This window comes from Diabrotica virgifera, chromosome 3 (assembly GCF_917563875.1).
Source record: "Diabrotica virgifera virgifera chromosome 3, PGI_DIABVI_V3a".
Classification (NCBI taxonomy): domain Eukaryota; kingdom Metazoa; phylum Arthropoda; class Insecta; order Coleoptera; family Chrysomelidae; genus Diabrotica; species Diabrotica virgifera.
The window spans coordinates 156,168,071-156,312,249 of NC_065445.1; the positions used below are offsets into that span (position 1 = coordinate 156,168,071).

At 31.9% G+C, this 144,179-nt stretch overlaps 1 protein-coding gene and 11 long non-coding RNA genes across 12 annotated transcripts in view; 5 read left to right on the top strand and 7 right to left on the bottom strand.

Moving 5' to 3' along the window:
• Positions 1 to 2,875: 2,875 nt before the first annotated feature.
• On the bottom strand, positions 2,876 to 7,530 carry LOC126882150 (uncharacterized). The gene is made up of 3 exons (XR_007697174.1): positions 7,349 to 7,530; positions 3,321 to 6,967; positions 2,876 to 3,177 (listed from the first exon to the last, which is right to left on the bottom strand). It is a non-coding gene; the product is annotated as an uncharacterized LOC126882150 (long non-coding RNA).
• Positions 7,531 to 18,748: 11,218 nt separating this feature from the next.
• Positions 18,749 to 20,239, bottom strand: LOC126882151 (uncharacterized). Its single transcript, XR_007697175.1, has 3 exons — positions 20,201 to 20,239; positions 19,950 to 20,141; positions 18,749 to 19,887 (listed from the first exon to the last, which is right to left on the bottom strand). It is a non-coding gene; the product is annotated as an uncharacterized LOC126882151 (long non-coding RNA).
• Positions 20,239 to 22,114, top strand: LOC126882142 (uncharacterized). The gene is made up of 2 exons (XR_007697166.1): positions 20,239 to 21,429; positions 21,789 to 22,114. It is a non-coding gene; the product is annotated as an uncharacterized LOC126882142 (long non-coding RNA).
• Positions 22,115 to 22,311: 197 nt separating this feature from the next.
• Positions 22,312 to 24,221, top strand: LOC126882144 (uncharacterized). Its single transcript, XR_007697168.1, has 3 exons — positions 22,312 to 22,769; positions 22,830 to 23,021; positions 23,084 to 24,221. It is a non-coding gene; the product is annotated as an uncharacterized LOC126882144 (long non-coding RNA).
• A 7,450-nt stretch (positions 24,222 to 31,671) lies between these two features.
• LOC126882155 (uncharacterized) lies at positions 31,672 to 32,257 on the bottom strand. The gene is made up of 2 exons (XR_007697181.1): positions 32,008 to 32,257; positions 31,672 to 31,933 (listed from the first exon to the last, which is right to left on the bottom strand). It is a non-coding gene; the product is annotated as an uncharacterized LOC126882155 (long non-coding RNA).
• Positions 32,258 to 41,860: 9,603 nt separating this feature from the next.
• LOC126882596 (uncharacterized) lies at positions 41,861 to 43,296 on the bottom strand. The gene is made up of 2 exons (XM_050647569.1): positions 42,666 to 43,296; positions 41,861 to 42,615 (listed from the first exon to the last, which is right to left on the bottom strand). The coding sequence occupies exons 1-2, from the start codon at positions 42,859 to 42,861 to the stop codon at positions 41,861 to 41,863; spliced, it is 951 nt and encodes a 316-aa protein (XP_050503526.1). The 5' UTR covers positions 42,862 to 43,296.
• A 6,914-nt stretch (positions 43,297 to 50,210) lies between these two features.
• On the top strand, positions 50,211 to 54,084 carry LOC126882146 (uncharacterized). Its single transcript, XR_007697170.1, has 2 exons — positions 50,211 to 51,372; positions 53,767 to 54,084. It is a non-coding gene; the product is annotated as an uncharacterized LOC126882146 (long non-coding RNA).
• Positions 54,085 to 60,712: 6,628 nt separating this feature from the next.
• LOC126882156 (uncharacterized) lies at positions 60,713 to 66,384 on the top strand. The gene is made up of 3 exons (XR_007697182.1): positions 60,713 to 62,405; positions 62,818 to 65,723; positions 66,058 to 66,384. It is a non-coding gene; the product is annotated as an uncharacterized LOC126882156 (long non-coding RNA).
• Positions 66,385 to 68,102: 1,718 nt separating this feature from the next.
• On the bottom strand, positions 68,103 to 70,282 carry LOC114335551 (uncharacterized). The gene is made up of 2 exons (XR_007697176.1): positions 69,158 to 70,282; positions 68,103 to 68,284 (listed from the first exon to the last, which is right to left on the bottom strand). It is a non-coding gene; the product is annotated as an uncharacterized LOC114335551 (long non-coding RNA).
• A 35,583-nt stretch (positions 70,283 to 105,865) lies between these two features.
• On the bottom strand, positions 105,866 to 110,059 carry LOC126882152 (uncharacterized). The gene is made up of 2 exons (XR_007697177.1): positions 107,775 to 110,059; positions 105,866 to 107,645 (listed from the first exon to the last, which is right to left on the bottom strand). It is a non-coding gene; the product is annotated as an uncharacterized LOC126882152 (long non-coding RNA).
• On the top strand, positions 110,059 to 111,710 carry LOC126882158 (uncharacterized). The gene is made up of 2 exons (XR_007697185.1): positions 110,059 to 110,379; positions 111,257 to 111,710. It is a non-coding gene; the product is annotated as an uncharacterized LOC126882158 (long non-coding RNA).
• Positions 111,711 to 144,139: 32,429 nt separating this feature from the next.
• Positions 144,140 to 144,179, bottom strand: part of LOC126882163 (uncharacterized) — a 3,791-nt gene continuing 3,751 nt past the window's right edge. Inside the window, exon 2 of the long non-coding RNA XR_007697190.1 lies at positions 144,140 to 144,179. This exon is cut by the window's right edge and continues 289 nt beyond it. This is a non-coding gene — a long non-coding RNA (uncharacterized LOC126882163).

Here is a 144,179-nt window from a genome sequence, read left to right on the forward strand (position 1 = left end):
CCACAATACAAGAGAGAGGTCCTAGAGAGAGACAGACACGGTGGTGGAAACTTTGACAGGCCGTGTAATTTGAGTTGCCTATATCAACTTAAATCGGGGAAATATAAAAGTAAAATTCTAAATATAAAAGTAACATAAAAACATAATCAAGGACTACTTCTTCACTTTATATAAAACAGTCACTAATTTAGTATTTAAATAGTTTTAAAATTATTTAACTCCCAAATACTTTAGGAAAGTAGGTATTTGTTTTGATAAATACAAATAACAATTCTGAAAAGTATTTAAACACCAAGTATGGCACTGTGTACTCTATTTATCCCCTAAATACAAAAAAGTGGTTAAATTTTGAAATATGTACTGCCAATCAGCATTAGGCCTTAGCCAAGTTAAAATATTCAACGAACTGTAAATACTGATTCAATCGGGTCCATTTATATAGGCAACTCAAATTACACGGCCTGTCAAATTCTCCACCACCTTGTCTGTCTCTCTCTAGGACCTCTCTCTTGTATGTTGGTGTCAATCTTGCTTCACTATTTGAATGGGACATGGCCATTCCATCCGTATTGACAGTTCATTGTTATTTATTTACAAATGTAAATAAATTAAAACAAGTATTGTATGTACTGTGTTATAATTTAAAACGCTTAATTATGTTAGTCCTAAAAAAATTAAGCCCAAAAGAGATATACTTGTTTACAGTGCAAGGTAATTATTTAGTGTTGACTCACCGCTCCCACAAGTCTGACAACTGTATATATGGTATCTGCCTTACCTTCTTATCATTTTAAAATTAACAATTAACTGCGCTCGGCTTTAATTTTTGTATTTATCTCATTTAAAAATGTGAAATTTTCACATCAATTTCAAATTATGGCCGCCATTACAGTATGCGCAGATCGCTTACGTATGGATTGATGACAGTTTATTTCTGCAATGTTTATGTCTGCAATTGATATAATATGCAGTTTATGTCTGCAATTAATATAATATTAATTATTAATAAAATTAAAAAATTAATATATTATGTATTATACAGTACAATTTCTCAAAGGAGGAAGACCTAACCCTTCGGTCCAAACCTAACTTTCGGGTATTAGAGTGTAGAGTGTTTTGTTAATTATTAATAAAATTTAAAAAAAATAAAGCACCTTCCGTCTTTGCACAAGAAATTATAAAAAATTTTAAATTAGGCAACATTGCAGAAATAAACTGTCATCAATCCATACGTAAGCGATCTGCGCATACTGTAATGGCGGCCATAATTTGAAATTGATGTGAAAATTTCACATTTTTAAATGAGATAAATACAAAAATTAAAGCCGAGCGCAGTTAATTGTTAATTTTAAAATGATAAGAAGGTAAGGCAGATACCATATATACAGTTGTGAGACTTGTGGGAGCGGTGAGTCAACACTAAATAATTACCCAGTGCAAATTAATGGCAATAGGGATTTACGATTTCATTTGCAGGAAAAACATGGGCAACCTACCCAGTTGGTAAAATTTCAATTCAAAAACTCTTTAGGTAGGTATGGAATAACTTCCACATTATTATTTATTTTTTAAGTATTAAGGTTGATGTTGATATCAAAGGTAGTTTTATGTAGGTAGATATTAGATAAAAGTAAGCTATAAGTAGTATAACCACAGCCTAGGAGGAATTCCTCCTATACTGTGGTATAACCAAGGAATATAGACTGGTATAACTTCCCATGTAATCATCTGTTGTTTTTGTAGATTTTACTGTGTGGATGGCGCAGGAAGAGAAACAAAATAATATTCAGTACTGCAGTCACAGGAGTACAAAAACATGAAGCATCTTATTATGTATGTATGCCATTCTCAAACAATAATTATTGTACAAAACAAGATAAAGATAGAGACACAGCTTTAAAATCCCAAGGATCCTGCGAAAAGAAAAGTGAAAATGTTGTCTCAATTAATGTAGTATAGACATTTTTCTTTATTTTAGTATTAAATAATTATTTAGAATATTAATATGTATTAGTTTTAATAGTATTAATATGTATTGTATGAATAATTCCCATCATGTATCTGCTAGCTAAAGCAACAAAATAAATCAAAATGAAAAAACATTTGAGTGACGTAGCACCTTTACTTTACTTACTTTACGCATACATTTTACTATTAAAGACAATTATGAAAATGTCAAATTTAAGTTTTATTACACAGTATGTGGACTTCAAATAGGACGATTATGTTAAGTATGAGCAGAACAAAGACTAACAATTAATGTTTTATTGTCATAGGTTGTCTCTTTTCATTATATTTAATGCAGCTTTCTTTAAAATTCAGTAATCCATATATTTCAAATCCTTTAACTGACCAGCCAACAGAGTGAAGTCTAAATGACATGTTTTTTTAGTCTTAATTGGTAGGAGACCTAAACATGACCAAAATATGATGACATCAATAGGGCTTTTCATCGATTGTCATTTGTTTCGAGCTCCTGTCATGTGTCATACAATATTAATATATCTACGCCATACGTCTTTGATTTGTATCATTGGTATTACCAATAACGTATGACGTAGATATATTAATATTATGTGACACATGACAGAAGCTCGAAACAAATGACTGTGAATAAAAAGCCCTATTCATCACATCTAACTTGAATGACATTAAATTGAGCAATTAGTGACAACATTTTATTGTGGTAATTTTGTGACGTAAGACATATAAATGAAGTCTTTAGGATGACATTTTGACCATAGAAAGACATCTTTATGACATGTATTTACGTCATATTCAATTGACATCTGTATTACATCAAGCTAGTTTTTGGGTGTACACAACTAAACAACAGTTTTTTGATTGATAGGTTTATTTCGTTAAATCAAAAAAATGAATATAATTAAAATAAGATAAGAATAACAAATATGATTTGCTACCTACAAATGTGTTGTTAAAAAATATAGTATTTTTACTACAAAAGCGATATTACGTAGGTCAAAATTTTTGACGTAAGATAACTGTTAAAACATTAGAATGTGACTTCATTATTGCCATGTTTATAATAAAATGACAATAATGAAAAGTCACATTCTAATGTTTTGACAGTTCTCTTACGTCAAAAATTTTGACCTACGTAATATCGCTTTTGTAGTAAAAATACTATACATAAAACATGACATTACACACTTTGACCTAAATCTAAACTAATCTAAAAATCTAAACTAAATCACATTCTAATGTTTTGACAGTTCTCTTACGTCAAAAATTTTGACCTACGTAATATCGCTTTTGTAGTAAAAATACTATACATAAAACATGGCATTACACACTTTGACCTAAATCTAAACTAAAAAGTTATTATTGTTATAATCGGAGTTAAAAAATATAGTAACAAAATTTATGAACAGGTTTAACCTTCCGATGACCAACCTTTTTTTTGTTACACGGATGACCAAGGGGGGGGGATGGTCAAAAATGTCAAAAATAACATTTAACAAAAAAATAAGTTTTTTTTTAATTTTTTTATGGCATGGACTTTATGTCATTCAGCCAGTCACAACATGAGTATTAGTGTCATGTGTAGTGTGTATGTTGAGTAAGTGCCTTGTTACTTTGCAAAGTCGACGTCATTAGCGTAACACTACTTGGAATTCCACATAATAGACGCTATTTTACTAAACATCAACTTCAGAATATATTTTTTATTCGTAAAATATAGGGAATTCTTTTTATTTCAAAATATGAGGATATCTAGAATGATATTAAAGTCAAATAAAAAAATAATGAGTTAAAAATTGAAAATACTTTTGAATTTATTAAAGAAAAACATAAGCTGGGGTCACAATTTCCCCCGCTTGGTCATCCGAAGGTTAAGACTGTTCAATAAAGTAATTCCTAGCTATAAAAATAGTTTTTACTTATTATATATCGATACATTTTTGGCAAAGTAACGTAAGTGACATTTTTGGGGAAAAACATGTTTTTCCATTAAACTAACACTATTATTGTTTAGAAGTTTGGCAGTACCTTCTGAATAATAATAGCGTTAGTTTAATGGGAAAAACATGATTTTCAAAAATGTCACTTACGCTACTTTGCCAAAAATGTATCGATATGTTGTATACAAAAGTGGTAATTAAATTCTTATAAATATATTTCCGAAAACATTTGTATCCTGTGCCGCATATGGTTGATTTATTAATTTTCCTTATAAAAATAAAATAAGTACATAATTAAGATATTTAATACAAACAAGACAGTTCGAGAATTAATTACTAGACTAGATTACCTAGAGAAAGGGAAGAGAAATATGATTATGTCATCGTAACAGGTTTGGATATAGACGCTGAGGAACCGGAAGTGTTGAAATTGTCTATGGGAAAAATGATAAACTTTACAGATACAAGTAGAGATTAAATCAGCTCTTAAGATAGAAGAGAGAACATCTCTGCATTTCGTGTACTAATCAAATACTAATATCTAAAAATATTTAAACTGATTGTTGTGCAGGAATATTACAATACACAAAAGTAACATATTTTAAAACACATTATGGGCATATTCAAAAATGTAAGTAAAATATTTTTCCACCTACCTCTACCGAAAGTATACTTTTCCGGACCTGATTGTAGGGAGCAAAGTTGTACTTTTCCTCCCTAGGGAGGAAAATATTTTTCCTCCCTAGGGAGGAAAAGTAAAAGTGACGTCATGGTATTTCATTCATGAAATATAACTTATTGACGCCCTGTATAATATCTATTTTCTATTACGAAGTATCTATACATTTTAACGTTTATTTATAAAACATCCTGTATTTTGCAGATTGGTAAAAAACATTAAATTGTTATTTTGATTTAACAATGTTTACATTAATAATTTGACTTATATTTGACAGTTGACAGTTATAGTGTACCTACTTGTTGTTTTAGTTCTAATAAATTTTGTTGGTTAGTTACATAAATAAATTAAGTAAAAATGAAAAAATTACTTGTTATTTGAGGAAGGTGGAAAACCCATATGTATAACATGGGAGTAAAGTGCCTTTTCCTCCCTTGAATGATTACTGCCCTCCGCTACGCGTCGGGCAGTAAACTTCATTCTCGGGAGGAAAAGTTACACTTTCCTCCCTTGTTATACAAATAGCTATACATATACACAATATAATTTAAAACAAAAATGTTACCACTAATCCATTTTTAAATATTATTGAGAGTTGATTTACTTACAAGAAAAGATAACACGAACATTAAACACTCCTATGACGTTGATTTGAAAGATGGATGTAGGCACAAAGATGACGCAACCAGTGTTCATTTGTGGGTAAGTGAATGCTTACAGACCGGGTTATGTCCAATATTATTTTACAAACAACAGGGCATACTAATTGAATCGTTTATTTCAGAAAGAGGTCAAGTGACAAATCTTGACAAAATGAGTGCAAAAAATTAATTTTTTTTCTTAAACAATTTAACAAGATACATTTTTAAAAAATACAACATTTTTTAACAAATACTCCAGGTTGCTAGGTAGAATTTTTATTTTATATAATGTGATTGTTTGTTGAATGTAAACAGTGTGTAAACTTGATTTTCTCAAAAGTGGATACTTGTGACTTGACCCCTTTCTGAAATAAACGATTCAATTATTGATAATCCTCCCGAATTAAACAATAATGATTTTTGTCTTATGTGTTTCCATGAATACTGTGCAAAAGGAAATATTAATTAAGTTTGGTAAATCGCTTATCGCAACTAATGGGCTCATAAAAAATACTTTTATTTACCAACTTTTTTTGAAAAAATACATGAGTGTGCTGGTATTATATAGTCAAATGTTTTCATATCAGACATAACTAACACTTTTTACAACCTGAATGTAATGGGTTCTGTTCCTAATAGACTGTTATGTCCCTGGTACATAGACATGGCAAGTAAATCTTAATGAAATATCTGATTCTGAAAAAATCCTATGTATACAAGACATTGAAAGAGCTGCAATACATGTTAGATTCAGATAGAGTATTAATAGGTGTTTGGGTAAAATTCTAAATGATGCAGATACAATTTTGGTAAGTATTTCCAGCAGAACTACTGTAATAACTTCCAACAATGCACCTATTGTTATAGGAAGGATTATGGAATTAAAATTCAACAGTTGTTATTGTTTTTAAGGAATAAAACTGTTGAAAGGGTTATAAAGCTTAAAAAAGGTAAACCTGTTGAATGCTCCATAACGTCTAGATACCGAACTGTATTAGCTTGCTATTTTACAAGATAATATTAATGTGTATATACTAAAAGAAAAAAAAAAACTGAATACAGTAGACACGCGATTATCTGAGGTAACTGGGACCGTAACTACCTCGGATACGGAAAAACTCGGTTAACACTGAGATTGGTTATATTGATAGAAAAACACGTAAATAATCATAGCTGTGGATATTTTAATGACAAAATTAATACAGTACTGTCTATAAAAGATAAAAACATTTACCGTATCAATATTACTGTTTAAAAAAGTCTTTAATTTTGCATAAGCTTTATTCCTCTTTTTGATTTTGAATCGGCGATGTTGCGTCAAGGTTGAAAATTGTAACTCACCTGTTATTACTTTTGCCTCGGTTAACCGAGGGGCTCGGATGACCGAGACTCGGATAATCGCGAGTCTACTGTACCTTGTTGAAACACAAAAAAACTTGCTGCTCTAAAAAACTAAATGCAATGTCTGCAATATATGTATACATTCATTTAGTTGTTCCTGTATAGATTATTCAATAAAAAATACCATATATAAACACATTCATTATGTAGCAATGCAAGATACTGCAGATCGCATTCAATCTAAAGACTTTTCATTTTCTAAAAACTAAACGGTGTCAGGTGATGTTGAACAGCTGTTTTCTTATATCTCTACTATGTACTCCTGTGACTGCAGTACTGAATATTATTTTGTGTCTCTTCCTGTGCCATCCAGACAGTAAAATCTACAAAAACATAACAGGTGACTACATGGGAAGTTATACTACTCATAGCTTACTTGTATGGGCCATTCCACAAATGTATGTCTATTCCAGACTATCGCAACAACGAATATTTTAATGTGCAACATAAGAAGTATGAAAGTAAATGGCTCTAAAAATTATTCCAATAAACAAGAATGGAATTTGCAATTTAGTTTAGTACTTCTTATGTTGCACACTAAAATATTCGTAGTCGCGATGGTCTGGAACAGATGTATGTTCGTGGAATGGCCTCTATCTAGTATCTACCTACATAAAACTACCTTTGAAATCTAACTTTTTGATATCAACATCAACCTTAATACTTAAAAAATAAATAATAATGCGAAAGTTACCCATACTTACCTAAAGAGTTTTTGAATTGCAATTTTACGAACTGGGTAGGTTGCCCATGTTTTTCCTGCAAATGAAATCCTAAATCCCTATTTCCATTAAAAAATCATTTGCACTGTAAACAAGTGTATTTTTGTGAGCTTCATTTTTTTTTAAAGACTAACATAATTAAGAGTTTTAAATTATAACACAGTAGGACAGTAGGTACATACAATACTTGTTTGAATTTATTTACATATTTGTAAATAAATAATCACAAAAGTAAGGTTAAGATTCCGATTCGAGAAAACACAAAACACAACTGTCAAATTTTAAACCAACTCGCATTCGAGATTTTAAAATTCCCGCTAATAGAAAATATGTAAATCTGGCAACAGCGCGGTTGCGTGCTGGATATTTAATCTCTCCCTCGTTTGCTGGACATTTAGCCCCGTATTTATAGTCAGTACCTTAGACAAGGAAAAAAGAGAGGACGGGTAACACTCATTTAAAACACACGTTCCAAAAGTGAAGCCAGTTTTTGGTTTGTTTGTCACCAGAAACATGGCGGTCACGTCAAAAATAACAATGGGTTGCCAGTGGTGGGTGTTCGTTGAAGGTTAAAATTTCATAAAAAATAAATTAAATCATCATCTAAAATTCGTAATAAAAACATATGTATGTATTGAAACATATGTACGTAATATGAGCAACTTAATAAAACATTTACCGTACACAAATTCTTCATTTTAAATACATTTCATGTTTTTATTTTAAATACTCGATGCATAACAATACCCCAAACATACGTCGCTGATCAAAATCTCTGGTGTCAGTTTGGCTTCACTTTTGGTCAAGGATTACTCGTCCTCTCTCTTTCCTTGTCTAAGGTCAGTACTCAAGACTGATCTCGAGACCGGTCTCAGCCAAGACGATCTTACGGCAACGTCGAGCTCAAGACCACGTTCTGTTTTATAAACGAGTCTTCGGCTGATCTCGGCCAAGATTGATCTCGAGGCTGTAGTATAGTTTAAAAGGGATCCTATTGTGCTATCCCGTGGGCACTTTGTTGCTAAAATGTAAAACCCATATTTTTTGGTTTCTAATATATTTGTAATGCAAAATCACTTGGTCGTCCAAAAATCGTTGCGGGAGGGGACCGGTGGGGAGCCTTACAAAAAAAAACTGCAATTTTTTTTTCGTCGTTTTTCGGATATGCAATATCCGAAAATTCATTCCTCAAATTTGCATACCCATCCGGACATCAGAAATATTTGTTTTTAATTTATAAAAATACGTCAAACCATTGTTGTATATGGAGCGCCTTCATATAAAATCACTTGCCCTGAAAACCCATATTTTTAAAATCGTTTACATCGCTCTATCTCGAAAAATATTGGGTCTGGCAAAAAATGGCTTTCTATAAACGTTATAGACCAAACATCAGAGAACATGTGAGTGTTTTTGGAATTTTGATTGGATAATTAGTTTAAGAAAAAAATAAATAAATCGAACGGCATGTCACGACGGACAGTGGTGAACGCAGAGATGCGAGGAAGGGCGAGATTCTATGCGAGAGTCGAGAGTCAATCCCTAATCGACTCTACTGACCGGGATGTTGTTAGGGTCGTTTTTTCATTGTGATGCCAATTTTTGGGGATGATGAATACTGCTAGCGTACTAAATAGATTTTTTTGGCTCATTTTGTTGTCAGATTATTAACACTTTTGGAATATTGTATGTGTTAAGTGATAGTAGTATGTAGTTATATTATCATAATATTAATAATAGGAATTGTTGTATATATTTAAGGTACTGTTGTATACTTATTCCAGATTTAGCCATACGGCTCACACTCGCTCAAAGGGAAAAATTCACTTATCCCAGACACTTACGATATCAAAAGGATTGAGCTCTGGTGGGACTCATTCCGTGTTAACGAGCCCTAGATGACTTAGTACGTCGAGGTATCCCCAAAATGTTCTTACAGATTCAATTGTTTTATCATTATAAAGCTTATTAAGGACGTCGTAAAATGGTTAAAGTTCAAAAGCTTGGTATGTACATATTCTAAAATGGCATCGGTTTTCCCTGGAATTAATTTCGGAATCAAGAACAAAGGATAGTAATACAAACAATTACATCTACGTACCTATTTCTTAATTACTAGATATACAGAAGGACTAGCACAGCCTAAAAGCCAATTCTTATACAGAGTTATTAGTTATTAATAATCTTGACACAGCTTCGTATGTCAACTTACGGGCTCGTATAGCTTTATTATACTTTTTACCAGATAAAATACCATCAATTGTGGACTGAGCATATAGACCACTGTCCAACCATACGTCAGCAAATCTAGAATCTGTCATAAACTGACCAATTATTTTCAGGAAGTTCATAACAATGTAGAATCCACATAGACGAATAACTACATTCCTTGTGTCTTGTGGCTGGGACCATTGGAGCTCTTTAGCTTTATAATAGATCGCTTGGTCAAATGTCAGTACTGTGTATCTGTTATTTAGCTTCTTAGCAATTTCACTGCACTTTCTGATAACAGTCCAAAAAAAGGTATCATATTCTGACGAGACATGGGGTAGAAGAGGTAAGTAGCCATAGGTCGTTACATGTGATTTATCCTCCAAAGTCAGTTTATGAAATCCTGACCACTGTGGGATAACGGTTTCATTCCTAACAGTCCCTCATTCTGCAAATGCACCATACGACATCGTATGTTATTATTAAGATTCTGGCTCTTTTCTATGATTCTCAGTTTATTTTCTTCTGATTGTACTTTTCTTTTTGATTTCTCAAAATAACTTTTATGAAGGGAATGAAAACCATTAGGTATTATCAGCTTCTGATTCTATGGCAAAAATTTAAATTGTCCAGGTATATCTTCATTCAATGGTCATCTCTGGAAGGCAGCAATTTGGATTCCGTGAAAAGTAGGTGATTTTTCCAAGCTCTCTTCCAAAATGTCAATGTTGTCAGCGGCAAATTGGACAAATCTGTCGGGTACCAATTGTCTCGGTATGGTCACATGATCATTCTCCAAGTAAAGTTGAATTTCTTCTTAGGCGATGCTGTTACGCACTCTAAGAGTATTGATGTATGAAATTGAATTACCGCAGGCGTGCATTGCTTCAATGAGTTGTTTTGATCTTGCTTCGTGATAAACTAAAAGTCCTAGCCCAATATGCTTTGGAGTTTTTATTTTTCCCTTTGAGCAGACAAAAATAATGTCTTGGCAAATGCTTAGGGTTTCAGTCTCCTTTTCATTATCGCTTTAATTTCGGACTATAAGGTTAACAAGAGGATACAAGCTTTCAGGAATAGACTTTTTGTAGTCTCTAACATTCATTTTTTTTTAAGTCGGGCTCAATTGACATCTTGTTTATCTCACTTCGGATAGTTTGGCAGATTTTGACTAGAACGTGTTGCTCCGATGCACCGAAACTGAAACTGAGAGTGTCAGATTCGTCGTGGTTGTGCACAATTGTCTCAATTGCCTGTTCTTTCGAGAACTTCCTTAAAAATATTGTGGGCTCGTTTTGTCTAGGAGACCTTACTGATTCAACAGCATCCCCAAAATGGTTTTTCATTTTTTTAATTATTTGTTTCTCGCTCATGTCGCCAATGCCACTAATTTCACGATACCTTTTTTGCCAATCGATTTTGTATTGTATCCTTTACCTTTCTCAAAACCCTTTCTCCATTTCCTCCAAGAGTTTCCCAAATGCTTCATTTTCTGTTTTGTTAATATCAGTATTTCCAACAGATTTTTTATTTAGATTGTGTAATTCAGTTGAAACGCAAGCGGCATGATATTTTGTTTCCGAGACAATTAAGTCGTCTTCAGTTCTCGCAAAGAACACAGGGTTGCTTCGTGATATAGCTCTTAATTTTTTTTGTATATTATTAGTCATAACTTGGTATAGTTTTTGTTTCGGTGAGCGCTTCTGATAAAAGATGCACTTTTGTGAATTAAAAGGTGATCGCAAGGGCCGTTTTTGAAAAATATCTTCTCTGCGAAACGTCAGTTTAGTATTTTTTTACTTGTACGAGGCAATGTTCTTTGAGCTCATATAGGATTTGTAACAATTTTTGTGCCATTTAAAAAAATCTTGATTTTGTAGATCATCAAATTTTGAGAATATATGCCGCATATATTTATCATCATGACAATTTTTCATACGTTCACTCGTGCATTGAATAAAAGTTTTTTTAGATCTTTCTTGAGAATTAACCAGCCTTCCTCGTTCCAAACAAATAAGACACACATTTTGAATAAAAACGTCTTGTCCGACATCAGATTTTCGGAAAGAAACATGCCTTAATCTGATTTTTTACTCAAGTTAGCTGTCAGAGCTGCTGCTGTTTGTTAAATCCATTTCTAGATGGATACAAAAAAATTTTAACTGCAATACTAATACGTAGGTACAATATTGTTAACTTACCAATAGGTTTAATTAATCACTTTTAATAATATAATTAACACAGAAGAACTTTATTATGTCTCACTTAAAATCTCAGTGGACTTCGCGCTAAAACTAAAGCTTATAATAGTAAAGAATTTAAAGAAAGAACAGCATCTCAAGGCAAAAACGACCCTAACAACGTCCCGGTCAGTAGAGTCGATTAGGGGTTGACTCCCGCATAGAATCTCGCCCTTCCTCGCATATCTGCGTTCACCACTGTCCGTCGTGACATGCCGTTCGATTTATTTAATTTTTTCTTAAACTAATTATCCAATCAAAATTCCAAAAACACTCACATGTTCTCTGATGTTTGGTCTATAACGTTTATAGAAAGTCATTTTTTGCTAGACCCAATATTTTTCGAGATAGAGCGATGTAAACGATTTTAAAAATATGGGTTGTCAGGGCAAGTTATTTTATATGAAGGCGCTCCGTATACAACAATGGTTTGACGTATTTTTATAAATTAAAAACAAATATTTCTAATGTCCGGATGGGTATGCAACTTTGAGGAATGAATTTTCGGATATTGCACATCCAAAAAACGACGAAAAAAAAATTGCAGTTTTTTTTTGTAAGGCTCCCCACCGGTCCCCTCCCGCAACGATTTTTGGACGACCAAGTGATTTTGCATTACAAATATATTAGAAACCAAAAAATATGGGTTTTACATTTTAGCAACAAAGTGCCCACGAAAATCTTTTCTAGAAGCCTTTTGCCAGTCCATTTACTCTACTACTGGGCCCTGATTCTAATTCATTTCGACAGTCGCAATTTCATTTCGACACCGCCATGACAGCCGCAGAATATAGCGATTCTTATTCATTTCGATATTAGTTACAACTGGGGATATTAATCTTATCATGTTGAGACTGCTCAGAATTTGGGTTGGCGCTCCCGTTTATTGGAACTTGTTGATAGTCTGGGAAAATTATCGAAAAAATGCCATTTTTGGGAAAAATTATTTACCAGCTATTTTATTGCTAAAATCGAATCTTAAGATTGCATATACAGTGCGTCCATAAAGTAACGCATAAATTCATTATTTCGTAAACCAGCGACATTAATGAAAAATCCTGAAACGGGTCGATTTTTATTTTTAGATTCAGATTTTTTGGCATATATATCATACTAGTGACGTCATCCATCTGGGCGCGATGACGTAATCGATGATTTTTTTAAATGAGAATGGTCATGTGATAGCTCATTTGAAAGGGTATTCAATTCTCTATTCACTAATATAAACATTTACCTAATTATTTATACAAGGTGTTCAAAAAACATTTTTTTAATTAAAATAATTGAAACAAAAAGAAGAATGTACGTAATTTATTTAATTCAAAATACGTTTTACTGTTGTCAGAAAACAGGAAAAAAATGTTTATTTGAGAAATAAATATTGTTTTTTGCTTAAATTCAATGTTAAAGCTGCCACCCACCTGTCGCTTGGCAGTTTGAACATTTCGTTTAAGCGAAAATCAATGTTTATTTGTCAAATAAAATTTTTTTCTGTTTACTGACAGTAGTAAAATGTATTTTGAATTAAATAATTACATTATATTCTTCTTTTTGTCTCACTTATTTTAATTAAAAAATGTTTTTTGAACACACTGTATAAATAATTATGTTAATGTTTATATTCTTGGATAGAGAATTGAATACCCTTTTAAATGAGCTATCATATGACCCCTATTCTCATTTAAAAAAATCATCGATTAAGTCATCACGCCCAGATGGATGACTTCACTAGTATGATATATATGCCAAAAAACCGTAATTTAAAAATAAAAATCGACGTGTTTCGGGAATTTTCCTTAAAGTAACCACTTTACGAAATAACGAATTTATGCGTTACTTTATTAGTAATATGGGGTATGACAAGTCCGCAGAAAGTGTGTTATTTTATTTATAAACAAATTAGCACTTCTAAATCTTCTTTATTTTTCAATTAGTGGTCTGTAACTCCTAAAATTTTTCCTTTGAGCCAAAAACACTCAAATAAAAATTCACCGTAATTTAGTTCTGCACAAAGTTATTTTTTTTTTCCGATTTCCTTCAACAAAAATTTTACTCAGAAAATCCGAGTTTTCCCAAAAAATCTGCAATTTTCAATTAAAATTTTAGGGAAGTACCTAATTATTTATCAATAATTAAATAATTGATGACATGAAAGATTTATTATAGTAGATTATACAGAGGGGCTAAATTATGGAATAAATTCATTACTTTAAAACGGACGATTTTGGAGCAAAATCCCGAAAGAGGTCGATTTTTATTTTTAAATTACAATTTTTTGGCATATATTTCTTACTAGTGACGTCATCCATCTGAGCGTGATGACGTAATCGATAATTTTGTTAATGGGAATAGGGGTCGTGTGGTAGGTCATTTGAAAGGGCGTTCAATTCTCTATTCAGTAATATAAACATTATTATCATTAGGTATTCATACAGGGTTGCCAAAAAAATTTTTGAATTAAATTAATTGGCGCAAAAAGAATGTATGTAATTTATTTAACTCAAAATACATTGTACTGCTGTCAGAAAATAGAAGAAAAGGTTTATTTCACAAATAAGCATTTCTTTTCGCTTAAATTAAATCACAAACAGCCTCCCTCCTACCTATTGGCAGTTTGAACATTTAATTTAAGCTAAAAGCAATGTTTATTTGCAAAATAAACATTTTTTTCTATTTTCTGGCAGCAATAGAATGTATTTTGAGTTAAATAAATTACATGCATTCTTCTTCTTGCGACAATTAATTTAATTCAAAAATTTTTTTGGCCTCCCTGTATAAATAATGATATTAATGTTTATAATACTGAATAGATAATTGAACGCCTTTGTAAATGAGCTACAACACGAACCCCTATTCCTATTTAAAAAAAATAATCGATTACGTCATCACGCTCGGATGGATGACGTCACTAGTTTGAAATATATGCCAAGAAATTTAATTTAAAAATAAAAATCGACCTGTTTCGGGATTTTTCTCTAAAATCGTCCATTTTAGAGAAAATGAATTTATTCCATAATTTAGCCCCTCTCTGTATATCAGAAGACCGGCGACAATCTAACCAATAGTTTAGCAATAATTAAAATGTTAATTAAAAAATTTCGGTCGAAATAATAACCAGAAAGATTATGATACACCAGAATAACTATGATTTTCGTATAAAAAAGCACTATACCTATTCAACGTTCCTTACAGGATTGAAATTGGACCATTTGAGCGGTCTCAGGAATGTTATAAAGAAACAATTTTTTGGCTTATAAACAAATAGAACCCCTCAGAAAATATTAGATTTAATTAAATTAAGTTATTAAACGCTGTTGAAAAGGGCACGGCTTCTGTGTCCTTTACGAAGAAAAACAAATTGAATTGCGAGGAGTGATTCCAGGTATAACCGGTCAAATTTGACCGGCATTTGCGACAGAGTTATAAACAACAGGATTTTAATCTTTGAACCATTAGATACCTTTTAATTCCGGTCCTCTTTGTACATACATACAAATTTTCATATCTTCAAGACACTTATAACAAAAAAGATTTATGTCACTGTCACCAAATTATTTAATTATTGATAAATAATTACTTCCCTCAAATTTTAGTTGAAAATTAAAGATTTTGTTTGGAAAACCCGAATTTTCCGAGGAAAATTTCCGTCGAAGGAAATTGGAATAAATTATCAATGTGCAGAATTACTGTCAATTTTTATGTGAGTGTTTTGGTTTAAAGTTAAAATTTTCGGAGTTATAGAGCAATAATAAAAAAAGATTTCGGAGCACTAATTTGTTTATAAACAAAATAGCACACTTTCTGTGGACTTTGCACAGCTATATTACTAATATAGGAAGTCTTAAGATTTGATTTCAGCATGTCCAGCAATAAAATAGCTGGTAATTAATTTTTCTTGTTTTTTACTAATTTTCCCAGATTATTACCTTACATCTTTCATTGAGTTGATGATTCATGTTGTAGACATTCTCAATTATTATATTTCTAATTTAATACTATTCTATCTAATTCCTCAAAACAAGCAAATTTCAATTAAACCCAGCTATATTATAATACCTTTTGCTTTAGTTTTCCTTGCAAGAAATAAACAAAACACATCTAAACTAAACCTAACCTCGCTTTTGGCCAATCATTCATCTCCGTGTCAAATAATTTCGACAGTCGAAATTATAATATCAACACCCTTTTTAAAGTCGCTATTAATTTCGATAGTCGCTATTTCATGCCGTCACTTCGTTAGTTCAACTAAAATCCACAAGGCTCGCACAATCGCATTTCAACCGTCGCCATATTGAAAGCGACTTGTTTAGTGTCGACTGGAAAATTATGGATTTTAAGCAATTTTGACATAGAACACCAACTAAAAACTGTCAATCGTCAAGTTAAATATCTTTGAAATGTTTTTATATTTATTTTGTTTTTTGAAAATGGATTATTAAAATGTTTTCAGTTAAATAAAGTTTATTTTATTAGTGGATAGTTTACATTTTTATTTTTTCTAAATCTTACATGCTATTTGTTCAAAGGTTAATGACCTCTCATTTCTTTCCATTATGAGGTAAAGGATTTCTTTTCTTTGTGGTAAAGGATTGCATATTAAAGGAAAGTATAAATATATTCTTTGATATTACCCCAGTATATAACAGAATACTGTGATATTACTTTATTCTTCGTTGGAGATATCCTTTATTTCTTCTGAGTGAAAGCAAATAAAACTATGGTATTGTCGAAGCGAAGATCGGTGGAATATGCGCATTTTATCAATGAAATTCGATATTTTTAAGATATTCCAGAAGCCGCTATAGATAAAATGTTTTAACGACATATTAATCATTCATAATTACTCAACGGATATTAGTACAGTTAAAATAATTAAGACGATAACCGGACAACATTGATTTAATGAGTAAAATTTAGTTTTTTTTTATTTTAATGACAAAAAAAGCAAGCCCATTAGCAGAACCCAATTAAAAATTATTTTGCACATCATATTTGAAACATTATTTGGTTGAAAAATCTCATTTTTGTTGGCAAAAAAAATATATTAATTTGTTTGGACTAAATTAACCTTGTGCTTATCTTAAAAAGGATATGTTAGTATCAACATTCGCACAGTGTTGCCAAACTGAATTTTGTTATTTTGGGTGTAAATTTTTTCCACGGATCTCCGAGGGTACTATACTTCCTAGTATTACCTGCCTTTTTATTAATGGTGTAAGCTTTCTTGTATGTTTATATTCTTCATCTGACTTAAAACAAAGAAGAAACCATGACAGGTGGAACTTATATAAAATGCAATTACTATTTTCATGGGAATAAGCTGCAATTTAAGTTTGAAATTAAATTTATTTAATGTTTAAATTCTTAAAGACAGATCAAGTGCTATAAATTTTGTGACGGATATTATTGAGTTAAAGTTGATTTTATGTAATCGAATTAACTATATTTTAATAAAATCGTCCCAGGAACGCAACTCATAAATATTGGCTATATTGCTTTAAAGTCATCACTCTAAAATGTATAAATATATGTCTGAATTGTCAATATGAATGAGTCAGATAAAATTAAATTATTAGAAGAATTTTTATCAAGCAACAACAATATTGATATAAAATATTAACAATCTTACCCAAATAACAGCACAAAAGTAAATATAGCCTATCCATTTCTACTGGACATTAACGCTCCTCCTCCAATTCTACACTTCTATATCATCCAAATCTCCTTACTGCTTCTAACAACTCTTTTCATGGTCTTTCTCTTTTTTTTTTCCTCCAAAAATAATCTCTTACATGTCGCTCTTACATTCAAGTAATGTTGACCTAGCCACCTGACTTTCCATATCTATTATTTTTTGCCAGTCCTAACTCAGTACTGCCAGCCCCTACCAGTACTATGTCTATTTTCATTTCATCTTTCTTATTAATTGTTTCAAGTGCCACAAGCATACAATGCCACTTAAATAACTGCTTCATAATACATTTTTGCATTATAGTTGTCCTACATACGTTTTTGACTTCAATCATATACCATCGATCTGCTTACTAGCTTACTCTTAGTAGTATCTTTTCTATTTCTTTTTCTTCTTCCCATTTATCAATTATTGCCACTCCTAAATACTTGAATTGGTTGATATTTTCAATTTTGTATGCATTTGTTCCTGTTTTTAGTGTGAAAAATTTATTCTACTTCATCTCTCCACACATTTCAATACACTTAATATTTTATTTTTGTTTCATTTATAGACATGCAATTTTCTTGCTTCACCTCTCAAGTTTCTAAACAACTTCAGCTTTTTTTCTTGTTAAGAGGACTATGTCATCTGCATAAATAATGGTATACAGTGATGAGCGTGCTATTAACTGGCAAAATGACACAAAAGATGGAAACATATAGTACGTTGTGAAATATAAGGAGATGAAACTAGTAGAGATGTACAATTATCAACCTACAAATTTACATTACATTACATAATTTCCCACCTTTAGACCTCTGCGACAGTTGTCATACTCCTCCCACACATCTAAAGGTGACAAACTATGTCATGTAAATTTATAGGTTTCTCTAGATAATTTTACATCTCTTTTTATTTCACAACATATGTTTTCCATTTTTTGCGCTATTTTGCTGGTTATTAGAGTGCTGTTTACACGCCTGGACCTCGGAGGTAATCTACACTATGTCGACATGGTGTTTTTTTATTAGTTGGATTATACACATTGGTTATATATTATCATTAAAATATAGTCATATTGTCTTTTAACTAATTATGGGATATATCAGATTTTTATTAATATCCTAAGTGCTCTAAACTTTGTTGCAAACAAACGCTAAACACAGTTGCTCGAAATGACATAGTGTAGTTTACCTCTGAGGTCCAGATGTGTAATTAATTTTATATTTGGTAAGGAAAGGTTTGTCAAATAAATACTTATTTAAGAAGAGGGAAACTCATACTCATTTATTTTAAAATAAAATATAAAAAATACATATTAAGAAATAAAATAAAAAATAATATATCTAACATAATACAGATTCAATAATGTATTCTCAGAATAAATAAACAAATTCCAGTTGAACAAGAGAAAGACAGAAGGTATATTTATATTCCAAAAATATATGGTGAAAGTACAATAGTAGAGTAGCAGTAGACAGGTAGGTAAAATAAATGATGATAAATTGATAAAGTACTGGAAACAACGATAAAGCACTAGAATCAGGCTAAATAGCATCTAAAATATGAAGACCAGAGAAGATATAATTTTGAACTATACAGGGCATACCACGATCCATATACATTCATCAAAATAGGACCACGTTCTAAGAGGAAAGATGGAAGCATATGAAATATAATTTTGAACTATACAGGGCATACCACGATCCATATACATTCATCAAAATAGGACCACGTTCTAAGAGGAAGGATAGAAGCATATGAAATATAATTTTGAACTATACAGGGCATACCACGATCCATATGCATTCATCAAAATAGGACCACGTTCTAAGAGGAAGGATGGAAGCATATGAAATACTTTCCAAAATAAACACACAAATGTCAGCTGGACATATAACGAGAGAAAGACTATAGATTAGATATAAGGAACAAACAGAATAAGACATTGATATTTTAAAAATAAAAAATTGCAAGAACAAATCCTGAAATAGATTGGAATGGAGCTGTATTCCTCAAGAGACCAAAACTCAAACAAAAAGGGCTGTCGAACAATGATCATGATATTTTGAGAAATAATAGACAAAAAAATCAAACACAATAAGAGTAGGTATTCAATAATGTATTCTCATGCAAAATATTGTTGAAAAAAATGTCACCAAAAATTTAGAGATTGTTCCACATCATTAACATGTCTATTTACCACCAGATCATTATTTACCTAGATTGTAAGGTACTGCTGTAGCACATATTATTGCAAGACATGTATATAATTTGGTTTGTAGACCTTGTTGAAGACAAGGAAACTCTCTTTTCCAGGTTCCAAATAGCTTTTCTACATTTCTTGTTCTCACATGAGTACTATGGTAAAAATATCTTATTTTCTTGATCATTACCTAAAAAGATATTTATGTCTATTAAATAACCTACTATTTATTTAGCAATTATCAATAAATACCTGGGTGTAATACTGGGGTAAGTAGATAGTGTCTGCATGCATACCCACTACTGTCATCTATTCCTATTAATAATCCTGGAATTTCACTTCTTTCCATTTCACAATTTCACTCTTAATGCTCTTAGATCAAATATTGAATGACTTGATAACCTTGTTGTTGAACAATAATACACATAATTTCTTTTCTAGTACCTACAAATTCATTTACATAAGAGCCTGAATAACATAATATATTGATGTCTTTACAGTACCTGTACATTTTTGGAAAGCGGGGTCCTCATAAAAACTGGGGTTCTAGTTTACTGAATGGGTAGACGGATTACGGATATGAAATTTATACCAATGAATTCTGTTTCACTTACTGATAATTGTACAATAATTTTTTATTGGGGGCGGGCGTTACTTTTCATGTAATTGCAATTTAAAATATGTCTTATTTTTAAAAATCGCCGCCATTTTCCGCCATTATATACCATGAAACAACAAGAAACGACAGGAATGACAACCGTTTTATAAACGCAAGAAGGAGAATCCTAACAGTGTTGCCATAGTTATATAAAATATGTTTTCTTATGAAAATTACAATTTTTCAATTCTTAAATATGTCATTTTACTTATTCTGACGCATTTTTAACACAAAATGACTGCTTTATTACAAGGGTCAGGTTAGTTCTGGTTAGGTTTCGTTACGTTAGGTTAGATTACATCAAGTTTATTAATATTATAGTGATTTATGATTATATTTTAATAAATAAATTCTGTGGGATTCCCAGAATACACTTTCAAGGTTGGAATGAAATTTTGTGTATTTCATGGTTATGTACTGTCACTGATTTCGGGAAACCATGTTGCCATGTGAATGACAAAAGATAATTTCACATGAAAACATCGATTTTTGTCCATTTAAGCGTACCATTGATTTGGAATATTTATGCAAACCTCTAAATTTGGCAACTGTTTTTGAAAAATTGGTAGATGCATGCATTGACGCATTTTTTAAACAGTTTATTGTTAGTTTTTAGTTTGTTAGGTCGGTTGTTTGTGCTGCGCCCTGGATTTGGGCGTTGTCTGTTGCATCATATACAAATTTGTGAAAGTGAAGTTAGTTTATCGGGTGGGTTGTGATTGCGCTCAGCGGTCAAATACCTCCTGCGGTTCTCTCAATATAATACCCGTAAGTTAGGTTTGGACCGAAGGGTTAGGCCTTCCTCCTTTCAGACCGCCTGCGCCCAATTGCAATCTGCCCAGTTTATCATTAAATAAAGGTGAAGTGAGACTAAATGGTGTGTAGGTGTTACGAAAGTAAATTTAAGTACAATTAAGGTGTGGCTTTAATACCTATATTCACAAAGAAAAGGCCTCTTTCGAAGCTAGTAAACTGCAGGCAGAGGAAATAAATATGTTGGTGGCAACTTTTATTACATTTAAAGCCACGAATTTGGCTTTGGACTCTCAAATTGCATCGATCTATAGCTGTTTTGTAAGTAATTTTTATTAAATTTTTAAATCTTTAAAAGGTTAAAACTGGCAACACTGTCAAATTTGACCTCTCGGCGCCTGTCCGCCATATTGTTTTGAAATATGACAAAAAAAATATTATTTTAACCAATATTACGTATTTTTTCATAATTTGATTGTAAAAATCAGTTATATGTATTATGTTTCAATTACTTATATTTTATTAAGACATTCTATATACTTTTGTATCCTTTTCACGTAAATTTTTTTTGGCTACTATTACATTTTTTGATTTTTTTCAAATATTTCTTGATTTTTGGGCACTTTTACCAGTTTCCCCCAAAGAAAACAGTAAAATGTCTGCTTTTTTCCACTTTTCAGGCTAAGTCCATAAAAAAATTGGCATTTTCAAGGTCTACCCTTAGAGTAAATTTTTACCAAAACTGGTTATATTCCTATAAGTAGCATAAAACCTTTATTGTTTAAGTTAATGCGCTGATTCGCTGATGAACTTCAATATTGTAATACTCCATTGTATTTTAGATTATATTTTTATCTTGAATATATCGCTTTTGTATACTTCCCGGGCGATTTTCTTCTCCAATATTATCAATAAACTCTAAAAATGCTTTTACTTCTTCATACATTTTTGTTGTAATTAGAAAAACAAAAAATATATGTTGGAACTGAATTTAAAATATTCAAAATTCAAACAATAACAAACAAAGTTAGGTTAGAATCGCGGTCTTGAGGAAGGTCGATCGATGACTTGAGATTCGCCTGTCATTTTACACTTCCCAAGACAACGTCGTGTCTCGAGATCGGTTTATAAAACACAAAGTTGGTTCAAGGTCGGTCTTGAGCATCGACGCTGTCTTGAGACTCGACTATAAATACAGCGTCGATGCTCAAGACCGACCTTGAACCAACTTTGTGTTTTATAAACCGATCTCGAGACACGACGTTGTCTTGGGAAGTGTAAAATGACAGGCGAATCTCAAGTCATCGATCGACCTTCCTCAAGACCGCGATTCTAACCTAACTTTGTTTGTTGTTGTTTGAATTTTGAATATTTTAAATTCAGTTCCAACATATATTTTTTGTTTTTCTAATTACAACAAAAATGTATGAAGAAGTAAAAGCATTTTTAGAGTTTATTGATAATATTGGAGAAGAAAATCGCCCGGGAAGTATACAAAAGCGATATATTCAAGATAAAAATATAATCTAAAATACAATGGAGTATTACAATATTGAAGTTCATCAGCGAATCAGCGCATTAACTTAAACAATAAAGGTTTTATGCTACTTATAGGAATATAACCAGTTTTTATGAGGACCCCGCTTTCCAAAAATGTACAGGTACTGTAAAGACATACAATATATTATGTTATTCAGGCTCTTATGTAAATGAATTTGTAGGTACTAGAAGAGAAATTATGTGTATTATTGTTCAACAACAAGGTTATCAAGTCATTCAATATTTGATCTAAGAGCATTAAGAGTGAAATTGTGAAATGGAAAGAAGTGAAATTCCAGGATTATTAATAGGAATAGATGACAGTAGTGGGTATGCATGCAGACACTATCTACTTACCCCAATATTACACCCAGGTATTTATTGATAATTGCTAAATAAATAGTAGGTTATTTAATAGACATAAATATCTTTTTAGGTAATGATCAAGAAAATAAGATTTTTACCATAGTACTCATGTGAGAACAAGAAATGTAGAAAAGCTATTTGGAACCTGGAAAAGAGTTTCCTTGTCTTCAACAAGGTCTACAAACCAAATTATATACATGTCTTGCAATAATATGTGCTACAGCAGTACCTTACAATCTAGGTAAATAATGATCTGGTGGTAAATAGACATGTTAATGATGTGGAACAATCTCTAAATTTTTGGTGACATTTTTTTCAACAATATTTTGCATGAGAATACATTATTGAATACCTACTCTTATTGTGTTTGATTTTTTTGTCTATTATTTCTCAAAATATTATCATGATCATTGTTTGACAACCCTTTTTGTTCGAGTTTTGGTCTCTTGAGGAATACAGCTCCATTCCAATCTATTTCAGGATTTGTTCTTGCAATTTTTTATTTTTAAAATATCAATGTCTTATTCTATTTGTTCCTTATATCTAATCTATAGTCTTTCTCTCGTTATATGTCCAGCTGACATTTGTGTGTTTATTTTGGAAAGTATTTCATATGCTTCCATCCTTCCTCTTAGAACGTGGTCCTATTTTGATGAATGCATATGGATCGTGGTATGCCCTGTATAGTTCAAAATTATATTTCATATGCTTCTATCCTTCCTCTTAGAACGTGGTCCTATTTTGATGAATGTATATGGATCGTGGTATGCCCTGTATAGTTCAAAATTATATTTCATATGCTTCCATCTTTCCTCTTAGAACGTGGTCCTATTTTGATGAATGTATATGAATCGTGGTATGCCCTGTATAGTTCAAAATTATATCTTCTCTGGTCTTCATATTTTAGATGCTATTTAGCCTGATTCTAGTGCTTTATCGTTGTTTCCAGTGCTTTATCAATTTATCATCATTTATTTTACCTACCTGTCTACTGCTACTCTACTATTGTACTTTCACCATATATTTTTGGAATATAAATATACCTTCTGTCTTTCTCTTGTTCAACTGGAATTTGTTTATTTATTCTGAGAATACATTATTGAATCTGTATTATGTTAGATATATTATTTTTTATTTTATTTCTTAATATGTATTTTTTATATTTTATTTTAAAATAAATGAGTATGAGTTTCCCTCTTCTTAAATAAGTATTTATTTGACAAACCTTTCCTTACCAAATATAAAATTAATTACACATCTGGACCTCAGAGGTAAACTACACTATGTCATTTCGAGCAACTGTGTTTAGCGTTTGTTTGCAACAAAGTTTAGAGCACTTAGGATGTTAATAAAAATCTGATATATCCCATAATTAGTTAAAAGACAATATGACTATATTTTAATGATAATATATAACCAATGTGTATAATCCAACTAATAAAAAAACACCATGTCGACATAGTGTAGATTACCTCCGAGGTCCAGGCGTGTAAACAGCACTCTAATAACCAGCAAAATAGCGCAAAAAATGGAAAACATATGTTGTGAAATAAAAAGAGATGTAAAATTATCTATAGAAACCTATAAATTTACATGACATAGTTTGTCACCTTTAGATGTGTGGGAGGAGTATGACAACTGTCGCAGAGGTCTAAAGGTGGGAAATTATGTAATGTAATGTAAATTTGTAGGTTGATAATTGTACACCTCTACTAGTTTCATCTCCTTTTATTTCACAACGTACTATATGTTTCCATCTTTTGTGTCATTTTGCCAGTTAATAGCACGCTCATCACTGTATACCATTATTTATGCAGATGACATAGTCCTCTTAACAAGAAAAAAAGCTGAAGTTGTTTAGAAACTTGAGAGGTGAAGTAAGAAAATTGCATGTCTATAAATGAAACAAAAATAAAATATTAAGTGTATTGAAATGTATGGAGAGATGAAGTAGAATAAATTTTTCACACTAAAAACAGGAACAAAGGCATACAAAATTGAAAATATCAACCAATTCAAGTATTTAGGAGTGGCAATAATTGATAAATGGGAAGAAGAAAAAGAAATAGAAAAGATACTACTAAGAGTAAGCTAGTAAGCAGATCGATGGTATATGATTGAAGTCAAAAACGTATGTAGGACAACTATAATGCAAAAATGTATTATGAAGCAGTTATTTAAGTGGCATTGTATGCTTGTGGCACTTGAAACAATTAATAAGAAAGATGAAATGAAAATAGACATAGTACTGGTAGGGGCTGGCAGTTCTGAGTTAGGACTGGCAAAAAATAATAGATATGGAAAGTCAGGTGGCTAGGTCAACATCACAGTAAAGGACAGGAGTCAACATTACTTGAATGTAAGAGCGACATGTAACAGATTATTTTTGGAGGAAAAAAAAAGAGAAAGACCATGAAAAGAGTTGTTAGAAGCAGTAAGGAGATTTGGATGATATAGAAGTGTAGAATTGGAGGAGGAGCGTTAATGTCCAGTAGAAATGGATAGGCTATATTTACTTTTGTGCTGTTATTTGGGTAAGATTGTTAATATTTTATATCAATATTGTTGTTGCTTGATAAAAATTCTTCTAATAATTTAATTTTATCTGACTCATTCATATTGACAATTCAGACATATATTTATACATTTTAGAGTAGATGACTTTAAAGCAATATAGCCAATATTTATGAGTTGCGTTCCTGGGACGATTTTATTAAAATATAGTTAATTCGATTACATAAAATCAACTTTAACTCAATAATATCCGTCACAAAATTTATAGCATGTGACCTGTCTTTAAGAATTTAAACATTAAATAAATTTAATTTCAAACTTAAATTGCAGCTTATTCCCATGAAAATAGTAATTGCATTTTATATAAGTTCCACCTGTCATGGTTTCTTCTTTGTTTTAAGTCAGATGAAGAATATAAACATACAAGAAAGCTTACACCATTAATAAAAAGGCAGGTAATACTAGGAAGTACCATAGTTTTATTTGCTTTCTCTCAGAAGAAATAAAGGATATCTCCAACGAAGAATAAAGTAATATCACAGTATTCTGTTATATACTGGGGTAATATCAAAGAATATATTTATACTTTCCTTTAATATGCAATCCTTTACCACAAAGAAAAGAAATCCTTTACCTCATAATGGAAAGAAATGAGAGGTCATTAACCTTTGAACAAATAGCATGTAAGATTTAGAAAAAATAAAAATGTAAACTATCCACTAATAAAATAAACTTTATTTAACTGAAAACATTTTAATAATCCATTTTCAAAAAACAAAATAAATATAAAAACATTTCAAAGATATTTAACTTGACGATTGACAGTTTTTAGTTGGTGTTCTATGTCAAAATTGCTTAAAATCCATAATTTTCCAGCCTCGAGATCAATCTTGGCCGAGATCAGCCGAAGACTCGTTTATAAAACAGAACGTGGTCTTGAGCTCGACGTTGCCGTAAGATCGTCTTGGCTGAGACCGGTCTCGAGATCAGTCTTGAGTACTGACTATAAATACGGGGCTTAGGCCCGGTTGTACAATCGAAGTTCAACTCCGGCTCAGCGCCACTGGGTGCATTCAGCAGACTCAATCGATGACTAATCGCTTAGTGATTTTCTGCTGAATGCCACATAAATTGTCGATTAGTTATCATTCGATGACTTATCGGTCGCCATTTTAAACATCGGTTTTGAAATATGATTTCTTAGCAAATCAAAATATGATTGACGTATGACGTGTGTCTAATACGTATATTTTAAGTTATATATCTTAAAAAAACATGAATTGAAGGCAAGGAAGGCTGAAAGGCATATAAATCACGCTGATAAATATCTGAGCTGCTTTGTTGGATTATTCGCATGTACCTATTAGGTTTACCTATGTCGCAAGAAATTCAAGAATTTGAAACTATGTATGAATTAAATGGGGTTATTTATAAATTACCATTTCATAATAATTTTTATTTCTGTTCTTGGGGTGTCTTTCACGTATTTGCAAAGTATTTTGAAAAATGTGACAGTTGTCATAACCTATTTCGTATGTACATGAAAGTATACCATTCAGAAGAATCGTTAGCGATTACACATCGCTAAGTAATCGATTAGTCATCGCAGTTTTCTGCTGAATGCAGCCATTACCGAGTTCACGGTAAGAAGTGCGTTGTACATACAAAGTTTAATTCTTGAACTCGGTTTAAGCCGGGGTTCAGCTGAGCGGTCGATGTTCGACGGTTTAACGCACGAAGCGTTAATAACCGTTATGAATTCCAAGATTTTATTGGTTAGAACTACCCACGTGATATCTGTGTTCGTATTGGTCAAATGATTAAGAATGACAGAGCGGGATATTTAAATACCAATATTGTATGCAAAGTGTCGTTTCAAGAAAACAAGTCTGCTGATCGAGGATAACGGATAAATATTTCTTGTTTATCTTACAATTGACAATTTTTGTGATAGAAATAAAAGTGGTAGAAAATCAATATTGAAAAACAGTATTGATTAAAAAAACACTATTTATTCGTTTCTACTAGTCTACTTTCTAGACTGTACCTAGTCTCATAAAATATTTCTTTTATCTCATAAAAAATATAAACAATTATTGTATATTATTTTAATTTATTTCAGTTGTTCAATACAAACACAGCAGCACTAGAATAGATCTTATAAATTAAATTATAAATGCATGAAAATTAAAAACAGATAATTTACATAAAAGTAAATATACTGGATATGGGGAAAAGTAATTTAGGGGAAATTATATGTTATATTATATAATTATGATTTTCTTCGGCATTTTTGTGTGTCTTGTGTCCTTTTAAAATGTCTGAAATTTCATATTTCATTTACATTTGGATTTTTAAACGTATGTATCACTTATTAATATGTTGCTACGATTTTTGTTTCTTTGTGGAGAAAAACCGTTTCTGTGGTTCAATGTTTTTACATATTGAAACTTTTAAAACACTTCAATTTTTTTTATGAAAATTTTGATTAAATTTTTGTTGCATGTAGGTATATTTGACAAGACAATTTAAAAATTTCTGTCACTTAAATTATCTAAATCGGGTGTATGTATTTACAAGCATCGTCAAATCTTCATGATCTTTTTTATTGCAAATTAAATTGATGTTACTTAAATCCTTAAAGTTGTGGTTTCACTATCAAATAATTTGAGCAAACTCAGGAAGTGACGCCACAACTGCAGTTTGTTCAAATTATAAAAATCTAGTGGTCACACTTATCAGTTTAGTTTGATCAAATTTTGTATTGAGAGTTGTGGTAGTATGTACATGTATCAAAACCCACAAGCATTCCAACACTTTAACGAATAAGCCCCAAACTCTCTCTCTATTGTAGAAGGGAGACAGTAACTAACCAAAAAGAAATCAAGTCCTGATTAGGAAAAATCTAGAAAACAAACAAGAGTAACTATTGGCTACAAAAGCTGCTGTACAAAAATCAGTGTGCATGCTGAAGAAAGCAAAGCAGAGAATGATCAACGAAACAATTTTAATGTGTAGCTAGGCCACGATTGATAAACATATACAGGGGCTCACTGCTTAAATGATGCAGTCGCTACTCAATAAAGCTAGCTTGTGTCAGTGGCTCAATATTTATTAGAAAAAACTTACATACTTAAAGTAGGTAAGTTAGTATGAGTCTTCTAAAATAGCATAAGCTATGTTTTGGGTTTCAAATATGCAATAATTAACACTCCCAGCGCCAGTGTATTCTTTTAGATACACACTGCATGTCCTCAACACTGTGTACCGAAAAAGATACACATGGCTTGTTGTGTTCGATCTGTTGTGTCACCTATAAAGGACACACTTTCTTAAGTTTTTATAAGTAGAGAATAATGCTATGGCCTGAGACAATTTCCTGGTATAACTGGGTTTGACCTTACGACATGAAAAGATTGGTTGTGTGTAACTAGAAATTCGTATGAAAAATGTTGCCATGTATGGGCCAAAACAATTTGCTCCAACTCAGGAAATGCTTCAATGCATTGGGAAAGATTCAAGGAAAATGAAGCATAGGGAGATGCTATACGCTGTACGGATGTACATCAAACGAACTTTTCAGAGCAGCCGTCTCCGAAGTCCTAATAGCTATAGTTCGTCCGCTACAACTTTTCCCATGTGTCACGATTCATTTTCAAACAAATTAAGTCAAAACATAAAGTGAAACGTACGCCGATGTGTGTAGTATATAATATACAGTATACAAAATGTACAGCGTGTCTACTTAAGTTGGAAACATATGGGAAACTTTTTTATTATTAATTTTATGAAAAAAAGTTATTCTTTATAAAATATTCTGCATGCCCCAAAAACCTAAGATTCAATCATCAGATATCAAATTGTCTCAATATTATACGAGGTATGTCAAAAAGTATGAATTTCGGTCAAGGATAAAGTACCTTTATTTCTCTCAATATCGAAAATTCTGGTGATAAAAAGTTGTTTGGAATTAAAAACTAAGATCAAATATGCAATTCAATGCTTCTAATTGGAAAAAACATTTTCTCAAATTTATTAAATTAAAATCATCGTTTTTAATTATTACAAATATGATAACTCGTTTATTATTCATTTTATGAAAAAAAGTTATTCTTCATAAAAAGCTTTGCATGGTCTAAAATCTAAGACACAACCATGATATATCAACTTTTATTAATTTTATACGATGTGTGTCAAAAAATATGAAATTTGCTCAAGATTATAGTACCTTTATATTTCACAATATTTCAATTAGAAGGATGTTATTGCATATTGAAACATAGTTTTTAATTCTAAACAACTTTTTTAATAACCGTTTTCAATATTGTGAAAAATAAAGGTACTTTACTCTTGAGTGAAATTCATACTTTTGACATACCTCGTATAAAATTAGTAAAATGTGATATCTGATGGTTGCATCTTCGGCCTTAGGAGATACAGAGCTTTTTATAAAGAATACCTTTTTTTCGTAAAAGTAATAATAAAAGAGTTATCGTATGTGTAATAAATAAAAACGAAGTTAGTATCAATAAATTTGATAAAAAATTTGGAAAATATTTATATCCAATTAGAAGCATGTGATTGTATATTTGATCTTAGTTTATATTTCCAAACAACTTTTCATAATAAGAATTTTCGATATTGAGAGAAATAAAGGTACTTTACTCTTGAACAAAGTTCATATTTTTTGACATACCTCGTATAATATTGACACAATTTGATATCTGATGATTGAATCTTAGGTTTTAGAGCATGCAGAACTTTTTATAAAGAATAACTTTTTTTCGTAAAATCCATAACAAAAAAGTTTCCCATATGTTTCCAACTTAAGTAGACACGCTGTATATACACATTCGTTTCACCTAATGTTTTGACTTAATTTGCTTGAAAATGAATCGTGACGCATGGGAAAAGTTATAGTGGACGAACAATAAGATGTATTGTCAGAGAAATAGCAAATAATCCCAAAAAAGTGCACCAAAATTGAGAGATGAGGTGGAAAGACAGTTTGGAAAAAGATGTAACCCTGAAACAATTAGACGGATATTACAAAATAATAGTCGACATAGCTGAACTGCAAGAAATAAATATATCAGCCAAAGAAATAAGCAACAAGGAGTTTTGTTTTCTTTATTAATTTTAGCTGATATATATTTCTTATCGACGTAGCTTAACTGCATATATTTCTTATCGACATAGCTGAACTGCAAGAAATAAATATATCAGCCAAAGAAATAAGCAACAAGGAGTTTTGTTTTCTTTATTAATTTTAGCTGATATCAAAATCATACACAAAATAATTAAAGGATTATTGTTATTTAAGTATGGTATATCTGAAACTGAAACCCAAAACATAGCTTATGCTATTTTAGAGGACTTATAGTTAGTAACTTACTTTCAGTATATAATTTTTTTCTAATATTGAGTCACTGACAAAAGCTACAGTTTTATTGAGTAGCGACTGTATCATTTCAGAATTGAGACTGTGAGTCACTGTAGGTGCAGTGCAGTACAATAATTTTGCTTATACAAATTATCAGTAATAAATATTTATTTACATCAAAATAAAAATTCCATCACATAATTATGTCTAACAGCTGATTGTCACTCTGACCAATACGAACACAGATATCACGTGGGTAGTTCTAACCAATAAAATCGTGGAATTCATAGCGGTATTTAACGGCTCGTGTTTAACAAGGTTAATAGATTAGGGCGTAGGTTGTCTCATAACTGTAGACCAATCAAAGGCTGGCTTTTTAAAGGCGGGAATACGTCATCCGTACGACAATTTTAAAATTGCCATAAGAGTCAATGCTAATAAAAGGTTAAAAAACTTAGGTTTTGCAATATATTTTGAGATTTTCTTGGGTATAGGTATATTAAGTGGTTCTTATATTGGTAATTATATCAATTTTTCCCTTAAAAATCAATAGTCTGCTAACAAAAAACTAGAATTCATTTAACACTTATTATGTGTGTTTTAAATGGAGAAAACAATTTAATTAGCACAAAAATCCAAAAAAATAGAAGAAAAAGTTTAAAATCAAAAATACTAATATGTAGGTACTTACTCATTATGTTTTTCGTGGAATGTGCAGCACTTTTATCATTTTTGGTGGTATGCAACAACAAAAGAACAAATAATATAAATAATTTATTATTAGGTTAAAATATAAAAAAGACATAACATAATATTAACATATTCAGACACGAGGAAATGTTTGCTACCTATTTTCTTATGTTTAGAGGCCCATTTATCTTGTAACATTTTATTATCCATTATTGTTTGATAATGTTAAGGTATTTGGGAAATGTCCAAAAGCATTATTTTGTTTCCATCTGGTTCAGGAATTTTGGAGTTGCTTTTACATATAGCTATGCTACAAATGTTACCACCACTCATCTAAAAAATGTTTTATTATTATAACATACAAAACTACATATTATTATGTGTAATATTATAATTTTTAAACTAACTTTACACGGTTACGAAAACACACTTCACAAGTCATTACTGCCTTTGTATAGGACCCAAATAAGTAATTATAGTAATATTGTCCTTATATGCTTAAAAACTCAACAAATATTAAACAAATAAACGATATTACAAGAAAATTCCACAAAAATATACGGAAATATAACCACAAACAACTGTCAAACTTGACTTTGTCGTACGAGTGACGTAGGCATTCCCCTCCCTCTCGCTTCCGCCCACATAGTTATGAGATAACCTAACCCACGAACCTAACCCCTATCTATGAACCTTGCGTGTTTAACGCATAGAGTTATATATTAGCATAGAGAGAGTGTCATTCAGAGCTAAGTGACGACACCATCTTTTTTATTTGGATTAGTGCTGTTTCACTCTTACGCATAATAAAGCTGCTACAGTTGTTCTCCTCTTCCGTGCCTATATTCACACTGAATGTCATCATAGATTTTCGATACAATGTGTTAGAAAGAGATGCAGCAAACCAGGCCATGAGATCTTGTCGTCAGGAAGCGCGGAAGGTAGGCTCCCTCTATGTTAATATGTACCTCTATGGTTTAACGCTGGTTCAAGGATTTTTAACCTCACATTTTTGTCATTGTCAAGGGAAAGTGTTGGGAACTATCGAATGATTTGAACTATCGAATAATTACTAAATGAATGAATTTAACTATCGAATGAATTCATTCGAATAAATCTATTCGTTACTAATTTAATTGAGCGCATGCGCAGCCGCCATTTTGAAACAGTAGTTTCCTACTATTTTGATCTAGCAATATAAAATAAAATTTATATTCTAACGTTTTGATCCACAATGGAGATAGAGAGGTTAGGCATATCATTTTTTATTCCAATTAATGATGTCAATCAATTTATTTAATCATTACTAATTTAATGATTTAGTATGTCCCTCTACAGGACTTTTTATCATGTGACGAGCTCATGCACAGCCACCATGTTGAATTACAGTTTCCTACTGTGTTGATCAATATTAATGATGCGTTAGGGATTATAACGGCATTATTACATTGTTATAACTTGTATAACTGTATTTATACTTGATTTTCATTACTTGCCAAAATATTTATTAATTAACAACAATATTATTATCGTGTATAAACAATAAAATACATCATTTAATATTTTAAGGATAAAAATGACAAATGCATCTACCAATTTCTATGATTTAATACAAATAAAGAAGAATAATAAATAACCACACAAATAAACTTTCAAGTAGAAATTTAAATACATAGGATCAAGTATATTACTTAACATACAAGACTATAAAATATACAACACTTAAAGACCAAAAAAACTTATGAAAGTCAAGCTTTATTTATTTTTTAGATTGGGCATAAGTAATATAACCAAGTATTCAATTCTTTTATTAGATTATTTAATCGCTGTGTCTAGGTACACGCTAACGTGTACGCAAATAAAAAAGTTAGGTACACGCGAATTAAAATTCATCAAGCCAGTGACGTCATTATTTAGCGTGCCCAATGACTTTATATTTTGGTACACGCTATTTTGATATGTTTAGTGTTTGTTGTTTGTTTGATAGAAAATATTTTTATTAAGGGAAGTGGAAGGGAAGCAAAACTATTCAGATGTTTTAAACTTAATTGTAATAAAACAATATGTATATATGTATATAAAAGTATATATTCAGGTTAGCAAAATAAATATTAGTTAACATGATATATAAAAAATACTGCTAAAATAATTTTTATACGTAAGTTTATATTGGTGTTTATTTTTCCTGTGGTGTTTATTTTTATTTATACAGAGAGTTGAACTTGTTACGATTTTAATAGAAAATTGGTTATAACTTTGTAAATACCCTGTATAACATAATAAACCATTATATTTTGGTGATATGGATATGAAAGTTAAGAAGATTTCGAACATAAAATAAAATATAGGGTGTTCCATTTAAAAAACATAAGTTTGGTCTGTCACTATATTATCGAACGCCCTGTAACATTTTAACTAATTTTAGTAATTTTGTAATATGAAGCTTAAAGTTTGCTAAAATTTTTGTTACTAACTTTTATTGCTATCTATTACTCTAGCGGATCTACTGAGTTTTAACACACTAATCAATCGCCCCGTATATTTTATCTTATTACTTCTGCTACCGTTAATCACGCATTTTTGTCTTTTATCTTTTTCATACTGTTTTAGAATGTTGTTAAACTCATTAAAAGAACTAAATAATTGTCCACACTCCATAGTTAATTAAAAAACACTAAACAAGTAAAAAATAAGGAAACTCTTTATAAATCAATATTAAACTGTAAACATAAACGCGATTAGACAAATTCTAACCACACTCTGGAGACTCGCGATACTTACAGATACTTAATACCACAGCATACACGCGGCTCAAATTAGCGTGTACCAAAAAGCCCAGTCATAGTACACGCTAAATAATGACGTCACTGACTTAATGACGTTTAAGCGTGTACCTAACTTTTTTATTTGCGTACACGTTAGCGTGTACCTAGACACAGCGTTATTTAATAGGTACCTATAAAGGCATTTTAAATATTTTACAAAAAAGAACAAATTTATTTATTTTCTACTTTATATAAACTTTTATAATCAATATTAAATTAAATTTAATTCCTTTGGTATTTTTTTATTCCTTTTTTCATCTACCTCTGTAACAGGTTTTCATTTCAACTATAAAAAATTCATTCATATGAGTTTACTAAAAGTATTCATGCTACTTAAAATAATATTCGACTGAAACCATGCGTCCATTACTAAAACTATTCACATAAAACATTCGACTAAAAACATTCGTCCATTACTAAAACTATTCACTTAAAACATTCGACTAAAAACAATCGTCCATCCATTACTAAAACCAAAACTATTCACTGTATTCACTTAAAACATTCGACTAAAAACATTCGTCCATTACTAAAACTATTCACTTAAAACATTCGACTAAAAACATTCGTCCATTACTAAAACTATTCACTTAAAACTATGGAGACCTACACACGTACACACTCTTACAGGTCTCCATACTTAAAACATTCGAATAAAAACATTCGTCCATTAAAAACTATTCATTCTACTAAAAACATTCGAATATAAAATAGACGCATGCGTATTAAAAAAAAAGTAATGAATGATTTTTCAACCATCGAATAATTCGAATAGTTCAGTAACTATCGAATTATTCGATAGTTTTATTCGATAGTTCCCAACACTAGAAATCATAATCATAATATTTACACCTTAAAAATGAACCTCATTGAAAATTTAACTAATAATAAGATTTTCTGGAAATGATAAATATTATAGAAGAAAGTAGAAGACAGAATCAGTGTAGGGCTAGAGAAAATCATTTTGAAAAATGGAATGATAATGATTTCGTGCAAATATTTTGGAATGCTGGAAATGCTTAATGCTTGGCAAATAAAATGCTGTTCAGTTCACTATTTGCATAAAACTATTGTTCATAGAATAAAAAAATCGAACAGCTAGCAGAACGAAAACAAGTGGCAAATGCAAATTTGTTATTTGCATTATTTCAAGAACCAATAAGCTGTATCTTCTAAGAACATGGTTTTTATTGCCTTAAATTAAGGTTTTGTGCAGTGAAGTGCTCCTTTTTGCAACTTGTGGATGATTTTGAAGCAAATGTAGAAAATGATTTTGTTAATTTATTAAATTAAATGTACATAACTTATTAATAAATCTAAAATTAATTATATTTGCACCATGCTGTAGGTAAAGTCCATTCGCTAAACTCAGACACAACTGGCTAGTGATTTTAGCAAGTAATTTTGCCAATTTGATAAAATTTTGCAAAAAAAAAACAAAAAAATTACCTACTAAAATCATTAGCCAGTTGTGTCTAGAGTTTAGAGAACCGACTCATGATTACAAACTAATTTACATTCTAAAATTATTTAACCCTTAACTGGTGACCATGCGTCTCACACACTCTGCATGTTTATTAACGCGTCTGCGTTTCTCGCCACAAATACGTAGCAACCTGTAATTCGGTGTACCTTCCTAGCTTTTAGAGCCTTCGAATGTGTTAATGAGGGGTACCTCGCTTGTCCCGTTTTCGAAATATTTACGTCTCGGAGTCTACTAGACGCAAGGTCACCATTAGTGTTATTTTAATATGGAGAGTTTTCGTAAAGCTGTAAGAGTATTAGACGATGATTTCGAAGAAGTATGCACAAAATGGTATAATGAGGCGAACAGTGACATTACTGATGATGATGTGGAAGAAGAATATTATATAGAAAGTGATGAAATTTGTATAAATTGTACCGGGGTAGAATAGATTTTTAACGTTTTTTTGTGATTTGCAGGTTTTGTGCAGAATTGCAATTATGTTGTTTTTAACAATTTTTTATATAAGATGGACCTATTGTTAAACATACATATATTATATGTGTTTGTATATGTTTAATTTTTTTTGGAATGACTTTAAAAATTTTGTGTTATAAAACATGTTACTATTTTTGCTGTTTTTGTTATAAGTCCTACAGCTTGATTTTTTTCTTTTTGGCTAAATAAAAATGACATTACAATATTGTTTTATTATTAAAAACTGTTTTATTGCATTTTTTAAGGGCCAGCTTGACAAAAATAGCTTTTTTTAGCCAGGAGTCTGCTAGACTCATGGTCACCATTTATGTAATTAAAAATAAGGTCACCAGTTAAGGGTTAAATACCTTACCTACATCCCTAGAATAAGGCAAATATTAACATTTTTGAGTGAATTTGAAATCACAGCTGTAAACAGTTAAATATTTATGAGAAGAGAGTGTGAAGATTGAATTAGTATCTTCGTTGGTGATAGTGGTTACGGAGTCGAGAAAAACCTAATAACACCCTTACAAAATCTTTCATCACAAGCTGAAATTTTATTTAATGAGGCACAATGAGAGTGCAGAATATATAGACACAATTGAATGGGTCTACCGAATAACAATTGTTAAGTGCCATGTGATTCGTTTTTAAGAAATCGAACAAAAACTGTTAAAATTGGAATAATGGTAAATTTATACATTTAAGGGTTAGTTATTAATACAGTTTGTAACTAACTGTACTGTATTACTAATCCTTTTTTTAATGGCATGGACTGCGTGTCAATCAGCCAGTCAAAACATGACTAATTAAGAAGAGTATACATTTAAAGACCGTAAAGTTCATATAATAACAATAACGAAGAAAAGTTAGTTCAGTTGAGATGTAATTTAAACAGATGGTACTAAGCCGAAGTAATTAATTACTAATCCTTAAAATGTATAAATTCAGGTACCCTTATTATAATTTTAACAGTTTTTGTTGGATTTCTTAAAAACGAATCACATGGCACTTGTTATTCGGCAGACCCATTCAATTGTAATTGAAACATCAATGTTACACAATATTACAATGCTTTTAACAACCCTTTGCCCATACTACATGAAGAAGAGGAAGTAGCAATGGCATTAGCCAAAAATTTAGAAAATTTAACAGTCTAGAGAATCATGAGAAGTACAATTTGTCAAACGTAGGAAGAGGTTGTAAAAGTCAAAAGACAATAAACACATTGCAATAAAATCCTAATAATACTTATAATACCTATCCAAATGGTCTGTTCACAAATTTAATGTAGGAACTTGATTAAACTAAATGATAAAAACTACCTATTAAACTAATAACAGTAATAAAAGAATTATATTGACAAAAACCAAATAATAATACATAAATGGCGGGAAAATTTATGTCGAGAATTGAGGGGAATTGCTTTGAATACGCATGCCTTTACGTGGCCAACCTTACCAAAATTTGTATGAACCTCGGCTTAACTGAACTTGGCATTGAACAACCCGAATGAAGTTAAACCGACGGTCAAATATTGAACCCGGTTCAACTAAGCCATCGCTTAAGCCACCAATGTACAATCGGGCCTTATTGACTTACACCGATTGGCTTCTGAGGCATTGATTTGTTAATAGATACCTTTCACTTTTCTAAATAAAAAAATTAGTTACAGATATGACAAACATCTAGCTAGAAGATGGAATCTTGCGTTCTTAAAAGAAAAAAGCTAGTTCCAGAAGTAAGCTACCAATAATAAACTGGAGAATGTATTACAAGAAAGAACAACGCTAATACTCAACATAGCTCAATTGCTTCAGATAGAAAAAGAGGAGGAATGGGTACAACACAAGCGTGCCAGAGAAAATGAAAGGGCAGAAGAGAGACACAAAATTCATTGATTTATTAAATTTAAAAATTAAATTATACAAAGGAAAATTAAATAAAAAATTAAAAAATGATACATGTATATTAATGATCTTTCTATTTCCCCATAAAGCTTGTTACTGACCAGAAGATATAGGGGAGACTGTTGTACCTAGAGCCACTTTTTTTAAATTTTCGTCTAGAAAAAAAATGGACATGTTTTTCAGGGATTTTACGTATTTGGTAAATTCTATACATATTTGTGCAATATAGAAACAGATTAGATAAAAAAAATACAAAAAAATAAAGTGCATATTTAAACAAAAATGACAGCCTTACATGGCGGCCCAAGGTACACGAGGTCATGTACCTTGAGACAAGCCTCCTGTACCTTGGGCCGCCAGTAAAACAAGAGAACAAAACTGAAAGTTGTAACGGTTTGAGTTGGCTCCATATTTTCCATTTCACGATCGGTTACATAGGAGCCCAAAAAATCTTGATCTGAAAATTTTTCGCTGTCTAAGGGATATATTCCAGAAGCTCTAAAGCCGCTAATAATATTGCTGGGGGTGAAAGCTCGAGGATAAGCTTTTCCAATGACTTCGGCCACTGAGCAGATATCAAAGGTTTTTCGACCATTACTAAACAACCAAGATTCACCTCCTTGACTATAAAAGGTTTTGAGGGGCCCATATACTGTCAAATCAAGTGGTTGAAGTTTGTTCGAAGTGTGAGGAGGAAAGGTAATCATTACAATTCCCGCATTGGATGCTTTTTCTACTGCTTCGATAGACAGGTGAGATTCGTGATTATCTAAAAATAATATCACTCGTTCGTCCTTTGAACACTTGACATGCTGGGTGAAGTGGTCCAGAAATTTCAGAAACAACTGATTATTTGACCACCCTGAGGCCGTTGCAGCTCCGACGGTTCCTGGAGGAGCCCCAAAAATTATTCTATCTTTAAAAAACACCCTAGAAAAAATCAACATAGGTGGGATGTAGTTTCCTGTAGCACTTATCGCTGCTATCATAGTCACGAGGCTTCCTCTCTCGGCCGATGTAGAACTACCAAGTTGTTTAATTCCTTTCGGAGCAATTATTTTTGACTGCGATTGAACAGTGCTTACACCGGTCTTATCTAAGTTCAAATTTCTGTTAAGAGGAATTACTCTAAATCGACTGTGGACGGTTTTGATGTTGTCAAATTTTTTTTGACATTGACCCTGTTGAAACTTATTGACCTACTGAGACTTGTTGCTTCGGGTTTTCGAATTGACAATACGTCCTTATGTCTTTTCAAATGCCTCTCATCCACTCTTCACCGGCAATTTTTTCTGTGTGCCAAGAATCTGGAAATTTCTTATTATTGGCGACAGCATATTTGTAAGCTAGCTGTCTTACGCCTTTCTTAGATAAACCGTACTGCATTAAAGTAATCTTTTTTATATACTAAGCTTATCTCAACTAAGCAAGTTTCCTCCATGTCAGTAAACACTTGGCGTACAACATAATTTACAGAATAGTGATATTCTCCTCCTTCCGGTTCTTGAAATTTTCTCGCCTCTCTAGCAAGTGTAGCAAGGCTAATCTTAAAAACTTTGGAAGCCTGTCTACAGCTAATACATTTTGTTGGATTCTCATGGAATATAGACTCCAAAGCCCCCTTTAACGATTCAGGATTAATCGTTTCTCGCTTTTTTTCCAGTCTTGCTACGTGGCATAATGAGAGGTTATATCCTGCAAGTAAAAAAACGAAATAAATACCTAGCTATAATTTAAATTTTAAAAAACATTAATGTCCGACTGGTGTATTATTTAATAAATAATGACATGATTTGACGGGAGTTAAAAACGCAAGTTTTACCAAACTATTTAATTATCTATACGAAAACCAAAGGCTCGTGTACCTTCGGCCATGGCTCATGTACCTTGGGCCATGGCTCAAGGTACAGGATGTGTTTCTGGCCCAAGATACAAGAGGGTACACTTTTTTAGAAAAACAAATTTCTAACTTAGAGGTTATGTTTAAAACAAACAACAACAATAAATAAATACTTACCAGTAACCTGTTGATATAACTATACACTTGAATTATTAAAAACATAATCTTGTATCACAATACTGGCACTCAAATTTTTCAAAAATATTTACTTTTAAGTCTCAAAACTAACTTCTGTTGCGCAAAACCTCAGTTTGCCGCGGATTTACACCAGACTAAAATTTTGACGTAGCGGTAACCATAAGCAAATGATTTAGTTCGTTCTGGTGTTAGTAGATGAAGACACTGGTTTTAAATTTGAAGTGGCCCAATGTACAACGGCCTAAAGGTACAACAGTCTCCCCTACTATAATAGATATATATATATATATATATATATATATATATATATATATATATATATATATATATATAGTATATCTCATATCGGTCACTCTAGTAACCCAACAAACATTTTAAGTTGATTTAACGTTTCATCAGCTAATTTTAGAAGCTTGCATGTTGAACAAAGGTAGTCGATTAATTTGTTTATGCATCTGTTCAGTTTCTAAACAGGCGAAAAAGGAGAAGATAATCAGCTTAAAGCTGAATAAAGTAGCATTTATAAGCGCTTCTTCAACTTTTATATGGCTATTCATATTGCTACTGTACCACTTCTGCAAAATGAAGAAATACTTATTCAGTTTCTAAACAGCTTTACTTTCAGCCTTTGTTCAGCTGCTTTTGACCAATTTTCACGTGTTATATAATTTGTTTCCTTGCTGAAAAGTAGCTTTTGCAGATATTATACAGTCTATTTTTCAACTCTTCTTCAGCTTTTTATAAATAAAACAAAAATGTTTTTTTTTTATATATTTATTACGATTTATTATCGACATTAGCTTTCTTTTAACTTCAATTTCACACTTATTTTATTATTTTATTTAAAATCGTAATACTTACTTTTTTTATTTTATAGTGTCTTCTGTGCGATTTGAACCTGCTACCTTTCGATCCATATATCACTGCCTATCCCACTGAGCTAATCTGGCACTTACCAAAAATTTGTATTTTATTGTATAAATGAAAAGCTTTGGAAGCTGAACAACAGCTGAAATAAATTTGAAGAAGCGCTGTTTATTTGTCGAACAAAAGCTGAAAATAATTATCGGAATTTTAGTTGAATAACTTCTGAATACTTGCTACAAAAGTAAACAACGCCACATTCACTAAATTTTAGCTGAATTGAGATTGATTATTAGCAGAACAAAACACTCCTGGGATTTACCGCGAAAATACTGTCTTGTCTGTAAACGGAGATCAAAATTTATTTGTTTTTCCTATTTTTATAGTGATTTTTGCGTAAGTTTTAAGTCAAAATGAATAATTGTAATCCAGGTAAGTACGTTGTTTATTATTTATTCTTTAAGTATATAAAGTGTTTGTAAAAATGGATATTAATAATTATCAATATTATACATTTAAAAAAACATTTATACATTTAAACAAAAATTATGAGAATAAATGTAGCACTTGATAACATTCCCCCTTTTCTTAATTTCTGGCTGTAAACTTGTCTTTTTTGTATCATTGCTCAATATTAAACTTCTTTCGCCAATTCTATTAACAATTTGATGCAAACTGTTATATATTTCCTTGGCGCAATAATTTTTTTAGTTGAAATAATGTATTCTCAAAATGGTACGTAGATATTGTAAAAAGTTGTCCAAATCTATTAACATCATCAACCACATGTTCTAAGTTATAAATGTTGCTTGTAATAAGTTGTACGCCATAAATAATCTTAAAATCATCTATATATTTTTCAAACATTAATTGGGCAACCGAACGATTTTCAGCATACATGTCAGAAGAACATATTCTAACAGCAACAAAAAGAAGTAAAAAATGTTTATAAACGTCAGTGTTCAACACATCTTTTAAAATAACAATTCCAATATAAATAAGAAAATTGCGCCATTCTACTCCTTTCCAGTATGCCAGGCAATCTAATCCTCTTGTGGAACGATGAATTTCAGATGGAAGTTTCACAGATATTAAATGTTTGGAGATCCTCTCAATATCACGAGCACATAGCTTACTTGAGAAACCCATAGAACCATCTTTCCATCCTGTTAGACAACGCTTCATCACACCTAGCTCTAAAAGATGTAGTTCATCTGCTACTATAAAATCCTGCACCATGTCAACTTCGGAAATTTTCAAAATTGGTGACTCTTGCCCTTTATGGTGCTTACCATAATGTTTACTTCTGAATTTTGCATCAGTTCTAAGAGGACATTTTATATCAGGAAATACAACAGTTCGAGAAAGATAAGAATATTCGCCTTCAGTAGTGCATTTAAGGCATCCATTAATCCCATTGAAATTGACTACACCTGTAAAATAAACTAGTCAATTTAAGCAATAATTAAAAAAAAACAGATACCTTTAATAAATGCCCGTGCAGGTGAATCGCAGATAAAGCATCTAATTTTTATGTGAATCATATGCCCATTAACACAGAGTCCATTTGATTGCAGCCGCTTAACATCCTCAACAAAAGGCTCCAAAAATTCCTTTATATCTAGAGGCTTGTTATTTCCATGGAAAATGCCAACAATCATAGGTTGTATATCAGGCATTTCATATATGCTACATAAAATTGGCCAAAACTGACGTTTGGAACTTTTTTTTATATTGGCAACCCATCTATATTTACATTGAGCTGTATTAACATGTCTTTTGACAAGTTTTTAAAAGTGTTCGTTAGACAAACGTCAAGACCTTGATGCCAATAATATTCTCCACCCTGTATAACTTTACAACTTTTTTTCGTATTTTGTGGCGTTTTTAATAATGTTCTAGCATCGATAAATAAACTAGAATCATACTGTCTCTTGATTATTTGTAGGAGATCTTTTAGAGCTGCATGTGTAATATTATGTCGGATTGCCCAATTTCCTAATTCGGTACTTAAACAAGGCAATAATTGCGTTTCAGTATCTTCTGTTTTAAAAATGTCTTCATCAATAAACTGGTCACCATCATCTGATGTTTCACTGGTTTTCATTAGATTATCGTCAAGATCACTTGATGTGCTAGAAATACACTCCTGTTCTTTAGAACCTATGTAACAAATTATTTTTTATTTAAAATATACTCACAAAATTAAAACAAAATTACCTGATCCTGATGCTGTGTCGTTAGCTTTTGAATGAGAAGAAACACTACTTGGTGCATATAGATTTTTTAAAAACTCTTCATAATTTGAACGGTTTACCTTTAATTTTCGGTAATAATGGCCAGATTTTTTTATTTTTTTAAATTTTGAATTGATTTTTTATCCATATTTTTTAAATATTAAGTAAAGCACAGTGTATATCTTTTATCTAAATAATTAAAATTATATAGCAAATATAAGCAACGGTATAATACTTAATAATCATCAGCTGCAGAAGCCATTTTTCATCGAACTTAAGTATACACCTTTTGCAACGAATATGAACGATTTAATTAAATTAAGCTCCTTTTCAGCTTTATATCAGCTTTTATAAAGTTGCTGATTAAAAGTACTTACAAAAGTTCTGGACAAGCACTATTTCAGCCCAGAATATAACTGAATAGAGAAGGTTGAATAATGTATTATGAACTGACTTAAATAGCGCTTCCCCAGCCTCTTGTTCAGTTTTTTTTACATTATTGATCAAAAGTAGACAAAAATTCTGCAGCAGCGCTAGTTCAGCTTAGCATTCAGCTGAAAAAGAAATGCTGAATACTATAATACAAAGTGCCTTAAATAGCGCTTCTCGAGTCTAATATTCAGCTTAAGTCAATTGGCTGCAAAAGGGCTTACAAATAATCTGAAGCAGTGTTTGTTCGACATATTAAACAGCAAAATAGCTTAAACAGCCTTTGTCACTTTTATGCGACTACTAATCAGCTGCAGTACTCAGTATTTAGCTTGACCAGCTATTATATGTTTGTTGGGAATGAGTGAGCCTGCACACACGGAACCATATTATACATTATAGTTCCGTGTATGCAGCCTCACTCATTACTCTAGTGAGTGATATGAGCTATATTATAGTATAGCTCCCCGTGCACGACAAGCTTAACACAAAAAAATTTATAAGGTTATCAAACATCTTAACTTCAGTAAATTCAATAATTTAACTTATTCCTGGTATGTATACACTTACCAGGTACTACCTTTTTGCTAGTACTATACTAGCAACAAATAATTTTTGAATTAAATTAATTGACGCAAAAAGAATAATGTGAATGTATGTAATTTATTTAAGCCAAAATACATTGTACGGCTGTCAGTAAATAGAAAAAAATGTTTATTTCACAAATAAACATTTCTTTTTGCTTAAATTAAATCACAAACAGCCTCCCACATACCTCTTGGCAGTTGGAACATTTAATTTAAGCGAAAAGCAATGTTTATTTGCCAAATAAACATTTTTTCTATTTTCTGACGGCGATAGAGTGTATTTTGAGTTAAATAAATTGCATACATTCTTCTTTTTTCATCAATTAATTTAATTCAAAAATTATTATTTTGGCCACCCTGTATAAATAATGATATTCATGTTTATATTACTGTATAGAGAATTGAATACCCTTTCAAATGAGGTGCCACACGACCCCTATAAACCGGGAGATATTAACAGAAGTTCAACCACGATTTTCTAAGTCCTGCCCTTTGCAATACTGGAAGGTTAGAGAAGGTACTTACAATTTGTGAAAAAATCCACGGGTTTCCTGTGACATTTTTCTGTGAAAATTAGATTTTCCATGAATAAAAAAATTGGGAGTTGCGATGAATTCTTAAGTCCTGCCATATCCATAGAATAACAGGATACTATCTATTTTATGAAGAAAATTTTTTGGACAGGACGGTCGCAAAAGTACTTAGGGAGTATACATATATACAAATATGTAATGAAAATAATGAAATTTTCATGATTTTCTAAGTCCTGCCAACTTAATAAATTAATTATATTTATTTCAAAATGACCAAAAAAAATATTGGCATGACGTCACCTAATGTTTAACTGCACTTGTTTCTTGGAAAATTTTGTATAAAATTTTCACTCTGGTTCCGTGATTTTCTAAGTCATAAAATAAATATTGTTACAAAATAAATAATTTCAGTATACATTATGCAAAATGGCAGGATGTTTAGTTACACCTTTTTTACTATATATAGTTAAAAAATTTGTAAGATAATTCGTGGAAAATTACACGATTTTCTAAGTCATGCCATTTCGCACATATCTCAAGAAGGTTAATATAAATCTATTTTCAAAGAGGCAGGATGGTTGTATAGTTATTTCGTATAAAAAAATTAAATTATCTGTCTGTAAAATTATTTCAGGGTGTTATACGCTGTGAGCTCGTACGTAGAGGGGATATTTACAAATTGGCGAGCGCCAGTAGTGGCAAGTCTGTAAACGTTTACCGGAAATTTGACATAAATGTCAAAGTGATTAATTTAAAATTAAAATTAAAAACATTAATTATAAAAAATATTAGTTGGTTAAAGCTGTGGTATATATTTTTACCTTAAATATACTTACGTTTTAAATGCTGAATTTAAGTTTTTTTAATGTTCCGTAATATGTAATTATAAATTAATCTGCGCCATCTACACGATAATTGTGAAAGTATCCGAAGTAAGAAATTTATATTTTATCAATAGAACGTCAAAATGATTAGCAAAATCTTTAAAAAATCGATTACAATTTAATTACTTTTTTGCGTTGTAAATATTAAGCGATAACAATTAAATAATAAATTTAAAAATTACCAGTGAAAGTTGAATTAGTAATCCGCCAGGAGCGACACCAGCGAAGCTCAGGGCGAATACGCTGTGAGCTTCGCTGGTGTCGCTCCTAGCGGTTACTAATTCAACTTTTACTGGTAATTTTTAAATTTATTATTTAATTATTATCGCTTAATATTTACAACGCAAAAAAGTAATTAAATTGTAATCGATTTTTTTAAGATTTTTCTAATCATTTTGACGTTCTATTGATAAAATATCAATTTCTTACTTCGGATACTTTGACAATAATCGTGTAGATGGCGCTAAGATTATAATAGATTATTTATAATTAGATATTACGGAACATTAAAAAAACTTAAATTCAGTATTTAAAACGTAAGTATATTTAAGGTAAAAATATATACCACAGCTTTGACCAACTAATATTGTTTATAATTAATGTTTTTAATTTTAATTTTAAATTAATCACTTTGACATTTATGTCAAATTTCCGGTAAACGTTTACAAACTTGTCACTACTGGCGTTCGCGAATTTGTAAATATCCCCTCTACGTACGAGCTCACAGCGTATACAAACATATTCATATCACCACATTTTTCTTGAGTCATACCATGTCGAGTATGCTTAAAAAACACTAATCTAAAACCGTTTACAACTTTACAAATGTCATCAGACCATCTGGTTGGCGGACGACCTCTACTTCGATATGCTTCGTCTAGAAGAAGCATATCGATGTCTTGTAATTAGTTTCTTTAAAATAGCTGCAGAACGCTTTTATTTGGAAAAACGAAAACTGGTACACTTATTTATCTTCCAGAGGTCAATTGTCAAATGTCAATTATCAATTGTCAATTTTTAGTACCAGTAGTAGTTTTCTTTAAACCAGGACCCACAATAAAACAATGTAGATGTTTGAATACTCAGTCTATAAAATTATTTAAATTTGGGAAGATGATTACTTAGTTCGTTTGCAACCAAATACGTACTATGATTATGATGTTGGGCAGTAATAAAAAGTTGCCGCAAGAGTAACAACCTCGTCATCATTACTTTCCATTGTTGGCTATACAAATTTTCATTTTGTTTCTTTGATTAGTATATAATATGAAACGGTTTCGTCCTTCACAATTCATTTTGTTTCATGTTTTACGTTTTATGTTTTACTTCACGTTTCTTTGATCTGCGGCCTCCCTTAGAAAGTAATAAAGGTTTGCCATGACAGCAACGACCTCGTCATAACTTTCCATTGTCGACTATACAAATTTTATTTTTGTTTCTTCGATTAGTATATCACATGAAATCAAATGTTTTTTCACAATTTATTTGTTTCTTATTTCAAGTTTCATGTTTGACGTCTCATCTTTCACGTTTTATGTTATTTTAATCTGCCTTAGGAAGCATTTTCAGATTAGTTGAATTGTGTTAAATTGCCGTAAAATTATTAAATTTATTAATTGCCTTTATTGCAATTATTAATTGCCTTAAAATCAATTTGTTGTTGCATAGCAATTTTATCCCGCCTTCTTACTTGTTCGAACACAAAATACACACGCATGTAACAGGCGCTGAGTTGCCGCACTCAACTCGTTTTCCTAATATTGTAGGATTGTAGATATTATCCTGATATTGTTTCCTATATTTGATAGCAAAATTTACTAACACTAACAACACCAGAATAACGATTTTTAAATACAGCATCTATCTACTTGCAACTTTTTGCATTGTGTTCAGGATAACATCAGGAAAAGGTGTATAATATAAAAATGGGTAGAAATTGCATTTTAGTGCATAACATGCATCCAAAAGTGCATAAACCTGTCAAAATCGGTGTATGAAGGGCAAAATTTTGTTATTTTTGAGGTTTATGGAGTTACGAATACGCAAGCAGAACCGACCTCTGAATCACCTAGTGCCCAGAGTTGCTGCTAAGGCACGCCATCTGGAGTTTCGTGGGATATCGGCAATAAATTAAAAAAAAAAAACAGAATATTCGATGGTTTTTGGGATGGCCGAACACGAATATGACATTACAACCGACCCTCGGAGCACCTGGTGCAAAGGGTGACTGATCTCGAATTTAAGAGAGTTTTTGGAGGTCGATTCTGATGGCGTATTCATGTTCAGCAACCACAAAACTCTTCGAGAAATCTACTTGCATCACTTTAGTGTCTGAAAGCCTCGAAATTTAAGAATACGGCGTGTATATCAGTCACCCCGGGCACTAGGTAAAGATCTGTTCTAATGTGACATTCTTGTTCAGAAACACCAAAAACCACCTGAGTAATCTGTCTGTATCAATTTACTGCCGAAATTAATATATAAATATGGTATAGAAAATGCTTAGCAAATAAAAAGGTACCATAAAATATCATTTTATTATAATACTAAAATACAGGGTGTCCCATTTAAGAAAACTCAAAAAATACTCATTCCGAGTTTCAAGTTTCAACCAACCCCGTATACTAAAATTAAACATTTTGGTATACTATTAATAACTGACAATAGTAGACTATATTAAAAATCGTTTAAACATAAATTAATAGAAGTTTGGATATCAAATCACTAACAATATGTATAGGGTGTGAATGTTCCTACAAAATAAAAAAAAAAACGTAATTATATTTTAAACTACCTCGTATAATATTTCAAAACACTATATTTTATTAAAGAGAACACCGAGTAGAATCCAAAAATGTAAAAATATACAGGGTATTCCATTTAAAAAAACATAAATTTTTGTCACCCTGTGAAAACGGGTAGCCCTGTATATTAGAAAATACTGTTAAATTATAGTCCTATCTGTGGCACATGTTTTACCTAAATAACTTTTTTCGTATATCTTACGACAAACGAGTAATTGGACTAGCCCACACTAATGCCCCACCCTGTATACAAAATAACCATAAAACCATCCTGCCTCTTTGTATATAGACTTATATTAAGATTCTTGAAACATGTGCAAAATGGCATGACTTAGAAAATCGTTGACTTTTTCACGAATTTTCTTACAAATCTAGGACTCCTGCCGTCTTACAAGAACTGTTTAACCTTCCTGCCGAGTACCGAAAAGGTATTGATTGTATTTGAGTATTATAACTTTTTAAAGGCAGGACTTAGAAAATCACGGAATCAGGGTGAGAATTTTCCGCAGAATTTTCCAAGGGACAAGTATACTTAAACATTAGGAGACGTCATGCCAATATTTTTTTGATCATTTTGAAATAAATATGTTTAGTTTATTAAGTTGGCAGGACTTAGAAAATCATGAAAATTTCATTATTTTCATTACATATTTGTATATATGTATACTCCCTAAGTACTTTTGCGACCGTCCTGCCCAAAAAATTTTCTTCATAAAATTGATAGTATCCTGTCTATCTACGGATATGGCAGGACTTAGAAATTCATCGCAAAACCCTATTTTTATTTTTTGGGAAAATCTAATTTTTACAGGAAAATGTCACAGGAAATTTGTGGATGTTTCCACAGATTGTAATTACATCGTCTACCCTTCCAGTACTGCAAAAGGCAGGACTTAGAAAATCGTGGCTGAACTTCTGTATAATATCTCCCAGTCTACTATTCCCATTTAAAAAAATCATCGATTACGTCACCACGCTCAGATGGATAACGTCACTAGTATGAAATAGATGGCAAAAAATTGTAATTTGAAAATAAAAATCGACCTATTTCGAGATTTTTCTCTAAAATCGTCCATTTTAGAGAAAATGAATTTAATCCATAATTTAGATCCTCTCTGTATGTGAACTTATATTATTTTATACCTCTATTTCTAATGTAATTAATTATCGAGTTAGAAAAAATACATTTGATTCACTTTAAGGAAAAAGATATTAAAAAAGTGTTAGGATGTAGTAATTCAATGGATTATTCAATAAATATGGACATTATAGACAAAATATTTTTAGAACGTGTAATGACATATTTTTAAATCTGCCGCGTTTAGGATTCCGATCATGATTAAAAATTTGGCAACATCGCGGAATGGGTTGTAACATTTATCCCTACCTGGGGCCTGATTCTAATTAGGCATTCCAAATCACGTGATATAATATGGCTGCTGGATGGCGAAACTGTCATCCATAGGCGTATCCCAAGGTCCCTATACCATAGGTTGTATGGTAACTTTGACATTGACAAATGAAATATTGTCATCGTGACGTCACGCAGACGATCAATTTTACGAATTGTTTGTAAACATAATAGGATACGTGGTTTGGAGGCTATATTTTGTTATTAAATATCGTTAGTGTTTTAATTTGTTGTTATATCTTGAGATATAATGTATCTATAGATATCATTAAGTGTTTTTAGTATAATAACTTAAACCCAAAACTCTTTTACAAGTGTTAAGATACATTTTAAGGACAACATAAAGTTTAGGGCAACGGCCAGGCAACAGCATGAATTTTGTGAACAGTGTTGCCATATCTGTTTATAATTTAGACATGAATTTAGACCTTGTTTAAAATGCTTTTTTTTAGATGTTTATTTCATAGGTTAGTTTATTCATTTAAGTTAGTTTCTTCTTATTACTATTTAGTATTTTAGATATTTTATTAGTTAGAATTTACAGTCTACAGTTTAAGTTAGTTTCTTTTAATTACTATTTAGTATTTTAGATATTTTATTAGTTACAGTTTAGAAATCTTCACATTGTTTAATGTTTCTATTAACTATTGCCACTATTGATTTTTATATAATTTTAATGTTTTTATTATAATATATTTTCTGATTTATATCTAATATTTGTTTTCGATTTTTAAATTATATATTAGGTCTGTTCCTTTGTTTTTTAGTGTTACACTTTTGAGTGTAAGTGTACGAAATTCTATGGACATTTGAGTGTAAAATGACAGCGGATGTGACAGCGGCTCATGACAGCGGACAGTATTAAACGAAAATTATCGGTGTGCCAATCAAGCAAAGGGACAAGGAACTTCCGAATATGGCCTAACTGGGGGCACATAACATAACCTAATCCTAATATTTACATTTGTAAAGAATATCCTGTTTCTTTTTATTGTCGATTGTGCAGCGAAATTGTGTGCAGCAAATCAAATATAAAGTAGTTTATCGCCTACAGAACTGAATTAGTCCATAGCAGTTATCAGTTTTTCTTTCTTGGGAAGCTTATACATGTAACTTGTATTGTTGTAAATTGTGGGAGTAGGGCAGACAGGGAAAAGTCTTATTTTGTACTGTTCCCAAGGCTCCCCATGCAATACATTTAAATGAATTATCCAAACAAGGCCGGGGACAATGGATAAAAGCCACAAGAAGAACAGATATAAGGGAACTAAAATTAAAATATGAAAAGTAAACATTTTATAAGTGGTAAGTTTAATGTAATTCAATTAATAAGGATTTTAAATGTCTACAATAATAATAAAGATGTGATAATTCAAGCTTAATTATTAGGAATGCCAGCCATGTTTCACTTCCATGAAGCAGAGAAGGGAGGTATATAATATACTGTCCCTTTTGTCTTCTCACTAATTTCTCTTTTGCTAATGAAACCTGTAGTGAGGGAGTGATATAATCGTGATGTTTTAGCAATTGTGTTGTTCATTTTTTTTGCATTTTTTGTCTATTATAGTTTATAAATATTCAAAATCATTCATATGTTCTACTAAATTTCCGTCTAGGTTTATATGGATTTCTCTCAGTGTCTTGGAAATAAGTAAAGTTTTAGTCTTTGCTAATTTTATTTTCATTCCTTTGTCTGCAAGTTCTCTCGTCTATAAATTTAGGTTGCTTTGTAAAGATTTCTCTGAACTTGGTATCAATGCAATGTCATCTGCAGATACACATTTACTCAGAGTTATACTTTTTAATCAATAGTAACCTAAATCTAATTTTCGGGACTCTACTGCATTTTTTTTATTGGTTCATTCATATATATAATATAATGAATAGCAGTGGGCTTAAAACTCCACCTTGCCTTACTCCTTGTGTATTAGCAAATTTGTTTGATTCACAGTTTAATGCTCGCACAATGTTCCAGTACATAAATTTTACTTGCATCAATTAGTTCTCCTCCAACATCGAACAGTTCAAGCCCTTTCCAAATGTGATGTATGGGTACCTTGTCAAAGGCTTTTTCCATTGTCTTATAGTAAAGATATGATCTTGGACACTGTGCCCGGTCAGAAACCTTTTTGTGCATCGTCTAGTTCAGCGGTTCTCAATCTTTTTGAGTCAAGTACCACCAAATACTTTTTATTATTTTTGGTACCACCTAACTAAAATACCTATCTAGCCAGATGATCTAATTTACTATAATTGTGCCAATAGTGGTGCTGATTTTGGCTGTTTTGAGTTTTGTGTACCACCTCAAATAATGAAATGTACCACCAGTGGTACATGTACCACAGATTGAGAACCGCTGGTCTAGTTGATGTTCCACTTTCTTTCTCAGTCTCATCTCCAGTGTTCATTCATAAATCTTAGCCAGTACACTTAGCATGAAAATACCTCGATAATTTGAACATTACTTTTTTACCTCCCTTCTTTACCAGAAGAGCCATTACTGCTGTTGCCCAATCTTCTGGGATGCGTTTCTGTTTCCAAATTGTTATCAGTAATTTGTGTAAGTAGTGTAATGCAGATTCCCCCATATATTTCAACAATCGTGTTTTGATATTATCTATTCCTGCCACTACCATTTTTCATTTTTGCAATGGCTTCCGTTAATTCTTCCATTGTTATTTCATTACTCAACTCTTTGGAATATTTACTCCATCTATTAACTATATCTTGTGGTTGGGTAAGTGTTTCTCCATTTTATTTTTTTTTTATTTGCACGACAGTACTACCTGATTTACCTCTCATTTTTTCAGACCTTAATAGAACAATTTTTGGTTTGTCCTACTACTGTCTTGCTCCATCTTTTCTCCAAATCTCTCCCACTGTTCCCATTTAGCTTTTTTAACTTTTTCTTTCACAAGCTTCCTTGCTTATTAACTGTTATTTTCTAGATAAGCTCTCCATGGTACTTTCTTTTCTTTCACAGCTATTTTTATCTCTTCGCTCCACCAACTAGTCCTTTTTTTTTGACTACTTTTATTCAATAAAAATATTAAAATACTCTTGTGATAGTGAAGAGACAGTTTATGTTTCCTTTCGATCCAGAGGCGATACACAATCTCCAGACAGTTGTTTCTGCCTTACGGCGTCCCCAGTGGAGCTGCCTGCACACCTCTGAATCAAAACGAAATCAAATTGTCTATTTAAGTGGAATTTCAAAAATAGTTATCTACTATTAGGATGCTTCAGCGATATCTCTTAAAGAAAAGAGAAAAGTCCCAGATACAAAATTCACTATTAAAATAGTAAATAATTATTTAAATCTGAAACTTTTCTTATTGGAACCCCTTTCTGGTACATCCTTAATCTCTTTTTGACTTTTACAATTTCGGACTTTGAATTATCTTTCTGATCTTTTTTCTAGATTAATGAAAGCAGAATGTAACTGTATACTGCAGAGTCCTTTTCCCTTTCTTTATTCATCATCTCTTGTCTTATAAATTGTAAAAGTCAGAGATTAAGGATGTTACCAGAAAGAAGTTCCAATAAGAAAAGTGTCAGATATAAATAATTATTTACTATTTTTATTTTAATAGTGAATTTTATATCTGGGACTTTTCTTTATTCTTGTGATACTTTCCACATTTTTATGATTTTTTTATGGTACACAATGTAGAATTTTTATTTATGTCTTTGTTTTAGGAACAACCACCAGATATTTAAAAGGTATAAAAAGAAGAAACTGCTGGAATTTCAAAACAAATGTGTTTGACTAGTAAAGATTTGGATAAATAACAGGAGTTACTTTGGGCTATAGCTACGTGCAGATTTATTTCCTTGTGGCTTCCTATGTTAATTCTTATTAATTATACACTTAAATATGTTTTTAGTCTCAGGAAGATTTTATATTTGATTATTTTTGAATAAACATTATTATTATTATTACCTTAATTTCCATTAAATAAATTAACTGTAATCAATAAAGTAATCGTTTAATTGTTAATAAATTATCAAGTATGATTCCCAAATATTTTATTTGTTTGACACCTTCTATGGGCTGATTGTGAGATTATAGTTAAGGTACCAAGGGTATTATAAGGATAATAACACTTGAGGTCAATGGTGTATATACCGAGGGCCTTTGGCCTGAGGGATATAAGTTGACTGAAAGCGATATTATCGTTAATACCCGTGGTGCCTTCAACATTTAATGTCCAACTAAATTATTTTTTATAGGCAAAAAATTGAAGGAATTTTGAATTAATTAGTTTTCAAATAAGTACATTTACCAGCAATAGTTGTAACGTAATTGTGGTAACCATAGTTTTACTTGGGTTGTTATTTGTCAACTTGACAGTATTTAACTAGTTATTTAAATTTAATACCCTAGGGCGTAATTTTTCAAAATAATGCCCTAGAGCCTAGGGCATTATATCAGACTTAACTGACTTCGAAATCATGTCATTATTTATCAAACTTACTTCAAAATCATGTCATTATTTGTCAAATAATATACGAGTCAGACATTAATATTATTACAGTAGAACCTCGATTATCTGTCAGGGCACCGGACCAAGGGTATGACGGATAATCGAAAAGACGGTTAACAGAACATTAAAAAAAAATAAAAATTCATAGTACAACTCTCAAATTTCATTTGTATGGTTTGTTTGACAATATAAGAGGGATTTGTGTTCATACAATCGAATCAATTTAAAATATTCTGAAATTTGTGTTTGTTTTACTGCTGCTTCATATTTTGCGACGGCTGAATTTCTTAATCGGCATAAGGCATAAGATCATGCAATCTACTTTATTGGCTTCTTCTTGTTGAGAATACCACTCGATGAATTATTGCATATGCGATGCAGCTTCTCTAGATTATTTACGCAAATCTTTGTCAGTTACAATAGGTTCATCAATATAGCTACAGTCAAGCTTCCTTGTGTCCAAGCATCAATATAGCTACTGTGTCAGCTTCCGAATAGGTTTGGTCCGCCTTTGTTGCCATTTCAATGAGTTCTTTATCTGTCAGCAATGGATAGCCGTTTGTGTCCTCATCACAAATCAAATTACCTTTTTTTTTATTTTTTTGCATTTAAATGATTGCTAATGTATAACTCAATACAACTTCTGTATGTACCCTGACGGTTAACAGAGGTGATGGTTAATGGAGAGACGGATAATCGAGGTTCCACTGTACATGATTTCAAAGTAAGTTATATTATAATGCCCTAGGGCGTTATTTTTCAATATTTATTTTGAAAAATAATGCCCTAGCTAGGGTATTAAATTCAAATAACTAGTTAAATACTGTCGAGTTGACACAATTACGTTACAACTGTTGCTGGTAAATGTACTTATTTAAAAACTAATTAATTCAAAATTCCTTAAATTTTTTTGCCTATAAAGAATAATTTAGTAAGACATTAAATGTTGAAGGCACCACGGGTATTAAAGATAATATCGCTTTCAGTGAATGTTTATCCCTTTAGACCCTTTTAACCCTTAAGATTGCTATCTAAAAAAAATACCAAGAAACTTTACAGAATCAACGATACTGATCTGACTGTAATTAACACATTCACAGACACACTTTAGATGTAGACACATCTTATGGAGTAAGTGGCTTCATATGCAGTTGTGTCTGTGAATGTGTTAAGAGGTAAAGATTGACGAGCTCCTGTATAGGATAATGCTACTGTTTTATGTTAAAAAAAGGTAAATTAGAATCGGACCAGGTTTTTATCGTGAGTAGATCAGAAGGTATAGTAGCAATATTTGAGTTGCTCCAAGTAATACTGGTATCATCAGCAAAAAGAAAATTTTTTCCATCAATTTTTAAACTAGGGATGTCATTAATAAACGTAAGGAAAAGTAGACGACCTGATACTGAACCTTGTGGTTTGTAGAGGACCCCACATACAATATTTTGGAGACTAGAGTCTGTATTATTTGCTCTAACCAGTTGTTTCCAACTATCCAAGTAAGATTGAAACCAATTCAAAGAAATTCTTCGAATTCCATAGAAATTTAGTTATTTTTATCAAAATTTCATGATTTACACAATCAAAAGCTTTGGCATAGTCACAAAAAACAGTGGCAGTGTGAAGATTATTGCTCAGTGCTTGATAAACCTCATGTAGTACAGAAAACATGGCATCAGCAGTACATTTATTATTTAAAAAGCCGAACTTTTGTAATAAAATGTTGTTTTCAACAAGAAAGGACATAAGTCATGCTTTTATGAGTCTCTCAATAATTTTGGAGTACCGGTAGTAATGCAATAGGTATATACTTGCAGGAATTAGATTTTTCACCACCCTTATGAAGAGGAATAATGATAGCTGTCTTTAGGTACTCTGGAAATTTACCTTTCTCAAAAGAATCATTAATTGGCGAGATGAGGACACAAGGATCTACAGATCGAGCGAGTCTCGTAAATTGCACAGCTTCGAGCCACGCTTCACGCAACCATATTTGCGTACTTGTGTTTTGGGTTGTGTGGTCATGCTCTGGTCGATTGGAGTTATAATTTACCAAATTTAAATATAGTCGTTTCTACTGATTCATAATATGTATACTATAATATAATATATTGAAGTTTTTAAATATTGCTAATATTATTAAAGTTTTTAACATTGTATTTTAATATACTTTGTTTTATTAATAATAATATTACCTAAGTATTGCACCTTGTTCAAAAAAAGTTCAAGATAAATACCGCGGTTTTTTCATATGAAAATGCAAAGAAAAAATATACAATTTGCAGAGTATGTAAATGCTTGTTTTTTGATAAAACAATACAAATTGTATGTAGGTAGGTAGAGTAGCAAAGCATTGAGTAGTTATAGCAAAAGTAGCTACGCCATCTGAGAGACAATAAGGATGAAATTAGTTTTATATTTTCTTTTCTCATGGAGCATGCATGATGGAGAGTTTTTTAAAATACGTAACAAAGCATGTTGTTTTGTTATCTATGTTGCAAATATGTTGTTTTTTTTTTCAAATTACAAAATATGTTGTTTTCAATACAAGTACCTAATTGTTGTTATTATTTAATGAGCATTTAGAATTTTGACTAACGCTCGATTTCATAATAAAGTTAAAGTGTGTGTTACCTTAAAAAAAGCAATTGTTACAGTTAAAGAAAACTTTAAATTTAAAGTCCACTTTAACTTTATTAATATAAAATCGAGCGTAAGAAATTTTATAAACTTTGGAAAATAGCATTTCAAAAAAAGTACTGTAAGTATGCTGTATTTTTAATTTTTTCTCAAAAAATAAAACAAAACTCATTTTAAAACATATATTAAATTATAAACACAACACTAAATAAATAATTTTTCTCAACGGTTAAAAACCACACTTAAAAGTTTTAGAAATTCACATCCCAGAATCAAGTTACTCAAATTTTCAAACACCTCACCTGACACAGTGTCTCAAGTATGATTGCACGAAGCTGTTGATGTTATATTTTTACTCACATTAACAAAGTATTCATTTAGATTTCCAGGGTCTGAAAGGAAAAATGTTTAAGCTGGGTGAATTTTATTTCGAAGATCGTTTATTATGGACTAAGTTTCTTTTGCAACACTTTTAGAGCTTCTCAGACAATTTTGATAGTACGATTTTTTAGCTGATTTTATAAGTTTTAAATAGGTTTTCCTATACTTGCTGATATATTCAGTGACAGAGCCATTGGAAAGTAAATTTCTTGATGTAGAGTAGTGAACGCATATTCATGGCTGATATGCGGATACCGGATACCTTTAGTAGTCCAGGGCCCAGAATTTGCGATGTTTTGGCTTAATTGTAATTAAAGGAAATGCTTTGTTGAACATAAGGACATGAAAGCATATTAAAAAAATCACTGAAAAGTGATAATTTTAAAATTACAGGAAAGTGCCACTCGGAGGTTAAGCAAAATTAAATTAAAACTTGTAGCTACTTTAGTTTTTTCAATTTATAAATCTAGTTTAAATTAAACTAAAAAGAAATATATCTTTTTTGTAAACAAACAAACAAACACATTTAACGGCTAAACAGCTGGCGCCGGTTGGATGATACTGCGCAGGACGAGTGTAATATCCACCACCGTCTCGGAGGTAGGTGTAGAAAAGTGTTACACTTTTTTTCCTACAGCATTTCAAAGAAACGAGTTGTACGCGTTCTACGACAGAAGTTGAGTGTATCGTGAAAAAAAGTGTAAACACTAGAAAAACAAAGAAACAAGAAAGTGTAACACTTTTACACTTTTCTTACACTTTTCAAGAACTAGTGTTACACTTAAAACAAAGGAACAGACCTATTGTGTTCTATTCAATTTTGAATTTTAGATGTTACAGTAAGAAATATTTTACAACATGGCAACACTGTTAGTGTTTTTAGATTACCTCAAATGTCAACTACAAATTGGTTATGTTTGGTTGCCCTAAACTTGATGTTGTCCCATTTTAATGTGGTTGTAAGTACATACTTACTTACTGGATTTTCTTTCTGCTGTATTGTATAGTAAAGGACATTCTTGTATAGAGACATTACAGTTCTGTAATGTCTCTTGCGGTTCTTCACATCAAGTTTACATCATCTGTGTAGATTACAATCTGCTTAGACTTATTGAACAATATATCTAATTGTCTATAGATAATAGATCTTTATATGTAATTGTTTCATATAAAATTATAACCAATATTGCAGCCATCTGAAGATCGTTTGAATAAACAATTATAAACTAAATGAATATATAAAATGGGGAAAATTCCCTTTATTGCACTGAAATTGTATTTTTTTATAATTTACTGTTAATGTAAAACTTCACAGGTACCTATTGAATGGAATCATAATGTTTTAATAGTTTTAGATATTATAATCCAGTACCTAACGTAATCAGATGCTCTTATGTTAAACTTAAGGGGAAAACTACTAATTTTGATACATAAATCTTTAGTTGAATCTCTTTTTCACCATGGTTTACATGTTAGGAGGAATTTATAATAATGTACTACATGCATTATCCCCAATTCAAAATTATTATATACCTACTCAAAATCATTTAAAAAGTAAATTGTATTCAACCCATTATTAATATACCTATAATATTTGTCCCATATATACACAAGAAAGAATCTCCTTCTGCTTTAATTAAGTAGTAATGCTATTCTACTGCATATATTTAATTGCAATTATATTCTATGATTTTTGTAACTCTACAGGTATCTATCACATTTTTTAAAGAATATATGAAATAAATAGTCATTAAAAATCCAAACGTATTTTTTTTAAATATACACATTTTCAATACATTCCTACTTTCCGAGTTCATTTCAATGAGTGCAGTGAATGAATTTGAATGCAGCATTCTGGGTGACGTCACTCCCGCCATTAGATTCTCGACGCTGATTGGTGGAAAGTTACCATGCAACCTGTCTATTTATGAACCTTGGGCGTATCCAACACAAACCATACATACTCATAGACGTTTCACGACCATGTTAATCTTTCGGATCGAATTAACGCCATCTCTTGATTGGAATGGGAACTAAATTGACAAATTTTAGTTACGTAGGAATTTCAAATTATAAATTTTGCGGGATTTTTGATGAAATTTCGCAGGAAATTAAAACAACAGAAAGACAATTCAATGTTTTATTCAATGTTTTACTGAAAACTTCAAATGTTCCAATTTGTTTTCAAAATGCTATAAACACTACTGCCATGTGTCACGTGAAAGCACTGATGTGTAATATTTGAGTTGAATGAAAATCTTGGAAATAATCTTGTAGGATGATTGTTTAGATAAATACCTTATAATATTGTACAAACTTCCAAAGGCCAAATATTTAGGCTCGAAATGTTGATGACACACTTGTCTATTGGAATAAACTGTTTCAGGATCTATTATGTTGTTTTTTAAATGTGGAGAAACGGAGAAACACAACACGGGATGATCAATGTAAACTGAAAATTCTACTCACAGAAACGGAGAGGAGGTTAATACAATGATCAAAATTGTGATTAAATCTAATTAAAAACGTAACACCACTATAATAAAATATTTAAGCCACAAACTGTAAAATAGAAAGTAAATAACAAATTAATTTAATTGTCAACTGTCAGTTGTTAAATATGACAAGAGAATTGACTGACAGCGACATCTCTGGATTGGAATGGTAACTAATTTGCTGTCTTGACCTTGACAATTTACGTGAAACGTCTATGAGTATGTATGGTTTGTGGTATCCAATGTTTAAACCACTTCATATTTAATTTGCTATCACAATTTCACAAATTTCGCTACACAATTAACAAAAAAACAAAACCAAACAGAATATTCTTTACAAATTTGTTAATATTCAATGTAAACATTAGATACGCCATGACCACCCCCCTTAACTATGTCTATGGCCATGTCAGTTTAGCCATCCACCGGCCACCACTGACAGTTCATTGGAATCCCTAATTCATTTCGACAGTCGCAATTTCATTTCGACACCGCCATGACAGCAACTGGGGATATTAACCTTATCATGTTGAGACTGCTCAAAATTTGGGTTGGCGCTTCGGTTTCTTGGATTTTGGGGAGAGACATCAAACGACGGCAATGTTGCCAGATTCCTTTTAGCGGGAATTTTAAAATTTTATAGCAGTTCGGTTTTAAATTTGACACTTCTGTTTTCTCAAGTCAAAGATCTTAACCTTACTTTTACAAGTGATTAGGATTATTATTATTATTTTATTTACATGTAAATTGAAACAATAAATATTGTGCTGTGTCATAATTTCAAACTCATTATGTTGCAGTCTTTTCCAGTTGATAAAATTGCAATTCAAAAACTTTTAGGTAGGTACGTGTAACTTCCACATTATTATTTATTTTTTAAGTATTAAGGTTGATGTTGATATCAAAAATTTAGATTTCAAAGATAGTTTTATGTAGGTAGATAATAATAGAGTAATACTAGATTAGATACAAAGTAAGCTGTAAGTAGTATAACTACCCATGTAATCACCTGTTATGTTTTTTTTTAGATTAGAGTAGAGTAGAGTAGAGTATTTATTGGTAATAATGTACAAATGTACTTTTACAGGTCAGCAATAATTAAAATTGTCTAAAATTACATTAAAAGTTGACAGTACTTCAGTAAAAAAAACCTATTACTAAAATTTAAAAACTAAACACTAATTAAATTACAGGACAAAACAAAATTTAGATCTGAAGTACTCCTCAAATGAGTAGAAAGCACCCATCAGAAGATAATTTTTAATTTGTCTCTTAAATTGGTTAAAATCAAGACTTTTAATAGATATTGGTATACAGTTATAAAATTTCAATGCTAGGTATCTGGTTCCATTTCTGGTCCTCTCAAGTCGACTGAAGTCTGGTACAAGGGCATCATGATTTCTAGTCTGATAAGTATGCTGTTGTGTTTTATACAGATCTACATTTTGATGAACATACAACAGGCACTGCATAATGTACACAGAAGGTAGTGTGAGAATCCTCAGGTTTCTGAAAGACTGCCTACAATCATCCCGATAACCCTGACCTGTGATTATGCGAATACACTTTCTCTGCTGACCAAACACCTTATCTATATGGCAAGAGTGTCCCCAGGAAAGGATTGCGTAAGTTAGTCGTGAGTGAAAGTTGCTGTGATATGATGTAAGAAGGGAGGTAACCTTAGATAGGTTTCTAAATAAAAAGAGTTGGCTTGAGAGCTTTTGGGAAAGTTTCAGTATGTGCCGTTCCCAAGTGAGTCCCTGATCAAGATAAACACCAAGAAATTTAGCTTCCTGTGAACAATCTGTTAAAATGGGATGTGTAATGGTGTTATGTCTTAGGGTAAAGTTCACTGTTTGTGATTTTGAGTTATTGAGAGAGAGACGATTTGCCAAAAACCATTGGAACAAATTGCTCTCTGTGGTCTCAAGATCAATATCACTGATTTGGGAAGGGTGGTAACTTTGATAGTATGTAGTATCATCAGCAAATAGGACTGTGCTTACCGGGCCCTCTTGTGAAAATCCCAAGTCATTTGCACTGTATGGCTGGCACAGGAAGAGAACAAGAGTACAAGAACATGAAACATCTTATTATGAATGTATATGTATGTGATCCTCAAAAAATTATTTTACAGAACAAGATAGAGAAAGAGCTTTAAAATCCCAAGGATCCTGCAAAATGTTTATTTGGTGTACTAGTCGAATAATAGTATCTAAAAATATTGAAACTATTTTAAAACAGATTACAGGCATGAGGATGATATAGAGCACTTACATAAATACCAAAATCAGATAAATATCTCTTCAAAGTATATTTTGAGACTTTCTTCAAAAATGTAAGTAAAATATTTGCATATCAACGGCGGAAAGGCAGGACTTCGTAACTGAAAAAATTGTATAACATGAGTTACTTCAGTTTTCGCTTTAGAATAAGTGTATCGGCAGCTATTAAACAGCGATTACAGCTGGGATAGTTTCCAGAAGGCTTCCAAAAGGCTTTCCCAGCTCTAAAAGCTGTTTAATAGGTGCTGATACACTTATTCTAAAGCGAAAACCGAAGTAACTCATTTTATACAAATTTTTCAGTTATGAGGTCCTGCCTTTCCGCCGTCGATATACACAATATAATTTAAAACAAGAATGTTACCACTAAACCACTTTTTAAATATTAATCATGAATATTTACTAGAGTTTACAATTTCAAACTAGTGTGTTTGATTCTCCTATACCTATATTTTACTTTTTTAGTAAACTTCAGACTGGTCAGGATAGCATAATAGCATAGGAGGCGAATTAAAAAGAATTGATTTACTTACAAGAAAAGATATCACAAACATTAAACTCTCTTATGGCATTGATTTGAAAGATGGGTATATGTACAATGATGATGCAACCAGTGTTTATTTTTGGGTTGAATGCTTACAGACTCATGTCCAATATTATTTTACAATCAACAGGGAATACTAATGGATATTCATTCTGAATTTAACATTTATGATTTTTGTCTTATTTGCATGAATGCTGTGCCAAAAGGAAATGTAAATTAAGTTTGGTAAATCCTTTATCGCAATCGATGGAACTCATGGGCTCAATTCCTATTCCTGACTTTGAACTTATGATAGTATTAGTAAAAGATGAATTTGGGAATGGATTTTGTACTGCTTTCTTATTTTCAAATAGAAAAGATACCTACTTTAATTTACCAATTTTTTAAAATACATGTCTGTGTTGGTATTATATGTATAGTCAAATGTTTTCATATCAGGCATAATCTACACCTTTTACAATACCTCGTCAAATGTAATGGGTATTGCTCCTAATAGACTGTTAAGTGCCTGGCACATAGATAGGGCATGGTACGTAAATCTTAATAAAATATCTGATTCTGAAAAAAATCCTATTATGTATACAAGATGTATTAATGATGGTTTAGAGAGTATTAATAGCTTTTTGGGTAGACTTCTAAGTGATGCAGATACATACAATTTTAGTAAGTATTTCCAGTAGAACTACTGCAATAACATCCAACAATGGGCCTATTGTTATAGGAAGAGGTTGTGGAATTAATACCAATATGACCATTCAAAATTTTCTTAAAATTTTGGATAAAAGGGTATCCATTAGTTGTTATCAGTTAAGTTTAAAACTTGGCACTCATGGAGAGCTATACCATAATATATAATAGGTATATCTCATATTGTTCACTACAGTAGTAATGAGTGAGCCTGCATACACAGAACCATAATAATATATTATAGTTCGTGTATGCAGGCTCACTCATTACAATAGTGAGCAATATGAGATATAACATATTATAGTATAAGTCTCTGTGCATGACCAGATTAACATGTTTGGTGCCCATCTCGAACAAGCTGGTACCACATACTTAAATCATTTATTTAGTTACACAGTACTACTCGCATAACTTATGTGTCATCAGTACCTTCCGTAAAACCTTCGTGATGCTACCCATACGTCATGGCCACTGAATGTGTTAAAGCTTGTTAATGTAGGAGAGTTATACTAAAATATATATCTTATATTATATTGCCTTAAATAGAAAAAATATCTTATTTAAATTGTATCCATGTAAGTTTTGATTTAATGAAATAAACCTTTTAATCAAAAAAGTGTTGTTTACTTGTGTACACCCAGCAATATCCTGATCATAGATAAATAATATAGTATTACCGGATCCTGATATGCAGACGCCAATAGGGCTTTTCATCGATTGTCATTTGTTTCGAGCTTCTGTCATGAGTCACATAATATTAATGTATCTACGTCATACGTCTTTGGTTTGTATCATTGGTATATACCAATAACGTATGATGTAGATATATTAATATTATGTGACACATGACAGAAGCTCGAAACAAATGACTGTGAATGAAATGCCCTATTGAATAGGGCTTTTCAGCGATTGTCATTTGTTTCGAGCTTCGGTCAAGTGTCATTAGCTTTGGTTTGTATCATTGGCAATATCAATAACATATGACATAGATATATTAATATTAGACAACACATGACAGAAGCTCGAAACAAATGACAGTGAAAAGCCCTATGTAAATACAAGTCATAAAGATTTCTTTCTACGGTTAAAATTTCACAGCCTAAAGACATCATTTATGTAACTTCTTAAGCTGTCACAAAATGACTGCAATAAGAAAATAGAATTTATTAACTCGCCTCGCCCCCAGGCAAAGTATAGGTGCTAGTCCACTAAGAATGTTTTTTTCAATTTTTTTTTTATTTTGCGGCTTTAGCGCTTAGCTGTTTAGCCAGATACATGATGAGAATTAATACTATTATAATACATATTAAAACTAATTCAAATTACTAGTAATTTTATTAATATTCTGAATAATTATGTAACCACTTAATACTAAAATAAAAAAGTGTCCATCTATACTATTCCAACACATTTTCACCTTTGAAATCGTAAATTTCAATTCCCATTAAAAAATAATTTGTACTGTATAAGTATATTTCTTTTGAGCTTCATTTTTTTTTTCAAAATACTGCAACATGAGTTTTAAATTATGACAAAGTACAATACTTGTTTCAATATTTACATGTAAATAAAATAATCCTAATTACTTGTAAAAGTAAGGTTATAAATTTAAGAATAGGCCATTTCAAGACTGACGTTTATGACACTAATTGAAAGCTGGAAGGCAAACATTGAAATTATTTATATTTGTACCGCATTGAGTTTCTTAAGTTTTTTACGTTTAATAGTTTTTTTATAAAATAGTTATTGTTGTTATAAAATAGTGGTTTATATAATTGTTTTTATATAATAGTTTAATCGTTGTATAATAGTTTTTTATAGTTGTATTTTCCGAACATTTTGCTGTTGACTTCTGTAGCTTCTAGCTGTAGAAGTACTTTAACGACTGTATTTAGTTGTAAGCAGTGAATAAATAAACATAAGTAAATATTTTCAAAAGCTTTTGGTATATAGATCCATTTTCCCTCAAGGGGTATGAGTTAACCTACAGTAGAAAAAGTTTTTCAAGGGTGACAACATGGACAAATATAGTTACTTACATGGACATAGTTTTTTTTTGTATTTGGAGCTTAGTAATAGTTTTTACACAGGTCAACAAATGAAGGCATTCAAGAGTTTAAATTCTTACAAATATTTTGAGGTAGGATTTGTATATAATTGTGGAGCTATAAAAATAAATAATTTCATCATAGTGGTTCACCCCAGATATCTTAAAAAATGGACCTTTTAAAGAATTTGTACAGTCGGAAAAATGAAAGAATACCCATGAACGGTCACGTCAAACAGGTACAATCACATATTTTGTATTTGCTGTTCTTTTTCTATAAATAATAAACGATATAGATTAATTATGTTAATAATATGTGATCGTTCATGGGTACTCTTTCATTTCTCCGACTGTACCTGCAGTGAAAAAATTTCAAGAGAAGAAACTGAGAATCTGCCGGAAGAGGTGAAATGTTTTTTGATTTTAGACAACGCTCCTGCTCATCCCTCTGAAAATATTCTATGATCAAAACATGGCAACTTTAGTTGTATGTTTTTGCCAAAAAATACATCGCTTATTCAACCCATGGATCAGGAAATAATTTTAGCAACAAAATGAATATATCGCAGAAAGTTTTTAGATGAAGTAATTGTATGATGAAGATAACACAGAAGATACAAGAGGGCAGCATACTTTGCAAAACTTAACTGTTACAATTTGAAATCAACAATTTGTTAAGTTTGCTACAGCATGGAAAGGCAGTTATTAAGGGGTTACATAGGTCTTGCGGGTAGAAAAAGTGACTTTTTAAAAAAATTATATCTTGGAAACTAAAAATTATTTTTATTTATAATTGGAACATGTAAAAGTATAGTACACTCAAAAAAATTTCAGCCAAATATATTCATTTTTGTAGAGTTGACTGCAATTTTTCGACAACAGCCCTTTTTTGTGGTGAGCAGCATAACAAGTCCAGTCTCATCTGAAATTTCTTGTAGTTTATACCTCTGGTTAGTGAATGAACAAAGATTTTTTTATTAGATGAGGTCATTTTTGTTTTATCAAAAAAAACTACTTTAAAAATGAGAAAAATTGGGGTCAAAAATGTGTTTAAACTTATGTAAAATCTTCAAATTTCATTTTTTTTAATTCCTTCGTTCATTTACTAGCCAGAGGTATAAACTACAAGAAACTTTTTGATTTCAAATGAGACTGGACTTAGTTTTGCTGTCCACCGCAAAAAAACCTACAAAAATGAATATTTTTGGCTGAAACTTTTTTTGAGACTACCTTAAGTACTATACTTTTACATGTTCCAATTATAAATAAAAATAAATTTTAGTTTTCGAGATATAATTTTTTTAAAAAGTCACTTTTTTTACCCCTAAGACCTATGTAACCCCTTAAAAAAATGTTTGATGGCCAAGATGCATACATATATTTAGAAGGAAAGTTCCTAATTTCTGTAGTATAATACATAATACCGAAGAGGAAGTAGCTCTAAGCGCCGGACTCCACTTGCGATTTGTAGTCGTGAATATTGAACACATTCTTTCAAATAGAAGTCAATCCATGATTATTTAGTTACAAATGGATTGACTTGTATTTGAAACAATGTGTTCAATCTTCCTGATTACAAATCGCAAGTGGAGTGCGGTGCTAATAACACCAAAATATTCCATATGAAGGTACACAGACATTGAAAAATTCCTGGAATATCCCCGAAAACACGTTTCCTGAACATCCCAGGAAAATCCTGTGTCAGCATTTTAAACATTACTTGAATGTCTTATTGGAACATTCCATGAATGTCCACGAATGTTCTTTGGACATTCAAAATATATTTTGTAGACATTCCCTGGATATACCAGAAATACAGTGATGAGTGCTCTAATAACCTGCAAAATAGCACAAAAGATGGAAAATTATTAAGTAGTGAGATAAAAAGAAATGAAACTAGTCGAGCTGGGAAATTTAGCGATATTAACTTATACATTTAGATTGTGTACCACCTTCAGACGTATCAGACGAGTTTGGAAACTACCACTGTCACAGTGACAGTTTTAGTTGACATACTCCTCTGATATGTGTAAAGGTGGGAAACAATCAATATAAAATAAAATTTAAAGGTTAATTTCGCTAAATTTCCCAGCTCGACTAGTTTCATTTCTTTTTATCTCACAACTAAATATGTTGCCCGTCTTTTGTGCTATTTTGCCGGTTATTAGGGCACTCATCACTGTACATCCTTGCTGATGTGACAATACCTCCTATCTGTTTTTTCATGAGTTTTGTAGGAGATATGGAAAAACATGTTTTAAGGTCACCTCCTGTGTTCATATGTAAGTTTTGACTTGTTTTGTAGTTCATAGATAGTTTAATTTACTACAAAACAAGTCAAAAAATATCATATGAAAACAGGTGACCCTAAGACAAGTTTTTAGTCTCTCTTACGAAACTCATGAAAAAACAGATAGGATGTATTTTTACATCACTGACGATATGTGGCCATACCAATTAATACATCCTTGATAAATATAAACATTTTTATTGAACAAAATCTTTTCATACATTTTTTTAATGCAATTTACTGATATTCCTAAATATTTCAAAAAAATGTGTCACATTTGCTTTGTAAACCTTTCTTTTGCCTTTCGTAGCCACATATTCCGTTTCCTTCCTGGGTTTTTGTAGATCACTTCTCTCAGCTGATTCTAAAAAAAATAAAATAAATGGTAATTTTTCAATCCTTTACAATTAACAATCAGAAGAAATATTTACAGGTAATAATATGCATAAATAATAATATTTTGTATTTTGACAATGACGTCTGATTTGGAAGTCGAAAGATTAATAAAATTATTTTTTAAGTTAAATTGTGGCTTATTTCCCAATTAGAATAGTTAATTACAAAAATGCCTCAAATAACTAGCTTCAGAACAATAAATAATTCGTTTCATACAAACATTCGTCCAAAGTCAATTATACCTGTAGTATTTCCATGAAAAGATTCTTTAAGTGAATTTTGCATAGTTTTCTTTAAAATATCTCTATCAGGCCAGAACACAAATTTTTTTAACCTAAGACACATTATATACAAAGTATTTTTGAAATAAGTTGATACCGGGTAGGGTGAAATACTAAACCTATATCTCAAATCTTTATAATCTAAGTTTAAGCTTAGTTTAGCTAAAGTAAGCAATACTTGATCACTTGGTGACAAAACAGTATTTTGATGGTATTTGATAAATGGTGTAATATACTTTAAAGCTATTTTAAAAACATTGTAATTTGCTAAACCAGTATAATTTTTAGTTTTGGCATCATCATTTTCTATACTTTCACAAGATAAAGCTAATTTCTTAAGCTGATATTTAAAATCCTGTGTTAATGTTAATGACATAAAATGTATTTGTTAATTTTTCCATTGTAATATATGTTTGACTATTTGGCAAAATCTTGTCTTCTACTAAACTAACTTTTATACCAAATAACTACTATCTACCACTAACTATCCACTGTTTCTAAATCTACTAAAGTAACAGTAATGTATCATTAATGAAAAATGTGTAAAATCATAGACCTACCTAGTATTTGTAGAATATAAGACAGTCCAGTGTCTTATAAATCATTTCAAGAGGAATAAAAAAGCAATTTTTTCTTGTAGGTACCCTTTTCTTTTAATTCTCCTTTGGTACCTTAATTCCCATTTTAGATTTTGGGGAACTCATTTCATTGTGTTTATATACCCCATATTTATTGAAGGAACCCAATCTGGATTGTTATTATCAGTTAAGTCGGCTGGTTTTCCTACAAGATTAGACTGTTAACATCTTCAAAAATCGTTAATGTTCAAATGTTGTAACTTACCAGATATAAGATGATTACAGGGGAATTTCCATTTTGCTAGTAAAATCTTTATATTTTATTGCATTTTACCATTGTTGTTGTCTCTCAGATGATAACTATAACTTATTTAGTTAAATTGGTTCAGTTTTGTGCTTAGAATGTAGCACTGATGGTAAGTGGTAAAAGCTAACTTTATCACGATTACTTTGCATTTCACACTTCAAAACACAACACCAATGAGGCATATTATCTTTCTAAATTAATACTTCCAGAGAAAATGTTAAATTAATCTTTGTACAACAACTAAAATGATCTAAAACCATAAGAACCTGATAGAATAATATTCAATGTTTGCCTTCCAGTAGCCATATTGATTTAATTTTGACAGCATCTTGGAACGGCCTATACAAAACTCTCTTTTAAAACCAAAGTGGCATTAGACTAATTTTAAAATTCCCGCTAAAAGGAAAAAGGTAAATCTGGCAACAGTGCCATCGTTTGCTGGACATTTAATCTCTCCCTGGATTTTGTTGATGGTCTGGGAAAATTATCGAAAAAATACCATTTTTGGGAAAAATTATTTACCAGCTATTTTATTGCTAAAATCGAATCTTAAGATTGCATATATTAGTAATAAGGGGTATGACAAGTCCGCAGAAAGTGTGTTATTTTATTTATAAACAAATTAGCACTCCTAAATCTTCTTTTTTTTTTTTTCAATTAGTGGTCTGTAACTCCTATAATTTTTCCTTTGAGCCAAAAACACTCAAATAAAAATTCACCGTAATTTAGTTCTGCACAAAGTTATTTTTTTTCCGATTTCCTTCAACAAAAATTTTACTCAGAAAATCCGAGTTTTTCCAAAAAATCTGCCATTTTCAATTAAAATTTTAGGGAAGTAAATAATTATTTATCAATAATTAAATAATTGAAGACATGAAAGATTTATTATAGTAGATTATACAGAGGGGCTAAATTATGGAATAAATTCATTTCTTTAAAACGGACGATTTTGGAGCAAAATCCCGAAAGAGGTCGATTTTTATTTTTCAATTACAATTTTTGGCATATATTTCATACTAGTGACGTCATCCATCTGAGCGTGATGACGTAATAGATAATTTTGTTAATGGGAATAGGGGTCGTGTGGTAGGTCATTTGAAAGGGCGTTTAATTCTCTATTCAGTAATATGAACATTAATATCATTAGGTATTTATACAGGGTTGCCAAAAAAAATTTTGAATTAAATTAATTGGCGCAAAAAGAAGAATGTATGTAATTTATTTAACTCAAAATACATTGTACTGCTGTCAGAAAATAGAAAAAAAGGTTTATTTCACCAATAAACATTTCTTTTCGCTTAAATTAAATCATAAACAGCCTCCCTCCTACCTATTGGCAGTTTGAACTTTTAATTTAAGCTAAAAGCAATGTTTATTTGCAAAATAAACATTTTTTTCTATTTTCTGACAGCAATAGAATGTATTTTGAGTTAAATAAATTACATGCATTCTTCTTCTTGCGTTAATTAATTTAATTCAAAATTTTTTTTGGCCTCCCTGTATAAATATTGATATTAATGTTTATAATACTGAATAGAGAATTGAACGCCTTTGTAAATGAGCTACAACACGAACCCATATTCCTATTTAAAAAAATAATTACGTCATCACGCTCGGATGGATGACGTCACTAGTTTGAAATATATGCCAAGAAATTTAATTTAAAAATAAAAATCGACCTGTTTCGGGATTTTTCTCTAAAATCGTCCATTTTAGAGAAAATGAATTTATTCCATAATTTAGCCCCTCTCTGTATATCAGGAGACCGGCGACAATCTAACCAATAGTTTAGCAATAATTAAAATGTTAATTAAAAAATTTCGGTCGAAATAATAACCAGAAAGATTATGATACACCAGAATAACTATGATTTTCATATAAAAAAGCACTATACCTATTCAACGTACCTTACAGGATTGAAATTGGACCATTTGAGCGGTCTCAGGAATGTTATAAAGAAACAATTTTTTGGCTTATAAACAAATAGAACCCCTCAGAAAATATTAGATTAAATTAAATTAAGTTAACGCTGTTGAAAAGAGCACGGCTTCTGTGTCCTTTTCGAAGAAAAACAAATTGAATTGCGAGGAGTGATTCCAGGTATAACCGGTCAAATTTGACCGGCATTTGCGACAGAGTTATAAACAACAGGATTTTAATCTTTGAACCATTAGATACCTTTTAATTCCGGTCCTCTTTGTACATACAAATTTTCATATCTTCAAGACACTCATAACAAAAAAGATTTATGTCACTGTCACCAAATTATTTAATTATTGATAAATAATTACTTCCCTCAAATTTTAGTTGAAAATTAAAGATTTTGTTTGGAAAACCCGAATTTTCCGAAGAAAATTTCCGTCGAAGGAAATTGGAATAAATTATCAATGTGCAGAATTAAATTACTGTCAATTTTTATGTGAGTGTTTTGGTTTAAAGTTAAAATTTTCGGAGTTATAGAGCAATAATAAAAAAAAAGATTTCGGAGCGCTAATTTGTTTATAAACAAAATAGCACACTTTCTGTGGACTTTGCACAGCTATATTACTAATATAGGAAATCTTAAGATTTGATTTCAGCATGTCCAGCAATAAAATAGCTGGTAATTAATTTTCCTTGTTTTTTACTAATTTTCCCAGATTATTACCTCACATCTTTCATTGAGTTGATGATTCATGTTGTGGACATTCTCAATTATTATATTTCTAATTTAATACTATTCTATCTAATTCCTCAAAACAAGCAAATTTCAATTAAACCCAGCTATATTATAATACCTTTTGATTTAGTTTTCCTTGCAAGAAATAAACAAAACACATCTAAACTAAACCTAACCTCGCTTTTGGCCATTCATTCATCTCCGTGTCAAATAATTTCGACAGTCGCCATATACGGCTTTTCATTCACAGTCATTTCACTCTTCTAAAGCTTCTATGAGTCATTTGTTTCAGCTGCGGTTAAAACTCGCCCTGATGGAATACACTGTTGCCAAATTTTGGTTGAGAAAAATGTCACTTTTGGCGGGCAATTCAAATTTCAGTAAGTCACTCAAGGACAGTAGACTTTAAAAAATAATATTTTCATTTTCAGTATTTATGGAGGACGGAGGCTACTGATTGATAATTCCGTTCATCTTAGATGTGTTCAAATGTATGTAATTATTATATGTATAATATGCAAATATTTGTTTGTATGATTGTTTTTACACTACAAATAACATTTATACCATACATTATTTAAAGAATAGGATTGAAATTGATGTCTATAATTTTTTTTGTTGAAGTGTTCAAATGTCAAGAGCCAGGAAGGATGTAGTAAAACTGAAGAACAAAAAAAGGAACAAATGATATGGATTAATAGTAATAAGGTGTAAGGCATACAGAAAAATGAAACGAAAGCTTAAGAGATAACCAAAACAATGATGATAAATAACAAGGAAGGCCTAAACAACAGAGAAATAAAGTGCAATCAGGTAACATTAAAAAAAGTATCAACCTATGAATACCTAGGTAGGGAGTATAATAACTGACGACGGGAAAATAGACGCTGAAATAGCAAACGAAGGAAACAAATCGACATGAATATTTAATACCTTAAATAAACCCTTACTAGGACATAAAGACATACAAATGGAAGTGAAAAGGCAGATGCATAATACAATAACAAGACCAGTAATAACCTATGCAAGTGAAAATTGGACAATACAGAAGAAACATGGGTCAAAAATAGAAGCAATGGAGATGAAACACTTAAGAATGATTGCAGGAAAATGAAAATAGGGTAGAATAAGAAATGAAGATGAACAGAAATAGAGCCAATATTATATCACATCCAAAATAAACAACTGGAATGGTATGGACATATCATGAGAATGAAACCAGAAAGGATGGCCAGGAAAATTCTGGAAATGGGAAACACAACAAAAAGGAGAAGAGGACATCCTCGAAAGAATTGGAGGGATCAAATAGAGGATATAGTACATGTACGAGGGAAAACGAAAGAAGAAATGAAAAGCCTAGCCAAAAACAGAAAAGCGTAGAAAAATGGGTGAAAGAAACAACGGACCATAATTCGACACCGTAATAGGCATAAGGAAAAAAGACAAGAAGAATAGATAAACTGAAAGAACATTCATGAAAAATTCTTATTTTATGTAAATTGTATCTATAAAATTTACATTTATATTGAATTTAAATATATGGATTTGTTGATACTTTTTTCAAAAAAAAAGAAGTTTGATAAAGAAACAACAGTTCAGAATAATTATAATTATTTTATTTGTTCTTAAAAATATTACAAAACTAAAATAAAAATAAAATATACAAAACTACAACCACCCATTTAGGATGAATATACCTTGGGCCGCCCTTTAATGGTAAATTAATTTACAAATGTTTGCATGTAAGAACAATGTAAAATTAGTATGGCAGAGGATCACCAGGATATAATACGAAATTAAATAGCATTTCAACTTATTTTTGTAACTCCACACAGAAAGCAAACATTTTGTTTTTTTTTTTTTTTAACTAAAACTTTGGTTTAACAGTAAAGTTTTTAGGAATAAAAATTAAAAGGGACACCACTATCTGCACATAATCAGTTGCATTTATTTTATGTATCTGATGAAACACATTTAGTAACATCAATTTTTTGGTGGTTTCGGTCTACCTGGGGTAAAAACTGAACATACTTTTTTATGAGAAAATGGTGGAGAGTCTAAATTTGGGATTTAATATTGAAACAATGAAAAAGTGAAGCTGAAAGTTTCAAAATTTTATGTCTATTTTGTATAACAAAGCATAATAATATGCCCTTAGACTACTCGTTAAACATGTCTTACACAAACATATGGCAAATATCATCAAAAGCTAAACGAGTTAAAAATATTTACTATAACTTTTTTCTACTCCCGCAAGAAGTAAATTTAATGTTGTTCATTACAAAAATAAGATACTTATATTTTTAATTAAAAATATCTGTTTTAATACTAGGTACTACATACAATACTGGAAGTATAACATTTAAAATGAAAATAAAGCAATGATTTTATATTTTTATGATGCAATAATTTTATTGCATCTATAAGTAAGAGTCCTATGATGGATACATCTACACTAAATTTAAAATTAAGATGCAGTAGAAATAAACAAATCAAGACAAGTTAAATACTACTATTAGGAGCACTCCCGAATCATAATTTACAATGTATAAACTTTGGAAATCATGATTTGGGATTTACAATGTATATACAGTAGACTCCCTTAAGTTCGGCCACCTCGGGACCGGACCCTAGGCCGAACTTAAAAGTGGCCGAACTAACCGATGCTTATCTAAAAAATGCCCATTTATTGTTTGTATGGATCTAGCACAAACAAAACACTTGTACATTAAGTAGAAGACAACACAGAGGAATACTCTGACATATTTAACACATATGAAAAGATAGACCGTTACAAAAATACTATAAAGCAATACTTACAGAACTCTAGGCCTAATAAAATTTAAAAATATTGCACATTGGTGGTTTGGCTTCTTAAACACTTAAAAAAAGTCAGTAATTTTTTTCTGAATTTTCTTTTCTAATGATTTTTGATGTGCAAAGTGTGTGACTAATGCTCAGAGAGCCGGCCGGACTAAGCGGAGACCGAACTAACCGAGGCCGAACTTATGAGAGTCTACTGTACATTATGATTTGGGAGTGCTCATAGTAGCATTTAACGTGTTTTGGTTTGTTTATTTCTACTGCATCTTGAATTTAGTATAGCATATTTCTGTAAATATTTAGGTAAATTTAAATACCAAAACAAAATATAATGTTATTACCACTGAATGTAAAAAAGATTTAAGTACAGTGAAAACTATTAAAACTGTCTATTTTGTGAAAAGTTACTATTCACAAACTTTATTTAGCAATAATGTATCAAACCCGGTATTACCACATCTGCGAAAGACAGTACCTCCGTAGACTAGGGTAGGTTTGTGACTATGGCCACTACTGTAGACACAATGAAATTCCAGGCTAATGTATGTAAGTGTACATAATATGAAATGGAGATTTATTATTTTTATAACAATACAATAATTTCAATGGTTAAACAGATTAGGTTAATCTTCATTGTACAGATCTATTTATTCTTAGGAGATCTTTCCTTAGAACACTTAGAAATGAAATGCACATTGTTTCTCACTGGCCCTGGGAATAAAAATTATGGTTACTATTGATTTGTACACCAAGTTACTTCAGGCAGGTAATATTTTATATTAACCATATACTTTGTTTCTATAAATGTTTAGATCAATTAAAAATGGTCTTCATTTGCCAATTTGTTAACATTTTTTTCCACTCATGTACTGAATGTTCCATTAATTTCACATCTTCCCTAAAACAATATCAATGTAAAATCAAAAATATTCCTTTCATGATTGCATTTATTTTTGGAACTTTACATACCTTATACTTACATTTAGCAAGAGAAGACATGTTTACATTTTCCACTATTTTCTGCTTTACAAGAACATAACATTTGGCTAATGCTCATGCCATTTGTGAAAGATAGGGTTCCTTTAATTTCGTGGGGATTGGACCTTACTGAAGGAATAAACCATATATTTTGATGGTATGCTGAGAACTTTCCTTTATTTTTCCAGCCAAAATAAGATGACCAGAGTTTAAAACTTGTTTTCCTTCTAAAACTTCTTGAATTTTCAGTACCCAAGAACTTCAAATATCCCACGATACTACTTAACTTCATTACTAAAAAATAGAACCAAATAGAAAAAGAACTTCAACAATTTTGAAAACAAAACCAAACAAATTTGTTTTTGGCAGAATGACTTGAATGATAGACGATTTGTGACGGAACGGAACAGTAAATTAGGCAACATTGTATTCCATCAGGGCGAGTTTTAACCGCAACTTTTGTTTCGAGCTTCTGTCATGTGTCACATAATGTTAATATATCTACGTCATACGTTATTGATATATACCAATGATAGAATAGAAACCAAAGACGTATGACGTAGATATAATAATATTATGTGACACATGACAGAAGCTCGAAACAAATGACAATCGATGAAAAGCCCTATTGAAAGCGACTTGTTTTTGGTCGAAATTTGATTTAGAATCAGGGCCCCAGGGCCCTGATTCTAATTCATTTCGACAGTCGCAATTTCATTTCGACCCCGCCATGACAGCCGCATTTCGATACTATAGTTACAAGTTACAACTGGGGATATTAACGATATCATGTTGACACTACTCAGAATTTGGGTTGGCCCTTTCCGTTTATTGATTTTATTGGCCACGCAACCAGCGAAACACTCGTTGATAGTCTGGGAAAATTATCGAAAAAATGCCATTTTTGGGAAAAGTTATTTACCAGCTATTTTATTGCTAAAATCGAATCTTAAGATTGCATATATTAGTAATAATATTACGAGGTATGACATATGACATATTATGAGGTATGACAAGTCCGCAGAAAGTGTGTTATTTTATTTATAAAGAAATTAGCACTCCTAAATCTTCTTTTTTTTTCAATTAGTGCATGCTCTGTAACTCCTAAGATTTTTCCTTTGAGCCAAAAACACTTAAATAAAAATTCACTGTAATTTAGTTCTGCACAAAGTTATTTTTTTTCCGAATTCCTTCAACAAAAATTTTACTCAGAAAATCCGAGGTTTCCCAAAAAATCTGCAATTTTCAATTAAAATTTTAGGGAAGTACCTAATTATTTATCAATAATTAAATAATTGATGACATGAAAGATTTATTATAGTAGATTATACAGAGGGGCTAAATTATGGAATAAATTAATTTCTTTAAAACGGACGATTTTGGAGCAAAATCCCGACACAGGTCGATTTTTATTTTTAAATTACAATGTTTTGGCATATATTTCATACTAGTGACGTCATCCATCTGAGCGTGATGACGTAATCGATAATTTTGTTAATGGGAATAGGGGTCGTGTGGTAGGTCATTTGAAAGGGCGTTCAATTCTCTATTCAGTAATATAAACATTAATATCATTAGGTATTTATACAGGGTTGTCAAAAAATAATTTTTGAATTAAATTAATTGGCGCAAAAAGAAGAATGTATGTAAATTATTTAACTCAAAATACATTGTACTGCTGTCAGAAAATAGAAAAAAAAGGTTTATTTCACAAATAAACATTTCTTTTCGCTTAAATTAAATCACAAACAGCCTCCCTCCTACCTATTGGCAGTTTGAACATTTAATTTAAGCTAAAAGCAATGTTTATTTTCAGAATAAACATTTTTTTCTATTTTCTGACAGCAATAGAATGTATTTTGAGTTAAATAAATTACATGCATTGTTCTTCTTGCGTCAATTAAAATTTATTTCAAAAATTTTTTTGGCCTCCCTGTATAAATAATGATATTAATGTTTATAATACTGAATAGAGAATTGAACGCCTTTGTAAATGAGCTACAACACGAACCCCTATTCCTATTTAAAAAATAATCGATTACGTCATCACGCTCGGGTGGATGACGTCACTAGTTTGAAATATATGCCAAAAAAATTTAATTTCAAAAATAAAAATCGACCTGTTTCGGGATTTTTCTCTAAAATCGTCCATTTTAGAGAAAATGAATTTATTCCATAATTTAGCCCCTCTCTGTATATCAGGAGACCGGCGACAATCTAACCAATAGTTTACCAATAATTAAAATGTTAATTAAAAAATTTCGGTCGAAATATTAACCAGAAAGATTATGATACACCAGAATAACTATGATTTTCGTATAAAAAAGCACTATACCTATTCAACGTACCTTACAGGATTGAAATTGGACCATTTGAGAGGTCTCAGGAATGTTATAAAGAAACAATTTTTTGGCTTATAAACAAATAGAACCCCTCGGAAAATATTAGATTAAATTAAATTAAGTTAACGCTGTTGAAAAGGGCACGGCTTCTGTGCCCTTTTCGAAGAAAAAAATTGAATTGCGAGGAGTGATTCCAGGTATAACCGGTCAAATTTGACCGGCATTTGCGACAGAGTTATAAACAACAGGATTTTAATCTTTGAACCATTAGATACCTTTTAATTCCGGTCCTCTTTGTACATACAAATTTTCATATCTTCAAGACACTCATAACAAAAAAGATTTATGTCACTGTCACCAAATTATTTAATTATTGATAAATAATTACTTCTCTCAAATTTTAGTTGAAAATTAAAGATTTTGTTTGGAAATCCCGAATTTTCCGAGGAAAATTTCCGTCGAAGGAAATTGGAATAAATTATCAATGTGCAGAATTAAATTACTGTCAATTTTTATGTGAGTGTTTTGGTTCAAAGTTAAAATTTTCGGAGTTATAGAGCAATAATTAAAAAAAAGATTTCGGGGCGCTAATTTGTTTATAAACAAAATAGCACACTTTCTGTGGACTTTGCACAGCTATATTGCTAATATAGGAAATCTTAAGATTTGATTTCAGCATGTCCAGCAATAAAATAGCTGGTAATTAATTTTCCTTGTTTTTTACTAATTTTCCCAGATTATTACCTTACATCTTTCATTGAGTTGATGATTCATGTTGTGGACATTCTCTATTATATTTCTAATTTAATACTATTCTATCTAATTCCTCAAAACAAGCAAATTTCAATTAAACCCAGCCATATTAATACCTTTTGCTTTAGTTTTCCTTTCAAGAAATAAACAAAACACATCTAAACTAAACCTAACCTCGCTTTGGCCATTCATTCATCTCCGTGTCAAATAATTTCGGCATCGAAATTATAATATCAACACCCTTTTTAAAGTCGCTATTAAGTTCGATAGTCGCTATTTCGTGACGTCATTTCGTTAGTTCAACTAAAATCCACAAGGCTCGCACAGTCGCATTTCGACGTCGCCATATTGAAAGCGACTTGTTTAGTGTCGAAATTTGATTTAGAATCAGGGCCTTGTGTATTGGATCAGCTGTGTGCATAGGCGTACCATCTGGTAAAGCTCCTGTATATGCAATCAATTAACTGAAGTTATTAGTATAATAAAATGTTATTTAACTGACTTTTCAACAAAATATTATATTAATACGTATTTTCTCTTGATCTATAGCTGTTTCTTTACACTGTGCCTTGGTACACGCTAACGTGTACGCAAATAAAAAAGTTAGGTACACGCGAAACGTCATCAATTCAGTGACGTCACTATTTAGCCTGCAGTGTTAAGGCCCCGTCTCACCATCAAATAATTGACAGTTATTAGGGAGTTTTTGTTGCTACGTAACGTACGCATCTCCGTATACGTAAAGCCACTAACGTGTCGTAGAGGACGAACGTTAAAATAGGTAGTTTTTGTGACTGCCTTAACGTAACGTAAAGCAAATCGTAAAGTAATTTTTAAATTCCGTTGACATTAAAAAAATAAAACAATGTTCACACAATATACAATTAATATACAAATGTAAAGAAAGATAAATGAATGATGAAATTGTATGGTTTTTATTGCTTCTATTTAAATATAAAAATATTATTTTTCCTTAGGTTAAAATTTTTTTATTTTTGTTTATACCTACTTTTTAGTTGTAAATTATTGTACCTACATCAGAATTCCAGTATAATGTAAATAGTTTGTTCATATTTATTTGAAAATTGTACAGAAATTAGCTCATTTATTTATCAAGTTATTAATTGTGGTGATCACTGTATTTCTTAAATTAATACAAGATTTGTTTGTTTTGCTTTATTAATAGACAACTTGAAAACAATAAAATTTTAAATCTATTATGAAGTTCCAATTTCCAATTACAAACACAGAATAATTTTACTCAAATAGACTAAACCAATAACCAATATAACCTTAAATATTTATAAACGGGTACTGGTAGTACGCTGATGAAATGTTCATTTGGTAGCCATTGGTAGGTAATCGCCAATCGGGCAAGATCCTCGTGTGCATTCGGTGACTTTCGTCTCGATAGGGATGCGTTCTCACGTACGTATCAGAGCGCTACTTTAGGTAATACGCATCGAGATACGGGAGTTCAATCATTAATGCGCAAGCGTATATGTCAAAAAGATGGGTTACGTTTACGTATTTGTGTGCACAAAAACTCCCTATTTGATCAAACTTGACAGTTAGTGACAGTTAGTATGTATAGTTTGTGTCACTAGTCAAGTTTGACTGTCAAGTTTGATCAAATAACTGTCAATTATTTGATGGTGAGACGGGGCCTTTACTGTTTTTTTCCATACACGCTAACTTGAGCCGCGTGTATGCTGTGGTAAGTATATACCGCGAGTGTCAGAGTTCAGAGTGATGTTGGAACTTGTCTAATCGCGTTGTGTTCACATTTTAATATTGATTAGTAAAGAGTTTCTTATTTTTTATTTGTTTAGTGTTTTTTAAAATTGACTATGGAATGTGGACAATCATTTAGTTCTTTTAATGAGTTTAACATTATTTTAAAACAGTATGAAAAAGATAAGAGACAAAAATTCATGATTAACGGTAGCAGAAGTATTAAGATAAAAGATACAGGGCGATTGATTAGTGTAATAAAGCTCAGTAAACCCGCTATAGTAATAGATAGCAATAAAAGTCGATAACATAGTGGCAGACCAAACTTATGTTTTTTTTTTTAAATTGAACACCCTATATTTTATTTTATGTTCGAAATCTTCTTAACTTCCCCATCACAAAAATATAAAGGTTTATTATGTTATATAGGGTATTTACAAAGTTATAACATATTTTCTATGAAAATGAACATCGTAACAAGTTCAATTTCCTGTATAAATAGAAATAAACACAACAGCATTGGTTTATAGTTTATAAACTGGTATAATTAACTTACGTAGTAAACACATCTTTAACAATATTGTGTACATTTCATGTCAATTAAAATTTATTTCGTTAACGTGAATATAATACTTTTATATACACAATGATTCAAGTATTACATTATTAAGTTTGTTAAACATCTGAATAGTTCTGCTTCCCTTCCCCTCTCCTTAATAACAAATATTTTTCTATCAAACAAACAATAAACATATCAAAATAGCGTGTACCGAAATATAAAGTCACTGCATACGCTAAATAATGACGTCACCAGCTTGATGAAGTTTAATTCGCGTGTACCTAACTTTTTTATTTGCGTACAGGTTAGCGTGTACCTAGACACAGCGGTTTCTTTAACATCAAAGATGTAATAAAATCGTTAAGAATTTATTTTCTTCCCTGTTTCAAAGGTACGTCACTGGAGATAGAAAGCAAACCTGACAGTTGATCGCCATTTGCAACCTCCTTCCTGGCTCGGAGTCATTTCGCATTTTACTCCTTCCTAGTTTATTTTATATTCTAAGGTTGTGTCTAGGTACACGCTAAAATGTACGCAAATAAAGAAGTTAAACTTCATCAAGCTAGTGACTATTTAGCGTGGGCAGTGACTGTATATTTTGATACACGCTATTTTGATATGTTTAGTGTTTGTTTGATAGAAAAATATTTGTTATGACCTTTAATTCTACCCATTCTACCTAACTTTTTTATTTGCGTACACGTTAGCGTATACCCTAGACATAGCGTGTTTGGAAAAATTTTGACGTTTTGACGTCACACTATCACGGTCCATGTCAAATGTCCGTAAACTGCGCATGTGCGAGGCGAAGCTGTTTGACTGTGTCAAACCCTGGTCAAACCCACGGTTATTAGACTTTAATACGGTTGTCTTGTCCGACGGTGGTGGGGAGACTTATATTTTTGACTTTACGTCACAAGAGTTTACATTCCCATATTTTAAATGATTTTCGATCATTGAATGTGTGTTATTGTGTATATATGTGTATTATTTGTGTTATTATGAAATAATTAGACAAATAGTACACATTTTATCTTATACCGGGTGGTGAATCGTAAAAAGGGCCATAGGAAACTCAATGTAAAATTCTGAATTGTTGAATTCCTGCTTCCCTAATTATTTTACATCAAAAGTCATGAGAGAATACTTGTAGAGAATTAAAATATGTATTAAAATCAAAAGTTAAAATTATTCTACGATTTAAATGCATTCCAAAATTTTGAAAAATATGATACATTTGCCACAATAGGTATGCGTGTAAAAGTAAGGCCACACGTTACTGTTTAACTGACAGTGCTCACACCATTGACTGAATAAAAAAAATCTTTATTATTAATCCTTTCTCCGCAACTGAGGGTATCTTATCAACTGTATTGTTTTTAAACAATAGATGATAAAATAAAAATAGTAGAGAGTTATTGCCAACGTCTTTTAAGTCGACCTGTAATAAAAGATCCTTTATTTTGACATATAAGCATGCGCAGTATTGCGTCTTTTATTTTTGTCTTTTAATAAAATACAGGCCGCCTGTATTTAAGGAAAATTAGAGGACACCTTTATTTTAATAAAAGTTCCTTTATTTTGACATAACGTGTCAAAAATGTGAAGAAAGGTCTAACTTCACTTGTATTTTGAATTTATCTTGTCGCTTCTTTGGATTGATAATTTATGTATTGTGGGATTGATATTTGATTAAACTTTCATCATTAAAGTTGTATGTTGGTTTTATTTATTAAAAACAACTCTAAGTAATATTCTGAGATATAGATTATTGATGTTTTGACCCAAACGAATATAGAAAAGAACATTTTATTGAAGCTTGAGTTATTACAAGAAGTTGTAAAAAGGAATATTACGTAAATAATTTTAAATTGTTACTAATTACAATGATCAGACTTAAAATATCAGTAACTCATTTATTAAACTCAATATATTTTACATTTTTCTATAGAAATAAATATTTATTGAAGATATAAGAGATTGAAGATATAAGATCAATAAATTTTAATGAAAGTTAGGATTTGTTAAAATTCTAGATTCAAAATAGAGTTCTATTCAACAGATATATAACAACAGGTTAACACAATAAAACAAAGGTTCAAGTATTTATTTTTGAAAATTTAATTTTTTATAGATTAGAATCTATAAAGTTTTTAATCAAAAGTATTAATACACTTTCATTTTCATGCCATCTTCTTCTTTTGGTTCTTATCCGTTTCGAATGTTGGAAATCATATAGAAATCGTAACCTTGCTAGCTGCGATTCGAAACAGTTCCATTGATATTCTCCATCTACCAGGTCTTCGCTTACCTTTGACTGTACCTTGCAATATGTACTGCAGCAGGGAGTAACGGTGCTGATTTATCATATGTGTCCCAGATACTGCAGTTTTATGCGTTTAATGGTAAACACAATCTCCAATTCCTTCTTCATTCCTCCTTGTTCGTGATCGATTTCATGCCATCAGTATTTGTTTATTTAAACATTGCCAAAAAAATTAATAAAAACCAGCATAAAGCTTAATTCTTCTATTATCTTTTTGTATATCGGGAAGTTTATCTGACAGATTAGAGGTCTTTTCATTTTCAGATAACTAATTATTGGGAAGTTTATATAACAGTATCCTTAGTATCTGTCATTTCAGCTCTGGATAACTAGTTAACGGGAAGTTTTTCTCTGTCAGATATCTATTAGTATCTAATCTGTCAGATAAACTTCCTGATAACTAGTTATCCAGAGGTGAAAAGAAAGAAAGAGAGGGCCATAATGGATAAAAGATCAAACGCCAATAGCATGTATGTATATATTTATAATTTAAAACCTGCTAATGATCATAAAATACTTAAAATCAGTCACCAATATAATATTTATATAAATTTATTAACAAACTGCAGTCCAATAAAAATAAAATTAGTTTAAGCGCTAGCTTTAAATGTCGAACAATAATTTTAAACAAACACACACACAATTTAGTCGCATTAGATTAGCTCCTGGTTGAAAATGTACTGCCACAGCTTCTATATCAATATCAACAGCACACTCATTTGCCAGTATTTCAACGTTTTCTCTATTATGTACTACTGCAATATGTAAAACTGAACAAGCTGATATTATTCTTTGAATAAAAGGTAACTTGCATCTCATTACATATGGTAAAATGGGAGATCTCTTCACAATACCAAATGTTCTTTCAATAACAATTCTTGAAGGGATTTGTAATGGATTATAAAAACACAACTTCTGTCTGAAAATTCTGGAATGGTGTCATTCGGTAGTTGTAGTTGAGGAATGGATATCCACTATTCCCTAATAATATATTCTCCAGAAATTCCCCATTACATATACCCATAATGCAAAAGTATTTAAAAACTCCTAAAATAGTATTTCCAATTTATTGCACTTCCATATTATTGAACGATGAGTATTATGGGATATATTATGTTGTTCTCTAAACATCTTTAAATGACAAAATAATTAAATTTAACGTTTTACTCTTCAATTATCTTATTTTAATTTATATCGACAAATGGAATTTTATAGGTTATTTTTATATTTACAAAAATATTTCATGTCATTTGTCAAAATAAAAGATTCTTTAACTGCGTTTGCAATACCACTCTTTTAGACCCGTCCTGTATTTGTCCTTTATTAAAGTATCCTGTAATAAAGGATCCTTTATTTGCCGGTGGCAATAACTCTCTATTGACAGTTCAAAAATATGTACATTATTGCATTGTGTGTGGCCTACGTTTGGGCTGAAAACTAAAATGTATTATATTTTTACAAAATTTTGTAATATGTTTAATTACGTAGACCAATTTTAACAGTTATTTCCAATACAGATTTCAATCCTCTACAAATAGTTTCTAATGCCATTTGATGTACAATAATTATTAGGGAAGCTGGAATTCAACAGTTCAGAATTTTACATTGAGTTAATGCAAAATTTTGACGCATGTCAAAATTCTCAATGTGTTTTAATTGTATTCATTTTTTTCGAATCCTGAGAAAACTAGTAAATATTTTAAAAAAATTTAAACTCAGAATGAAGGACTACATTATTACCGAGGGCTGAAAGTCCCTGAAAACTTCTATAATGTTTATTTTAATAAGTTACAGGGCTGAAAATAAAAGAGAAGTGTGATATTTAATTTCAAATATTTCATTCAATAGAATCTGCTTGTTTATTCTAAGGGGCTTTTCGCCCTCGGTAATAATGTAATCTTGCATCCTGCGTTTAAATTCTAAAATACTTGGTTTTCTCAGGATTCGAAAAAAATCATATTACGATTCAAATGACAGTAAACTCTCGTGACGTAATCTCACCCTTACGGCCGGTTTCACAATCTGTGGTTAACCCTAGCGGTCAACTAACCTTTACCCACAGTCTAACTGACAGTTGCTGTTTCACAACCACAGATTCAATCATGGTTAGTTGACCGTAGGTTTGTTCCAACATGAACTTTTGGACGGTCCAGAAACCGTCACGAAACTACTTGTACCGTTTGTTGTGCGCATGTTCGTAATTGTATCGCCCAGTTATCGTCCCATGACGGTAATCATATATTTGTCATTTTTATTGGTGACAGCTTGTGTGCTTTTAGTCGATAAAAGGCTCAAAAACTTTAAAGAATTAAGTCCTAGTGCGCAAGTCAGTCCAACCAGCACATTATGCATTTGCCCGATTACTGAAATGATCATCACGAAACCGTCACCGAAAGATCACAATTCTTGTTGGAACAGTGGGAAGGACGATCCGATGACGATCATATTTTTGTTGGAACGGATTTTGTTTACTGCGCAGGAGCATTACCGTTTCGTGACGGTTCTCGGTCGTGTTGGAACAAACCTCGTAAGTTTTGTTTTATTTTTCTTATGTTGGTAGGAAATTATGGACAATGATCCAAAATAACATTTTTATGGAAGAATTATCAAATCAGCTGATCAGTCAGATGAGTTTCCATTGATTTTTATTAGGATAAATTCAATAAATTGTTATATTTCTTTATGCCTATTAATTTGTTGTATATATTTTTTAAGGATTTTATATTTAGTTGTGGAGTTTATTTTGCAGATTAAGGAAAAATAAATGTGTGTATATGTGTGGTTAGGATATTCAGTCAGACTTGTGGTTGATTTGCATAATCATATTTTTGATGTTGATTCTTGCTACCTTGCTTGCTTTAAAAATTCATATATTTTAACATACCTCCTATGGGATTAATAAAATTTGATACATGATGGTTGCATCTTAGATTTTGGACCATAAAAATTACTATGCAAAACTTTTTTGAAGTATCTTTTTTTCGTAAAATTAATATTAAAAATGCTTCCCATACGTGGCCAACTAAAGTACACACACTGTATATTACATGCACATTATACATTTTAAGTTTTGTTTAAGAATAATATTTGTTTTAAGGTCTTTCGCCAATATTGTTAAAATTAAATTGTTAATATAAAAACATGTAGCAAGCAAGAGACTATAGTATGTATTAATAATGGACTGCCTAAGTCTGACGTCACAAATGTCACAAAATTGGGAGGAGCTTATATTGGCTGTGAGTTTCGACGGTAGCGCTATCTCGCGGTTTGAAACTTACACTTTTCTGATAAAATTTATGTATGTGAAATATACAAAACGAGAAAAATAGATACTTATCTAGAAAGACACAAATTATGAACTGAAATATTATTGTAACCTAATTACTAAACGAATACACAGAATTAATAGTAAAATTAATTATGTTTTTTTATTTTATTCATTATAATTTTAATATTTAATATATAAGTTCGTGAGACTGGATGACTGCTTATGCAAGAGACCATTGAGAAAAAGAATAAGTTTATATGAATTATTTAACATTTTAAAGGTTACCTGTCCAATATCAAATATTCAGTATTCTTATCCGAAATTGGACAGTATCATTTTATCACCCAGTAGATCGAATGCATTTATTTGTTATTAAACACACACACGTAATTAATTAAATTACATACACAATTGGTCAATTATCAATAATATAATTTGGACATCAGCCAAAAGTTGCTGACATAAGATAAACAATTTACCTTAATTAGATACACAAAATCACGCGGGGCCCGTGTTTACATTGACCCAATTTAAACTTATATAAAACTAAGATCTCTTGTCTAGAAATTCAATTATTATTAATTCATTAACGCGAGTGATTGTCTTCAACGCTCAACATTTAAGTCTCTACTCAAAGTACCCCGGGTCAACATCCATAGTGTAAGTCTCATCAATAAACTCTGTTACTATTATTGGGTGTTTCCATCACAACTTAAAGACCAACTACACTGAGCCAACGAAGGGAATTGTTCATGGTTCAAGCCGAGAGCCGATTGCAGAGCTAAGAGCAGTACCAAAGCCGAGAGCCGATTGCAGAGCTAAGAGCAGTACCATAGCCGAGAGCCGATTGCAGAGCTAAGAGCAGTACCAAAGCCGAGAGCCGATTGCAGAGCTAAGAGCAGTACCAAAGCCGAGAGCCGATTGCAGAGCTAAGAGCAGTACCATAGCCGAGAGCCGATTGCAGAGCTAAGAGCAGTACCAAAGCCGAGAGCCGATTGCAGAGCTAAGAGCAGTACCAAAGCCGAGAGCCGATTGCAGAGCTAAGAGCAGTACCATAGCCGAGAGCCGATTGCAGAGCTAAGAGCAGTACCATAGCCGAGAGCCGATTGCAGAGCTAAGAGCAGTACCATAGCCGAGAGCCGATTGCAGAGCTAAGAGCAGTACCAAAGCCGAGAGCCGATTGCAGAGCTAAGAGCAGTACCATAGCCGAGAGCCGATTGCAGAGCAAAGAGCAGTACCATAGCCGAGAGCCGATTGCAGAGCTAAGAGCAGTACCATAGCCGAGAGCCGATTGCAGAGCTAAGAGCAGTACCATAGCCGAGAGCCGATTGCAGAGCTAAGAGCAGTACCAAAGCCGAGAGCCGATTGCAGAGCTAAGAGCAGTACCAAAGCCGAGAGCCGATTGCAGAGCTAAGAGCAGTACCATAGCCGAGAGCCGATTGCAGAGCTAAGAGCAGTACCAAAGCCGAGAGCCGATTGCAGAGCTAAGAGCAGTACCAAAGCCGAGAGCCGATTGCAGAGCTAAGAGCAGTACCATAGCCGAGAGCCGATTGCAGAGCTAAGAGCAGTACCAAAGCCGAGAGCCGATTGCAGAGCTAAGAGCAGTACCAAAGCCGAGAGCCGATTGCAGAGCTAAGAGCAGTACCATAGCCGAGAGCCGATTGCAGAGCTAAGAGCAGTACCAAAGCCGAGAGCCGATTGCAGAGCTAAGAGCAGTACCAAAGCAGAGAGCTGATTGCAGAGCTAAGAGCAGTACCATAGCCGAGAGCCGATTGCAGAGCAAAGAGCAGTACCATAGCCGAGAGCCGATTGCAGAGCTAAGAGCAGTACCAAAGCCGAGAGACGATTGCAGAGCTAAGAGCAGTACCATAGCCGAGAGCCGATTGCAGAGCTAAGAGCAGTACCATAGCCGAGAGCCGATTGCAGAGCTAAGAGCAGTACCAAAGCCGAGAGCCGATTGCAGAGCTAAGAGCAGTACCAAAGCCGAGAGCCGATTGCAGAGCTAAGAGCAGTACCATAGCCGAGAGCCGATTGCAGAGCCTACCAGAAGCGAGGGACCCTAGACGTATAAGAAAACAAAAAAAACCGTAAGTTTTTGAATAATTACAAAATCTTCCAACTGTTACAATCGTACAATTTAACAAGTTTGTATTTTTATTATAATTCAACAATCTAGAACAACAATCTCCACTCTATCAATAGTAAAATAATGTACTTTAGAATGTACACCATATAAATAATAAAGAGACAAAAATATATTTGAAAAATAATTTGAGAGAAAAAAAAAAAGAAACGTTCATAAACATATAGCTTGCTTTAATTTCAATTAAATACTTTATTTCGAAAAAATTAAAGTACTACGTAACTTATAGAACGATAAAAGTCCACTCTATACAATAATTTCAGTTAAATTTTCACTATTTTAGAAAATGAAAATATTTTACCTACTTCTGTAAAAATTAATCACATAGATATCTAATTGCCAAATTTGAATAAGATTCCAGTAGTAATATTAAATATATCATTTATAGATCTTTTATAAATACAAAGGTTCATTACATTATCCAACCAAAGAATTTCAATTTTAGCGTTAGTGAAATCGTAATACTATTCAGTTTATTTACAAACAGAAATCACTTAGTCAGGCAAGCGACCTACGGTAACGTTGAAAAATTTGCAAACTTGACAAGGGCATACAATTACATTTTATCTATATACATTCTGGCTTACGAGAGAGCGTGATAGTACAGGTATAGAAAATTAATATAACTGTTAATAAGCAGATATTTTTTTTTGTGTGAATTTGATGGCCTTGGACTAGCCAATTAGCCAGACATTATAGGCATATTTAAGTACATTGCTTAATAAATAAAATACAGTTCATATTGTTTAATATATTTACCGCTGAATTTAAAATTTTATAAAAATAACCATGGAAAGTGTATACGTTAAGCAAGCGGAGATAGGAGCAGAATTAGCGAAACTAGTTTCTAATACTAAAAAGGATTCTCAATCTCGGAGGACTCAACAATACATCCGGGATAGGCAGGAAAAATTAGAAGAATATTGGGCAAAATTTCTGAATAACCACGAAAAGCTGCTAGAAGGAGGTATAACGAAAGAAAAATATTTTGAAACAAAATACCATGATCAGGTATTTAAGACATATATTGAGGGGAAAACCCTGTTGGAAGAATATGGAAGGGTGCTGAAAAGAGGAAAAGCACCGAAAGTAAAGGAGATACAGATAAGGAAGCAAAGAATCGAGGAATTATTACGGCCAGAAAATGAACAAGATTTGCAGGAGGATGAAGAGCTGCAGTCAGAGTTAAGAGAATACATGGAAAAGGTGAATACACTAATAATTGAAGCAGCAGTAAATGAGGAACTAGACGCTATAGATAATGGAGAATTAGAGAGAATAAATCAACTAAAGAGGAGAGTCAGGGAAACCTTGAAGAAAATAAGGCCAGGAATGCAACGGCCAGAAAGCACACAGAGGAGGGACGGTGTGACATTACCGCAGGTAAAAATCCCTGTGTATGAAGGCAGGTATGAAACGTGGAGAACATTCCACGATCTGTTTACAAAAGTAATACATGAAAACGACCAGTTATCAAACGCAGAAAAAATGCAGTACCTAAAAACTCAACTAAGAGGGGAAGCCAACAGAATGATACAACACTTAAACATATCCGAGGCAAACTACGAAGTGGCCTGGAACATGCTAAAAGATAGATATGAGAATCCAAGGATGATATTGTTTAAATTGATGGACAGGATGCTACTAGCACAGGAAGTAAAGGAATCTTCTGCTAGAGCATTGAAATCACTACATGACACCTTCCACGAAAGTCTGGAAGCCATAGGAAGGTTAGGAACAGACACGGAAGCGTGGAGCCCATTGGTAGCCCGAATTATCATAACGAAATGGGACATTGAAACCAGGAGGCTGTACGAAAACCACGTTGGAGACAGTAGAGAGATACCGACGTACAAATCGACACAAACATTCTTACAGCGAAGATTCCAGACACTGGAACTGCTGGAGTCAGAAAAAAGACAAGAGAAGCAAGGAGGATCTGGGAGGAAACCAAGAACACGTTGCGTGATATGCAACGGAGATCACGGAGTACCGAACTGCAGAGAATTTCAGGAACTCAATGTAAGAGACCGAAACAGGATGATAAAAGAAAAAGGATTGTGTGCAAACTGCCTAGCACATAAAAAAGAAAAACAGTGTTATGTACAATATAGGTGCAGATACTGTGGTGGAGACCATCACCATATGTTGCATTATGAGAAAGGAACCACAGGCAACAAAAGAAACTCCAATGAAACGAAAGGAGAACAAACACAAGAAAGAAATGGAAGAGATTCGAATAATAGAAGAAACGGGTATCAAGCTAATAGGTACAGAGGAGGAAATAATAATCCATACAACGCCAGAGAACAAAATAACGGAAGGCGAGAAAATACACAAGATACCAATGGGCATAGGAATATCAACGACCACCAAAGAGGACAGAATTCAGTAAACTGTGCAAGCCATAAGGAAGGTGAAGCATTACTAGCGACAGCTGTTGTACGCATAAGAGATGCGAAAGGAGATTCACACATAATGAGAGCATTAATCGACCAAGGGTCACAATGCGCATTTATAACGGAACAAGCTGCGACGACGCTAGGAACAACAAGGAAGCCTATACAGGCGACCATATCCGGGATAGGCTCGTCAGGAGAAAAAACAGCCAATTGGAGTATGAAACTTTTAATCGAAACTCATTACGAAAGTGACTTCGAGATGGAAATAGAAGCACTAGTATTACCGAAGATAACGAGGAATTTACCGGAACAGGATATAATTCTACCGGACTATAACGAGAAAAATGCAATACTGGCAGATCCAAGATATTACAAGGTAGGGAAAATAGACTTACTACTAGGAGTAAAAGAATACAGTTACATATTGACAGAAGGGATGCACAGAATAAGTAATGGACTCCTGAGTCAAAACACCAAACTAGGATGGATAGTTTCGGGGATAGCACGAGAGAAGGAGACTACAAAAGCAGAAGTATGCTGTATGATATCCAGACAAGAGATGGACATAAAAATAAAGAAATTCTGGGAATTAGAAGAAGTAAATCAGGAAACAAGTTTATCAGTAGAAGAACAAGAATGTGAAGAAATGTATCGACAGACAGTAAAAAGAGATGAAGACGGGAGATACGAAGTGAGAATTCCGTTTAAGGAAAACGTAACAAAGCTAGGAGAATCTAAGCAGCAGGCATTCGCCAGATTGATGCAACTAGAAAGAAAGTTTGCAAAAGACAAACAGTTAGAAGCGAATTACAGACAATTCATGGAAGATTATGAAAACCAAGGTCATATGGTAATAGCAGAAAACCAGGGAGATGGGTACTACCTACCTCATCATCCAGTGAGAAAAGAGGACAGTACTACAACGAAAATAAGAGCCGTGTTTGATGCATCAAGTAAAAGCTCATCGGCAGTAAGCCTGAATGATATTATGCACACAGGGCCGAAATTACAACAAGATTTGACAAATATACTATTACGATGGAGATCCAATAAGATAGCATACTCAGCGGATTTGGAAAAAATGTTTAGACAAATCGGAATGGCAGAAGAAGACCAAAAATATCAAAAAATTTTGTGGAGAAAGGACACAAAGGACCCAATACACGAATATAACTTAACGACGGTGACATACGGCACGGCCGCAGCACCATTTTTAGCGTTGAGAACAATACAGCAATTACAAGAAGACGAAGGAGCGAGGTTCCCGTTGGCATCGAAAATTGTAAAAGAAAACATGTATGTAGACGATATACTAGGAGGAGCGGAGACAGTGCAGGAAGCAGAAATAGCCCAAAAGGAATTAATACAACTGTTCAGAAAAGGAGGTTTCATTCTCAGAAAATGGTTGAGCAACGAAGAAAAAATAATGGAGAACGTACCGGATGAAATGAGGAACGTAGACTCCAAGGCATTCAAACAAGAAGAAGTACGGAAAACGTTAGGAATACACTGGTCCCCTAAAGAAGATATAATCACATTCAAAATAGGGATAACGACAGCAAAGAGAATAACGAAAAGACACGTACTGTCAGAAGTAGCAAAACTATACGACCCACTAGGGTGGATAGCACCTGTAGTAATTCAGGCGAAAATGTTCATACAGGAATTATGGGAGCAAAAAACCAGTTGGGATAAAGAATTAACTAGCAACCAACAAAGCAGGTGGAATACATACCAGGCGCAATTAGTAAATCTGGAGAAAATAACATTGCCCAGGTGGAACAACTTAAGCAAGACAAACAGAGTAGAACTACATGGATTTGCAGATGCATCTATGAAAGGATATGGAGCGGTAATCTACTCAAGGGTGTTAGGCCCAGAAATCAAAACGAATCTAATGATAGCAAAATCGAAAGTCGCACCATTGAAAGGAAAAACGACATTACCGAGGCTCGAGTTGTGTGCCGCGGTGCTATTAGCAAATTTAATGAAGAAAACCCTACAAGCATTGAATAGGGAAAACATTGAGGTATATGCATGATCAGACTCAATGATAACCCTGGCTTGGATAAGGGGATCATCAAAAAGGTGGAAAATGTTCGTCGCCAACAGAGTAGAGGAAATAAGAGGCGTTATAGGACCGAAAAATTGGCATAAGGTAGATACGAAGGAAAACCCAGCGGACATCCTCTCACGTGGAAGTACAGCATCAGAATTATTAGAAGCAGAGCTATGGTGGAAGGGACCAACTTGGCTGACTAGTAACAAAACTTTAACGCAGGAATCAGAAGAAATACCAGAGACAAATGAGGAGGAAGTCAAAACGAAAATAACGGTGCACACGACAACGATAAAGGAGGACATATGCGAGAGATTCTCAAACTTAGAAAGAATGAGAAGAGTACTTGCATACTGTAGAAGATTTGCAGACAAATGCAGAAAAAAGAAGGACAGTGGACAAAGTCAGCTGACAGTCCAAGAATTAGAGGAAACGCTATTAAAGGTGATAAAGCACTCACAGCACGCCTACTTCAAACAAGAAATAAAGAAGCTGGAGAAGAAACAGCAGTTAGACAAGAAAAATAAATTAGCGTCATTGGTACCATTCCTGGATAGACAAGGAATTCTAAGAGTCACCGGAAGACTGAGACACACGAATCTAAAGTACGGAGAAAAACATCCGATAATTTTGCCAAAGGATAGTGCATTAACAAAGTTACTTATAGCAGATAGTCACGCAAAAAATCTACATAGCGGATTACAACAAACATTACAGTATATAAAAAGGAAATACTGGATAATCAACGGCAGAAGAACCGTGAAAGATCATCTAGCAAAATGCTTAAGGTGCAGGAGGTATAAAAGCCAAGCAGCACAACAATTAATGGGAGATCTACCGAAAGACAGAGTGAACCCGAGTCATCCCTTTACTAACACAGGGATAGATTATGCCGGGCCAATAAAAATAAGTACCACGAGAGGCAGAGGACAGAGGAGCTATAAGGGCTACATCTCAGTATTTGTGTGTCTGTCAACGAAGGCAGTACACCTCGAAGTAGTAAGCGATATGTCTACGGATGCATTCATCGCGGCGTTCAAGAGATTTACGGCACGCAGAGGACAGTGCAACAACGTATACAGCGATAACGGAACCACATTCGTAGGAACAGCAAATTTGTTGAAAAAAGAAAATCAAAAAATAGATGACGAGATAAAACAAGGATTACTGGCACTAGGTACCCAATGGCATGTCATACCTGCATATGCACCACATTTCGGAGGACTATGGGAGAGCGCAGTGCGGATAATGAAATATCACTTGAAAAGAATCATCGGGGAAACAGTTCTAACATATGAAGAATTGAGTACGGTGCTGACACAAATAGAAGCATGTATGAACTCGAGACCATTATGTGGGTCATCAGAAGACCCTGAAGGGAAAATAGCCCTGACACCAGCTCACTTCCTTATAGGGAGAGAAATTATATCACCAAATCGGGAAGAAGAGCTTACGACTTATTTGAAGATGCCGACGAGGTGGAGATTATTGGAGAAAATAAAAAGAGACTTCTGGAAAATTTGGAAACAGGAATACCTGCACCAATTACAACAGAGAAATAGATGGCATAAGGCGCACTCTAACATAAAAGAAGAAGAAATAGTTATAATAAAAGAAAAAGATACACCTCCAGGCAGATGGCCATTAGCGAGGGTAACAGAAACACACCCTGGAGCGGAGGGACTAACCAGAGTCGTAACAGTGAGAAAGGCGAACGGGAAACTGACAAAAAGACCCATACATAAACTAATACGACTGGAAGAAGAGAAACAGGAAAAGCCGAAGAAGGCAGCAGCACTAAGATGGAAGAAAATACTAGTAGCTATAATGTTTTTAACGATGTTAAAACCCATAAAGGCAGAACCATATAAAATATATAATCCGGAACCAGGATTTTTCACAGAAGATCTTGGAGAGGTCGTTATAGACCGGGGAACATTTCGAATAAAGGTGTTACTAGAAAAGGGAAGAATTCGAACAGAGCACCAACTAATAGGAAATATGATACAAGGAGTACGAGAACTATCTCAGGATATAAAAATCGTGAATTGTAAGGATATAATAGGGAAGTTAGAGGAAGGACAAAGAAAGGCGGAATCAGTAAGCGAGGGGTTGACAGTAGAAATAAAAGCAAGGGAAAGAAGAGGAATATTAGGAACAATATTAACCTCAGTATTTGGAGTCAATGACGAAGCCTACAGTAACATTGAAGCATTAGACAATAACCAAAAGGAGCTAATAAAGGGATCACAGCATCAAGCGAAGATAATGTTAGAAACAATAACATCAATCAATCACACAGAGAACAGGATAAACGAGCAAATGAACAAGTTTAACAAAGCACTAATCACAGGCCTACAAGAAATATCTAAAGGACTTAACGAAGTAGAAGACAAAGCACAGAGACTAGAAACCGAATATAGCACGTTGCGAATACAAACGATAGCGTTGCAAGTTATGGAATTCATAAACGAATATACTCAATTTTACGAGGGAATATTAAACCTTCACTATAACCACGGACACTTCATTGATATAGTGAAACCGGGTGAGATAACCAAATTGATAGAGAAAGCAGGGCAGATACTGCCACAAGGGGTCGAAATACGACGACAGCCCATTATAGAAACAGAAGTCAGTCATGACGACAGATATATAACAGTCATCGGCTATTTCATAGTGACAGGGAAAATAAAGTACAGCATGCTGAAAGTCACGGCCATACCACTTAACGTTGAGGGGTCGGTGTTGCGCACATTTGTCGCCCCAAGGAATCTACTGGTCGTAGATTATAACACACTGCACTACTTCGAATTGACCGCAGAAGATAGGGAAAGATGTTTACTGTTGACAAAGACGCAGATAGCGTGCTCACCAACGGCTATAAGGAACATGGATACCCAACCAAACTGCATACTTGAAGAAATTTATGAGCGATCTAAGAATAGCACATGTCCAGTGGTAGCCAGGACAATACAGACAGCTCAATGGAGTAAGATGGGTACCCCCAACCTCTGGCTCGTTATCACGCCAGTCACGATACACATATCCATTATTTGCGATGGAAATCGGAGCGAAAGAGTACTGGAACGAGTCACATTCCTGAAACTTTCACCCAAATGTATCGCCCAAACGAAAAATATTACATTACTCCCCACTAGCAGTGGGATGGAGAGAGCGGTAACAAGCTACCTGAAGGCGCCAATCACTCCCGTGGCCCAATTGGTGTCGAGGACACCCCGCAGGTTTAACATGTATGGTGGTAGCTGGATATTTACTATACTGGAATGGGGTTTGTTTAACAGGAAGGCACTATGTACTCATACTACTTTATTTTTTTTGAAGTAATACCATATAAATGTATTCAGTTGATAGGTGACATTATTCTGCTCTAACGGCAGCAACCTCTCAAACCTAACTAACTAATTCGACTGACCCACTAATGACTCAAATCTGATCGTGTTCCCATATTTATCAAATACTTCGTTTTGTAAATATGTTTGTATATATTCTCGTTAGTGTGTCAAAATGAATAATCACAACCTTGTTGAGTAAGCAAAACGTGGACTTTAACTAAGGTGTTCTACTTTGCAATTATTATAACAAATATGCGTAATATTTATTGTTTTATAAATAAATATCTAACGAATACTTTAAGGTAATTTAAGGATTTCTAAAATATCTAAATAATGAGATAAATCCCATTATACATGCCTCTAAACACCTACCTGGACATACCAGGAGGAGAGCTACGTCACGCGTTACTTGAGGAGGAAAGTCTAGAACAAGAAATGACGCATACGCAGTGGCAATCGATTCCAGAATCTAATTGGCATTATTTTGTAGCCACCGGGACCATCACTATAATGGTAATTATTGGGATACTCACGTTATGGAAATACCGTACTGTTGTACGACTATGTCGTTCAGGGAATCCACATACTCAGACTAACGAACAGGAAGTACCTGTATTAAGTAGTAATCGGCATAACAATGTACCGTCGACTTCAAAGGCCGACCTCCCACTCTCCACATTTTCATCCAATTGCCCTAATTTTAATCTAGAGATAGAGTCGGACATTGATAGCTAGAGTACGGTTGGAAGATTGTTGATTATTCTTAAACTATTTATTTATTAACATGTTTGAATTTGACTATTTTATGTAATACTTATATGTAAACTTTGAGTATTGACACTTGGGCCAGTTTTTGCCCGAGTCCGCAGTATGTCCAATATCAAATATTCAGTATTCATATCCGAAATTGGACAGTATCATTTTATCACCCAGTAGATCGAATGCATTTATTTGTAATTAAACACACACACGTAATTAATTAAATTACATACACAATTGGTCAATTATCAATAATATAATTTGGACATCAGCCAAAAGTTGCTGACATAAGATAAACAATTTACCTTAATTAGATACACAAAATCACGCGGGGCCCGTGTTTACATTGACCCAATTTAAACTTATATAAAACTAAGATCTCTTGTCTAGAAATTCAATTATTATTAATTCATTAACGCGAGTGATTGTCTTCAACGCTCAACATTTAAGTCTCTACTCAAAGTACCCCGGGTCAACATCCATAGTGTAAGTCTCATCAATAAACTCTGTTACTATTATTGGGTGTTTCCATCACAACTTAAAGACCAACTACACTGAGCCAACGAAGGGAATTGTTCATTACCTCTGTTTATTTTTGTGTGCTTACTGCTTTGATTATTAAAATTTGCAATTTGTATGAATTGTAATTTGTTTGAATTCTATCAAAATTTATATTAAACATTATACTGGATTCAGTCTTATTTCCCATGATATCCAATTTCAATCAGCAACACCAAAAAAGGAAAGGATTTAGTTGATACAGGACATGTACGCAATGTTTCCGAATATAATAACTGCATCCAGTACTGTTATATTCAATATTTTTACATGAATCAATACAACAGCTGCAATATCTTGTTTTCTTTTTTGAAAAATCCATATTACCCGCCATTTCAGTTTGTGAAGTTTATCAAATGCACAAAACAAAACTGCCAACTGCCACTAACACAGCGTTGCCACATTTTATTTAGAAAATCTACTGTAAGTTTAGCTTACTAAAATCTACTTATCAAAAACTAAAATATACTATAAAACTTTATTAATATATTTGTATATAATTTATGACTTTTTATAATAAAAATAACAGCTGACTAACTAGAAATTTTTTTTATTTAGCTAATGCCTCGACAACTAATGGGCATTGGCATGGTGATGGTACAGTGGATTTTACCAATTAGGTAGCTAGTGTTAAGTCGACTTTACATTACATGATTTATCATGTGATTTGTCATATGATTTGGTCATGGAGTAAAATTTACATGTTTACACTGTGTGATTTGTCATATGATTTTGCCATAAGCATTGTGTTTTATCATAAGATTTGTCATGCGGCTCGTCATGGGCAAAATCATATGATAAATCACGTGATAAATCATGTAGTGTAAAGTAGACTTTATGTGTAGTGTGTGTGTTGAGTAAGTGTCTTGTTACTTTGGAAAGTCGATGTCATTGTCTTTGCAGAGACGCTAATTGTATCCGAACGTCTGCGGTCCCTCCGGTGGGTACCGATCCCCCAAGGATAGAAACTATTTTCATTTATTAATTTATAATAAACGAAAAATTCTCTACCCTGGTGAAATTCAAACTCACGACCATTCGGACCTTTCGATCCAAAAGTAGGCGCTCTTACTGCTGAGCCACAGAGGGAGTTTAACTAGAAATTAATATGACTGTAAACAAAAACCAAACTTTTTTATATTTTAACTGGGGAACAAAATGACCAACTATAATGAATTTTTATCAGTTTCATATTTAATATTTATATATAATATTTTGTCATCCACTGATTTTAACATCTGCATATCTGGATCACATTCTTCAAACAATTATTTCGCATTTTACATTAGAAACACGCAAACATAACATTTGTTGTTTTGCAAAGTTACATATATTATAATTAGGCCCGGTCTTTTCACCTCCGAATAAATATTTATTAGGAAGTTTATCCGACAGATTACATGTAAATCTGTCAAATAACCTCCGAATAACTTTTATTCGGAGGTGAAAAGACCGGGCCTTAGATATTTTAGTTTTCCATCGTTAGCTTCTAACAGGCTCACCGACCACCGAATACCAGAACTCTTCAATAACACCTGAAATAGGTACTGATTGCACTGCTACTTGAAATCTGCAAGTTTGTTACACCAGAATCCAGTTTCATTTGTGTTTAATATTCATCATCTACGTCCTGGGGCTAGATTCCGTGCACTGTAGATATCTACACTTCGCTTTCTATCGATGTCAATTGTCGTGAAAATATTTGAATTTTTAGTTTTAATTGAATTATTTTCTAGTTTTCCTAGTTGATGCTGAAGTGACACTTGTAAAACAAGAAAATATTTGAATTAAAACTAAAAATTCAAATATATTGACATTGATAGAAAGCGGTCGGATAGCGATTGTACACAGAATCCCACCCCTGAATCTTATTTTCGGTAATGACATTGGGAAATTGTAACAAAATGTCTAAAAATTAATTTAGAAATGGGGTAAATACTATGAAAAAGCAAATTTTATTTTAGTCATAAGAAAATGTTGAAATATACCAAAAATCTACTAAAAAATATTGCCTACTAGAATTTTTTAAAAAATATCAAAAATCTACCAAAAAAGTAGAAATCTACTAAATGTGGCAACGTTGCACTAACAGCTGTGGCGAAAACCGTCAAATCCCCTCTCCTCACTAGCGTCTAGACAGCATACAAACAAATCAGGCAGATCGGTATCGATTCATACAAATCAGATTTTTCGATCACATCGAAAAGTATCAACAATCGAATCGTATTTAATACTATTTACTATTTCTTAGATCTAACATCAGTAACATCTAACCTAACCTAAACCTAACCAATCCTCTTTTTTCACTCAGTAAATTAGTAAATACAATAATTATTTTTTTATTTATGTATTTACTTGTGTTTATTTATTTATGTCATAAATGATAACATAATTCATTTATTTTAATATGGAGTGCCCAACTTGTTGCAAAACAATACAAAGCGATATCATAATAAGAGAAACTTGATGAAAAAAAGTAATTGAAACCAAAAATGATAGTAATAACTATCCATAGAAAAAAGTGTTGTCTGATTTGGTAGAATGCGATCTTACTCTTTAAAAAACATGTCACGTATTTCAGCGCCATCTCAGCACCTGGTTAAATGGAAGGGTACTACAAATCTGGCCTCCACATAAGTGGTCTGTAGCTTCGACATGATAGGTGTGAAATTTTAACCGTTCGTGTTGTTGATTGGATAGGAAGAGTGGCATAATCTAGCCTCCATGCTAGGTACATCATAGCCTCCATACGGTACTTCCAATATTTAATATTTTATTCAAGTGGACAATAAAGGTAAAACACAAACAACTTTTGTTTCCTAATTATTTATTTATATAATGTGACATTTTACATAGAAATATGAGTATTTAATTTGGATTAAATATATGTTTACTTGTTGAACTTTTCCACCGTCTGCACACAACAGCTGAACGGAGCCATTAGACCTAACAACAAAACGCGAAATAAAATGTATTTTAAAACTGTTGGATAAACAGTACCTTCAATCAGAAAAACTTACCTTTAAAAAGGTACTCGATTACGAAATAACAAAAATATCAAAAAACACGACTGAATATAAGCTTTTTATGGTGACACAAACACATCACATAACCGACCATATAAAATAACTGAACGACAACGAACGAACGAACACGAACACTGAACACAGATTCACAGATAGCGCAGGATTTGTCAAAAGTCATGTTCCACCAATCACAATGCCGACATCAGCGCCTCTGAAAAAATGGAAGGAAAATAAATACGATTACATGTTTTTTATTAGGGTGAGCGGGGCATGTAACTATCATTAACTTAACTTTAACTGTTAAACTAATGGCTGTATGACACTATACATTTTCTTGTATCATTTCTAATATCGTTTCTGATATGTCAAAAAAATGCATAGTGTCATACACAGATACAAGAAACGATACAAGAATTTGTGTCAGGCACAGATTATTGTACAAGAACTGCGCCAATTTCTGCGCAAAGAGCAAAAACGTATAACCTGCTGCTAAAACATCTAAAATGTCATAATTACTTACTCATAATGGCGGCTGAAATGAAAATGGGATAATGTATTGATGAATTTATTTGTGTTTTTGTAGGTATTATTTATAAATCTTTTATTGATACTTAATATACCGTTTGGTATGGACTACTGTTCTACTAATAACCATATATTTACCCCTAGTAAAGTTCAAACTATAAATTTAGGTTTCATGGTGCATAATTTTTTAATAGACGAAAATACAATAGTTCCTAATTTGGATCAAACTGAAGATAATTCTAATGCAAATATTTTAGCACACATATCAAAACAAAATAAAAACACAAATAATCAACCTCAGTCAACGTAAAATTCTGGTTAACATTAAAATGTTAATTATAGTTTATAAATTTTATAAAATATTTAAAATCAGCTGTGTGTAGATGCAGTACTACCATAACGTGACACAGGGTGACAAATAAAATTTCGACCAATCACGTGCCGAATTTCATACAATTTTCGATACAAGAACTTGCATAGTGTCATACAGGGCACAAATGTACGTACAAGAAATGATACAAGAAAATGTATACAAGAAACGATATCAGAAACGATATTAGAAATGATACAAGAAAATGCATAGTGTCATACAGCCTTAACAACTCAAAATGTTCTATCAAAAAACCAAATAACAAAACATCAGTTGTAAACTATACACAACTAGCATTAAAAATAAAGAAGGAAAGTTATTGAAGAAGTAAAATATATGTCAGTTTAAGAGGAATAATTTCAAAAACTACTAACAACAAATTACTAACAAGAAAAAAGTAGAAGATGTGGACCAATAATGTGGAAATAGACGATCCCGCCAGAGACGAAATTTAAGTGTTTATTTGAAAAACAGCACATGTCCAATTTTCGCAAATTCGACTTTATATATTCTTCTCATAGAATAATAGATTCTTTATGCATCTGACACATTCAGTTGTGTAAAAATCTCAGATGTCGGGAGTAAACTGCATAGAACATTTGGATAGTTGTATAAAAACAACAGATGTCTGGGAAGTTCTTCTTGATTTGCTAAAATTTAAATTTTTGGACAAGTGTTGTTTTTCAAATAAACGCTTCAATTAATGAAATCATGATGCAACAAAGCACCAGGTAAAGATATTATAGCAAAGAATTATGCACATATGAAGACAAAAAAAGTGTCACAAACTGATACACAAGTAAGGCAATACTAGAGAATGTAACAATTCTAGAGGTAGTTCTTCTCAATATGTCCTATAAAGTGCAATCAACTATTATATGTATAAAAGAAGATGCAACACACAGAACAAAACAAGTAGTGGAAAAATCATATGATTACCAAATAGGGCTTTTCATCGACTCCCATTTGTTTCGAGCCTCTATCATATTTGTTGTATAATATTCATAATATATACTTACATATCTGTCTATCTGTATACCTACAATGATAAGCACACTAATAACCGCAAAATATGAAAGACATAATACATTGTGAAACAAAAAGAGATGAAACTAGTGGAGGTGGAAGTTATCATTATACACATATAAATAAGTAAGGGGTTCTCCATTAATCACGTGATATTTTTTTGGCATTTTTTAACCCCCCCTCCCCCTTGGTGATACATGGAAAGGTTTAAGACCACCTATATCACCTGTATTGTGACATTTCGTGATTTTTTATGGACCTCTCCTCCCCCTCCTTTCGAGCCTCACGTGATTAATGGACAGCCCCTAACATTACATTACATAGTTTCTCACCTTTAGACATGTGACAGGAGTATTTTATGAAATTCTACTGTCACAGTGACAGTTGTCATACACCTCTGATACGTCAAAAGGTGGGAAACTATGTAATGTAATTGTAATTTTTACGTTTATAACGGTAATCTCCACCTCCACTAGTTTCATCTTTTTTTGTTACACAATGTATTATGTTTTCCATCTTTTGCGTTATTTTGCCAGTTATTAGTGCACTCATCACTGTATAATTCATATATAGTCGGTTCACTAAACTCAGACACAACTGGCTAGTGATTTTAGTAGGTAATTTTTTGTTTTTTGCTAATTTTGCCAAAATTACTAACTAGTAGTTATTATAACTATTTAATAATTATTTTTTTTTGCCAATTTTACCAAATTGGCAAAATTACTTACTAAAATCACTAGCCAGTTGTGTCTGAGTTTAGAGAACCGACTATATATAGATTATATAACATATGACAGGAGTTCGAAACAAATGAGAATCAATGAAAAGCATGTATGGGAAAAGTAGCCAAACCATGAATGGGTAAAATAGGGATATTCACGATCAAACTGCAATAAGATGAAGAGCCTAACAGTGTCCTCTTCTGGTCATATAGTTATAATAGCGAAGAGGAGAGATCCCTAATAGCACAAGGACGTCCAATGGACGTCCATTGGACGTCCTTCACGGACTTTAGGGACGTCCTTTGGACGTCCGTTTTCGTCCGAGGAACGTCCTTTATACGTCCTATTTTGGTCCAAATGTCGCGCTACCGAACGTCCATTGGACGTCCATCTAAGGTCCGAGGGGACGTATATTGGAACTTAATCGGACGTAAATTGGACCTTAATCGGACGTCCTAGGGGACGTAAATTGGACCTTAATCGGACGTAAATTGGACCTTAATCGGACGTCAATTGGACCTTAATCGGACATAAATTGGACCTTAATCGGACGTCCTAGGGGACGTAAATTGGACCTTAATCGGACGTAAATTGGACCTTAATCGGAAGTAAATTGGACCTTAATCGGACATAAATTGGACCTTAATAGGACGTAAATTGGACCTTAATCGGACGTAAATTGGACCTTAATCGGACGTAAATTGGACCTTAATCGGACCTTAAGCGGACGTAAATTGCACCTTAATCGGACGTAAATTGGACCTTAATCGGACGTCCTAGGGGACGTGAATTGGACCTTAACAGGACGTCCAATTTTGGTCCAAAGGCCAAGTTGCCAAACATCCAATGGAGGTCCACCTAACGTCGGAGGGGACGTTCGGTGGACGTCATTTGGGCATTCATAGGATGTCCCAGTTTGGTCCAATGTCTTGCTGCTGAACATCCATCTAACGTCCTGGAACGTCATTCGGTGGACGTCTAGCGACGATATTCAGACCTGTGGAGAATGTATTGTGGGAAATAAAAAATATATTTTTTAAGGAACTTATATTTCATCTTATATCAAATTACAATTATTGGATATTACATTATTTACATTAAATTACAATACACTTCTCCAAGAAATTAACGCACCACCTTAAATATGGGGTATATTTGATGTCTCGTATTTCCTAAACCTGTTGTCCCATCTAAGTGATGTTTTTATAATATTATAGCCTAGGCTATAGGTTACCTCCTTAAGCTTGTCATGCACAGGGAGCTATGCTGTAATATATGTATATTATATCATATCGCTCTCTATAGTAATGTGATATAATATATATTACAGTATAGCTCCCTGTGCATGACAAGCATAAGGAGGTAACATATTCTAGGGCCTAGGCTAGAATATTATAAAAAAATCACTTAGATGCAACAACAGGTTTAGGAAATTCGAGACATCAAAAATGCCCATTTTTTAAGGTGGTGCGTAATGGGCTGTATTTACAGGGTGTAACAAAAATACAGGTCATAAATTAAATCACATATTCTGGGACCAAAAATAGTTCAAATGAACCTAACTTACCTTGTACAAATATGCACATAAAAAAAAGTTACAGCCCTTTGAAATTACAAAATGAAAATCGATTTTTTCGATTATATCGAAAACTATTAGCGATTTTTTATTTAAAATGGACATGTGGCATTATTATGGCAGGAATATCTTAAAGAAAAATTATGGTGAAATTTGTGCACATAAAAATTTTATGGGGGTTTTGATCCCTTAAATCCTCCCAAACTTTTGTGTATGTTCCAATTCAATTTTATTATTGTGGTACCATTAGTTAAATTCAATATTTTTGTTTCTTAGTATTTTTCAGATAAGGCAGTTTTTATCGAGTTGCGACTTCTTTTTTAATATGTCCACGTAAAAATTTTATGGGGGTTTTGTTCCTTTAAACCCCCCAAATGTTTGTGTATGTTCCAATTAAACTATTACTGAGCTACCATTAGTTAAACAGAGTGTTTTCAAAACTTTTTTGCCTCTTTGTATTTTTTCGATAAGGCACGTTTTATCGAGTCTGGCTTCTTTTTTAATATGGTTCAAAATATACCTAAAAATGTAAAGCATAAATAAGTTTGCATATTATTACCAAGTCTCCATAATCGTACTTAACCATATACAAATATGTGGTGGATTTGACAAATATTCAAAATATTTCGATAAAAATTGACTTTTTGAAAAAGCAATAAGAGGCAAAAAAGTTTTTAAAATGTTGTTTAAATGGTAGGTACTACAATAATAATTAAATTGAAACGTGCACAAAAGCACATTGTTTTCGATACATTGGAAAAAATCACTTTTCATTTTGTAACTTCAAATGAGTGATAAAGGCACAGAGACTTAGATCACGAGGTCACATTGAAAGGATGCCAAAAACGAGGACTCCGAAAAGGGTACTAAACTACACTATAGCTTCAAGAAAGAGAAGAGGAAGACCGGAAAATAGATGGAAGCAAGAGGTCGAAAAAGATTTGGAAAGAATGGTGTTACAGGGTCAGAAAAGAAAAATGAATAAGAGGAAGGAATGGAGAAAAATCACATATCAAGCCAGAGAAGATCTCAGTACATAAAGAAACGTGAAAATGAAGAAAAAAACAAACTTTTCAAGCCATGGGCCTCTAAGGCCCTTGGTGCTATTAATATATAACTTCAAAGGGCTGTAACTTTTCTTTTGTGCACATTTGTACTAAGGTAAGTTAGGTCCAATCAAACTATTTTTGGTCCCAGGATATGTGATTAAATTTATGACCTGTATTTTTGTTACACCCTGTATATATATATAAAGGTTATATTTGGTTCTTGGGACATCAAAGTATATTTTTTAGACATTCCCTGGATATAGTCACTGATGTGACATACCTCCGATTTGTTTTTTCATGAGTTTTTTTAAGAGAGACTAAAAACTTTTTTTATGGTCACCTCCTGTTTTCATATATTTTTTGACATGTTTTGTAGTAAATTCAACTATTTATTTACTACAAGACATGTCAAAATTTACATGTGAAAGCAGGAGATGATCCTAAAAATGGTTTTTCGTCTCCTACAAAATTCATGAAAAATCAGATAGGAGAATTTGTACATTGCAATTCTCTGATGTTTGGGAAAAAGGGCTTAAGTCAGAAATGCACATCGATAATGTTTTGATGATTTCTGGACCAGAAAAATCGGCTCTTTTTATTGGTACATACAGTTTACGTCTACAACAGTTTTTTGCTGGTCCAGAAATCATCAAAACATTAGCAATGTGCAATTCTGACTTACGCCCTTTTTGTCAAACATAAAAAAAAGCAATCTGGTCATAACTGACCAATGAGCAATTTTAATTTAACCTAAATTACAACTGTTTCTTAAAATGAAGAGCTTACCCGATACTGTCTCTTATCTAATCTAACAAGATCGTGCACTATTCTAACATACACAGCCACATCACGCACTATGCTCTGCTTTTCACTATCACCTATCACTCAAACTAGTTCAAAAGGCTTTGTCCTCTTCAATCTTCTAGTTTGCCCAGTAGTATCGAGGAGCTGGATTTCCTGTTGTTTGTCGGGATTCCTGCTATCTTCTTGATGATTATATCCAGGTTCCATTCCTAGGTCTTAATATTTGTTTATAAAGTAATAACTTATTATGCATGGACAATGTTGAGTTTCTTCCAATTAGCCAATACACTTTTTATATCTTTATTTTGGTTATATCTGGTTTTTTGTAGACCACTTTCAGCTGATTCTAAAAAAAATTAAAATGAACGGTAATTTTTCTATTCTTTACAATTAAAAATCAAAATATTTACAGGTAATACATGCATAAATGATTCGTTTCATAAAGAAAATTGAAAACGGATTTTATAATACTTACATAATTGTTTAAGAGATCCAGCCATAGCCAAAACTAGCATAAATACTAAACAGTACAGTTGAGTACAGCAAAAAAAAGCCACTAATTTCCATTTTTCACCCCCTTATCGATGCATTTTTTTCCAATCAAAATTTTTACTAAATTTTTAGGTTATCTTATGATGAAAATGAAATAAAATGACTTGATGACCAATGACCACGCGACGCTACATAGATACTCGCGCGGCAAATTTGAAAATGAACGCAAATTGAATAGTAAATGGCCTCTCTTTAGAGTATGGAAAATTTTACCCCTCCAGGAGGACATTGTACTCTTTTCATAGAATATCTTGTGGTAACTTTCCAGCCATAATTTAATCAGATGTTCACGGAATAGAACTTTGATAGTAGAATTCCTGGAATGTTTTGTTGTTAGGGGAAACTTTTATTTTATTTATTCTTGAATATTTCCTGTTGTTAAACATTGTAACCAATAATTTACAAATAAGATTTTCATTACATTACATGAAATCAAAACATGTTTTGGATATTAAACTATATAGTTTATAATTGTAATAATTTAATATACAATTTTGAATTAAGATTTAATCTTTTCGATTTAAACTACAGTAAAACTTGTGTTACCGGCCCCCTGCCAACACCGGCCACCTGTACTAACGGCCAGTTTAAAAATTCCCCACACTAATTACAGTAAAACCTGTCAGTAACGGCCGCTAAAAATGAAAAAGCTATTGGACGATATAGAAAGGTGACCAGTATTGCCAGTTTTTGTAGTCTAGATATAATTGGTTTGGGGAATTTTTAAACTGGCCGTTAGTACAGGTGGCCAGTAACACAGGTTGTACTGTATATCTAGGCTACAAAAACTGGCAATAACGACCACTTTTCTATATCGGCCAATAGTTCTTTCATTTTAGTGGCCGTTAGTGACAGGTTTGACTGTATTTCATTAACGTAAAGTTAACGCAAGTTAATATTTTATTGAATTATTTTGCTATTTGATCCCGTAATTGGTATTGGGATAAACCACGGTTCTTAGACATTACTACGGTTGCCTAAATCGACTAACCAATGAACATTAAGGGTGAGATTACGTCACGAGAGTTTACTGTCATTTGAATCGTAATATGATTTTTTTCGAATCCTGAGAAAACCAAGTATTTTAGAAAAATTTAAACGCAGGATGCAAGATTACATTATTACCGAGGGCGGAAAGCCCCTTAGAATAAACAAGCAGATTCTATTGAATGAAATATTTGAAATTAAAGATCACACTTCTCTTTTATTTTCAGCCCTGTAACTTATTAATATAAACATTCTAGAAGTTTTCAGGGACTTTCAGCCCTCGGTAATAATGTAGTCTTTCATTCTGAGTTTAAATTTTTCAAAAATATTTATTAGTTTTCTCAGGATTCGAAAAAAATGAATACAATTAAAACACATTGAGAATTTTGACATGCGTCAAAATTTTGCATTAACTCAATGTAAAATTCTGAACTGTTGAATTCCAGCTTCCCTAATAATTATTGTACATCAAAAGACATTAGAAACTATTTGTAGAGGATTGAAATCTGTATTGGAAATAACTGTTAATATTGGTCTACGTAATTAAACATATTCCAAAATTTTGTAAAAATGTAATACATTTTAGTTTTCAGCCCAAACTTAGGCCACACACAATGCAATAATGTTCACATTTTTGAACTGTCAATATTTTTATTTTATCATCTATTGTTTAAAAACAATACAGTTGATAAGATACTCTCAGTTGCGGAGAAAGGATTAATAATAAAGATTTTTTTATTCAGTCAATGGTGTGAGCACTGTCAGTTAAATAGTAACGTGTGGCCTTACTTTTACACGCATACCTATTGTGGCAAATGTATCATATTTTTCAAAATTTTGGAATGCATTTAAATCGTAGAACAATTTTAACTTTTGATTTTAATACAGATTTTAATTCTCTACAAGTATTCTCTCATGACTTTTGATGTAAAATAATTAGGAAAGCAGGAATTCAACAATTCAGAATTTTACATTGAGTTTTCTATGGCCCTTTTTACGATTCACCACCCGGTATAAGACAAAAAGTGTACTATTTGTCTAATTATTTCATAATAACACAAATAATACACATATATACACAATAACACACATTCAATGATCGAAAATCATTTAAAAATATGGGAATGTAAACTCTTGTGACGTAAAGTCAAAAATATAAGTCTCCCCACCACCGTCGGACAAGACAACCGTAATAAAGTCTAATAACCGTGGGGATAAACCGTAATCGTACCCCTTCCTAACTGCCAAAGTGTCATGGCCGCCGTCGGGACCTATTGTGCTGACATTTACAATGTTTACATATAGAAAAGTTTGTTTTTTTCTGCTTATAATGCCGTTTTCTAAAGATATTAGTGAACAAAATCGATTTGCTAACAATATTTAATATATTTTAAATGTGCTAAAATTGGATTCAACAGCAAAAGTCGCATAAATAACATATAAATGACGAATTTGTTTACCTATTACAAATGGGGTTATGTGGTTGTAACTGTTTATTTTGGGAATAAAATGAAAATGATCAATTAAACGACTGGAAAACTGTAAGTATTACAATTAAAACATGTTTATCCTATCACAAGAGTTCACTTCATTTTAAGAAAGCTAATTATTATTATACAATAGACATTTATAAACTGCCATGTACTTTTAAGGTTACTTTTGATCTGTTTTCAAAGCTTATGATTAAATGTTACCTCTTTATTAATTAGATTTGCCAACAAAAGATGCATGATTAAGGCCAAATGCAATTCCTTTGCTAAAGTCATAAAAAAAGTACAAATACAGTTAAAAAAATTATTTTAAAAAGGTCTCTCAAAAGACATGAAAATTATACAACTCAAAAAACTAGAGAATGTAAAGAAAGCCAGGTTATTGGAAATGGAATTCCTGTTTAATTGAAAGCCAGTAAACTATCCAAGACTTTTCAGAATCAAATGTGTCAACTTGTAAAACGATTCTTCTGACATTTTTAGTAAAAACCAGATTATCCTCAAGAAAAATTCTGTTTTAAGTGAAACTCAAAGTCATATATATAAATATAATTTTGTGAATGTGTCATCTTTGAATGAAACAAATTTTTTACCTAAACAAATAAATGTTTGGATCTAATTAAAAACAATGCTGAATCAAGTACAGTAGAAATACAATCCTTTGAACTTCTAAATGTGATTGTTAAAAGTGTCGAGATAGCTACTGCATAGGGATTCGAAAGGGATAGACTTGTTATGAACGCACTTGATCATGTACTTCTTACTGTTATAAAGTTGAAACAAAACTTATTTTATGCTTTCTTATCAGTCACTTTTAATTGTGTATCAACTTTACGTGGTACATCGTGCAAAAATTGCTAAAATGCAAACATTATATTTATTTTCTTTGTTACATTGGATACTATGATTGAATGTATTCCTCTTTTAGATAGTGAAGTGAAGAACATCTTGAAGTTCCAATGATGTTTCAAGATGAATCGAAATAATGGTTGTATGTTAGAAGGACAGAGAATACGAAGAAATGTTATTGCTGCATACTTAGTGTAGTGAAATACAAACTTCAAACATTATAATATATTTTTTTATTTCAAACATTTCATATGATTATGAAAGAACATCTTCCTCTTTAAAACAATGAAGAAGTGAAGAACATAATAAAGTTCCAACGAAAATGATTCCAGATGAGGAAAATCGAAATAATGGTTGTATGTTACGTGTATAGAGAATACGAAGAAATGTTATTGCTGCAAACTTAGTGTAGTGAATTAAAAACTTATTGTCAAATACAAATCAATTTATTTCATACTTTTATAATATATAGTGGTACAATTTTATATGTGTTCAAATAAAAATATTAATAAATAAAATACAATAAACACAAATCATGTATATCTTACAATGAATTACAAAATCAAAAATTAATTACAAAAATATCAAAATAAATCTAAAATATTAAAAAGTAACCCATAATTTTTATAGTACCTACATACTTTGGTTGGTACTCTAATAATTTGGAAATCCATTAAAGTTTGTAGATGGAAATTGCAGGTATCTAAAAAATATATAAAGTAACTCAACAATCTCTTTTCAATTAGGGTTGCAGTTGATAAAGATGAATGACCCTTGCTCGGGAAATCAAATGTATCTAAAAAAAATTAAGTAACAGCTTTCTAACAAAACAATCTTAGCACTAAACGGAAACAAAGATACTGGTAAGTATTAAAACATTTTTTGAAAAATCTTTCTGAAAGTGAAAATAAAGACTACTCTCTATGGGAACAACTAAAACTGGGTATGCTTTACAAAAAATGTGTATCCAGAACAAACTTCTTCTCTATAAGGCAATACTACTACAAGTCTGGATGTACAGGATTTAATTCTGGGGAACTGCCAGTAACACATAATATGCAAAGACTACAAAGATTCCAATCCAAAGTCTTTCATGATGTCCGATTTTTTTAGTACCACTACCAAATATCACGCTAAACTTAAAATTCTTACAATGAAGATAGCTAAAGCTTGAGTACACATAGATAGATCCAACCAAATAAATAAAAACAATTAATGTATGTAAAATGTATGTTAGTCTTCTTCCACTTGCAGAAGATATTTTCAGTTGTTTGTGCCACTGTGAACTTAAGATCTCTAATATTAACCGATGATAAATTTATGAAAACTGATTTTAAATATTAAAAACTTTCAGAGATATTTCAATTTTCGAAACATCTTATAAAAGAGTGAAAAATATTCAGAGACACCTTACAGCCATAAACCAGTAAAACTAAAATATTTAATGTTTTTGTATAAATTAATATTAATATTTATGAACTTTTCAAATATATCTTTAAAAATTTTATGATAAATAAAATGTTTTTGAGTAAAGGCAATATTTTTTTTGTATGGTAATAGAAAAGATTAATATTTGAAATCATATACAGCATCACATTTTATAAATCTTTATCTTTTTATTATAAAAATAGTAATACCGTGTGTCTACGGATGGGGTGCCCAAGAGGAAAAACTTTTTTATTTTCAATTTTAGCGAAAAATGTCATTCTTGATAAAAACTTTTGCTTGTTCTAAAACCCCATAAAATGAACTAAAATTCAAGTTTTTCAAATCCTGCTTATTTTTATAGCCAATTTTATGTAAATCCCTATAAATTTTTGCACTAAGTTCGAAATTGTAACAATAATAACTTGGGAGAACAACCCTTTCACTTCTCTGGATTACGAAGCCAGACTTTGTCGTTCTCCTTGAATCATCCAATTATTTATTAATTAAATAATTATTAATACAACAATTTTAATAATGAAATTTATCACAAGATAAATTCTTTATTGATAGCTTAACATTGTCAAAAAAATTGACAATTCGCAAATTATTTATCGAAGTTGATAGTTACTAAGCTACATTGTGGCTTGGCAACACTAGATTATTGTTAAGATTTCAAACTTAGTGCAAAAATTTACATAAAATAGGGATTTACATAAAATTGGCTACAAAATTAAGCAGGATTTAAAAAACTTGAATTTTATTTCGTTTTATGGGGTTTTAGAACAAGCAAAACTTTTTATCAATAATGACATTTTTCGCTAAAATTGAAAATAAAAAAGTTTTTCCTCTTGGGCACCCCAACCGTGGACACACTGTATATAATTATAATACTAAAATCACAATAAAGATGCACTAGAAAGAAACAAACACAAGACATGATGAATGTTATGAGGAGCACTCACAAATCATGATTTACAAAGTTTATACATTGTAAATCATGATTCGGGAGTGCTATTTGTATCATTCAACATGTCTTGGGTTGTTTATTTCTGGTGCATCTTTATTGTGAGTTTAGTATAAGAGAATTACAAGTTTTATGTTAAATCTTCTGAATCAAATTTTTGTTAGGTATCATGTCACTCTTACTAATTTTATCCCATAAACACTTTGAAATAATACATTTTTTAGTTCCATGACTGTTATCAATTGTTGGATATCATATTGGCTACCATATTCGCTATTGTGGCTTTATTGACAGCAGCTCTAACTAATGATGATGGAGTCGATTTTCCATACTATGGTCTTAGATTGTTCAGCTATGATTGTGAGATTCTACCAGAACCACATTTACCTTGGATCTTTCTCTGAATTATCAAATGCAAAAGTTCATATTTTTTAGGGTGTTTCATACCTAAGTATTATTGACCTAAGTATTCCAGCTTGTGTCTCTTTAGTCAAATGGAAATTATTATATGAAACTCTACAAGAACACATTCATATTATAATCAATTAAGTATATTAATTTTAATCACAAATGTTTATTGGTTGAGAGAGTGACTTTTTTACTTATGCTCAATCAAATATTTTTACTATTTTCTGTTAGCTTTTTAATAGTTATTTATGATATAAGTGTTAAAAGTACACATTTAAGGCACGCATGTGAAAGTCTGCAATTCACATGAGTGCCTTAAAAATGTACTTTTTAACACACATATCATACAATATTTTTTCTGCAAACGTAATTACAGAATAATATCTACAAGAACTTTTTTCTACAACCGTGTTAAAAATTCAATTTTTAGCACTCCATAAGAGCATTAAAAATGCTACTTTAAGGCACAAGTGCTTTAAAATTTTTATGGCACTGCAATTCGTATTGACCGTATAGACAATTTTGATGTAATGTCACAAAAATATAAAAATGGAATGTCAGTCAAGTTCAAGTAAAAGTTTTTGTAGATATTGTCCTGTAATTACGTTTGTAGAAAAAATATTGTATGATATGCGTGTTAAAAAGTACATTTTTAAGGCACTCATGTGAATTGCAGAACTCGCTATCGCTCATTCTGCAAACTTTCACATGCGTGCCTTAAACGTGTACTTTTAACACTTATATCATAAATAACTATTACTTGAACTGACATTCCATTTTTATATTTTTTTGACATTACATCAAAATTGCCTATACAGTCAATACGAACTGCAGTGCCATAAAATTTTTAAAGCACTAGTGCCTTAAGGTAGCGTTTTTAACGCTTGTATAGAGTGCTGAAAGTTGCATTTTTAACACGGTTGTAGAAAAAATAAATTTTATGTATATTTTATCTAAAAAAGTATTTAAGCACTTAAATATTTTTTCAAAAATAGAATATTTTTATGAACTTCTTTAATTCTTTTTTATTTTAACTTTAATGCAATCTGTTATCATTATAACAATATGACAGATATAAAAAATGACACAGTGGGAACTACACTCAGGGGTGAGAACTCTTTACATATTTATATTAATTTAGTCTACATTACCATATTTCTGACTTTTTTACAAATTAGTAACTACTATCTACCTACTTCCCAGTGGTGTAGAGATCTGTAACTTTTCTTAACCCTCTAGTGCCCTAGTTTGCCTCAAGGCGGACCATAATAAAAATTTCCATGCTTACTATTTAAGTATTTTATAGCTGCAATACCGAAACCAGCCTCTGGACTAGATCAGATAAGCATCCAGCTTTTAAAAGTTTGGGTGATCAGACAGATTTTTACCCTATAATTTTCAGTTTAGCATGATATTTGGTAGTGGTACTAAAAACATCGGACATCATAAAAGACTTCGGATTAGAATCTTAATAGTTTTTGCATATTTGTATTACTGGCAGTTCCCCAGATTTAAATCCTGTACATCCAGACTTGTCGTAGTATTGCCTTATAGAGAAGAAGTTTGTTCTGGATACATTTTTTTGTAAAGCATGCCCAGTTTTAGTTGTTCCCATAGAGAGTAGTCTTTATTTTCACTTTCAGAAAGATTTTTCAAAAAATGTTTTAATACTTACCAGTATCTTTGTTTCCGTTTAGTGCTAAGATTGTTTTGTTAGAAAGCTGTTACTTAATTTTTTTTTAGATACATTTGATTTCCCGAGCAAGGGTCATCTTTATCAACTGCTACCCTAATTTAAAAAGAGATTGTTGAGTTACTTTATATTATTATATTTTTTAGATACCTGCAATTTCCATCTACAAACTTTAATGGATCTCCAAATTATTAGAGTACCAACCAAAGTATGTAGGTACTATAAAAATTATATGTAACTTATTAATATTTTAGATTTATTTTGATATTTTTGTAATTAATTTTTGATTTTGTAATTCATTGTAAGATATACATGATTTGTGCTTATTGTATTTTATTTATTAATATTTTTATTTGAACACATATAAAATTATATCACTATATATTATAAAAGTATGAAATAAATTGATTTGTATTTGACAATAAGTTTTTAATTCACTACACTAAGTTTGCAGCAATAACATTTCTTCGTATTCTCTATACATGTAACATACAACCATTATTTCGATTTTCCTCATCTGGAATCATTTTCGTTGGAACTTTATTATGTTCTTCACTTCTTCATTGTTTTAAAAAGAAAGATGTTCTTTCATAATCATATGAAATGTTTGAAATCAAAAAATATATTATAATGTTTGAAGTTTGTATTTCACTACACTAAATATGCAGCAATAACATTTCTTCATATTCTCTGTCCTTCTAACATACAATTATTTCGATTTACCTCATCTTGAAACATCATTGGAACTTCAAGATGTTCTTCACTTCACTATCTAAAAGAGGAAGACATTCAATCATACTATCCAATGTAACACAGAAAATAAATATAATGTTTGCATTTTTAGCAATTTTTGCACGATGTACCACGTAAAGTTGATACACAATTAAAAGTGACTGATAAGAAAGCATAAAATAAGTTTTGTTTCAACTTAATAACAGTAAGAAGTACATGATCAAGTGCGTTCATAACAAGTCTATCCCTTTCGAATCCCTATGCAGTAGCTATTTCAACACTTTCAACAATCACATTTAGAAGTTCAAAGGATTGTATTTCTGTAACTGTACTTGATTCAGCATTGTTTTTAATTAGATCCATACATTTAATTGTTTAGGTAAAAAAATTGTTTCATTCAAAGATGACACATTCACAAATATGACTTTGAGTCTCACTTAAACAGAATTTTTCTTGAGGATAATCTGGTTTTTACTAAAAATTTCAGAAGAATCGTTTTTACAAGTTGACACATTTGATTCTGAAAAGTCTTGGATAGTTTACTGGCTTTCAATTAAACAGGAATTCCATTTCCAATAACCTGGCTTTCTTTACATTCTCTAGTTTTTTGAGTTGTTGTATATTTTCATGTCTTTTGAGAGACCTTTTTAAAATAATTTTTTTAACTGTATTGGTACTTTTTTTATGACTTTAGCAAAGGAATTGCATTTGGCCTTAATCATGCATCTTTTGTTGGCAAATCTAATTAATAAAGAGGTAACATTTAATCATAAGCTTTGAAAACAGATCAAAAGTAACCTTAAAAGTACATGGCAGTTTATAAATGTCTATTGTATAATAATAATTAGCTTTCTTAAAATGAAGTGAACTCTTGTGATAGGATAAACATGTTTTAATTGTAATACTTACAGTTTTCCAGTCGTTTAATTGATCATTTTCATTTTATTCCCAAAATAAACAGTTACAACCACATAACCCCATTTGTAATAGGTGAACAAATTCGTTATTTATATGTTATTTATGCGACTTTTGCTGTTGAATCCAATTTTAGCACATTTAAAATATACTAAATATTGTTAGCAAATCGATTTTGTTCACTAATATCTTTAGAAAACGGCATTATAAGCAGAAAAAAACAAACTTTTCTATATGTAAACATTGTAAATGTCAGCACAATAGGTCCCGACGGCGGCCATGACACTTTGGCAGTTAGGAGGGGGTACGATTACGGTTTATCCCAATAATGTGTCCAAGATAAGCGTTCATAAAACGTCCGTATTTCGTCCAGTATGGACGTCCAAAGGACGTTCAACGTCGTACGTCCAAAGGACGTCCATATTTATTCCGTCCGAAGGACGTCCAACGTCGGACGTCCAAAGGACGTCCATTTTTATTCCTTCCGAAGGACGTCCAACATGGGACGTTATAGTCCATGGACGTTAGGACCAAAAATGGACCTATTTTGGACGTCCAAAGGACGTCGTGTGCTATTAGGGAAACTAAAGCAAAACCTGTGTTTCCGGCCACTTGCCAACATAGGCCACCTGTACTAACAACGGCCAGTTTAAAAATTCCCCAAACCATTTACAGTAACGGCCACTAAAAATGAAAAAACTATTGGCCGATATAGAAAGGTGGCCGGTATTGCCAGTTTTTGTAGTCTAGATATGGTTTGGGGAATTTTTAAACTGGCCGTTAGTACATGTGACCAATTTTGGCAGGTGTCCGTTACTGACAGGTTTTACTGTATTTCATTAACGTAAATAAGTTAATATTTTATTGAATTATTTTGCTATTTGATCCCGTAATTGGTATAATGTGTCCAATAGAAGCGTTCATAAATTGTCCTTATTTCGTCCAGTATATATACGTCCATATTTATTCCATCCGAAGGACGTCCAACGTCGGACGTCCATTTTTATTCCGTCCGAAGAATGTCCAACGTCGGACGTCCAAAGGACGTCCATATTTATTCCTTCCGAAGGACGTCCAACGTCGGACGTCCATATTTATTCCTTCCGAAGGACGTCCAACGTCGGACGTCCAAAGGACGTCCATTTTTATTCCGTCCGAAGGACGTCCAACGTCGGACGTCCAAAGGACGTCCATATTTATTCCTTCCGAAGGACGTCCAACGTCGGACGTCCAAAGGACGTCCATTTTTATTCCGTCCGAAGGACGTCCAACGTCGGACGTCCAAAGGACGTCCATATTTATTCCTTCCGAAGGACGTCCAACATGGGACGTCCAAAGGACGTCCATTTATAGTCCATGGACGTTAGGACCAAAAATGGACCTATTTTGGACGTCCATTGGACGTCGTGTGCTATTAGGGATATGATGGCACAAATCTTGCAAGAAGTATGTTCCGAAGAAGCAATGATTTGACTTAAAATAAATGGGAATTGATAAGGATATTCAAAATAAAATAATAAAAATAGGAAGTATGGAATTTTAAGTTTTATAAGAGGAACCGTGGCCTATGCCTTTTCTAAATCAACACATAGTAGAAGTACAGTAAAACCTCTGTTAACCGAAACATTGTTTAACTGAAACGGCTGACAGTTTTAATAAATTCGTCAACAAAAAGTAAATTTTTATCACAAAACGGAAACAATTCCATGTTAATTTGTCAACATTGTTTTCATAGAACTAAGGAAAGCAATTAAATATACAACACATTATGAAATGACCTTATAGTATTTTTTAATACCAACTTTGACCAAGAATAATATGTAATTTGATACAAGAAGAATACAAAAAACAATGTTATTTTTAACCGAAATTCTTGTTATTGGAAACAGCCTACCACCCCCCCCCCTCCAATTATTTCGGTTAATGGAAGTTTTACTAGGAAGTGATCCGCTGTATACCTGCCTGTATTCCTTGATGGTGTACCTCGATAGATATCATACTTATTTTATTTCTATTAAACCAAGTAAACAGTATCTTAACCATAATATGTATATACTGTTCTCTCTCAAAAATATGATGCATCTTATTTTAATTTCATAAATGGTATTTTGAAAATTCTTATCAGAACTGCGTGATATGTTCATTCAATTTCTATAGCTTTATTGTAATTTTCATAGAAAACAGTTAGGTACTTTTTAAATAAACCTTTTTTATTTTTCTTACAGATGTTTTTTGTAGCATTCTATTTTTTTTTAAGAGAACGCTGTGAATAAGCCATCATGTGTTTATTTGCATGTATTATTATGTGTCATTTTGACTATACTTGATTCAGTTCTATTTACCAAGTATTTTTTTAATTCTTATACACTTATACTTACTGCATCACTAGTTGTACTCACTCAATATCTACCAAACAATCTTCCCATGTGCCATATCGTATGATTTTTCGAAATCACTCAGATATTTCATTTCTATACACTGCTATAAATTATTCTCTTCCAAATTGTTATACCCTCACTAATACGTGATTAATATGACTCTGTTAACAGTCTTTTGTTTTTATGTTAATAAAGCTGAGATTAATTTTATTTTTGTTTTACTTTTTATTAAATCCTGTACTAAAATAAATTATTAAAATAATTATTATTACTTAAAATTAATTAAAATTAATATAATGAAAAACAAATGAAAATTTGGTATTTATTTAATACAGTTGTAAACACAAAATAAGACTAATTTACAAATGAAAAATATCATTAACTGACAATGTTTAAAACACCATTATATGCTCAATTTTGATAATGTGATCAGTAATATTAAGCCTAATTTTATTTGTTAAAATACAGTTAAATTCAAGTTTTCCAAAACAGTTACTAAAATGGCGAATGGAAGGAACTAGGTATACAAATCTGATCTTAATAACTATAGACTATAATGTACAATAAGAGCCCTAAAATTAATATTATGGAATCTTTTTGTAATAAAAGTGTACTTGGTACACTAAGTACGTTATCATAAAATATGCACTTGCATTTTTCCTTTCTCCAGTTATTAGTGCGCAAATTTACGTGTTTTCATATTTTCATTCTACATCAATCTAAAATCCTGCAAGTTTAAAAACATGAGATACAAATAGATTATAAGAGACAACTGAATACATGTTGGAAGAAATTTCACTGCTTTTTAGGCAATGCATTTTTACCTAAAATGCATAATCTAATGTGTTGCAACTAATTTAAATAATGTTAGTTCTTCCATTTATTTATGTCACCATTAATTTAATTTAGGTTATGTTATTGTTTCGAACGTGCTTTTGACAGCCTGTCTCATGCTGCTATATGGAAAATTTTAGAGCTAAGAAACATTCCTCATAAAATAATTTCCATTATAAAGTCACTGTACACTGAGGCGACGTGCAGCGTGACACACAATGGGGTCAACAGTATACGTGATTTTCCTCAACCCAAAAATAAGACCGAGCTGTCAAGATGGCTAGGTATGATTAATTTTGCTGCAAAATACATTCATAATAAATCTGAGATTCTTGAACCATTAACACACTTACTAAAAAAAGATATTAACTTTTTGTGGGGTCCAGCACAAGATAAAGCTTTCAGCACTTTAAAACAAACGTTAGAGAATCCTCCAAATCTAGCTTTTCTTGATGCTAATAAAACCATAATTGTTAGTGCAGACTCAAGTTGTTTTGGTATGGGTGCATGTCTGTTTCAGGAAAATGTAGATCATACACGTGAAATAGTGGCTTTTACATCTAGGCTTCTGAGCTCAGCTGAAACACGGTATGCTCAGATTGAGAAAGAAGCTCTTGCGCTTACCTGGGCAGCAGAATATTTTTACGATTTTATTTCAGGAGTTCCTAATCTAGTTTTTGAAACAGATCATAAACCTTTATTACAAATTCTGCAAACTAAAAATTTAGATGAGTTAACACCACGTTTGCAAAGATTTCGAATGCGCTTAATGCGATACAAGTATACGGTAATATATACGCCGGGAAAAAATTTAATTGTAGCAGATACTTTAAGTCGGGCCCTCTACAAACAGATACTTTAGCTAATACAGAACTAACTGCAGAAGTAAATGCCTATATGCAGTCAATTATTCATAATTTACCAATTAAAGATTATTTTTTGAACTTAATAAAAACAGAACAAGAAAATGAATATATTTGTAAAAAACTAAAAGAATATTCTTTGTCTTCTTGGCCTGAAAAATGTAAATTGCCCTTTGAATTGTTGCCATACTATCAATATAGATATGAAATTTCCTATTCGGAACAATTACTTTTAAAAGGGTCCCGTATAATAGTTCCTAAGAGTCTTCAACTAAAGGTGTTGGAATTTATTCATACAGGCCACATGGGAATTGTAAAATGTCGAGATCGTGCCAAACAGAGCGTTTGGTGGCTGGGTTTGTCATCCCAGATTAATAACCTTGTCACACATTGTCCCCAATGTGTTGAACACAGAGTAAATCGTAGAGAAACATTTCATACAGATAACACTGTACAAAGGCCGTGGCAAAAACTGGGGGTTGATTTGTTTAAATGTTATGATAAGTGGTACTTGATTGCCACTGACTACTTTTCACATTGGTTCGAAATATTTACTTTGACCAATATGACAGAAGGTGCCATTATTCCTAAACTTAAAGATATTTTCTCGCGTTATGGTATCCCAGAGGAAGTTAGATCCGACTGTGGTACTCAATTTTCATCAGCATTTATAAAATTTTCAAAAGAATACAATTTTGTTCATAAGACTAGCAGTCCGCACTGGCCACAGAGCAACGGTGGGGTGGAACGCACTGTACAAATTGCAAAAAGGTTAATTCAGAAAAATAAAAAAGAGGACCTAAGTTTGGCATTGTTAGCATACAGATGTACGCCCCTGGAATGTGGTTTTTCACCTTCTGAACTATTAATGAATAGAAAATTAAGATCAAACTTGCCCCAACTTCCAAGCTTATTAAACTTTTCAAAAGAACCAAGCATTGAAAATAAAAATAAAGAAATAAAGCATAAACAAGAAAAAAACTACAATAAGCGACACAATGCCAAGGATTTAGATCCTCTAATTAAGGTTGGTGATTCTGTGTGGGTGGTTGATATCAGGAAATATGGTCAAGTTGTTGCGATCTGTCAGGAGCCCAGGTCCTATATAATTGAAACTGAAACTGGAAAATTTAGAAGAAATAGATGGCATTTGATTTATGCACCCTACTGTTTTCCTGGATTCGGCACCCAACCAGAATCCTCAAATGATTATGTTCCACCAATTTCTAGTAATAAAAATCTAATGCCTTGTTCTAATCAAAGCAATGGGGACATGCAGGGTAAAATAATGGAGGAATGTAGTAGGGGGGAACCCAGTATAATTCCGGACGACATTGTACAAAGTGAAAATCATGTTTTACCTCCTAAAAGTGATAGTGACACTAAGCATAATGTATCAGACTTTGAATGTGTAAAGCCTAGTAGGCCAAAAAGACTTGCAAAGAAACCTGTTCATTTAACAGATTATGTTTGTAGTAGTTTAAGTTAGGTTAGGTATAAGATCATTAATGATGCAGGGATCTCTTGTAAAAAAAGGGGAGATGTGCTGTTAGGAGTTTATGAAATAGGTGCCAGAGTTAGGCAACACATGAGTCAGGGCGAATATGACCAAATATGACAGGTCATGTGAGGTTAGGCTAGGGGGCATAAAAGATGTACATTGGAAAGTAATAAACTGATGTTTATCCGAAGTAATAACCAGGGTATTATTTATAACGCCTCTCTGATAACACGACAATAAGAGCCCTAAAATTAATATTATGGAATCTTTTTGTAATAAAAGTGTACTTGGTACACTAAGTACGTTATCATAAAATATGCACTTGCATTTTTCCTTTCTCCAGTTATTAGTGCGCAAATTTACGTGTTTTCATATTTTCATTCTACATCAATCTAAAATCCTGCAAGTTTAAAAACATGAGATACAAATAGATTATAAGAGACAACTGAATACATGTTGGAAGAAATTTCACTGCTTTTTAGGCAATGCATTTTTACCTAAAATGCATAATCTAATGTGTTGCAACTAATTTAAATAATGTTAGTTCTTCCATTTATTTATGTCACCATTAATTTAATTTAGGTTATGTTATTGTTTCGAACGTGCTTTTGACAGCCTGTCTCATGCTACTATATGGAAAATTTTAGAGCTAAGAAACATTCCTCATAAAATAATTTCCATTATAAAGTCACTGTACACTGAGGCGACGTGCAGCGTGACACACAATGGGGTCAACAGTGACGAATTTGACGTACTTACTGGAGTCAGACAGGGATGTGTGCTTTCTCCGTTTCTGTTTAACATAGCTCTGGACTATGTTCTCTCCAAACTAGACTTCGACACAAAAGGGATACAATGGACGTTAACCACACGCCTAAGTGATCTGGAATACGCCGACGATATCTGCCTGTTAGGACAAAGGTTCCAGGATGTGGCCGACCAATTGGAAACACTATCCACTGAGGCCAATAAAATAGGTTTAAAAATCAATATTGGTAAAACCAAGTCGATGAGAATAAATGCAAGGAACAACACGCTATTTAATATCGACAACAAGCAGATTGAAAATGTGGAGAACTTCACGTACCTTGGAAGTGTCATAACAGAAAGCGGAGGTACAGAAGACGATATTCGTATGAGGATACGAAAAGCTCAACAAGCTTTCAGCATTCTTAACCCTGTTTGGAGGTCTGGAGAATATACTACAAGGACAAAGATCCGAATATTCTAGTCAAATGTTATGTCTGTTCTACTCTATGGATGTGAAACCTGGAAAGTGACAAAATACCTTACAGACAAATTGCAGGTCTTTGTTAACAAATGTCTACGAAGAATTGTTCGTATTTTCTGGCCAAACACCATCAGAAACGAAGATCTGCTACACCTGACCCAACAAAAGAGGGTAGAAAATGAAATAAAATACAGAAAGTGGGGGTGGGTAGGTCACACACTCCGAAAAGATAGTTCCAGTATTGCAAAAAATGCCCTAGAGTGGAATCCCCAAGGAAAGAGAAAAAGAGGTCGCCCAGCACAAACTTGGAGAAGATCCATCATGGACGAGATAAGAAGTCAAGGAAAGTCTTGGAATGAGGTGAAGGCCCTAGCGCAAAATAGAACCCGATGGCGCGTTTTCACTGAAGCTCTATGCTCCACTTAGGAGTTCAAGAATATATATATATATATATATATATATGTTATTGTTTTCCCAATGACATAACCAGCACTCCGAGCTACTAAATTCAATTCGATTGTATCGATCTGAATTTGATATCGATACTGAATCGCCTGATTTGTTGGTATGCTGTCTAGACGCAAGTCCTCTCCTCTACGCGAGATTTCAGTTTCTCCAGGACTTGTGTTATGGGAGAATTTGGACCAATCACGAGTCACAGATTTTCGATTTTTTGACACTTGACAGTTCGATTGTCAACTTTCGAAAATGAAAATATGTAGATCCATTTACCACAATAAATCTAAAAACAAATTTGTTTTTAATATTGTGTGTTTACCTCTTTAATGTTGTTATTTTTATCCATTTTTATTTTGTTCTGTAGTATTCTGTACTTTTATTGATCTTTGTAGGTTAATTGGATGATTTAGAAGTTTAATTGGATTTACTTACTTGTATTTATCAAAGTGCACTCTAAAAATGAATTCAAATTCAGAAGATGTAAGTGTAATTATATGTAGATAAATAATAATAATAATTTAAATACTATGAAAATGTAAAATAAAATACACCTTAAATATAAATAAAACTGTTTTAATTTATTACCAAAACAAATTTTAAATAGTAAATGAGATATTTTTGTTATTATAGATCCAAACCAGTAAAAATTAGACAAGTTACAATCAAAGAAATAAAATGATTGGGATTTTTAATTTTCTATAAAAAAAAAATAGTATGTATGTATTTTACCTTTCATTATAAGACTTTTTCTATGTCGCACAAAATAATAAGGTAAATATTTTTGAATGTTCTATAATTTCTTTATACAAAAACAACCAATGTCATATTGTTCTTATTGTATTCACTACAGTACATAGTACATCTACTTATAACTTATACAATACTTTTGCTTATATAATTAAAATATATAAAACTATAATGTAATCAAAAGTGCCTTGATACTTTTAAATACATAATGCATATACAATTTTATTTTAAATAATATATAATCACACACATTACCCATTAAACGTACAAACATTTAAAAAATAGCCAGAAAAAGCCTAAAATGAAATAAACACATTAAGTACCATTCTAAATTCTTTACCCAAATCCAAATTAATTATTAAGCTGGATTTATAGTTTGACGGACTGTAGAGGAAGACGCACTGGAAAAAGATCAACATAGAAGTTTGTGTACTCTTGATTATAAAGCTTGTCACGCATGGGGAGCTATACTATATCATATCGCTCACTATAGTAAATGAGTGAGCCTGCATGCACCTAACCATTTGTTCCTGGTTAGGAATCACTGTAGTGAGCGATATGATACTATAGTAATGATGAGTGAATCTGCATGCATGGGACCATTAGTTCCTAACTAATTAGGTTCCTAGTTAGGAATCGTTATAGTGAGCGATATGATATAATATATTATAGTATAGCTCCCCATGCGTGGCAAGCTTTATAAACAAGAGTACACAAACTTATATGTTGATCTTTTTTCAGTGTCTATGTCTACAGTCCGTCAAACTATAAATCCAGCTTAATAAATAATTTGGATTTTGGTAAAGAATTTTAGAATGATACTTATATTGTGTTTATTTCATTTTAGGTTTTTTCCTGTCCATTTTTTAACTGTGTGCACATTTCAACAGTTTAATGGGTAATGTGCATGATTATATACTTAAAGTAAAATTGTATATATAGGTATGTATTTAAAAGTATAAACGCACTTTTGGTTACATTATAGTTTTATATATTTTATTTATATAAGCAAAAGTATTGTATAAGTAGGTACGAAGGTTCTACCTATTCTGTACCCAGCAAACAGACCGACGTGTTAATTACGTGAATTTCTGGTACATTTGTCACCAATATACGTAAATTGCTTACGTGAATTTCACGTGAAAATTTGGTTGGAATGTCACATTGAAAATACGTCTTTAAATTACGTGAATAACTCGTCTTCAATAGACGTGTTATTCACCTTAAATACCAATAAAATGTTTCGGGAAATTCACGTTGCAAATACGTGTTGATTAACATATCTTTTAGGGAATGTATATATTAGTATTCACGTGAAAGATACGTCCTCGGTTCACGTAAATAATTCGACCTTAATTAACTTACTAATCATGTAATTATTATCCTCATATGACGTAAATAAAACAAGCCTATAAAGTATTATCAATGTATTTATTTAGTAGAATTTAGAGACTTTAAAACATTTGTCTTGTATAATTATTATACAAGATAATGAACCAAAAATGCTACCGACCAAAAGACGCATTAAAAAATTTGCCAACACAAAACACAACACAGGTCACTTTTTATTTTGACGACACTTTCTTGTTTTTTCACGACACTTCAACCCTCGAGCAGTGAGGTAAACGTTAATACGAAAGGCATTATTATAAATAAACCCGCCTAAAATAAAACGAGGGAAATAAAGCTCTTCACGTTTCACTTTCACTTTTTGTTGTGAGAAATGTGAGAAGCTGATATTGATATTAGAGGTTATGCTCATCGATTATAAAAATCGAATATTTTTAAATTACAGTTAAACTATTCTACTTACTTTAAATTAGTTTTACATATTTTCTTTTTGTTTTTAAATTTCTTCTGCTATTACCTAATTGGTCTTACTAAAAATCTATTTCAATACCAGAATAATATAAAAAAATAATCCTATCGAATTATCCTATTATTCGATAAATCGATTAATTTAGTTTTCGAACCAACTATGTTAATCACGTATCGTGGTCACGTGATAGTATTTAAAGGAGGAGAAAGGCTTGGTAGTACGTCACCACCGCGCGCGATTTGAAAATTAGACTCGACATCATTTTAGCTGTGATATTTTTAAAGAAAAAAAAAATAGCAAAAATAGCTTCAAATCAAGGTTGGATTGAAATAGTTATGCTAAATGATTTTAAAAGCGAAATCATAAACTTTTTGTTTAAATATTGGTATTATTTACATTACTTTACGTGGAATACATCTAACTTTTCGACGTCCATAAAATACAGGGAGTAAAATTCAAGCGATACGTATTTAACCAACACCGTTGTAAAATTTTGTTTTCAAAAATATTTCTCAAAATTTAACCAAAGGAAGTTATTTCTGTTTCGTGATTATTACGTGAAATAAACGTACCTTTGCGATGTAACCGACATTCACACCTATGATAAAAAACATGTACAATATTCGTCATTATGATTTTATATTATTCTAATGTCAAACATGTATAAAGGAAGCAAAAATATATTGGTGAATGATTTGGCACTGAAATACGTTTTTTTCCCGTCATAAATCTCCGAGTTACGTATTCGTTGAAATTTGCCGTAAATTTAACGTAATTATCACGTAACTGGGCTCAAACCTGTTTGCTGGGTAAAAAGGGGCCAAGTGTATTACTTATTGTTGTTGAGATAGCCTCATAATTTTTGGTACCAAGTAACATTTTGTTTTAAACTGGTTGTGTAAAAGGGAGCTAAAGTAAAAATATAAAAATGTTACTTGGCCTCTTTTTGCAAATCAGCGACGATATATAATCACACACATTACCCATTAAACATACACACATTTAAAAAATAGCCAGAAAAAGTCTAAAATGAAATAAACACATTAGTACCTACCATTCTAAATTCTTTACCCAAATTCAAATTATTTATTAAGCTGGATTTATAGTTTGAAGGATTGTAGAGGAAGACGCACTGGAAAAAGATCAACATAGAAGTTTGTGTACTCTTGATTATACAGCTTGTCACGCACGGGGAGCTATACTACATATAATATATCACATCGCTCACTATAGTAAATGAATGAGCCTGCACACATGTAACCATTCGTTCCTAGTTAGGAATCGCTGTAGTGAGCAATATGATACTATAGTATCTAATGATGAGTGAACCTGCACGCATGGAACCATTAGTTTCTAAACTAATTAGGTTCCTAGTTAAGAATCGTTATAGTGAGCGATATGATATAATATATATTATTATAGTATAGCTCCCCATGTGTGGCAAGCTTTATAAACAAGAGTACACAAACTTCTATGTTGATCTTTTTTCAGAGTGTCTATGTCTATACAGTCCGTCAAACTATAAATCTAGCTTAATAAATAATTTGGATTTGGGTAAAGAATTTTAGAATGATACCTACTTACGTTTATTTCATTGTAGGTTTTTTCCTGTCCATTTTTTAACTGTGTGTACGTTTAACAGTTGAATGGGTAATGTGTATGATTATACTTAAAATAAAATTGTATAGGTATGTATTTAAAAGTATAAACGCACTTTTGGTTACATTATATTTTATATATTTTATTTATATAAGCATAGGTATATAAGCAAAAGTATTGTATAAGTATAGATGTACTACTATGTACTGTAGGGAATACCATAAAAACAAGATGATATTGGCTGTTTTTCTATAAAAAATTATAGAAAATCCACAAGTATTTATCTTATTATTTTGTGTGACTCCAAGCATAGAAAGTCTTATAATGAAAGGTAAAATACATACCTACATATTAGGAAATTAAAAAACCCCAATCATTTTATTTCTTTGATTTTAACTTTTCTATTTTTGGGGGTTTGGATCTAACAAAAGTGTACTATTTAAATTTACTATTACTATTTAAAATTTGTTTTGGTAATAAATTAAAACACTTGTATTTATATTTAAGGTGTATTTATTTTACATCTTCATAGAATCAAAATTACTATCATTAATATTAATTATCTACATATCATTACACTTACATCTTCTGAATTTGAATTCATTTTTCCAGTTCACTACATTTTGATAAATGTAAATCCAATATTATACTTCTACAAATCCAATTCACAAAATAACAAAATTAAAGAGGTAAACACACAGTATTAAAAACAAATTTGTTTTTGTTTTTATTGTGATAAATGGATATATTTTCAAAAGTTGATCGAACTGTCAAGTGTCAAATCGAAAATCTGTGACCCGTGATTGGTCCAAATTCTTCCATAACACAAGTCCTGGAGAAACTGAAATCTCGCCTCCTCTACCCATGGCGCGCCATTTAAATTTATCAGATAAATGCACAAAACTGCCACTAACAGCGCTGGAGAAAGCTGTCAAATCCCCTCTACCCATCGGCTCATGGCCAATTGGCTCCAAACAATTTTGTTTGTAAGTTTAAATGGTCATAAGGAATGTTTTATTTATGTGCTTTGTGTGGCAAAATAAGACTTCATTTAGGTATTTCGTTAAAGAAACGTGTTAATTAAGAGATTTTTATTCGTTTTTGCTCAGGTGGTTTTTATTCCTTAGTGATTGAAAATAAATATAACCTCAAAACTGTTTACGTTCTAATCATTGCATTAAATTAACTCACCTGGGCAAAAACGAATAAAAATCTCTTAATTGGCACGTTTCTTTAACTAAATACCTAAATGAAAAGTCTTATTTTGTCACACAAACCACGTAAACAATAAATTAAAAATTCCTTATGAGTGTTTAACATTATAAACAAAATTGTTTGGAGCCAAATACCCACATAACAATTTCATGTTCTTAGTAGATTCATAGAACATACTTTTCAGAAAAAGTATATACTGAGAATATGCGTAATTACCATTGCGAATGTGCAGAGCACATACTGAGTATATACTACATTACAGTACTTAAACGTTATATGTATATACTTAGAATGTACTACCGCACTTCTTTTCAGTATATACCAAGAATGTTCTTTTTAGAACATTCCAAGGACGTGCTATAAACCTTCTATGTGTATACTAAGAACATACTACCGCACATCTTTTTAGTTTATACCAAGAAGGTACTTTTTAGAATATTCCAAGGAAGTGCTATAAACCTTCTATTTATATACTTAGAACGTACCTACTACCGCACATCTTTGTATGGGAAGAATATATATTTTAAAGAATATTCTAAGAAAGTGCTATCAAGTGCTATATTGCTTAGAAGTATGCTTTCAGCATCACCTAATCTCATCTTAGGTTCTACCAAATACTTATTATATTTACATATTTTAATTGCAAATGAGAATGTAGTTATAGTACCTACATTCTACAATATTACTTAAAAAGTAAGTACATATTTATAAATTTTAGTTATTTATATGTATAAATCATTATATATTTAGCTAAACTAAACTATGCATAAGTAACTAAAATTTATATAATACTTATATGTACTTACCTATTTAATGAGTTACCAAAATAGATTATATTTTATGTATTTTGAAGCACCGCAAACAAAATAAAGATATTACAATAAAGATATTGTATGTATGTTCTTTAGTCCTAGTACTATATCATTCGTCTTCATCCTCAACACTGCATAGATCCATAGATGATAGAAATAATGAAATAATGCCTGTTTTCTTTTTCATATTTTACGGTTTTTTCCTATCCCTGATCCACTCAGGTAAGAAATGGTCAGATGGGGGAATGTATTGTGGAATAACATCGGTGGTCAGTGTTGCCAAACGGAGAGAAATTTCCCTTTTTGCAGGAATTTTCAACATAAAAGGTGATAAAGGGAAAAAGTTAACTCAAAAGGTAACTTATCCATTCCAAATTGTAAAATATTAAGAAAAAATCAAAATATTTGAAAATAATTAAACATATCTTCTCAGATTTTGTAAACAGGAGGGAAGTTTTTTTTATAAAAGTGGGAATTTTTAAGGTAAGTTGACGGAAAAAGCTTACTCGACGGTTGGCAACGCCAAAGCCTTTGGTTGCTTTGGTTGTGCAGTTTGGCACGTTTTGGTTCTGCGAAATGGCCCATATTGAATTGAATGTACCTAAATTCAAATTCCAAGGATATAAAAATACTCAATGATTCATGATAAACTCGAAATGGTAAAGTCATTTCAATTATGAAAACGAATTTTTAATAGTATCTATGTAAACGTTAATACAATTAATCTTTAAACTTTTTTACCATACAACAATTTTGAAATGAAATTCGTCCAATACTACTTACATACATCAATTTTATTAATTATTCTAAAATATAACGAAGTTGATAATCTATAAGGCTAATATTATTCATACTTCCTATACTATACATACATATTATTTTTAAGATATTTTAAAAGTATCTACTTATAAGTATGTGTTAAGAATGTACTTATAAGTATGTGCTAAGAATATTCGATAAAGGTATATTCTAAGAATAGTATCTACTTATAAGGATGTGTTAAGAATGTACTTATAAGTATGTGCTAAGAATATTCGATAAAGGTATATTCTAAGAATAAACTTTTACGAATATTCCGAGTTACTACGTACACGAATGTACTCAGTATATTCGGTACGAGAATATACTTTAAAGTATATGCAAAGAACATGAAATTTAGAATGTTTTTTAAGGTACCTGCTATGCTTGTACTACTCATAAACTAAACAGAATATACTCCGACAAATGTTGGTAGTATATGCTTAGAACATGATACGAACATCATTGTTATGTGGGTATAAGCTCCTCCCAATTTTGTGACGTCAAGACTTAGGAAGTCCATAGGTTAGGATAACCTCTGGTTAAGAGCTTAACCATCACTCCAAGCTCTGGTTAAAAATTCTGTCGGTTAACCACAACTTCGCCGTTGACCTGATATTGTGAAACACATATTTCGGGGTAACTTCTGGTTATCTCTTAACCACAAGTTAACTTCGACTTGTGAAACCGGCCGTTACAATCCACAATATTATGTAAAAGTGCTGTAAACTAGTAGGAGAACATAATTTATTTTTAAGTTGTGATGGTATATTTTTTATTAGCTGGATGAACAAAGTTTTATGCATATATAACGATTAACAATGTATACATAATATTTGTAATAGTCCCTCTACTGCAGCCAGGTAGGTCTGCAACAAATTTAAACGTAATTGCATCAATGATCAATGTCATGAATAATTTTGTTAATCTTATTTAAAGATATACATATACATACTTCTTTAGGCACGATTGGGGAAAATGTTGAGGATGAATTTTTATAAAAACGACAGTATGAAGTACATGCACACACGGACAGTATAAAGTTAGTTGCTAAATCTTTCAAGTTACGTACCCATATAGCACACAACGTCCGATGGACGTCCATATAACGTACATTTAAAGTCCAAACGTCCATGGACCAAAACTGGACGTACTATGTACGTCCATTACGCGACGTCCATTGGACATTTGATTTCAACGTACATTGGACATCCATTTGTGGTCCATGGATATTTTACACAGAATGCGACTATTATTATGAGTAATTATATATAGCTTCTTGTTTTAATCAAAGCAATATTATTAGTAGAATACAAGAAGCTTCTAATAAATGTAGTCACATATTTTTTCATCATCGAATTAAAACACTGAACCACTAAAATTATTTTAATTAAACCTGTATAATATTAAATGATGATAAAACGATGGTAAACTTTTTCAGAATAACTGAGCTACATCGCGCATCGGTAATTATAGAACTTACAATAATTAAACACTACCAATTTAAATCTTAAATGTGCATTTTGTAAATCTTAAATTTCCCGCCAAACTAAATGAGAATCTTCTTGACAACGTTGTCGCTCTTCACGCTATCGGTCGTAAAAGGTAGTACTAGGCAGGTACTTTTAGGGGATTATCGCTGTTAATTGTTGTGGAATACTGAAGAAGGATTTATTTATGATAATTCACAGAATGGCAAACCCGCAATATACAACCGTACTGACTCTCATCAAGTTCTAAGAAATAATGTTTGGAAGGAACAGAAGAACAGAACAGAAATAAACCTCTTTTAATGTGCATGCATTATCTGAATTTTGTCTTTAAGTTATTACATTACAACCTTTGATATCTTTGTGTTTGCTGTTTATCGTGCAAGTGCAGTCGTGCATTAATGAAGTTCCTATAATAAAGTATACATAATAAAGTTATAATAAAGAGAAATAAAAAAGGTATTTTGTGTAATATTTTAAAGTATAAGTTTAGTATTATAGGAACTATTTCCTATACCTAAAGGCTTTTTGCTATGTATGTATTCAAAAAATTATGGACACTAGATTGCTTTCTGAAAAGTGCCCTACAAAAATGTCCATAAGACGTACATTGAATGTACATCAGATGTATATTTAATGTACATAAAATGTACACTGAAAGCTTCAACAACGTACACTGTACGTTTATAGCGGACGTTCTATGGACGTCCAATTTTGTGAACTCTGGACATTCGTTGGACGTCCATCGGATGTCCATTGTACCTTAGCGGGACGTCCATTGGACGTTCCAATGTACACAGATGTACGAAATGTACGTCCATTGGATGTCCATAAAACGTACTTGTGCTATCTGGGTATACAGTGATGAGCGCACTAATAACAGGGAAAATAGCATAAAAGATGGAAAACGTATTAAGTTTTGAGATAAAAAGAAATAAAACTAGTTGAGCTGGGAAATTTAGCGATATTAACCTATTAATTTACATTACATTGATTGTTTCCCACCTTTAGACGTATCGGACGAGTTTGGCAAATATCACTGTCCCAGTGACAGTTTCCGTTTACATACTCCTCTGATACGTGAAAAGCTGGGAAACAATCAATATAATGTAAATAAAAAGGTTACAATCGCTAAATTTCCCAGCTCGACTAGTTTCATTTCATTTTATCCCACAACTTAATACGTTTTCCATCTTTTGTGCTATTTTGCCAGTTATTAGCACGCTCATCACTGTATATCAATACAAATAAAGTGTGAAAAAGATATATCAGTGTTTTTAGTAAATATATTCTTGTTCAGGAATATGATAATAAGTATTAAAATATGATGAAAAGAAGATTAAAAACAATCTTAATATTATTTGTAAAATCTGTCAAAATAATTCATTTTCTTATCAATTTTACAGCCATAACACACTGACTTACACAGTTGTCATGATTGATGACACAATGTTGGCCGCTGTTATATTTTGGATAGGTGACCGCTTAGGAACGTCTTATGTTGTTGCTTTGACTTACTTTTATTTAATTTTTGGTATTTTAATAAAAAAATTTGGTAAGAAATAAGTATTAAAATTAGTTCAATATTTAAATAAAATACAAATAAACTGTTAATATGTTTATTTCATTGAAATCATATAATAGAAGTATAACTTCTTAGGTGCGTACAAAATACAACACATTCTTTTTTTTTGTTAAAACTGTGATATTTCACCCATCCATGATGCATGATAATATTCTAACTGAATATTACTTAGCATATTAACTATTAAACAATATTTCAATATACAGTAGTTGTTATTCCTCTATACACTTTCACTAAATTGTGATCGTTCTTGATATGCTGAAATGGAAATCTATATTTGACAAATTATCTAATTTTAGTTTCAGCTGAGTATTCTCTTATTCAAGAAAATACATTTCTGTGTCTTGTTGTGCACTACTTGATGCGATACCACTTAAATGAGATGATTCTGGTTGACTTTCAAGTGGTAATGAAGATGTAGAGGGTCTACATCTACAATCCATTAAATCCATTGAATAAAACCAAAAAAACTGGTAACCATTTCTGAGATTTAATGCTCGTACTTGTAGTTTGCATACTAAAACAAAACAAATAATATTTTATAGTTATCAAAAAAGACAATAATACATTATTATTGTACCTGTGATATATTTTTTTATAAAGACACAATCCTTGTTAGTCATCAAATTGCTTTCAATTTTATAAATTACACAAAATCAAGGATTTACACACAAGATAGTACTACTGCATTTCTTCAGCATCTTCACCAGTCCTATTTGAAAATATGGTGAGAAGATCTTCTTTATAAAAGTAGCAGGAGCATAATATAATGAGTAGTTTTACTCCTTCAGATTTCCTAAAAATATGGTGTCATTATACCCTAAATTTACAATTTTAGATATTTTAGTACTTACAATATCAATGATAACCATTCGGGTACCCAACACTTTACCATTTTGTAGAAATTAAATAATAATAATGTACACGTACAAGCAAGGTAAATATTCCATTTCTACAAACAAAAATAAAACTTGACGTCTATCAAATGTCACTGTCACAAATACCACGTGTGAATTTAGGAAGAGCTAAAGTTCAGGAGCGGCTAAAGATACAGGAGCGGCTAAAGATACAGTGCGGCTCCCTAATTTGCGCGTGCGTGTCCTCAACTCCAACGTTGCCGTTTCCGAGATAGTTTGAAGGACAAATTACGTTGAGAAACAAGAAACGCGTCTAACTGCTAACTTCAATTGTATTTTGTATTTGTCACTGTCACATCTTTGATCGGATTATTGGATATTGGATTTCACTTCCTGCGCAGATCCCATCCGGTGAAGAGTTAACAAACAAACACACCAAGGGTAAGCCAAATATTAATAGCTGTTTACAACTTTTTGTTTTCATTATATTATTTTCTTAACATTAGTAAGGTTAGTTCCCAGGTAACCAATTGACGTCATATAACGTCGAGAAAACGTCAGTTTTGGTTGAATATATACACGTGTTTGAAAATTACGTCATATAGACGTCTTTTGTAGGTGATTTTAAATACGTAAGATTAATGACGTTAAAATAACGTTTAAAAAACGTTTTCATTTCAGACAGTTTAAGTCTGACGTCACAAAATTGGGAGGAGCTTGTTTGTATTACTCCAAACAATTTCGTTAAATAATTTTCATAAGAAATTTCACATTTATTGTTTACGTGGTTTGTGTCTCGTGTGATAAAATAAGACTTTTCATTTAGATATTTAGTTGAAGAAACGTGTTAATTAAGAGATTTGTATTCGATTTTGCTCAGTGAGTTAGTTTAATGCAGTATTCTTCTTGACAACTGTTTGAGGTTATGTTTATTTTCTGTTAATGAACTCATTATGTGTTTTCGAGTAATTTGTTAATAAATTATTTATTAGTTTGTATGTTTTTTCAGTTTTGACACAGTAAGTAGTTATACTTATATAAATAGTGAAAATTCTATAATGCGAGGGCTGGTACAATCATGCAGAATCAATGAATCAATGTTAGATTGTTTCTAATGCACAAGTGATCTCAAACTAATGGTAGTATATCTTCATCGACACATGGGACGTAGACCTATAGGTTTCATGTTACCTATTTTTTATGCTACCTATTTTAAAAAATCTGAAAGAGGTCACTTTTTGAAAGTATTAAAGACGTGATTTTACCGACGTATAAAAGTCGTCACCTTTTAGACGTTTTAAAATCGTCACAATTATGACGTCAAATCGATGAGACAAATACACGTGATTTTCAACGTCGGTACTACGTCATAGAAACACGTCAATTGGTCATTTTTATGACGTGTTATCTACGTTATAAAAACGTCGTTTGGTTGCCTGGGTTATAAGCTTAGGATATTAAAAACTGATCATTAAATAGATTGGCCTGGTCTTTGCGGTCATGGAAGACCCCGGGGGGATCCTTGTCCCCCCAGAATATAGCAGATATTATAGGTGTCGCAGGCACTGAAACGAAAGCCATCGAAAAAGAACAGATACCGAAACCAGTATTTCTATATGAACAAAACGACCTACCACCATATGTTACATATATTGAATCGAATACTAAAACAAATAACAACATAGGTAGACTTAACAACTTAAAAATAGCAAGGGAAATCTTTAACCTACAGTTGAAAGATGTAAAAAAAATTGACAACAAGGGTACCAACAGACTGGCTATAGAATTCAACAACTACCAAGCTGCAAATGAATTTATAAGCAATAAAAGTCTAACAGAAAAAGGATATAATCTATTTATACCTACAAATTTTGTTACCTGCAAAGGTATAGTAAGGGGCATTGATGAAGATGTTGATATTACAGAATTCTCTGCTTTCTGCGAAGCATCTGTACGTATAATAGGTGCAAACAGGCTAAATAGGAAAATATTTAACACAGAAACGAATAAACCGGAATACCACCCTACAAGAACAATCTGTTTCACCTTTAAAGGCACACGTCTACCCAGATATATAGAGATATTTAAACTGGCCTATCCAGTAACGATATATATCCCACCAGTATCCCAATGCTATTCTTGTTTTTTATATGGACATACTAAGAAAAACTGTAAGTCAAAAGCCAAATGCTTTACTTGTGGGAGCAAGGAACACAGTGAAACTACTGAGAACTGTGTAGCAAAATGCTACCACTGTGAACAAAATCACAAATCCATAGATAAATCCTGCCCAGAGCACAAGAGGCAAATCGAAATAAAAACAATAATGGCTTATTATAATTTAACATATTATGATGCGGAAAAAAGTTGTAAAAAATCATATACAACAAGCAGAAATAACAAAACTATCTATCATAACGAGATAAATTACAACCCACAAAACTTCCCAGAACTACCAAATACTAGCTACAACCAACAAAATAAAAGAGATACTATTACCCCGTCACAAAGAAGAAACACAGACTTTAACTTAAGAACAAAGAGATCCTACCAACAAACATTGGAATCACAGAATGCAAAAAAAAGACCTACCCAACAAAGATACAACATAGAAGAACACAATGCTTGCCTTCTATCACCCAACTCCAGACCAGAAAGGGGTTCACAAAAGAATTCTCCAATAACTCAGCTACCTTCAACTTCCAAATCACAAGAAACACATTTCGATTTGCCTACTAGTGCCTTTAAGCAATCCTCAACAGACAACGATTCACCTATTAAAGATGAATCACAATTTGTAAAAATTTTCTTTGATCACTTCAAAACCTTATCAAACCAAAACCAAAATTATATAAAAAATTTTATAAACTCTAACCTATACACAGATTCCTACATGGATTTAGATAATCCACAAAACAATTAAGTTTTAACAACTATACACCATTATACTTCACTACGAATTTACTCTGCTATCTTCTCTTCCAAACAGGTTTTTTTTTTCTCTTTAAAATATAGTATACCAAAAAATGGATCAACAATTTACATATCCAAAGTTATATCATATAAAACAAACATTAGTGATACAAAAAACAAACTAAAAATACTTCAGTGGAATATTCGAAGTGTGAATTCTAACAGATCAAATCTAATATCACTAATAAGGAAATATGATCCAGACATTATCTTTTTAAACGAAACATGGCTAAAAAATAGGTATCAGTTGCACCTAAATAACTATTACATCTTAAGACAAGATCGAGAAGACGGATATGGAGGAATTGCAACATGCATAAAAAATAATATCCTATTCACGCATATCAAAGACTTTAACAATGAATACATCCAATACACTATTATTAAGATCACAAATATACATCTGATAAACATATATGCAAGTCTAACCGGTAAAATTACAACTGAAGTCCTAGACCAAATTTATAACAATCTACCAACTAATACCACAATTCTCATGGGTGATCTAAATTCACACCACCCATTATGGGACAAAGTAAATACTAATGCAGGAGGCAGAGCTATTAGCAACTATCTTTTAAATAATGATATAATATTAATGAATGATGGAACAGGCACCTTATTACAATCTCCGAACAACAATGTCAGTGCGGTGGACATCACAATGGTAGGTTCCAAACTTTCTGCTGCTTCTAGCTGGGAAGTAATCCCTGATTGTGGAAACAGCAACCACTTTCCAACGATGCTAAACATTAATAAAAAAATTAGTCAACATAGCATAGAGAACTACAAACAGCACACATTTCAATCAAGGAACTTCCTCAAAGCTGACTGGGAGGAATATCAGGAAAAGATCTCAAAAGAAATGAACACCAACAAGAAGATAGAAACTTTCGAAGAACTAAACAGCATAATTAACATATCAGCAGAAACAAGTATCCCAAACAAGACTCATAATAAACAAAATAAGATAAGTAACCCCTGGTGGGATGATGAATGTACAAATATTATAAGAGAAAGAAAAGTAGCAATAAACAACTTTAATTGTTCACCAACGATAGACAACTATATAATAGCAAAACAACAGATAGCAAAAGCAAAACTTTCCTTAAAAGTCAAGAAAAAAAATAAGTTTATCGAATTTTGTGCAACTCTAAATAGAGATTCAAACCTATCATATGTATGGAAAAAAATTAAAAAATTCTCCCACCAAAGGAAAAAATACAACGCATTAAAAATCGATGACTTGAAACGACAACAATTCTTGAAAAATATGACAATAGTTAATATCATTCCAGACTTTAGCTTTACAATAAATTACATCAGTCCATCATTCACAATGGAAGAACTTAACATAAGCCTTAAAGACAAAAATAATTCCACACCAGGTATGGACGACCTGTCATATTCCATGATTAAAAATCTTACAGACGATGCCAAAACAGTGTTACTACACATATACAATCAAGGCCTCTATGGTGAACCCCTCCCAAGTCTATGGAAAAAATACAATGTAATCCCAATTTTAAAACCAGGAAAAAACGCTGAAAACCTAGATAATTACAGACCCATTGTACTATCATCTTGTTATGTAAAAACACTAGAAATAATGATAAAGAACCGGTTAGACTACTTACTAGAAAAAAATAGTGTATTCAGCGACTTTCAGACAGGTTTCCGTAAAGGATTGGGGATCCAAAATAATTTAGCTTACCTCACATCTCTTATTCAACTTGCTTTTCGAGAAAATGAATCTGTTCTGGCGGTGTTTATGGACATCAAATCTGCATATGATGGAATCAACATATATAGTCTCTATAACAAACTGATAGATATCTCCATACCTAGTGACCTAGCAAACCTCACATTCAAAATTCTAGAAAACAGGTTACTATACACCAGAAAAACTGATGGTTCTTTTATTGGACCAGAGGTAGCCACAACAGGAATTCCACAGGGTTCTCCTCTTAGCACAATATTGTTCAACATTTATGTATATGATCTCTTCAGAACTATAAATGAGAACCCTAAAATAATAGGATATGCAGATGACCTGGTGTTAGTATGTAAAGGTAACAATATAACAAATCTAACAGAAAAAATAAATAAAAGCCTAATAAAATTAAAAGTATGGCTAAACGAAAACAACCTATCTCTATGCAATGAAAAATCCAAAGCAGTATGGTTTACTAAGGGGAGAAGGAAAACCATACCCATAAACATTAACATAGACAATAACACTATCCCATACAGTAACAATGTCAAATACCTAGGAGCAATCCTACATACAAACTTAAAATGGGATCAACACATAGAACTTATTACAAACAAAGCAAAAAAAGCTCTTAATGTATTAAAATATATTAGTAGAGTATGGTGGGGTGCAGATCCTAAAATACTCTTAAACATCTTCAACGCATTGGTGAGATCCCACCTAGATGTGGGATCAATATTCATTAAACCCACATCAAAAAATAACCTAGAAAAAATAAATACAATTTTTTATGAAGGAATCAGGGTTTGTCTGGGGTGTATGAGATCCACTCCTAAAAACGTCCTATTGGCAGAAGCCTCATTAATAGATCTGGAAACCAGAAGAAATATATTAGCGAGCAAATTTTTAATTAAACCTCTCTCAAGCATTAACCACCCTCTAATACAAATCTTAAGCAAAACACACACCATACATAAACAAACAATGGACCCACAGGGATTCACCAATATGCCATATCTTATTTCAGCATTTGACAAATATACACCATTCTTAGAAAAAATACATAAAGCCAAAATTCCTCCAAGCTATGACTTGGAATATAACTATATTATGTCCCCTGTTGATATATTGGATTTAAAAATAGCCAAATCCACTCCAAATATAAAACAGAATTTTCTTGTGGCCACAGAAAAGCTGAAACCAACATATACTTTTGTATATACAGATGCATCTAAAACCAAAGATCGGGTAGGCTTTGGCATATACATTCCAACAATCCAATACAGATTCTCATCTAGACTGCCAAATGAAGTATGCATCACAACAGCGGAAATGGCAGCCATAAATGAAGGAATATCAACCATTCTAAGGAAAGACCTAAAAAACGCGGTAATACTTACAGATTCAAAAAGTGCTGTAACAAAACTGACAAAAACTGGTATAATCAATTCAGAGGACTATATAACTATTATGACAAAAAGACTAATACTAGACGCCAACAATAATAACAACAATATCCTGATCGCCTGGATACCAGGGCATGCAGGTATTCCAGGGAATGAAGAGGCAGACACATTAGCCAATCTAGGCAGAACCTTAAATGTACCAAAAGATATTAAAATTGATGCACAAGAGATCTTTAACATCGTCAAAAACAAGACCATAGAAGAATTCCAACAATCATGGAAGGAGTCACTAAAACAAAAGGGAAAACAATATGCAACAATACAAGACAAGTTTCCTCAAACTAACTGGTTCAACAAACTACCATATATTGATAGAAGACACATAACCATGATCACTAGGATGCGTACTGGACACTGCCTAACTGGAGAACACCTACACAGAATCGGAATTAAAGACAATCCCTATTGCGAATGCGGGCAAACAGAATCTCTAAATCATATATTCTTGGAATGTCCCATTAACAAAATTCCGAGAATGGATCTATATGAATTCATAAAAAGAGAAGGTTTCGAATATCCTTGTAATATGAACACAATACTCTCCAATATAAACTTGGAAATTAGCAGATTTTTAATCAAATTCCTGGCTTATAACAAAATCAAAATTTAATTAACTTTACATGAAATGACAGCTATTTTATTTTGTCTCAAGCTTAGACAAGGAAAAAAGAGAGGACGGGTAACACTCATTTAACGGTTATGAGATGTTAGCACCTCATTGATCGAATTTCGTAAAAATAATTATACCATCCTTTTGCTCACGGTTTGTACAGCAATGATCACTAGGTTTCAGATTTTGATCACCTGTAGTTTATTTTTTATTAAGGGTTGAAAATTCAAGGACGAAAAAAAAGATGTTGGCACCTCATTGATCGAAATCTTTAAAACAAATGACTGTATTCGATAGGAAATAAAGCGCTGAGCAATGATCACCTATTTTGAACATTGATCAGGCTTTTTTTGCACTGAAAATAATTATTAAAGTTGCAATAACATTACCACGCACGCGCAGTCCATTAAAAATTTTATATCTAACAGGAGCCCAGTTCTTTAGCGCGGTAAAAATTTTAAACCTACTGTGAAATCAGTGCCTTCCCGAGTTTTGCTAAATTACTATGTTACGGCTAGTATTTCTGAAATATATTTATACCATCTGAAAGTTAACAAAGTGCTCACGAAAGGACACACATTTCCAGGGTTTAGTCATTAGCAGATAATTTTGTATTAATTATTTGAAAAATTTTCAAGGACAGTCACTCTTCAATCTCATCAAAATTCTTGCAAGCTTTTTACTCTTAGAACGAATCTTTTTCTTACAGTGTTGCGCGATTTTGAATAAGTAATAAATTATAAGTTCTGACCTAGAAAACTCAGAATTGATTTTTACATTATAATCACACAAAGCGGTTATAGTTAAATTTGTTGCTATCTAGAGAATGTAAAGATTATTCGTGATAATAAGAATTGTAATATATTTCTTTGTTGTGGATATTAGGACTAATATAATCCAAGGAGACTAAGTCAGATCACACTATTGGCAACTGAGCATCTTAAAACATATGTCTTATTATATGCATTGTTGTCAGGTCTAAAAGTTACTTTTTCTCTTAGAGTTTTTTATACCTACCTAATAATACTATTATAATTATTATATTATATTATATTATATTATATTATATTATATTATATTATATTATATTATATTATATTATATTATATTATATTATATTATATTATATTATATTATATTATATTATATTATATTATATTATATTATAATAATTATACTATCATTTTTTAAAAAGGAATTTCTTTTTTTAAGCAATGATACTATTATATAAAACTGGTGATTTTTTCCTTCGCCATGCGACGGGGGATACAATCAATTGCCCTGTACAGTCGCTGCACTCAATTTTTTTCTGGCATCCTCTAATTTTATTTGACAACCAACGTTTTTTGACTCGTACTTTTTTTTTATTTTATAACTATGAGAAAGACTGGATTGATTTGGCTAATTTTGATTTTGAAATATTTTTAAAAGTCGTGTTCTCACCATAGGTATAATAACACAATAGATTAGGCCAGGTCCGAAAAATAGCCTAACGCGGAGAAGTTCGGGTCGGTGGTCTATTTATCTCTCTTTACCGGCTTTCTCTAAGCTTTCTCTCTCTAGCATATGATGGCTGCCGCCTCTGTGTCACTGTCGTTCCATTAAACCCACCTCTTGGTAGATACGCTCACACTCGCACGACAGACAAATATAGCTAGACTACTGTACTTAACCCGCGAGTAGTCGCGCCGTTAGATAGAATCTCACATTATATCCTTTTTCGCGATAATTAACTTGATGAAAAATTTTGCAATTTTGAAAAAATTTCGTAAGTGCCTCGAGGAAGGGTGTAGTAATACGTAGGACTTTTTTTATTTTTTTTCTTCTTCTTCTTTTTGTGGAAATTATGGCTATGGGGACAGCCAATTAGCTTTAATAATTGTTATAAATAATATTTTTATTATCTGGACC

What these genes read in the sequence shown, in the direction of transcription:
- LOC126882596 (XM_050647569.1), bottom strand. Translation starts at nt 42,861, where the DNA reads ATGCCTGATATACAACCTATGATTGTTGGCATTTTCCATGGAAATAAC. An exon ending in TGCACGGGCATTTATTAAAG is followed by an intron (nt 42,616 to 42,665) that starts GTATCTGTTTTT and finishes TTTATTTTACAG; the next exon opens with GTGTAGTCAATTTCAATGGG.